We start from the raw sequence: 116,381 nt of genomic DNA on the forward strand, positions 1-116,381 counted from the left end.
AGTCCGGCAGTTATAGAGGCAGTAACCCCTGTCCAGTGTGGGCCTGAGATGAGGCCTCTGTGGCCAGGGCTGACAGAGAGGTGTATGCACCGAGTTCTAGACCCCACACTGACCTGCTCATTGTCCCCTAAAGAGCCTTCACTTTGTAATGGGTCCTCCTGGAGAGTAGTAGCTTCCAGAGTGAGGCTGGGGCCCGGGCCTCCCTGCTGTGCTTTATGCTGCACCAAGCAGACACAAACAGAGTAAACCCTCCCTTCTTCTGGGCACTAGACCTTTAGGGATGCCACCCACAATCCCCTTAGCCTTGTTGGGCCACATTTCCCTGGTTTCTGGTTCTAAACAACAGAAATCAGCTCCGACTAATTTAAACAGAAAGAGTGTGTCACTGATTTTCTGGGATGGCCACAGAACCAGGCCCAAAGGCCACACCCAGCCAGAAGCAATGCCCCAAATCACATGCCAGGGAGCCTCCCTGGCATGCAGACACCTCCCTGTCAGCCCCTGACAGACCCCTCATCTCATGCCCACACTGGACACCGGTTGCTGCCTCTATAACTGCCGGACTACTGCCTCCCCCCTCATTCCCATGAGGCTGGGAAAACCAGTGACAGGATTGTCAGCACCTGTGTGGGAGGGGCCTACCTCAGAAGAGGGGTTGGGGGGAGGGAGGAGGGCCCTGGGCAGAGGAAAGGGGTTCAGGTGCGGGCATTCTAGAGTGACAGGATTCACTGCAGGGTCTTGAGTTTCTCCATGTTGCACCCCAGATGACATCTAATGCTCCTGGACTTCAGGCACCCATGTAGTTTCCTTATTTGGTTCTCATGACAACTTGTAAGGCAGGTACTGTCACCCCTATTTCCCTGAGATTCCCGTGATGTGCCCAGCATTCTGAAGCACACTCCACTTCAGAAGGAAGGAGGAGGCTCCCTGGGGGCTACCAGTGGGTCTCAGATCAGACGGCTGTTCCCCACTGCATCCCCGCTGACACACGAGGCCCCTCCCTCGGCACAGCCCATTCATGGCCGTGTGCCTGGGAGCACAGCCTTTGAGCACCGGGACTCCTGGGGCAGAACATGGTCAACACAGAGGATTCAGCCAGGGAGGCGAGCCAAGCTTCCAGCACATTCCCAGAAACCAGCCTCTGGGGAGGGGGTGAGTCAGAGGGCAGAGCTAGGAGGCGAGCTCAGCCCCGGCTCCACCACTGGCCCAGACCCTCCATTTATTGGGGGGTCTACAGAGGGGATCCCTTTGCTAAGCAGGCTCCTGGCTTCATTTCCTATCTTCTCGTTCATTCGTTCACTCAGGCATCTGCTTATGTATTCCACATTCGTTGAGTACCTGCTGTGCATCAGGCCCTGTGCTGGCACTGGGGATCCAGAGAAAACCCCGCTATGGTCTCTGCCTTCAAGGGGTTCACAGTTGAAGGGAAGATGTGGAGGTAGCAGGAAGAGTAAGTGCTGGAGCAGAGAAATGAATGAGGACTATCAAGGAAGGAGGGAGGGGTTTTCAAAGTGGAAGGGACATTGGAGCTGGATCTGGAAGGATGCACAGATATGTATGATGTGGTCAAAGCAGGAGCAGCCTGGTCAAAGGTGTGCAGGTGTGATGAAGACTGGGTGTTCTGGAAACATCCAAGAGGGAGCTGTTGAAAGCTTACAGTACATGAGACCAGAAAAGCAGATAGGAACCAGCCAATGAAGGACCTTGACTGGGGGGACAGAGCTTGGACCTTTTCCTGCACAAGGTTTGAGCAGAGGAGTGACAGTGGGGCACTTGAGTGCTGGAAATGCAGGGGGTTGACATTTTGAAGTGTTAGCATATGGATCTCCTTGCCACCCTGAACTTAATGTGCCCCTCACCCGCGTGGCCAGTTGAATAGCATATCCCTGCCCATACAATATTTTTAGGGACCCACAAAAATGTTATTTCTTTTAGAATCAGAAGAAGTAATGAATATAGTAGTAATGAATATGTAACAATGAATTCACCCTGGATTGTATTCATCTTTATATCAAAGTAGTCATAAAAGGGGTGGCCGGTTAGCTCAGTTGGTTAGAGAAACAGTGCTCTAATAACAAGGTTGCCGGTTCGATCCCCACATGGGCCACTGTGAGCTGCGCCCTCCACAGCTAAGATTGAAAGGACAACAACTTGACTTGGAAAAAGTCCTGGAAGTACCCATTGTTCCCCAATAAAGTCCTGTACCCCTTCCCCAAATTAAAAAAAAAAAAAAGAAATCAGAGCACGTCACACTCTTAAAATAAAAAAACTAATACAATTTATATGTCAGTTATATCTCAATAAAACTGGAAATAAATAAATAAAAATACAGCCATATCTTGTTCCTCAAAAAATAAAAACAGAATTATCAATCCCACTTCTGAGTATATGTCCAAAAGAATTGAAAACAGGGTTTTAAAGAGATATTTTCACACTCATGTTCATTGTGGCATTTTTCACAGTAGCCAAGAGGTAGAATGGGTAAAGAAATTGTAACACACACACACACACACACACACACACACACACACACACGAATGCTACTTAGCCTTAATAAAGAAGGAAATACTGTGATACGCTATAACATGAAATAACCTTAAGGACATTATGCTATGTGAAATAAGCCAGTCACAAAAAGACAAATGTTGCCTGATTCCACTTATAGGAGACATCTAGAGTGGTCAAACTCTTAAAAATAGAAAGTAGAATGGTGGTTGCCAGGGTTCTAGCCTGAGGGAGGGAGAATGGAGAGTTGTTATTTAATGGGTATAGGCTTTCAGGTTTGCAAGATGAAAAAGCTCTGGAGCTCGGTTGTGCAACAATAGATGACACTGCCGAAGTCTACACTTAAAAATGGTTAAGATGGTAAATTTTATATTATGTTTTTTATCACAATAAAAAAATGCAAATATATCTCAACTTTATATGTATTTTTTGGCTGTTAAAAAAGTATTTCAAAAGAATTTTATAACTTAGCTTTTGAAGCTGGTTGGATACAAGTAACTGATTTGATTTGCTGCTGGCCTTGATTTCTCTACAAACACCATGCATTCTTGGAAGGTTGCGGATTCTTCCAAAGTAAGAAAACGTGACCTACAAATTGTGACACACACTGACACGCTTTAAAACACTAAATTTAAAGATGGATGAAGCTGAAGTGGATGTCACCATTTCTAAAAGTGTTACATTTAGAAGATACTTAAGATATTAAGTAAACATTTACTATTTTTAAACACTTTGTGGTTTTAATATTTTGGAGCCAATGCCTTCCCGCCCGCCCCCACCTCAAGGATTTTAATGAGCTGGAGGCCCCACACCCACTGGGCCCCCACGGGAAAAGTGCCCAGAGGAAAGGTTTTCTCATGCCATCCTTTCATCCACGCCCCATCAGACAGTGGCTGCCGGTGCCTATCCTGTCAGAGGCTCAAGAGAGGACTTCTGGGAGGAGACAGGACAGAGGAGAATGGGGCCACGAAAGCACTACTGTGAGTAGGAGGGAAAGCTTGAGAATGTGGATCAGAAGGAACAGGAAATAGGGAGCTGGGGGGCCGTGCTGCGGTGGCTAGGGCAGCCCTCACATGAAGGTCAGAGGCCCAGCTATGGACCTGCAAATGTTGGGAGTCTGAACTAAACCCAAGGCCACAGGAAGTCCTGGCCAGCAGGCTGAGTGACAGCAGTGTGCCAACAAATCTGAACTCGCCTATTGTCGGGAGCCTGGAAGGGGCAGGCCGAGAGGCATTCACAGGCCAGGCTGGGTTCTGTCCCCAGCTTCCCCGTGCTCCACCAATCCTGAAACCCCCATCCATTCCACTTAGGCAAATAGCATTAAATACAATTTAAAAACCGAGGCCCACAGCGGAGAGGCCCTGGAACCAGAATGTTGAGGTCACATGCTGACTCCACTCCTATAGTGACAGCACATGCCGAGTGACTGGGGGCCTTCTGGGCCTCCTTTGCCTAATCTGCAAAGTGGGGCAATGGTGGCTGCACCCCACAGCGTAGCTGTGAATAGAGCGTGCTGATGTCACCAGACCCCAGGAGGCACCATCACGTATTAAGCACTTTGGGGACATCGGCTCAGTCCTTGCAGGAGCCTGGGGCTGTTTTTATCCTTCCCTTTGTGGGTGGGGAAACCACTGAGCCAGCTGCTGCCACTCCTGGGCCAAGCCTCATGGCCGTGGATGTCACCACAACTCTGGACTAAATGCTGGTGTCGTGTCTGCTTTATAGGAAAGGAGCTGCATAGTCACTTTGACAAAGTAGTTCACTCCTAGCACAGCCCCTAACCTCCCTGGGAGGACAGACAGACAGACCCTGCTCAGAGAGAAAGACAGAGAAACTGATGGAGATAGTCAGAAGGAGAGAGAGAGAACAGAGACGGAGGGGACTGCTCCGAGACCCTGGACCGAGGTGGGGACAGAGGGAAGGGGAATTTTGCTCCCCAATTCTCCCCAGGGACCCCTTATAGGTGGATGGAATGGAAACAGGTCTCAGGTCCTTCTGCATCCTCAAGGTGGCTGACAGTGGTCTTGGAAGAAGACAAGGCTGGCAGAGGTGGGCACAGGGCTGGTGACAGGTTCCCTATGGGCACGGGGGTCCCCACAGTGCAGGCCATGACTGCCAGGAGGGAGCTTAGTGGTGCCTTTCTCTGGGGCCTTCCCAGAGCTTCAGTCACTTAACTCCTTCAGTCCCAGCCTCTATGGGTGAAAACTGACCCTTCCCAAAGTGGGAAACTGAGGCATGGTAAGGTCAATGAAAAACCGGAAGTCCTGAGTGTCATCTGCATGCTGAAGGCTGGGTCCAGGTCTCTGCCAGGGACTTCAGGCACAACCAAGTACACACCCTTCCCAGGGAGAGGGCTTCCTGGAAGAGGTGGCACCAGGCTGGCCTTGACGGAGTAGGACTGGGGCTGGGAAGTAGGGGAAAAGGGACACAGCTCTCAGGGCAGCCCCTGAGCAGAGATGGTCCAAGGCTGGGGGAAGCAGCATGATTCCAAGAAGACCTTGGCCTCCAGGGCCTGGCCAGGCCTCTCCTGGCTCCAACGATAGAAGGATGTAGTATGTGTGCCAGACCTGGGACTTGGTGTGGGGCCAGTGCAGCTGCAGCCGCAACATAAACCTGTCATGGCTTCTGGCGCCACAGCCTCCCTGCTCCAGCTCAGGACAGGACCCTGGCTAGGCTGACACGAACCAGGAGCCTTAGGGTGAAGGATGGAACCGTCAGGATGGATGGGTGGGGTAGGAGGCAGAGGCACTCCTGGTGCTCAGCCTGCTGCAGCTCAGAGAGCTTTTGCACACCCTTCAGCCCCTCTGGGCAAGCACTCCCCTCCGCTGGCACCCTGTCCTCTGCTTTCTCAGATCCTGGTGCACTGTGGGTGCTTGGGCACCCAGCCTCTGCGTGCAGCCTAGCCCTCAGATCACTGGGGCCCCCTGCCCTAGCCACCCACCCCTCCTAGCATTTCTGCTTCTGCTCTGCCTGAGAGCTTCTGTGCGACTGGACCCCACACTGTTGCCTTACAGCTGCCAAACCGTCTGTTCCCCGCGATCTTCCAAGAATTTCACAAGGGAGTGCCTCAGCAAACTGAGGCCCGATGGAGAGATATAGGAAAAGCTCCTTTGAGGGGAAGTCTCAGCAAACTGAGACCCGATGGAATTATTTCAGTCCCTCCCCTTCAATGGATTCCTTGGAGATGTGCGTGTGTGAAGGCAAAGTCCAGGCTAGAACACAATGGGAACTTTTGGAAAGACAGCCAGCAGGCTACGGAACACACAGATTTTGAGATAAACAATCATTACTTCTTTAGAAGTTTACCTATAAAAACTACATGTTGGCCCTATTTGGGGTTCAGTCCCTGAGACTGTCCCCCCCGCCGCTTGCATTCTATTTGTGGCTACTGTCTTTTCTTAACCCTGCGCCACCCTTCTCCGTCCCCCCAACCCTCGTCATGCTGGATGCGACACCACACAGTTTCTTTCTCACCCGTGTCTCTCTGGCCAGTGCCTGAGTGAGGGGCAGCCATGTTGACAGCGTGGGCAGTGCAGGGGGACCAGGCCGACGGCTCCCCACATTCTCAGCTGTGGCTGCAGTGGCATACAGCAGGTGCTCCGCAGATACTTGCTGAATAAACATGGACTTCTTTACTTCCACTAAAACTGGAATCTTAAATGAACAGCTTGTTGAATTTTTACACATGCATACACCTGGGTAGCCATCACCCAAATCAAAGTATAGAATGTTCCCAGCCCCCAGCAGCCTCCCTCGTGCCCCAGGCCAGTCACTGCCACCCCCAGGGATACACTGTCTCCTGTCTTGATCACCACCGGTTAGTCTGGCCTGCTTTTGCTCTCTAGATGGATGGAATCATACCGCATACAGGCATACCTCAGAGAGATTGTAGGGTCAGTTCCAGGAGACCGAAATAAAGCGAGTATCACTATAAAGCAAGTCACATGAATTCTTTGTCTCCTAGTGCAGATGAAAGTTATGTTTACACTATATTGTAGTCTATCAAGTATGCAATAGCACTGTCTTAAAAATGCACATACCTTAATTAAAAAATACTTTACTGCTAAAGAATGCTAATCATGATCTGAGCATATTGGAAAAATGCTGCCGATAGGCTTGCTTGATGCAGAGTTGTCACAAACCTTCAATTTGCAAAAAAAAACCCCACAATATCTGTGAAGCACAAAAAAGTGAGGTATGCCCATGTCGTCCTCTGTGCCACGCTTCTCCTCGGCGTAGTACTGGCCGGGACCCCCCACGTTGCTGCGTGTGTCATCAGCCCATTCTTCTTTGTTGCTGAATGTATTCTACAGTGTGGAGGCAGTTCCCTCCGCGGTTTGCTGATCCCTTCATTCCTGGGTGGGCACCTGCACTGCGTCCGGAATAAGACATGTGTTCTTGCATATGTCTTCTGGTGAACACGTGCACTCACTTCTCTGGGGGAAATACTCATGAGCAGAACTTGGGTGGACATAAGAACCCTGAGTCCTAAGCAGGTCAATTCTTATCGTCCTCCCTGAACCTTTCACACCTGTCCCCTCCATCTCCCCAGTGGGCCCACCAGGTCTCTCCTCCACCTCCCTCCAGCGGCCCAGGAGTGGAAATTCCAGATTCCTCAGCCTTGTTTGGCAGGGCAGCCATCCTGACCTCACTCCTGCCACCCCTGCGTGCCCAGGGCCCCCTCTCACAGCTGAAGGGCCCACTGGGCTGGTCAGCAAGGGGAGAGGGCTCTGTTCCCTAAGGGGACACAGAACTTTCTTCCTGCAGGCTGAGAGATCTGTCTACTTGGCGTCTGTCCTTCTGTCCTAGCCACCCTCTCCCCATAGGACAGGCAGTGTGGCCAAGCTTCTCCTGCCACCAGTGCCTACATGGCAGCCCGGGGGCGGATAACAGGCAGCCGGGGACTCCCAGAAAGGTGGGGAGGGAGAGAACAGCCCAGAGACACATGTCCCCACTCCGGGGCCTGAGCCTGGAGATGCAGGCCCAGTCTCTTCTCTGCTTGAGCATAGGGGCAGCTTTATAACTCTTGGGGGCCTTAGCACGGCCCCAGTATCCCTCCAGCGTCCAGGAGGGATTCAGGACGTGTTCTTCCCTCCATCCTGGCCAATTGAGTCTTAGAGGCAGGTCAGGCCAGTTAGAGACAACCAAAGCCATGGTGGCCACACCCTCCCCAAACTGCCCAGGCTGGAGCAGGCCCACGGTGTGAAGGAAGGGGTCCCCTGCCCTGTCAAGGCACAGAGGGCTTCCATCCAATGTCGCTGACATTCTCAGAGACTTCTCTGGGGCCGGTGGCTGGTCAGAGAGGTCAAGTCCAGCAGGCAGGCAGGCTCCGTGACCAGAGGTGCTGTCGCCCACCCCACCCTTGGCCCTCAGCCCAGACCCAGGTTCCTCGCTTCCCAGAAGTTCATCCCCCTGAATGGTGTTACGTGCTTTGCCCTCATTAACCTTTTGAACCGTCCAGAAATGAGTAGAAACGCCCTGCCTCATCCTCCTGCTGAGGAAGCTGGGGGCGGGAGTGGGGGGGGTGAGAGGACCCCCGGGGCTGCTGCCCAGATCGGGGGCAGGGGTGTGAGAACTGGGCATCCCTGTCTTCCTACCGAGGGCCCTGCAGCCCCCTACCCTCCAGTCAAGCTCGGAGACCCTTCCCTGACCCCCTTCCCCAGTTGGGTTCTGGTCCCCTGTGTTTCCTACCCTGGGGGCACTTACCAGGCTTCGTGAGGCTAATGACGGGCTTGCCCGAGGATTTCAGTATTCACGAGTGAATTGTTCAGGCCAGTGCCTGCGCCCAGTAAGTGCTGTGCAGGGCTCAGCCCTGCTGAATCGCCATGTCTTCTGTGAGTGGCTTTCCTTGGGTTGGGTTGGAGTAACCAGAAGTGGCTGAGTCCCCATTTCTGTTTCTGCTGCTCCCCATCTGTCTCTCTCAGTCCCTTCACCCCCTTAGGAATGGATGGAGAGCCAGATTTGTGGGCATCTGGGAGATATTCTTGGAGTCCTTGAGATTTGTCCTTGGGGACAAATAACTCGCAGTGGGAGGAGTCACAGGTGACCACAAGGAGAAAATGACATTTGAGCTGAGTGTGAAGGACCAGGAGGATGTAGGCTCTAGGTGAAGGGGACAGGAGGCGGGGACAGCAGCAGGAGAGCAAAAGGAACAGCATGTGTGAGCCCTCAAATCATCATCCCCGACCCAGGAACCTGGAGCCCAAGTCTCGAGTCTCGGCAGCTCAAACCTCCCTGCAAGCAGGAATTCCAGCCCCTGTCCCCAGGGGGACCCCAGGAATAGCCTGCATTTGGCGTGGACTGTCCTCTCAGGAAGGGGCCTCCCAACAGAATGGCTCTCTCAGGTCACATGACTGGCATTTTTATGCCCTAAGTGGAATTTCCCCCGGGGAGCTTAGGCTGATGGGGTCAGATCCAGAAGTCGCCAGTCGCACAGACTCCAGAACCAGCTGATTGCTTCCTCTCAAGGGGCCTCATAGACCCCCCTGCCTGGCTGGCTTCTGGCACCACTGGACCCTTCAGACTCTTGTCTGTGAGCCCTTGTTCCCAGGAGAGCCCCAAGTCCCATGCCTAAGAGCAGGTGCAAATACACACTTGTAGGGACGGGAGAGGAGCTGCCCGATTTTCTACAACAGTCCACTCGGCCACCTGGGCTCTTGCTGCAGGGGACAATTGGATGTCTGGAGAGGGGGCCAGGGCTTGGAGACAGCACAGCACTACTGGAGGCTGCAAAGGGCGTTGGGGGCAGTGTCAGTGAGGGAGGGGGCCTGGGGTGACCCCCTCTGTACTTGCCAGTTTGCAGTGATGAGCTTTGAATGGTCCCCCATCCTGTCCCTGATGCACATTCTCTTTCTCCCTTTTCCTTCTGCTTCATTTTTGCCCCGTTATCCTACTGGACCCAAACCTGGAACCAGCTTTCTGATTTTATCTTTTGTTTATTGGGAAAAGGCTGTGCCCATCTCTGGGCCAGCTCAGACGGCTTCCCCTTAGGAAGTGAGATGAGTTCCCACGGCATGTCGGAGTTAAAAATAGAGACAAGAACCAGAGCAAGAAAGAGGCAAAGAAATGTAAGAGAGAGAGAGAGAGAGAGACAGAGACAGAGGCAGACAGAGAGGAAGACAGATTGGGGGGCAGAAAGAGGCAGCAGGAGATGCAGCAGGTCCCCTCCTCCCATCCATTTGTCCATTTATCCAGCTGATATCAGGTCACGTGCAGCCCACTGGATGTCACTTCATGGTTCAAGACCATTGTCCTGAGTGTTTTCCCCAGGTTTGTGCCCCTGAGCACTGGAGTGCTGAGTGGGGTGGTGAGGCCACACCCGAGGTCTGTGTTCCCCCACCAGGCTCCCAGGAGAACCCAGAGAAGCAAACCCCGGCTTGGCTGAGGTCCCGATGGGAATTCAGGTGGGGAGAATCCCACCCAAACCACGCTGGCTGTCCCATAGCCCGAGGTTGGGCTCTGCGCTCAGCACAGGCAGGTCCCAAGAAGGTGGCTTAAGTCTTTGTGGTCAGGCTGTGTCTATCCAATGTCCCCAGTGTGTATGATGGGGTCTTCTCTAGTATTTGCCTTGGGGCCGGGAGGACCACAACACCAGGAGGAGGTACGAGGCTGGAGGCAGCTCGAGGTTTGGCTGTGGGGGTGGTGTGGTTGCCTGAGGGGCCTCTGGGATATCCAGTCAGAGGCAGCCAGGGATCCAACACTCAGGGATCAGTCCTGCAGAGTCCCCTCTGCACACGCCCACCTTGAGCTCAGGCAGCCCTGTGTCTGGGACAGGACTCCATGGTTATCTGCCAGCCTTTCTCTCCAGGCTGGAGACTACGATGGTGAGGAAGGGTCTGCTTCCACAGGATCTCATGGAGGGGCCCTATGCCCCTCTGTGATATTGTGATACAAGAAGAAATACAGTAGTGTCCCCTTATTCGCGTTTTGATTCCCATGGTTTTAGTCACCCACAGTCAACTGCGGTCCAAAAGTATTAAATGGAAAATTCCAGAAATAAATGTTAAGACAGGGGATTGTATGGTGTCACTAAATCTTCTATTTTTGATATTTGGACCTCTGGTGTAATTCAAATTAATAAGTGCAATTTAGCGTGGGACATTTTGAGAGCTTTCTTTTCTTTGCCTTTTAATGATTCTGGTTCCTATATGTTTACTATGCTTCTATTTTCTATTTAGTTTCAATGTCTCTATTTACTTAGGCCCAGTGCTAGCTCTGTGACTTGGGAGAGGTTTTGCATCTGTATGGGATCCACTCTCCTGGCTCCAACTTAAATCTACATAACCTTCACAAAGTCTGCGAAACCCAGCTTTACCTCACCATCCCCCTCCCCCAACTACAGGAAAACATAAAACTTGAGACCAAACAAAGACTCAACACAGTAGTTTGCAGTAGTTTCCAGCAGACTCTGCCCAGCCCACCCTCCTCTTACCTTAATAAATCTTTTATATTTCGATCTGACTCGTGAATTCTTTCACGGCCAGCGAGCGAGCAGACACAACAATAAACAATTCATAAATTGTGTCATTCTTTTTAAATTTTTTTATTGGGGAACAGTGTGCTTCTTCAGGACCCATCAGCCCCAAGTCATTGTCCTTCAATCTAGCTGTGGAGGGTGCAGCTCACTGGCCCATGTGGGAATCGAACTGGCAACCCTGTTGTTGAGAGCTCGCACTCTAACCAACTGAGCCATCTGGCCGCCCCCTAAACTGTGTGTCATTCTGAGTAGTATTATGAAGTCCCACTCTGTCCCACCCGGGATATGAATCATCTCTTTGTTCAGTGTATACATTATATCCCCCAACACCCCCCATTAGTTACATAGTAGTCCTGTCAGTTATCAGATCGATTGTTCTATTTTATTATTAGTTATTGTTGTTAATCTCTTATTATGTCTAATTTATAAATTAAACTTTATCATAGGTATGTCTGTATGGGAAAGAACACAGTATATCAAGGGATCCCTGGTTTCAGGTATCCAGTGGGAGTCTTGGAACGTATCCCGTGTGGATAAGGGGGGATGACTGTATATAGTTGATCTTTGTCCCTGGTTCTCGGCACAGAACTCCTAAAATCCTTGGAATTTTGAGTAGTAAGAGAGTAGCATCTTTTGTTATTCATGTTGAGCCTTTTTCAACCTACCTGAGTTTATGCTACTGAGGCAAGCCCCTGGATAGCTTCTGGATGCAGGCTAGTCTCCAGAGGAACCAACCACGGGTTTGGAGGGTTGGAACTTTCAGCCCCAACCCCCACCCCCATGATCTCCTGGGAAGGGAGAGGGACTGGAAATTGAGTTCAATCACCAATGGTCAATAATTTAATCAACCTCGCCTGCATAATGGACCCTTCATAAAGAACCTAGAGGGTGGGGTTTGGAGAGCTTCCAGGTGGGTAAACACACTGAGGTGCTGGGAGAGCAGTGCGCTGAGCGGGCATGGAAGCTCTGTGCACCCCATCCCCATCCCCTGCCCTATACATCGCTTCTGTTTTGCTGTTCCTGAGTCGAATCCTTTATCATAAATACTTAATGCTCAGTAAACTGAGTTCTGTGAGCCGTTCTAGCAAATTATTGAAACTGAGGAGGCAGTTATGGGAATCCCTGATTTATCACGAAGTCAGACGGAAGTGTGGGCACCCTCTACTTATAACTAGCGTCTGAAGTGGGGGCAGTCTTGTGGGACTGAGCCCTTTCGCTGTGGGGTCTGCGAAACTCCAGGTAGTTCGTGTCAGAACTGAATTCAACTGTAGGACTCCCCCGGTGGTGTCCGGAGGGTTGGAGAACTGATTGGTGTGAGAAAACCCACAGATTTGGTGTCAGAAGTGTTGTGAGTAAAAAACAGATCATAGTACCCTCTAAGTTCATTCTTGGCCCTTCTCTATCCCGCTCCAGGTCCAGGAGGCTGGGACGTGGACCACACCATCCAGACCCCTCTGCCCTACTGCTTCTGGCCTGGTGTGGTCAGTGGAGGAACCATTGCGCGATGATTAGATGACAGGAGAGAGGCTGGAGTATTTACTCACTAGCTCCCTCTACTGGCTGCGTCCGTCTACCTACAGCCCCTGCTTTTGCCAGGCAGACCCTCGCCCATGGCTCCTGTTCACTGACTCTGAAACACCACTTCCTCCCTTCAGCCCTTGTGGCCCCATCAGTGCACTGGGTCACCCTCTCCTGTTGGTTCCCCTCCCACACCTTTGTAAACTCCCTCAATTGCCCTGCTAGATGGTATGCCATCTGTTTCCTGCCAGGGCCTGACCCACACAGGGAGTCGGTTTGTGGAATGCAAAGCCTTAGAATCACCCAGTTCAACCTTCGCTTTTTACATAAGGGGATACTGAGGCTCAGAGAAGGTGAATGGTCTGCCCAGTCACACAGCCCCAGGTGCAGGGCTTGTGGCTGGCCTGAAAAGGCTGTGGAAAGACCAAGGCAAAAGCTGGAAGTCTGTTGGCCCTCCTCTCCCAAGGTCATGTAAGCATTTCCTCCGCTGCAGGAGCAGGATGTGTCTGCACCCGGCTAATAAACCAATTAGGGCCATGTGCACCACCCAGAGACAGGCTCCTGGAAAGCCAGCCGGCGCCCCCCTTCCGTGACCCGTGTCCCAGCGGGGGAGGCCCTCCCCCTGGCACAGGGCGCCTTCTGGCCTGGCCATTATACCCCAATTGCTCCTGGGCCTTTGCACAAGCTATTGCTCCTGCCTGGGCACCCTTCCAGTGTCCACTTGGCACAGTGCTGCCCCTTCTCCAAGGCCACACCTGCCCAGGAAGCCTCCCCCGGGCCTCATCTGGTTCTCAGATGCCTGCATTCCCTCCACTCTTGTGTGTAGTGTTAACCCTCTCCTCCCCGACAGTGATGGGCAACTTGAGGGCAGAACCTTGAGTCACCTCATGCTGTGAGGGCTGGTGGAGTGGAGCTGATGATGAAAATGCTGGGTGTCTGGTAGGTTTGGTGCTGTGTCTGCTCTGGGCTGAGCCCAGGTTTCTCTAGGAGCTGAGTTTCAAACGCACTTCCTGCTCCCTAGGCCCCTGTGAGCACAGGGGTGGGTGTAGCTTAGAAACTGCACCTCTTGTACAGGAATCGGAGGAAGGGGAGGAAGACTGCTCTAAGTCCTCCAGCCAGGAGGCGAGGCCAGCTAGCGAGAGGGGCCACAAGTCCACTGCTGGGGATGAGGAGGCAGCAAGTGTCAGACATGCAGGGCAGGGTGAGCCTGTCCACCTCCATGCTTTGGCCTCACCAGTGGGCAGTGCCATCATCCTCATTTTGCAGATAGGGGCACTGAGGCCCTAAGAGAGGCTTGCCCTGCCCTAGATGGCTCAGCTGGCCTAGGACCCGGGGCCTCAGCCCTGAGAACCACCCTCTATCCCCACTCAGAGGATCTGGGGACCAGGATGGGGAGACTGTCCAGGTGTACAATGACACAGACATATAAGGGGGTGTTGGGAACATTTATTTCTGAGCTCTGGAAGCGTCAGGACAGGCCCCCAGCCCAGGCTCTGCAGCCTGGACCAGGGAGGAGGTCGAAGGGCAGATGGGAGCCCCCTGGAGCCCCTCAGGAGCCCCTCACAGCTGGAGGGCTAAACATGTGGTGGGGGTTATATCTTCTCATGAACACTGACTCCCCTGGTCCCGAAATGGGGGTGCTCCCACAGGTGTCATAGCTTGGGTGGGGGACAGAGAGGAGAGAGGGAGAGAGAATGATGAACGTAGGGCCTGATCAAAGCCCCCCGGCCCAGGGCTTGGAGCTCTAGGCAGCACTGGAGAAACTGAGGCTGCACTGGCCTGGCTGGGTTAACCAAAGGAGACTTGGCTATTCTTCTAAACCTCACAAAACCAGGTCCCCTCACCCAACCCTTTGTCATCACCCAGCTTCCATGCTCCCCTCTTCCACTCACCACACCCCAGGATGCCTCTAAAACATCATCTGCCTGTCTCCCCTAATCAAAACCCACTGCTGGCTCCCTCTGGCCTTCAGGATTCAGCCACTTCCTCAGCTGGGAAACAAGGCCCCTGTCTTGCCCTGCTGTCCAAAACCCTCCTGCCCCAGCACCTCTTCCTCTCCCTTCTCACCACATCCTACCCAGGGACCAGGTTCCCCTTTGCTCTAGGTGGCCTTGTGGCCACCCCGTCTCCACCAGGCCCCGGTATTTGACCTCTGAAGGCAAGTTAAGGCAAAGCTCAGTGCTTGGCCTACAAGCAATTCACCTCCACATGGATGAGTGGGCGTCCCGCCCCCACTCACAATTCCAGCTGTTGCCACCAGGGGGCGGTGGTGCCCGCTCAGAAATTGTGGGCCTAGTGGGCAGGTGGCAGGCAGAGAGACAAGGGAGGGAGAGGCTAAGAGGTTCTGGAACCTTGGGAATCCCTTGATCAATCATTGTTACCCCTGCCTGGCCTCCAGGGAAACCCACTCCTCATGGCTAGCAAGGGGGAGCTGGGCTGGGGTCCTGGGCGGAGGGCTGCTGTGGAAGTGAGGGAGGGAGAAGGGGCTACCGGTGGCCCAGGTCAGGTACCCCACCTCTCCCAGGGGCCCGGGCGGTCTAAGCCCTGTCCACATACCAGGTGTAGATGAGCAGGGCGAGGAGGGCGGTAAGGATGACAGCCAGCAGGACCGACAGGACGGCAATGATGACCAGCGCACCTGCACTCCGTGGCCCGGGGGTAGCCTGCAGTGCCTCCGCTGCGGGGGAGGGGAGAGGGGCCCACAAGTGGGGGGGGTGCAGAGAGGGAAGAGATCCGATCTGACCTGAGAAGGGGGACCTGGAACCAGAAGGGGGCCTCCAGACCCCACCCCATCCCCACCCCTTCAGGGGAGGGGCACCTACAGACCCCAGGATGGTAATGATGACTGTGAGTGACGGGGGTGGCCCACCCCCAGTCCTCAGGAGCCCTCCATACCCCCAGCCCTCATGTGTGGCCTGCTCGTCTGGCCCCATACCTTGCTGCAGACGGGTCTCACTGGACCACTCTGTCTCAGCCAAGGGTCCTCTGTCATTCATTACCAGGAACTTCACTCTGAACAGGAGACCCAGCGTTGGGTGTGGGGGTCCCCGGGTCCTGAACGCTTGGGCCCTGGTGCCTGTCGGGCTGTCCCCTTGATTCCCAGGGCCTGACAGGTGGGGGAGCTTAAAGCATGGCCTTGGAGCCCGCCCACAGGGCCTCCAATCCCAGCTGTGACATTTCCCAGCTGTATGACCTTGGGTGCACCCCTAACCCCCTCTGGGTCTCAGTGTCTCCACTTGGGAAATGTGTGTGGAGTGGACTAGATGCCCCAGCACGGAACATCAGTGAATCAAGCTCTGAGTGAGGGGAGATGGGTCAGGGAGCCAGTCCCTCCCTGTGGCATGCCCCACCTGGATGGGGAGACACCACCTGTGGCATCCAAATGGCCCTTGGGGGCAGGGGCTCGAGTCAGGAGCTATCTGCTCAAGAAAGGCAGGAGAATTCACCCTGGCCTCCTCCCATGGCATAACTAGAGCGGGGAACCCAGGCATCCAACTGGGAGCTGCCCTGGGCTCAGGTTTGGGCACAGGCCACAGCAGGGTCTGGCAGAGCTGCTCACCGGTAGGGGCCTGGGCCCGGCAGGGGGTGGTTGCATCCCCTTGTCTTTGGGGAGCATCTGGTGTCATTGCCAACGCGGAGGACCCGGAGCTGGTTGCCAGGCTGGCCACCTGGATAGAGCGCCCGGTTGGCCATCAGCGTGAGGTAGTAACCCCTCTGGGGGAGGTCGGCAGGGACCGGAGAGTCCTCCACCCTCTGTGGGGCAGTGATGTTCTGGGCAGCTGAGGGTGGCATATGGGTCAGACAGCAGGGGCCACATGGGCAGGGTCCGGCCTGTCCCGCCAGGCCAGACCCCTCCTCCACACCCACCACATTCCTGGCAGCACCTCCTCTCGCACACCCCCTGCCCATTTCACAGAGGGAAAACCAAGGCCGGCCCCTGTGGCACCCACCGTTGCTGCGGGCCACCACCAGCCAGATGGGGTCAAAGTCGGAGATGTTGAGGTGATTGAACTGGCCCTGCGGCTGCTCCAAAGTGAAGGTGGTCTGGGTGAGTTTCGCCGCCAGGGTGGCACTTGAGAGCTGGGGCACGTAGCTGATGTGCTCTGGGCCGGTGGGCAGCAGAGAGAAGAGGCTCAGCAGGACAACCAAGCCTCCACACCCCAGACTGCAGCGGGAGGGCACAGCCCTGCCCTGCGAGCCCAGTCTGAGAGAGGAGTTAGGGCTTTTCCTGGGATCTCCAATCAGGCATTAGTCAGGAGGGCTCCCTGGCAACTCCATGCCCATGGGGAATAGGTGGGTGGCCTGAGTCCAGCCCTGCCCCTGCCTTGGGAGCCTACTAGGGGTGGGCACGGTGGGAGGTCAAGGGGAGGCCCATCCGGCCTTGCCCTAACTGAGCACTGGGCTTTCCGTGTGATGGGCAGGGCCCAGGGAAGAGCGTTAGAGGCACAGAAGGCCCCTCCCCCCAGCTGCAGGCACAGTTGTTCTGGGGAAGGGGTCTCAGGTCTTTTGGGGTAACAGTCAGATTTGGAGGAGCCTGAATCCTACTGATACCCAGGGACCTTGAGCTCTGACTCCCTGGGCCTCAGTTTACCTACTTCTCAAGTCCCTCCAGCTCCACCCACAGGGTCCAGATTGATTTGCTTGATGAGAGGAATGAATGACTTGGGAGGAGCGGGGAGGTGACACAGGAAGGTCCGCACCAAGACCCCAGGCCCGGATGTGGGCCACCAGGAGGGGGGTGGTATCCTGGCTCAGAGCCTACACCTTCCCCTCCCCACCCAGTGCTCTGCCACCTTCCAACCCCCCCTAAGGCACCTTCCCCTTCTGGAACTTGTCCCCTTCTCAGCCCCTCACAACCTCATCTGGGAAAGGTCAGGGACAGCTGGGGAGGACAAGAAGCCCGGGTCCCCCTGGGCGCGTGCAGCCTTGCTGTGGGGGAGCTCAGAGCCCCCACCCCTCGCTGGGTCCCTTGAGAGCAGTGCTCCTCTCTTCAGCTCCAGACACCAGAGAGCCCGAGAAAAATGAGGTGAGCTTTTATGCACGTCTCCACAACCCTCGCTTGCCTTCCGTTCAGTTCAGTTCAATTCAATTCATTTCCTTTTAATTCTGCTTTAACTCCCAAGGCTCCGAGCTGGGACCCTCCCTTCTCTGAGCTCCCAGGTCTGTCGCTGAGGCCCAGTGCACACTGCACACAGCAGGTACTTACTGTTTATTTAATGAGGGAAGAGGAGTCGAGCCGCAGAGATGGGGGACTGTATCTCTAAGCCCCTCTAATTTAAGAGCCAATGGTGAACTATGTCTGCAGCCCCCTCAGAGATCTTCCATTTGGAGTTGTTCTTGGAGACTTGTTTTAACCTCTCCTCAGGGCCAGGAAGGGATGAGTCGCTTGGTGAGAATTGGGTGGGGGCTCAGAGTGCATGGGGATGAGAACCCCAAAGAAGGAAGTATTACTTGCTCCCCTGACTTGGGGTGTCTGTCTTGTGACCTCTCTGGTGGGCTGTCTCTCCAGCCACACCCAGGACCCAGTCTCCACATTTGGGGCTTGGGAGGCAGCTGGGGAAGGTGGGGTCTGTCCTCCTGAAGCCCCTGCCACTCCCCTTCACTCACCCAGGCCCATCCCCAGCTGGAGGCAGGTCAGCAGCAACAATGGTGGCATCAGCAGCCCAGACTGTCCCCTACTGAACCCCATGGCCAGTCCAAGTGTCCAAGCGTCTGTCTGTCTGAGAGTCTGTCTGCAGCATCCAGAGTCCTGGAGCTCTGCCCTGAGTGTTGGTTGGGGGAGGCTGCTTCTGGCACCTCCTGCTGTCCCTCCCAGGTGCCCCCTCCTCTCAAACAACTGGTTGGACAGGTTTGGGGGCAGAATCTGCTGGCCCCAAGGATTTGGCATTGCCAGGGAGGGGTCTGAAGAGAACAATTAATTGCTGCCTCCAAGACAAGTTCAGACACCCCTTCCCCCACTCCAGGAAGACCTGTCCAGGGTGGGGCTCAGAGAGAGAGGCAGCTCTGGGGCCAGGGTGATGACAGTGCTGCCAGGCCTTGTGGTAGCTCCAGGTCCAAATAATCCCCAACCAGGCAACTTGGCACTCTCTATAGCCCCGCTGTGTGGGAGGGAGTTTTCTAGAAGTAGCATAGAGAAAAGGAAGGGGGCTTGTCCAAGATCACCCAGCCAGCCAGGGCAGAGCCCGAATTATAGGGTCATGCCCAAAGGCAAGTTTGGGGACACTACCTGCTGTCCCCCTGCAGCCTGGCCCCTGGAGGGGGCTCTCCGACATCACCCGACCTCCTGTCATCGTCCAGGTGACCTGCCCTCTCTCTGTGGCCACTGCAAGGGGAGGGCAATCCCTCTTCAACATAGAAGATTCCCGGATGGGACCCTGGGCAGGTAGACAGAGCATGAACTCACCCTGTCTCACCTGGATTGGGGCAGCAGCCCTTCACAGGCTCCCTGCCCCAAGCACCAGCCCCCCTCAGCCCAGTGTCTTCACCTTCCCCAAACTGAATCTCCTAATTATTATAATGCATTTATGCTTTCTTTGATTGCCAGCCCACATACACTATTTTTCTTTCCAAAAATACTTAAACCGTGCCAATTATTACAGTGAATTTAAAAAAAAACAACGAAAAAAAAACACGTAAGTATTCCAAAACAACATAATTAACCAGTATGTTTTTTGTGACCAATTCTTTACTCAGACATGTTAGCAGATGGTGTCAGACTTTTCAAGATTTAAAATTCCTGTATATCTTCAGTGATTGGCTCAGCCCTAAGAGAACTGGGGGACCAAAACCAGAGCAAAGGCTCAGGGAAGGCAGATGACGTGTGGGTTGTCTTGAGTGTGCCTGAGGTAAGCCGCAGCCCCCTCTCACAGTGCTCCTGGGGGCTCACACCTCTGCCCCTTTGTTCAGGCCGGTCTCTTCCAGAAGGCCTCACTACCTGGCAATACCCAGGGAACTTTTGTCCTTCTGTCCTACCTACCCCAGGGGTTGGCGCTATTAGAAATGAGCCCTGGCTGGCCGTGGGGCCTCCCCTAAGTACTCCCCCTGCGTCTGGCGAGCACCTCCTCACTGTGCATTGTTATATCAGGTGCACCGCTCTGCACAGTGTGCCTTCCTTCCTCCTGCTGAAAGTTCCTAACTCACAGAGGGGGAGGGGCATGGGTTCTCAGCCTCTCACACAGGCCCTCCACAAAACAGCCATTTGGGCACGATGGAGTGACGCTGCTGCACTTCAGATACAGGTAGGTCACCCTGCAATCAGCATTCAGCCATAGGATGCAGAGGTGGGACAGGCAGAATTTTAAGCAAATATGTGGGCCTTGGAGAGAGGGCATGACCAGGGCTGCTCGGCACAGGCGAATAAGAGAGGGGGGCATGAGTGGGTCCGACTTGGCCCCAGCTGGCGAGTTTCGGTCAGACCCAGCCATGGAGAGGCTCTCTTCCTCTCCCCAGCTTTTTACCATAGAAACGGCCACACCTTTAGAAAAGTTGAAAGTATATAGTACCATGAAAGCCCATACATGAGCCTCCACCCAGATCCAACAGTTGTTTACATTTTGCTTTATTAGCTCTGCATTCCCTCCCTTTATCTATATAGATTTACTAGATGTATATACTGTTACTCTTTGTATATCTATATATACTTATATGTATATATTATATATGCTTCTAATACATATGTGTTTATATCACATATACATATACCATAGATTCTTATATATATTTATATATAATACATATTAATAAATATGTATATATCTACATTTCTCTCCTTTTTGAAAGGTGGTTGAAAGCAGACATCATAACATGGGAAGGGCTTGCTTCATCCTTTTGAAAACACGTTCATCGTGTCCCCATGTCCTCAGAGGTAGGCAGGGCAGGCATTCTTATTAATCTCATTATACAGATGAGAAAATCCGGCCCGAGAGAGAGGAACTTCCTGCAGCCCTGTGGTGGCAGCGGCAGAGCTGGAATCAGCTGCATCTTCCAACACCCAGGCAGGACGCTCTCTCTTTTCCCTTTTTTATCTGTGTTTACTTTGGGGCCTCAGGAGCTAGCAATTCAGCTTCCTTCTTAGATCTTGGCAGCGTCATTACTACTCTGTACGGCCTGCTTTTATTTTGTTACTTTTTCCCTTCGCGCCCATCTCTCACCCAATCCTGTGCCTCCTTCCGTTCAGAGTGTGGCAGCTGTGATATATATTATGGTCTTTGTCTGTGGTGCCTGGCACAGAGCCCCTAAAGGGGCATCTTTTATTCCCTGAAATAGCTCTAGAGGAACAAAGGTGAAATGGCTGTGTTTTGTTTCCAAAACCAGCCGTTTCAACCACACCCGAGTTTATGTTAGTGAGATGATCTTTGGAAGGACCCTAGAGAACCCAAGGATGGGGACTGGTTGCCAAGGGAACCAGTGATAAGAGGGTTGGAACTTTCAGCCCCATCAGCGAGAGGGGCTAGAGGTTGAATTAATCACCCCATGGCCAATGGTTTAATGAAATCTCCATAAAAACCCCAAATACTAAAAAAACCCTAAAATACTGAAAAATCATACCAATTTCAAATGATATGATTTGAAATACCATTTTTATCATACACCACAGGTGTGGGCAGTCTTTGAAGTCTCCTCTCAGCTTGATTCTGGACAAGCTCCTATATGTATCGGTGTCCACAGTACTGCCTGTTCCAGGCACCTGCTGGCTCAGTTTATCTCCCAGGTAGTGGTGTGAGGGCTTCTTCCCAGACTCACAGGTCCCCAGGAGTCCCTCCTGGTCCTGCATTCCTCCTGGGGCTGCTGCAGGTGACAGCAGTGGAGCCAGGCAGGAGACAAGCAAACACTTGGCCAGGCTGGGGGGGCGCTCCTTCCCACAGCACTGGAAGGGGCCTGCTACCTGGGGATAAATGGACATCACCAGAGTAAGCCACTCCCAGGAGTGCCACTATATGGCAGAAATGACAACAGCAACAAGGGGCACCAGGGCAGACCCAAGGCCGGAGACCCCACCCCCACCCACCACCACTTTCCTAGCCAGGGTCAGCGCTGGGGTTTTGGCACAAGCTCAGGAGGGGAGATAAGTTACCGTTACTGGACCTACAGCTTGAGGGCGTGGACACTAGAAACCAGCGCTGTGATGACTTAGAAAACAAACTCAAGGCTCATTTTGGTCACAAACTTTTCACTATGTTCACTTTACCACAGGATAAATGATTCCTCATAATCATGAGTCACCAGTTGGCTGTGTCATTGTTTGGTGAATGTCTCTTTTCTCCATTAAGCTGTATGCAACTCCCTGAGGTTAGGGATTGCATCTATTTAGTTACCCACGGAATCCCTAGTGCTGAGCCCAGGGTCTGGCACGGCACTTGTGCTCAGTAGTCATTTTGCCTGTTAATATGAACCCCTTCTTGCTGTATGGATCTGGCCAGGTGGCCTGTGGGTATCATCTGTAGTGTCAGGCTGATGCCCAGAATGTCTTCGCTTCTGGGCAGAGACCAGCTTCCCTGCTGTGTCCCCTCTTCTTCCTTGTCCAGCCATCCCCAGCCCCAGTGAGTCCTAGTGTGGAGGGAATGGCCCAGAATGCCCAGAGGGGCCGGGATGGTGGGGGAGGAGGGGTGCCAAGCCCTGGGGAATTGTCTATTCCCAAGGACCAATTTCTGTGTGCCTTTGGGGTGACTCATGGGAAGGGGTGGGGCTCCCACCTACCTCCTCCTGTGGGGCAGCCAGATAAAGGCTCCCAAAGGCCCACCCAACCTCTGTCACCAAACAAGGCCCACGTTCCTTTGGCAACCATCACACCCTGTCCTGCGGAGGGGCGCAGCAAGGCTCTTCCCCACCCTCGCCCAGCAGACAGAGGCCCTAAATCTGTGGCCTGGGAATTTGTCTGAGCAGGGAGGAGAAGTGCCGGTGACCTGGTCCCTTCCCCTCCCCCAGCTTGGCCTCAGGGCCACTCACCAGACCCCAACAGAGACCTGTCTGTGCTAATATCTAGGGGGAAAGACCTCACAGTTCATCAACCCCGCCTTGGGCCTGAATCTTTCTACTACGTGGTGGTGTGGCCCCTTCCTGGTCTGCTTGTACACAGCTCGCAACAGGAGCTCACCACCTCCGCAGTCTAGTTAAAGTATCACACATGTGGAATTATAAACCAGGAACCCTTTCAGTAGGTGAATGCCTCCTTTTAGTGAAATCTCACAATTTCGAGGCCAAGAGGCGGGGTGCCTGGCTCGTCCCTGATCCACTGAGCCTGGAGCTGGGGCCTTCCTGCTCTGGCCCTGCATCTCCCCACACTGGGGAGCTGGAGCTCAAAACACTGAGGCCTTCTTAGTTGTTACATTCAGTGCAACTGACACACTGTTTAATGAGGGTCAGCTATGTGCCAGGACCACTGGGTACGAGGTGCTGCAGGCAGAAGCTCTAAAGGAGAAGTGGGATTGGGAAAAGGACAGGCATTTTATCTATTCATTCCTTCAGCAGGTCATCGTAGAGCCCCTGCTCTGTGCCAGGCTCTGGGGTACCGCAGGGAATAAAAACCAAGTCTGACACTGTTTGGGAGAGACAAACAATAAATAAACAAATGCAGGTATAATGGAATGTCTGGTGGTGACACAGGCTTTACAGAAACAAAACTAGGAGGTTAGAGTTATGGAAGAGGGGAGCTATTTTAGGTAGGGAGGCCATGGAACCCTGACAAGGTGACATAAAGAGAACCTGAATGAACCAGGGAGGAGAACCATGGGATCTCCTGAGAGAGTGCTCTCCTGGGCAGAGGGACCAGTGGGTGCAAAGGTCCTGGGGTCAGTTGTCTATTGCTATGTAACAAATGCCCCCAAAGCTCTGGGGATTAAAACAACAGCTATTTTATCATCTCTAACAACTCTGTAGGGGGCTGGGCTCAGCTGGGTGGTTCTGTTCTGTATGGGCATCAGCTGGAGTCACTCACGTGGCTACATCCAGTTGGGAGTTCAGCTTCGTTCACAGGTCTTATGGGGACTGGAACAGCTGAAAGCTGGCTGGACCTCTCCCCTCTCCTGTCTCTTCCCTCTTCACCACCTCTCTCTCCTTCTCCTCTCCAAAAGGTTGTTCATCATTTGTTCAGTAGTCCAGCTTAAGCTTCTTTACAAGGCAGCAAGAAACCCAAGAAGGCAAAACTAAGCCTCTCAAAGGCTAAGCCTGAAAGTCATACAGCACCACTGCAGCCCCATTCTATGGCCAGAGCAAGCCAGAGGCCAGCCCAGGTTCAATGGGGGGGGGGGGGGGACGCCACTTGGTGGGAAGTGTTGTAACCACACAGGGATGGGGAAACACCAGCACGGTCCTCGGGACAATCCACCATGGCCTCGCGGGAGCAGCAGCTCAGTGGTGGTGGGTTTTCTGGTGTCAATGTGGCTGGGGGATTAGGGAGCAAGAAAAGGGGTAGGAGATATGATCAGCGAGGTCAAGGGGCAGCGCTGTGGGGTCATTCCAATCACCGTCAGGACTTTGGCTTTGACCCTGAAAGAGAGAAGAGCCATTGTGGGGTTAGAGTGAGGAAAGATGTGGCCAGGATCCCTCAGCTGCTGTGGGGAGAATAGATTGGGGCTTGAGGGTATCTTAGTTCCTGGAGCTGTCGTAACAAATGACACAGAGCGACTCAGAGCAACAGACATTTATTCTCTCATGATTCTGGAGATGACACTGTGACATCAAAGTGTCCCAGGGCCGCTCCCCTCTGAAGGCTCGGGGGACGAAGCCTGCCTTTCCTCTTCTCATTTCTGGTGGTTGCAGCCATCCGTGGGGCTCCTTGGCATTGCCCCAATCTCTGCCTCTGTCTTCACATGCCATTCTCCCTTCTGTGTGTCTCTGTGGCCAAATTCCCTCTTCTTATAAGGACATCAGCCTCATTAGGATTTAGGGCTCACCCTGATCCAGTATGATTTCATCTTAACTGCAAAGACCCTATTTCCAAATAAGGTCACATTCACAGGTTCTAGATAGACATGAATTTGAGGGAGACCCTATTCAACCCAACACGGGGCAAGGATTTAGGGTGCCCAGTGAGGAGGCTACTACAGTCATCCGGGGGCGAGACAAGCTTGGTGGCAGCAAGGATCCTCTCTACATTCATTTTCCACCCCGAGCTGTGCAGGGGCCGCCCTAAGGGCTCCATGCCTCAGTTTTTCTGGAGCTCAGAAGCCCGCTACACTGGAGCCCAGGTGGCTGGGGCCAGCCAGTGCTGGATGCTGCCTGCAGTGGTCCTGTTCGGGGACAGAGGGTGGAATTCAATCCTATCAGGCATCCCAGCACCCCCATGCTCACCCTGGGAACAGCTGGGGGGTGTTTGTAGGAGACACTGTCCCCCAAGACCCTGCTCAGGCCACTCTCTGCTTTGCCCCCGGGTTCACCTCTCTCTGCTGCTCACTGCACCCGAGTCACCGAAGGAAGGCCTTCGTAAAACTCAGTCTGCCCTACCTCAGTGGGCTGCCTCCTGAAATGCTCAGCTACCTCAGATGGTATTCAGGGACTTCCACGCCTTACCCCAGGCCATGTCTCCCCTCTCTTGACCCCAGCTCCACCCCCACCCCCCCACATCTCAGCCTGCTGAGGCCCTCAGTAAACCCAGTGCTCAGACACCACCTCCTTCAGGAAGTTCCCTTTGTGCTCCCCCCACCCCCACTTCCACCCCCCCAAGCTGGGCTAGATGCCTCCCCTGGGCTCCACTGCTGCCTTGTTGCCCCTTCACATGTTCCCTCCCCTGCACTGTACTTTCTCTGCCGGGTTTTGTCTGCACCCCTAGTTCCACTCAGTAGAGGACCCCATATACAGAAGAGGTACCCACAGGTGTCTGATGACCTGAGTCCGCTCTCAGCCCCCCATGCCCCGACATCCAGCCCCCAGCCCTATCCCACCTGCCCTGGGAACTCGCCCACTGCCCTGGTCCCTGAGCCAGAGCTCCGACAAGGGCAGAGCCAGGTACCAGGACTGAGGAAGAAAAGCGGAGCCCGAGTTTTCATGAAATACTCCTAGGGGCTTTGGGCCCCCACCCCCCACTGGGAAGCAGAGGGAGGGCTCTGGAGACTGGAGGGAGAGGCCAGGATGACTAATGGGACTTGCCTTTCTGTCCCTCAGGGGGAGAAGTCAATGAGAAGAATGGTTGTCAAGGCGATGCATTCTTTCCTGTGGATAACTCTAGCCTGTGTCACTCACAGGGAGTGGGGTTTCGGGGAGCTGGGACTGGAGTTTCTGAGCCAGAGGAGACTTGAGATTGTCCCTCGTTTTACAGAAGGGAAATGGTGTCCAGGGAGGTGGGCAGGGCAGCCTGGCAGAGCTCACAGCAAATGAGACATAAAGGGGGAAATCGGGGCTCCTGGGCCCCTGCCCCCAGGAGTCAGGGACATGCAGGCTGAGACCAGTGTGGGGACCAGACGGGGTGAGCCAACACGTGCCTGCAGTGGCTACTGGCTCCTCTAGCTACAGGGGAGAGAGAAGGCAGCCCCCAAAACTGGGTCAAGGGGCCAGCATGAGCAGAGCGAGAGCCAGGGCCAGAGAACAAGCAGGCTCCAGATTGTACTGGTCCCAGTTCATGCTGAAGGCCCCAGCCTGCTCAGCTGTCACCCCAGGCCCTTTCTTACCCCCAAGCCTCTACACATGCTGTCCCTGCTGCCTGCAAATCCCTGCTCTCTGCTTGCTTGTCAACTCTCAGTTGAATGTTGTCTCATCACTGACCCTCTGCCCTGCACACTCCACCCGTTAACATTCATGCTCATGATGTAGTCACACAACAGCCTAGCCGACTGTTTTCTTGAGGAAACAAAGAGCCGTGTCTTTTCTTGAGGAAAAAAAAGTCTGTGAGACTGTGCCTTTTTAGGACTTTGCTTATTTCTATGTTTTACACCTTACGTCTCTCTGTCTGGTCCCCTAAAGATGGTTTGCAGCCAATGACGAGTAAGATTCCCCACGGGGGGAACAACTCAAGCCAGGCAGAACCGAGTGGGGACCCCCAATGAGCTGCCTTAGAAGATCCAAAAGGGAGCCTTGCCTCCCCTTCCCCATGCCTGGGAAAAGCTGTTGCTGTCTCTTGCTTTTCCCTGGCACCTGTTTGTGAGAGAAGTCATGAGGGCAACAAAGATCAGTTCTCTCACTTATCCCAATGGAGCTGTTACAATATGAGAGACTTGACCCTGAGAAGGTACATACCTTAGGTAAGACTTCATGGGACCTTGTGCTTCGGCTGTGGACAGACAAAGGGTGATTGGAATAAGCATTTTTCTGCTATAATGTATGAGTCTCACAGACCGTGTAAGAAACAATGTTACTTTCTTGTATTTGTATACTTATCAATAAAAACCTCCAGTCAGCTTTATTCTTTCAGGGCTCCAGTCTTTGAGAACTGTGAGACCGCTGGCCTTCTGAGATTTAACTGCATTAAGTCTCTGTATGTTTCTTTCTTAAAAACTTAACCCAAAGCCACCCCTTCTCGCACCCTCACTGCCCGTGTTGTGCTGGACGCGACATCGGGCACCCAACGTGGCGCTCAAGAAAGGAAGGACGACTAAGAGTCGTAAGGTTCTGCAGATACGGCTGAAGGGCTCCAAGCATCCTCCGCGGCAACTACCTGGGGGAAGGAGGTAGTCTTTGGACTTGGAGAATTTAACCAGGGTAACGGAGGAATTTAAAAGAAACCACTAACACTTTCGTGTGAAAGAGTGTGAGTGTGTGAGTGAATGCTTATGACTTCACAGTCTTTCAGACTACAGAGTTTGATTGGGCTCGACACTGGGTTCCATAACCACGTCTTATGGCATACTGGTGATTTGGCATCTCGCCAACCAGGATCGGGGCTTGTATGACCACGCCTCTAGCCACGACATGTTCTAAGGTCCCAAGAGGGGCACTGCCAGACGAACATCAGAGTGGAATTGGAGTGAAAGTCCTTCTCTTTCCTTTCCTGCTTAATTACTAACATGGGTAATGCAGAAAGTAAGTACGGACCTGATATCTGCCTGCTTCAGCAGCTCCTTAAGAAGGGAAAGCACAAAACCTCAGAAAAAAGATTAGAGGAACTCCTTAAAGTAATTGAGACTCATTGCCCCTGGTTTCCAGATCTCGGAACACTTGATATAGATAAGTGGGAAGAGGTAGGACAAAGCCTCCGTGAATTACATTCCAATGGAGAGTCTTTCCCCAGTTCAATCTGGGAAACATCCCAGCTAATCCGCTCAGTTTTGGAACCGCTCCAAACAGACTCAGAGGAGGAGAGAGAATAAGATGACAAACATCAGTTTAAAAAGACAAAAGAGGGTCGGGAGGATGACGAGGGGTCCGAGACGGCGTCCACTGTCATTCCTAAAAATCTGTATCCAGATCTGGAAGAATGTTTTAAGGACAATTGTCCCCTCCTCCGTCTCATTGGCCGCCTCTGCCACCTTCCTGTTTAAAACAAACGCGGAGGCTTTCCAAACCTGTGAGGCAAAACAATAATCCCTTTCTCAGTAAAAGTATCCCTCAGACAACTAAGAAGGGTCCGCGCTCTTCATTGTCAGCTATAGAGCGTGACATACATCAAGCTAAACTCGAGGGACACATAGATGCCCTCAATTTTCCAGTTACCTTTAGACAGGCTGAAGCCCCTAATGCAGACCATCCTGAAGGGGTCCATGAGGCGGTTTATGAGCCTTTCCCTTTTAAATTGCTAAAAGAATTAAAACAAGCAGTTTTACAGTTTGGGACCACTTCTCCATACACTGTCGGCTTCCTTAAAGGTATTGCCGATGGCAATCGGATGATTCCCGCAGATTGGAATGCTTTGGCAAAACTTGTCTAATTCCTTCTCAACTTAAAACTTGGTGGATTGATGGTGCAGAAACACAGGAGAGACAAAATCAGGCTCGTAATGTAGATATTTCTGCTGACCAGCTGTTAGGGAAGAGACTTTGGTCTGAAACACGTGATCAGCTAGATATGGAAGAATTGGTTGTCGGACAATTAAAACAAATTTGCCTAGCAGCCTGGAAAAAGATTGAAATAGAGGGCAAAACTCCCTCCTTTTTTCAGAAGATCTTACAAGGTCCACAGGAACCTTATTCAGATTTCCTTGCCCGTTTGCAAGAAGCAATTAATAAACAAATCACTAATCCTGCTGCCGCTGACATCATTTTACAAATTATGGCTTTTGAGAATGCAAACAAAGATTGTAAATGTGCCATTGGCACACAAAAAGGAAAAGCTGATGCTATGGGATATCTTAGGCTGTGTCAAGAGTTGGGGACGGAAGACCATAAAACTGCTATGTTAGCTAATGCCATTACAGGGGCAATTCAGGGAAAAGACAAGTTTTCTGGTACTTGCTATAATTGTGGCAAGCCAGGACATACTAAAAAGAATTGCAGTTAAGAAAAAAAGCGGCTCCAGGCTACAAAGTCCTTCTCCTCCCCAGGGTCCTAAACAACCCAGGGTGTGTCCTAGGTGTAAAAAAGGAAATCATTGGGCATCAGAATGTAGATCTAAATATCACATAGATGGGACCGTGCTTTAGGGAAACAAGAAGCGGGGGCCAGCCCCAGGCCCAGACAATAACCGGGGCGTTTGTGAGTCAGGCAGCACCTCAAAATTACTAGACGGTGCCTCCTCCTCAAAACTATCTATTCAACAATTAACCCCTGCCACTGAGGGAAGTGCTGCAGTTGATGTTTAGACAGCTCAAGATATTCTGCTGCTTCCAGGGGAAGCCCCCCTTCGCGTGTCCACAGGAATAGTTGGACCAATCCCTCAAAATACAGTCGGACTTCTCCTTGGTCGCTCAAGCTTAACATCAAAAGGAGTTATAGTCCACACTGGAATAATAGATCCAGATTTCAAGGGAGAAATTCAGATTGTTATGTCCTCCTCAGTCCCTTGGTCTGCTAAAAAGGGAGAGCGAGTGGCAGAGCTCCTTTTAATCCCTTATATACCCCCCAAAAAGAGGGGAACCCAAAAAAGAACTGGAGGATTTGGAAGTACAGGATCAACAGGTACTTTTCTAATAGAAAAGATTTCTAACATCCGTCCAATTTGCCAAGTTAAAATTCAAAAGAAAAAATTCTTAGGACTTATGGACACTGGTGCTGACATCTCTATAATATGTTCTCGAGATTGGCCGGCTAATTGGCAAGTACAACCATCTAACACTAATGTTGTGGAGATAGGCGAGGCTGCAGGACTGCTTCAGAGCACCTGCATTCATCCTTGCCTCCAGCCAAAAGGACAGAGAGGATTTTTACAGCCTTACATCGCTGATATTCCAATCAGTTTGTGGGGTCGAGATCTGCTTTCTCAATGGGGAACAGAAATCTGGATACCCCCAGGACGATATAGCTCTCAGAGCCAAAAAATGAATTAGATGGGTTTCCAACCAGGACAAGGTTTAGGAAAGTTTAATCAGGGAATTACTCAGCCTATTCAGCCTGTGTCTCAGACTGGACGCGAAGGATTGGGATTTAATTCACAAAATTAAATCCACTGTCGCGGAGCTGAAAACTCCCTTGGCTCTTAAGTGCAATAGTGATAAGTCTCATTAGATTGAACAGGGGCCCCTTTCAAAAGAAAAACCAGAGGCTTTCACAGAATTAGTCCAAATTCAGTTAGAACAAGATCATATAGAACCTTCAACCAGTCCTTGGAATTCGCCTGTCTTTGTAACAAAAAAGAGGTCAGAAAAATGGGAAATGCTCACTGATTTGCGAACAATTAATACTTTAATTGAGCCTATGGGTCCTTTACAGCCTGGACTCCCACAACCATCTATGATTCCTGAAAATTGGCCTTTAGTAGTAATAGATTTACAAGATTGTTTTTATACTATTCCTTTACATCCTCAAGATTGCCCTAGATTTGCATTCTCAGTGCCCTCTCTAAATAATAGAGAGCCTAGTAAAAGATATGAATGGAAAATGCTTCCTCAGGGTATGCTTAGTAGTCCCACAATTTGTCAGTTTTTTGTAGCCAGAGCGGTTTCACCAGTCAGAGAAAAATTTCCAGATTGTTATATCATTCATTATATGGATGATATTCTCTGTGCTGCACCAACTACAAAAATTTTAGCCAATTGTTTTAAGTTGCTTCAAGACCAACTCGAGTTAGCAGGTCTTTGTATTATACCTGATAAGATTCAAACGACAACTCCTATTAAATATCTTGGAGCCATTGTGGATAGACAGACAATTAGGCCTCAAAAAATACAAATTAGAAGAGATCAAATCTCTACATTAAATGATTTACAAAAATTGTTAGGAGACATTAATTGGCTACGTCCCACTCTGGGAATCCCCACTTATGCGCTTAGTAATTTGTTTGGTCGTTTGCGGGGTCCTTCTCAATTAGACAATCCCCATACTCTGACTCCTCAAGCTAACAAAGAGTTAAAATTAGTTGAAGAAAAATTTCAAGAGACACAAATTCAGTGCCTAGATCCATCTCAGACTTTACAAATTTTAATTTTCCGCACTCCCCATTCACCTACAGCGGTGATAATGCAACAAAATGACTTGGTAGAGCAGCTGTTTCTACCTAATAATTTTGTCAAATCATTCCCCACCTATTTAGAGTTAATTTCAGAGCTTGTTTCACGAGCTCGCAGTAGAGTTCTTTATTTAAACGGAATTGAAGCTAATAAGATAGTAGTTCCATTTTAAAAAACAACAAATTACACATTTAAATACCCATTCTAAAATCTGGCAAGTTACTATTTGTGGATATTTTGAAATCATTGATAATCATTATCCAAAAAATAAATTGTTTCAATTCCTTCTAAAAACCAGTTGGATTCTCCCTAACAGGTTAAATCCAGCTCCAATTTCAGAGAGAGTAACAGTTTTTACTGATAAATCTAGTAATGACAGAGCTGCAATAGTAAATAAAACAAATCAACAAGTTATTCAAACTAATTGTACCTCTGCAGAGAGCAGAGTTAGTTGCTGTTTTAACTGCCTTACAAGATTATACTGAACCTTTAAACATTGTCTCTGAGTCGGCTTATGTTGTGCATACAGTACAAAATATTGAGACGGCATTACTGTCTAATAACTCAAACCCATCTCTCCAGTTTCTTTTTAATCAACTCCAACAAGTTGTCAGAAACCGACAACATCCATTTTTCATTGCTCATATACGCGCCCACACCTCCCTACTGGGACCACTAATTCGTGGCAATGCTCTTGCTGATTCATTAGTTGCTAATACCCTTGTTACTGAGGCAACCCAATTTCATTCTTTAACCCATATAAATGCTGCTGGCCTTCGGGCTCGTTTTCCTATTACTTATAAACAGGCCAGACATATAGTTCAAACTTGCCCAACTTGCCAAATTCTTAATGCTTCTCAAAAATGCCCTGAAGGGGCTAATCCCCGAGGACTGGTTCCTAATGCTATCTATCAAATGGATGTAACTCATGTCCCTTCATTTGGACGTTTATCTTTGGTTCATGTCACTGTCGATACCTCCTCTGGTTTCATCTCGGCCACCGCTCAAAGCGGTGAAACTGCTGGCCACTCTTACAGACATTTGCTTATCTGCTTCTCCATTATGGGCCTCCCTCAAGCCATTAAAACAGACAATGGCCCAGCTTACACTAGTAACAAGTTCACAGAATTTTGTGAACAGTGGAAAATTAATCATACCCAGGGATTCCTTATAATCCCCAAGGACAAGGTATTGTAGAACGTGCTAATTGTACCCTTAAAAAACAACTTCAAAAACAGAAGGGGGGAGACAATAAGGATCCTCCATAAGTAGAACTGGCCAAAGCCATGTTTACTTTAAATTTTTTGAATTCTTCTGGCTCTAGCAGTGATACAGAGCCACACCTTGGGCGCACAGATGCAGAAAGACATTTGAATAATCTCCATAGTCCTAAGGCTTTGGAGAATGTGCCCATTTGGTGAAAAAACATTCAGACTAATCGATGGCATCTAGGAACTTTATTAACATGGGGAAGAGGCTTTGCTTGTATTTCTCCAAGTCCTGAAGAAAAACCTTTGTGGATTCCTGGTCGGTGTCAAACCACACCATGAGCGACAGGCCACAGAAGAGAAGACATCTATAAATACCCATCCACGCCCCTAGGGTGTGGAAAAGCTCTCCTCACACTTTCTGCAGCTGCAGAAGGACTTTCCACTTTAAACCCTGTTAAATGGATAAAGACTTTGGGTGGAGGGTTTGCTGGGGATATTGCTATTCTGTTTATTGTTCTGTTTATTTTGCATAGTCCTCAGATGTGGACAAATAGCCCTCCGACGGGTTGTAAATGAAGAAACTACACGGTCTGTGTTTCTCATGCTTCAAAAACAAAAAAGGGGGAGATGTCACACAGCAGCCTAGCCGACTGTCCCCCCGTGTCTTTTCTTGAGGAAAGAAAAGTCTGTGAGACTGTGCCTTTTTAGGACTTTGCTTATCTCTATGTTTTACACCTTATGTCTCTCTGTCTGGTCCCCTAAAGATTGTTTGCAGCCAATGACGAGTAAGATTCCCCACGGGGGGAACAACACAAGCCAGGCGGAACCGAGTGGGGACCCCCAATGAACTGCCTTAGAAGATCCAAAAAGGAGCCTTTCCTCCCCTTCCCCCTGCCTGGGAAAAGCCATTGCTGTCTCTGGCTTTCCTCTCTCACCTGATTGTGAGAGAAGTCATGAGGGCAATGAAGATCAGTTCTCTCCACTTATCTCGACAGAACTGTTACAATATGAGAGACTTGACCCTGAGAAGGTACATACCTTAGGTAAGACTTCATGGGACCTTGTGCTTCGGCTGTGGACAGACAAAGGGTGATTGGAATAAGCATTTTTCTGCTATGATGTGTGAGTCTCACAGACCGTGTAAGAAACAATGTTACTTTCTTGTATTTGTATATCTATCAATAAAAACCTCCAGTCGGCCTTATTCTGGGCTCCAGTCTTTGAGACTGAGAGACCCCTGGCCTTCAGAGAGATTTAACTGCATTAAGTCTCTGTTTGTTTCTTTCTAAAAAACTTAACCCAAAGCCGCCCCTTCTCCTCACTGCCCGTGTTGCGCTGGATGCAACACATGATACTGTCACTGGTCCCATTAGGCTGCCATAGCAAAATGCCACAGACCGGGCGACTTAAACAACAGAAATTTATTTTTCACAGTTCTGGAGGCTGGAAGTCCAAGATCAAGGTATCAGGAGGGTTGGTTTCTCCTGAGGCTTTTGTGTTTGGCCACCCTCTTGCTACCTCCTCGCATGGCCCTTCCTCTGTGCATGCACTTCTGCTGTCTCTATGTCCTAATCTCCTTTTTTCTTAATTTTTTTATTGGGGAATATTGGGGAACAGTGCGCTTCTCCAGGGCCCATCAGCTCCAAGTTGTTGTCCTTCAATCTAGTTGTGGAGGGCGCAGCTCAGCTCCAAGTCGAGTCGCCGTTTTCAATCTTTAGTTGCAGGGGGCGCAGCCCACCATCCCATGTGGGAATCGAACCGGCAACCTTGTTGTTGAGAGCTGGCCCTCTATCCAATTGAGCCATCTGGCCAACCCCTGTCCTAATCTCTTTTTATAAGAGATCAGGTCATTGGATCAGGGCCCACCCTAAAGGTCTACATTTACTTAACTACCTCTGTAAAGGCCCTATCTCCAAATAGTCACATTCTGAGGCACTGGGGGTTAAGGCTTCAACATATGAACTTTGAGGAACACAATTAGATGTATAACAGTGGGTATGCCTCCCTGGTGAGTGACAGGGACTGGAACGGAGCCTCTGCATGGCCTGTGGGGTCTCTGGGCTTGGTCTGTAGGCCTTTCCTGCCCTGTAGTGGGTGCCCGCAACTCCCCCTCCCCCACACTCCACTCCTCTCTCCCCCACCTCTGGGAAGGGGGTTGGGGTGGGTGGGCTGCAGAGTGGGCAGTGATATATGTCTGCCCCTCTACTCCTGTTTCATGCTGGCCCCTCCGGAGAAGGTGGAGCCAGCCCCACCCTCCACCACAGGCTTGGCAGGGACAGGAGGGGCCCCAGGAGCCCGAAGAGGCAGTGGGTCGGGCTGTCAGGGGCCCGCTGCCCAGCCGCAGCTGCATGGCCAAGTGGGATACACTCTCTCCATGACCCAGCTTTTTCCTATGGATAGTGGTGAGGGGAGCCGAGCTCTGCAGGGGGTCCTTGTGTCCCCATCGTGGGGAGGGGGTGTGGGGCTCTGAAGTGGCAGCAACAAATGGTCAAAGTGACAGCTTTGTTTTCCTCTGAAATAACAACAAATATCTCCAAGGAAAACATAAAAACTCATTCGTTGAACATCTACGTGTCAGACCCTCTAATCCCCTCCTCCCATGGTCACTCACTGTAGCCTTGGGCGCCGACGATTACTGCACCCACTGTGCAGACACGAGCAGAGGCTCACAGGTGGGGCGTGACCTGCCCAAGAGCTGATCCCTAGAGAAGCCCTCCATCTTCCCCGCACGCTGGCCCTGGTGCCCTCTTAGAAGGCAGACAGTCACAAACCCCAGAAGGCTCTGAAGAACTCCCAACATTTAATGGAATTCTTTCATTATCGTGCAATTTGCCCACGTGAGCATAAAACCAGCAGAAGCCATGCTCCTCGGGGAGGGAGACGGCGGCCATTCTTTCTGAGTGTCTAGCTCCTGCCACTCCCTCCTTATGTCTGGGACATTGCCTTCTGTCGCACGTACCCCCAGAGCCTGCACTAGCCATATGATATCTTTGTGAGAATCACAAAAACGTGTCTCTTCTCCAGGCAGACTCAGCCCCTCACCCATACCCAGCACCCTAGTGCGTGGCCCACCTCCCAATGCAGCAGCCAAATGGGTAAGTTTCCAGCCTCCTGTGTGGCCAGGGTGCCCACTAGGCATGCACCCACACCAGACAGGGAAGTGGGTGCTATGGCCAGTCCATTCTCAGCTGTCATGCCCAGCTTCCTGAGATGACCGGGCCAGAAGCTCCCATGGTGGGACCAGGGAGTGAAGCTTTGTTCTGTGCTGGGATTCCTGGTGTGGTCCCCATGTGCATCCCGACCTCCTCCAGAACATTCCCTTCCCACCTAACTCTCCAAGGTTGGTTCTTGCTGTTTGTGGCTGAGAACACATGGAGGGGTGCATTCTGGGCCCCTGAGAAGACCGAGCCTCTCTGATGGTTGTCCTGTGCGTCCTGAGGGAAAGACCCCAATTTTCCCAGAGACTGAACACTAGACTGCAGTCCTACCCAGTTAGAAAGGATAAAGAAATGATTCAGCCAAGCGAGAGGAGCCATGAATGACAGCTCACAACCGGTAATGCCAGCACTCCTGTTTCCTTTTCCCCCCAAACTGTGCGCAGTGTAACAAGCCACTGGACCACATATGCATATTGTATGATTCCATTTCTAGGAAATGTCCAGAGTAGGTGAGGGGTTACCAGGGACTAAGGAGGGGTGGAGAAGAATGGGGAGTGATTGCTTAATGGGCACAGGGTTTCTTTTGGAATGACTAAAAAGTTCTAAAGTTCATAATGGTACAAGTCTGCAAATACCAAAAACCATTAAATAGGTATATTGTATGGTATTTGAATTATAACTCCACGAAGCTGATATTTTTTAAAATGTGAAGATGTATTTGCCTTTACTAAAGCATTCAGTCAGCAACTATTTATTAAGCACCTACTGGGAGCCGGGCACTGTGCTTGCTCTGGGAATACCCTGCTGAGCAGACCAGGTATGGTCTGTGCTCTCCTGGAGTTCACAGTGTGGGTGGGGGATGCAAAAGCTCACCATTTTAAATGTCTAATTACAAAGCGGAAAATGTGCTGAGAAGGAGAAGAACACGGTTCTAGGAGAGCTGAAGGGTCTGGAAGGGCTCTCATGAAGAAGCAACCTTGTTGCTGAGGGATGATCTAGAAGAAGGGGAGTGAAGTGGAGGGGTGTCCTACCTCGAGGGAACAAGTACAAAGCCTTGTGGCCTGTGTGGCTGGAATAGAGGGGCTGAGCAATGGATCGTGGGGCCTCACGGCTGAAATGAGGAATCCAGATTCTGTTCTTGCGGCAGGAAGTCTTTGAGAGTTGTGCCCACTGGTGTGACACCATCAGGTTTATAACCCGGTCCCTCTGGGTGCTGGGAGGAGGTTGGGGGCAGGGAGCAGGAAGGCTGGCGTGGGAAGACCAGCAAGGGGGCAGCTGCTGACCTCCCCAGAAGAGACCAGGGCGGCTGGCCTGGGTTTTGCAGAGATGATGGAGAGAAACGGATGGTTTGGAGATCCAGAGGAATAAAATGAACCCAGAAGATGAGAAAGAGGAGGGGTGGGGCCCTGCTGCCTGATTTCCACCTGCTGTCATTCTGATTCCTTTGATTTCAGGTCTGATGAGTCATCTCTGAGTCATCACCCCCACAATCATGGCTATTTTTTCCCTTTTAACAATGAACTTGTTTTTAACCACTGAGCCATTATGTTACAGCCAATGAATTTGGAGGCATTTCCCAAAATACAGTCCTGGGGAAATTTTTAAATGCCATTTAATAAAAGCTTCTCCACAACATGGCTGTCACTATGCAGTCTGCTCAGGCCTGTCACGAGCAGGGCTGGGGCCCGTCGACGGCCTTGTCAAGCGTGACGGTGGGGCAGAATGCCCTGGCACAGCCGCCCGGGGCTCAGCGCGGCAGTACCTGTGCTGGGTGGTCACTGGTCCCACCCTCCCACTCCCTGTGGATTCTTGCCAGGACAGCCCCGAGGCAGAACACCCACCTTCGTTTGGGCTCACAGGGTGGCCTCTTGTTGACCATCTTTGTAAAATATTAACAATTTGTTGATGTTCTTGTGAACTCACCCAGCTGCTAAGATGACGTCCCCAGCGCCCCATTTTCTGGGGATCTGCTCTGAAGCAAGTTGGGGTGATATAACCCCTCTCAGAACATAAAGAGCCTCCATTTTTGCATTCACGCCCATCCCCATGTCAGAAACCCAGGCATCTTCTGCCTCATCTCCCACATCTAAGAAGTCCCCAGTTCTTGCAGCTCCTGAGTGTTTCTGGAATCCACCTCTTCCTCTCCAAACCCTTGGGTGCCCTGGTTCAGGGCTCATTGCATCTGCCTGGAAGATCAGGCCAGCCTCCCTTTCACTGGCCTCCCAGCCTCGAATGCCTGCTGCCACCACCTGGGCACCATCCATGCTACTGCAGGTCAAGATGGTCTCCAGGAGTCTCGCACTCGTTTCCTCCTTCCTTTCCCCTCTACTTGACGAACTTCCATTTGCCTCTCAAGACTCAGCTTGGAAATCAGCCCTAGGAAGCCCCCTTGACCCTCAGAGGGGTCCGTTGCCTCCCCTGGGTTCTCTAGCCCCTTCACAGACTTCACCCACTGTGTTGCAATGTCTGTTTAGAGTCTGTCTCCATGGTCAAGCTCCAGGCAGGTGGCCAGATGAGATGAAAACAGCTCCTCAGAGGGCAGGTGGGGGAAGCTATTAAAAAACGAGGGGCAGCCCCGGGCATGCACAACACGTCACTGGGGCTATGCCTGGATCAGCACAGATTTGGGCTCGGAGAACAAGCCACAAAAGGGCACTGGGATATGCAACAGCCTAGAGTAATTCCTGGCTAAACCTCCTGCCCTGGGAGGTTTTGGTCATGTTTTCACTCAGCAAAAGCCAGTGGACCCCTCTTCATTCCCGCCATCCCCTCCTGGGCAAGCCCAAAGCTGGGCCTCCTGGACCTGGAAGGTCTCTCTGCCTGGTGTTGGAGCCAGGCCTGAAGAGGGCAGTGTCAAAAGGGCACTGCTGGAGATAGCCAGTGAGGGTGAGGTGGGGGGAGCTTTTAACCCTCCTCCAATTCCAAGAGGCCAAGAGGGACCTGGGATCCAGAGTAGCAGAATTTCAAAGGTGGCTGCCCAAGGGGCTGGCTCCCAGGGCCAGATGTCACCCAGGACCCCAGGGCCTGAGCTCTGCTTCTGTCTGCACCTGGAGGGGGTCTTGTGGCTGGTGGGGGTGCAGGGCAGGCAGGATGTGGGAAACACCACTAGGAACCAGGGGTGCATGGGTTTTGAAAGCAAAGACTCCTCTGAAGTGTTTGCCTGGGAGGAAGCATTAAATCCACATAAGCTGCATTAGTAGCGGGCTTCCTGGCCTTGCAACATATGGGTTTCCCTGGGGCCGGTCAGGAGATGGGGGCACCCTCAAAGTACAATTAGGGCTAGCAATCAAGGCTCAGGGCAGCTCTGGGGCTGGTGCTGGACAGAGCAAGGCCAGGCTGGGTCCCACGTGTAAATGCTCCTCTTTTAAAACCAGCACCATCACCACTCAGATGGAAAAGCCAGGCCGCATTTATTCACCTCAAAAGAGGGGGCACCTCCCTCCCTCTTTTGGGGAGGTGCCCTCCACGGGCTGGGGATGGAGGACGCTGCGTGCTGGGAGCTGCTGTCAGGCTAGTGGCAGGTAAGAGTGGGGGGTCAGCAGTGGACAGAGCACAGAGGGCAAGTCAATGAGCCTGTTGCTCCATCTAGAAAACGGTGTCTGCTGTACGGATTGGAAGGCACGCAGTAGGCCCTCAAGTGGGAGCGTGATTGGCCATCCCTCTGGCTTGGCTGAGGTGGGGTATGGAGCCCTGACCTCCAGAGACCCCGTTGAATGGTGGCTGCTCTTTACAATAGGTCACGAGGCCGGAACCCGCCGACCAACAGCGCCCGGCTGGTCTGTGAGTAGGAGTGCGCATGCGCGGGGCCGTGAGGCTACAGCGGCGGTGCACTGGCGCCCTCTTGTGACTGCAATGGGTACTACCGCCCTTGTGGGCAGATGGACACTGGCGGAATGAAGCCTATACTCCCCCGCCCCCGGTGCTGGGTCGTCGTGGACCCCAGTGAACCCATTGGGGTGGTTGTCTGAGGGAGTGTGAGCCTGAGGGTAGGTGACAATCTGAGGATGTGACAGCCTCCCAACAGTAACAGGTCACATCTGAACAAGTGATCATCTGATATCGAGAGCAGTTAGTGAGCTCCCCACGATCTGCCTGAGACCCCACGTCTAACAGTGTGCGTGGCAGCCGATGCTCAACGAATGTTTGTGGAGTGCGATGAGGGGATAAGTGTGTGAGCCATCTGTGTGTGCAAGGGGGTGGAAGTGGTGGCTGAATCAGTGGCCGGAGGGTCCTAATGTTTCTTCACTCTGTCTGACCCTCCAGCCACCCTCAGGAGAGGCCAGTGCCTCTGAAGGCTTCCCTGCAGCCCCAGCCACTGGCAAGTGGGACAGAGGGACAGAGGGAGGCTCAGGCCTCATACATCGCATGATGGGCCCATCTCAGCTCCCTTCACCGTGCAGAGCAAGGCCCCCTGCAGGCCTCTTCCTGGGGCTTGGAAGCTTTGGTCAGGGTGGTCTCTTCACCCATTACCTCCAGCCTCACTCGCAAGAGGGCAGATGGAAGAGAGGTAGGGATGGAGGTGGGACTGGATGCCCAGCCTGACCACGGTTCTCCCCCAAACTCCCTTGCAGGCAACTGCAGTTGCCTGGAGAGAGCAGGGAATGGGAAAGCCAGTCAGGGCTGCTCGTGGTGGGATTTCAGGCAGAGGGGAGTGTGATGGGGGCGGGGCTAGGAAGGAGCACTCTGCCCTCAACGCTCCCAACTCCCGGAGCACTTCCCTAGCCCCAGCCACATGGGCCAGGCTAGGGGCTGAAGCTGGGGAGGGGGTCCAGGCCAGGCTCACAGCCCACAGGCAGGGTGGCGGCCTCACTGGGCGGGATGTGGTGAGTCATGTAACGCTTGCCCATGAAGGAGCCAATCCGCAGCTGCTCTGGGACCTCCTCAGGCCACCACAGGCTGGAGCTAGACAAGAAGAGCAGGCTTTATCAGGGCTCCGCCCCACTCCCAGGTCCCTCCTCCTGCAGCCTCTGATGGCCCTTTCCTCCCCTCTAGAACCAGCTGGAGACCTGCCTCCTCCAGGTGGCCATCCTGACTACCGGGTGTCAGTTCACTGAGATGACAGAGCTCACTGGAGAGAAAACAAGGCCCAGGAGGACAAGGGCCCAGGCAAAGGACACACTGAGGGACAGGCAGAGCGAGGTGGCTCTATGAACCTGTGGTCAGAGGAGCTGCTGGACCACCTCCCCGACCTCCCAGGGGAGAGACACTCAGAGTGGAAATTCCCTGAACAGCCCTCCCAGGGACACCTCCCAGCTCAAAACCTCAGGGTCAGGGAGGCGGTGCAGGTGCTGGGCTCAGGGAGCGGGAAGGGGCTGCAGGTGGGGAAAGGGCTCTCGGGTGTCACCACTCACAAGCGCACAGTGGAGGCTGCCAGGAAGGCCAAGAGCAGGAGGCCAGCCAGAGAAGAGAGGATGGAGGTGATGACGATCATGTCACCACTTCGCCGCCCTGGCCACGTGTCGATGGAGCCTGGGGACTTCCCTGCACGCACAGCAGCTGCTCAGAGGCTGCTCCTGGACCCATGCTCAGACCCAAGACCTGGCTACCTCCTGTCCCCACGCAGCCTCCTGAGCCCAACCCACCGTCCATCTCAGACGGGCATCTGTGCCCTGCCAGGCTGGACACCCCATGGCTCCAGCCTCTGCTCTGTACTCACTGTGTTCTAGGTTGTTCCCACCAATGCGTCCACCCATAGCACGCAGATTGGTGGCTGACCACGTGGCTGCCCTGGTCCCTGACGCCTGGCATTCAAGGACTTTGGCCACTAAGCCCCTACCCCCACCCCTGGCTTCTGCAGCCCATCTCCCAGGCGTCCCCCACACCCCACACCGCACACTCTGGCCTTCACACATGCAATTTCCTCAGCCTGGTGAGTCATGCTGGCTTCTTGGGGCCCTGCTGAGGGAAGCCTCCCAGAACCTGTGGCCCTGACTGACCCTCCTTCTTGCCCTGGCCCTTCTCCACCCTGCAGTGCTGGGCCCAGGGCTGGCTCCCTGTAGGAGGGGAAGGCGGTTTCTGCCCAAGTCTGACTGGGCTGGGGCCTGGGCACCCAAGGGTGGGCAAACATGTGGGGATGGCCAGAGCCGGTGCCTGTAGGGGGTGAGCTGGACTTGAACCACTGCTACCAGGTCCCCAGTCCCATGACAGCAGGGGGAGGGGCCGGCTGAGCATGACCATTGGGCAGGAGGTGTCAAGCAGACTGGAGCCAGACCAACCCTACCCAGTGTTACCTTGGTGGAGTGTGATGGGATCAGACCACCTGGTCTGGGCCTGGGGTGAGCCCCTGGCATCCATCAGGAGGAACTTCACCCTGGGGAGCAGAGGAGGGGTGAGCCTCAGAGCCTCAACTGTCCTGGGCAGGCTGCCTACTGCAGCCAGACCCCAGACAGCTGGTCTGGGCCACGCTGCGGGCTTTTCCTGGGTATAGGGGAGGGTGGGGAGGGTGGGGCCCATCAGGACCAGCCATGGCCTGGCCCTCCTCTGAGAACCTGAGGCCTCTCTGGCCATGATGACCTCCACCAGCAGCCCCAATCCACCTGCACCATTACTCTCCAGGTACCCTATCAGGTTAGGGGCCCCAGTTACTAAATATAACACCCAGGTGCCTCAGGGTAGCTCAGCGGGGTGCATGAACTGGGGGCCAGGGGCGTCTCGCAGGAGAACTGCTGGCCCAGTGGAGTCTCTGAGGCCATGGGAGGCCCCTCATGAGGGGCGAGCACCCCGAGTGAAGGCCTAAGGAAGGTGGAGTGTGTTCAGGCTGCACGCAGAGCCCAGGTTCACAGGGAGGCGGCAGGCTGGCACCGAGGGCACCAAGGCCTGGTGGAGCAGCTCACTTGTGTTTTGGCAGGGGCTACAGAGCTCTGGAAATTTTCTGAGCACTGAGGGACCCAGACAGGCTGGCAGTGAGGGAAGCTGGCTCTGGTGGCTGCTAGGGGTGGAGCCAAGCTAGGGAATGGGCTGGGCGAGGGGGAAGGGGACCTGGCAGGGCTGGGTGAAAGGGCAGAGGGAGGCGGTGGCCATGCTGGTTCTCCCAGCTGGACTTAGTCTCCCTGAGGACAGCTGGCCTCATCCTGTGGCCCCAGAGCCCTGCTCTGGACACCTGCTTTCGCACCCGGTCTCCACCCTGCCCTCCACAAGCCACTTAGCACTCTATGCCTCAGTTCCTTCGCCTGTAAAAGTGGGCGGTCATCTTCTCTCCTACTTTCCCACCTCCTACCCACTGAATGGGTCTGCGCTCAGCCGTGGGCTTGGTTTCCCACTAGATCTATCCCTGGGAGGGAGAGTGGGCCCCTGACTACAGCCCTGCAGACCCATCCCACCCCCACCATCTCTGTGGTGTGACCTCTTCCTCCTGGGACCCCGGAAAGACAGCATTCTGCTTGACCCCAGATGTAATCAGTGCTGCTCCCCAACCCCAGAGGAAAAAACCAAGGCTTGCAAAGGGGAAGGGCCTGCTTCAGCCGACAGCCAGGATGGGGCGTGGGAAAGGCTAGGGCAGGCAACCCTGGTTCCTGAAACCCCTTCTCTCCTAGCACAGCCCCTGTCCCAGGCTCCAAGCGGGGTGACCCACCTGTAAGGTCCGGGGCCTGGGAGGGGGGCGTTGCAGTAGGATGGCTGGTGGAGGTCGGGCAGGCAGTGGGGGTCGTTGCCCACCCTCAGCACGTGGATGCCGCTGCCACCCACAAAGTCCTCACAGGGCAGCTGGTCCGGGGACAGGGGCAGTGCCATGTAGTGGCCATCGGTCAGCAGCCGTGGGGAGGCTGGGATCTCAGCCAGTGTCTGTGGGTTCTGGAAGTCCCCGGAGGCTGCAGGGGGGAGGGACAGACAGATGGGGCTGGCAGGCGGGTGAAGCCAGGCCTTCCTTGCCACAGTCCCTGGCTGCGCCCAAGGCCTCCAGCCCTGCTCGGTCCTCTATGCCTCAGTGGTCAGAGGGCCCCTACAGACACAAAGCAGGTTTTTTCACCCTGTCAAAGTACCTTCTCGCTAAAGCCCAACTGTCACTCCACAGCCAGTGTCGAAGGTCACAGGGAGGGTCTCCCAGACCCTGGAGCTCTCAGCCACACGGCTAACCCCCAGCCCACACCTGCACCGTGACACACCGTTGCTGAAGGCCACCACCAGCCAGAGGGTATCGGTAGCATTTGCACGCCCGTCCAGCACACAGCGAGGCTGCTCCAGGGAGAACGTGGTGGCCGTGACCTTCCCTTCCAGGTCCCCGGCTGTTATCTGCGGCGTGTAGGGGATCAGCTCTGTGGCCATGGAGATAGGCGTGAGGGTCCTGAGGCCCATTGCCCCCGGGTCACCTCTCCCAATGGGAGGGGTAGGGTCCAATCACTCCAGCCGGTGCCCCAGCCCCTTGGCTCTGGTCAGGTGCATCCAGGTGGACCCCTACTCACCCAAGTTCATGCAGGGCTGGGGCCAGACCAGCGTCACCACGAGGAGCAGCAGCCGCAGGCGAGGCTGCCTCTGGGGGAGCCCCATGTCCACTGCCTTCTGCAACATCCACAGCCTGAGGCTGGTCTGGCGGCCTTCTGCAGCACCCCTTCCCCCAACGCCTATGGCCTGGAGAGCTGGTTAGTCAGGCTGCCAGGCTGGCCCACGGCTGGAAAGACCTGAAAATGTGAATGCACCCCAACCCCTCCCCCCAGCCCAGCCCACCACAGGGAGGGGCGGGGCAGGGCTGAGGGAGAGGCCACTGGACACCTAGACTGCTGGCCAAGCCACTTCAGAGATCCATGTCTGAATTTAGGCCCCACCCAGCCTCCAAGCCCTGGGGAGGATGGCCAATCTGTAGAAACATGGGCTCACGGCCACATGCCTGAGATTCCTGCACCCCAGGCACCAGGAGACTCTCTCTGGTCTGCCGACCCCACCCAGGAGCAAGCCTGGGGCAGCTCCCACCTGCCTGGCTCCAGCCCCATCACCGCACCCCTGGCCCTGCCCAGTCCCCCGTCCTTCCTCAGTTCCCTATTCCAAAGGAAGAGCTTCAAGATCGTAGAGCCCTTGACAGATGACCAGCCCCTCACTTAATTACACCCTTGGGTTCTCACTATATGCATTTTTTACTGAGATATAATTCACATCTCATAAAATTCATCCTTTTAAAGTGTACAGTTCACTGGTTTTCAGTATATTCACAAGGTTGTGCAATCATCACAATTCCAGAAACTTTTCATCACCCCAAGAAGAAACACAGTACCCATGAAAACAGTCACTCCCCTCCCGCCTCCCCCTGGAACCACTCAGCTACTTTCTCTCTGTGTGGATTTGCCTGTTCTGGACACTTCACATAAATGGAAGCACACAGCATGTGGTCTTTCCTGTCTGGTTTCTCCCACTTGGCACGTTTTTCACGTTCATCCATGTTGTAGCGGGTATGGGTGCTTCCTTTTTAAGGCGGAATACAAGTCCATAGTATGTGTGTACCTTCTGTTTATCCATTCATCAGCTGATGGGTATTTGGGGTTTTCTACTTTTTGGCTTATAACTAATGTTGCTGTGACCATTCACGGACAAATTTTTGTGAGGACACGTTTTCAGTTCTTGGCTATGAAGCGGGGTGGAATTGCTTAGTCATGGGGTAGCTCCTTTTTGAGAACTGCCCAACCGTTCCCCAAAGCAGCTGCGTGCACATCCCCACCGGCAGATGCGGCTCCCATCTCTCCATATCCTCATTTGTTAGTTTCCTTTTTTTTTTTTAGTAATAACCATCCTAATGGGTCTGAAGTGGTATCACTTTGTGGTTTTGATCTGCGTTTCCCTGATGACAGTGAGCATTTTTCAAGTGCTTGTCAGCCATCTGTGTATCTTCTTCGGAGAAAAGGCCTTTGCTCTTTTAAAAAATAGGGTATTTGCCTTTGTATTGTGGAGTTCCTTATACAGTCTGGATGCTGGACCCTTATCGGGTAGACGAGTGGCCGACATCGTCTCCCATTCTGATTCTCACCGACTTTAATGGTGGGAGCCTAGACGGCAGCAGCACCAACTCCCAGCAGCGAGTCTCACCGTGGAACCAAACAGGTTGGGGGGTCTGGCCAGGCCCCCCACCCCCAGGACCAGCTCCTCTAGGAGGCTCAGAGGACACAGAGCCCAGGGCCCACAATACTTTTAGGGGTCCCAAAAACATCTTAAATTTCTTTTAAAACTAAAAGTGAAACAAATGAACTTCTAAATGGGAAAAAATGCTCTATTATATATTCATCTTTATACCAACACATCGTAAAACAGAATTTAATGTTTTTCTCATGGAGAAAGGGGTTTGCAAAGGTGAAAGTGCCCCGGGCCCACTCAAAACACGGTTCTGTGTCCCTGTGGCCCCAGGCCACGAGCACGGCCCCCAGGCAGACAGCAAGTGTGGGAGTATTTGATCCTCCTTCTAAGAAGGTCCAGAAGAATTAGAACTTTGAGTGTGGCGTCAGCCCAATTCTGGCCTGGATTCCAGCTCTGACTCTACCACTAGCCTGGGACCTTGGGCCAGTTACTATGCCCTTGAACCTGAGTTTCCTCCCAGGTAGAATGGAGACAGCAGCAGGTCCCCCCTCATGTGAGCAGTGCTCCCCAGAACCTGCGGAAGTAATGGGATGATGGGCTGAGTGGCTGGACTGCACACCGAAAGGAGGGCTGGTCTGGGGGACGGGGGAAGCGGCAAGGTCAGTGCCACGGGCTCTCTGGCCCTCACCATAGCCTGTTTCTTCATTTATGGAATGGGATTGAATGGGCAGCCTATGAGGTCCCTTCCCGTTTGGATACAGCAAGACGTGTGTGCTGGCGTGCACACACACACGCACGCACACACACACACACACACACACACACCCCACCCCAACCACCGCTGACAAACACAGCAGGGCATGCTGACTTTGGCTATCGGGCATTTATTGCAAACAGAACATCTGAGGTATGAGAAGCTGACCCAGACCCATGCCTGTCCCTGGCTGGCGGGGGGGGGGGGTTCTCTCCCCACCCCATGCTAGGCCCCCAGCACTGGAGGCCCAAGGCAGCCAGCCAAGGACAAAGGGCCCCCATGCAACTGAGGTAGCTGCATCTTAAGCCCCCACAGTGACAACTCCCCAGGCTTGCCCAATTCCCACGGAGACCCAGGCCTGGAGGGGAGGAGGAAGGGGGAAAGGCAGACAGGAGAAGCCCTAGCTTCCATGGAGCACCCCGTGCCCCCAACAAACATTCCAGCCTCTGAGGAGAGGCAGCTCCCTGACTGCACAGCCTAGGGGCAGCCCGCCAGCAGGGTGGGCGGCTGGCTGCCAGGCGGGCGGGTCACTGCGGCTGCAGGCAATCCTCAGTCACCCCCTGGGCGGCCAGCTCGGCCAGCACGTTCTGCAAGTAGTTGGGGTCCGGGTAGCCGTGGCCTGTCACGTTGCGGTCCATCTCTGTCTTGTGGTGGATCTCATTCCACACCACCGTGTCGGTCTCGCCCGTGGTGCTAGACGTCCCCACTGTGAAGATAAGTCGCCTCTTCCAGGCCACCTTCAGCAGCTCCAGGACCTACCCCAGGAGACAGAGGAGAGAGGGAGGGAAGGGGGTGACCAAGTGCTGGCTGTGCCTTCCGTTTCTCACCCTGGGGCAGGGGTGTCCAGGCGACTGGGTGGGGGCATCCTCTGCCCCACCCCCAGCCCTTGATTTGCCCCCGTGATGAGAACAAGGAGGGCAGCACCAACCACCCACCAGTGTCAGCTGGGGGCTGCGCAGTGCGTACGCTAGGCCCTTGGTCCATTCCCCAGGTCCCATTAACCACTGGCAGGGCCCCTGGGAGCTGGGACCTTCCCCTCGGCATTGCAATCTGCTGTCTCCTAAGTGATGTCATCCATAATCCCATGGCGTGAAGCCCCATCTGTGGGGTCCCTGGCGTCGAGCTCCAGCCCTGACCCCCCTGGAGCTCCCACTGCTGCTCTGCAGTCCAGCAGGCCCTCACAGTGCGCACCTCCAGACGCCAGTCTCGGTCCCACCCGTCGGCCGGCCCTCCCCTCAGTGCTGCCTTGTACTCAGTCCCAACTCGGACCTATCCTGATTTTTCCCGACTTCCAAGTCCACCTTGGCTAAGCTCCTTCTCTCCCTTCTCATCAAATCCAGGCGTCCCTGCTCTGTCCCACGGCTGCTGCTCTCCACGCCCGGCCACCTGGAGTCCGTCCTCTCACACCACCAGAGGAAGCTTCCTCAAACCTCGAGTCTGCAGCTTACTCCCCGCTGACACCCCTCACCTCACGGCTTAGAATAAAGCCCCGTTCCTGTGGCTGACCTGGAGGGCACCCCGACCCACCTCCACTGCCCCCCTGCCCTACCTGGCTCTCCCTCAGGCTCTTCACATTGTCCAAGCCTGTTCCCACCTCAAAGCTGTCACACTAGCTGCTGTCTGCCTGGAACTGTCTCCCACAAACAAGGAAAGTCCCCACTCGGGTCTCAGTGCAGAGGCACAACCTGGCTACCAGGCGCTAGGAGAGATGGCCTGTCCTCCCCCCGAGAGCCCTTGGGAAGTCCCGGTCCTCTCTCCCTGTACTCCTGGCACCTTGAGGATGCCCAAACCATAGCAAGGTCCCCTGGAAGGAGTGGCCCACATGTCAGCCAGCCTGGCTCAAGGTCCCCCCCCTCCTGTTGCAGTAAGGTGAGCAGAAGCAGAGGCGAGTGTGGACAGCAGGCCTCCCGCTGCCGGGCTGGGCCAGGCCCTCCCGACCCCACCCACCTTGCACTGGCAGGTGGGCACAGGCCTGGAAGCAGGAGGGCCCATCCCCAAGGGTGGTGGTGGGCCTTTACCTTGCGGCCCTGGGCATTGTCTGGAAGATAGCACTGGCGGGGAAATCCTCTGGCGGTGAATGGCTTCCCGGGGTTGGGGTGCTCAGGGCCCTGCAGGAGAAACACAGAGCAGGAGTGGGGTACTGAGAGGTGCACAGGACACCTCTCAGCCTTGCCCCTTCACCCTCCTGGCCAGTGCTATTCCTGCACTCAAGTGATCAAATAAATTGCTGACTCAAATCCTGCCCCTCAAAGACCCGACGTGAGCATGACCTCCCACCCACGACCACCTTCCCTGTACGCGTGCCATTCCGCCTGGCAGCAGACGCTCCTGCTGACTTTCTCTATTTCCCTGATGAGACTGAAACCCCTCAGAAGCGGGCACGGAGGTTCCTACTTCTTCAGCGGCCCTCCGGGCAACGGGCTCTCTGGACTGGATGGCAAGGGCTGCCAGCCTTCAGGATACCCTCAGTCCAGCACACAGGACCTTTTACTCCTCACTCTAAAGTGGCTGGAGCAGGGCTCAGAGACAATGGCAGCAGCCTGGGCAGGAAGGCAGGGGCTGCAATGGTGCAGAGCCCACACAGTGACATGCCATGTACAGCTCCAAGTTCCCCTCCCGCCCTTGGCTCCAACCCTCTCTGGAACATTGTTAAATTTCACTCTGAGCCAAGGAGAAAATAGTAGAGGGAAGAGCACGTGATTAAACAAAACTCATCTACAGTGGACGGGCTCCTAGTCCCCACTGCCCTGGGTTCTAAGACCAACCGTCACCCAAGGAAGGAGGCCTGAGGGGCCAGTGCTTCTGCTGGGGTCTCCCTGGGACCCCAGGACCTTGCGCTAGGGTTCCTGACATCCAGATCCGGCCCCTCCTAACCCAGGCCTGACGTGGCCACTGAGCCAGTCTCTCGTCTCACTGCTGGCACCTCCCCGCCCCATGCTCTGCCCCGGGAGGGTTCCTGCCTGTGGGCTCCCCAGAACACTCAGCACGAGGGTTCCTCCTACTTATACATTTGGTCTCCTGTCCCATACAAGTGCAGCTAAGATGTCTCCGCCTCCAGGAAGCCCTCCTTATCTCAGGAAAGGGCTGAGGGCCATCTCTTTGCTTCCACAGCCCTAAGAACTTGCTGCAAACCCCAGCGCTAGGACCTCCTGGTTCCTGGGACCCTGAACTCGGCAACCCAGGCATCCTCACAGTGACCAGGGGGCAGGCTGCTGGGAAAGGGACCGATTCCAGAAAGATCCGAGGAGGCCCCCTTACCTGGATGCCGTGAGGAATGTTGTAAACTATGAGTATCGTCCCACAGTCCTCGTGGCCGGGGAGGGCCACCTGGAACCGGAACACCTCCATCTTCCCCCGGGGCTGGGTCCCTGTTTTCTCTCCATAGATGGTTTTGCAGGAAGGACACTGCAAACTTCCGTCCTGAGTAAGGCAGAATGCCACACACTGAGCCGGCAGCCCTGACACAGCACCAAGGCACAGCCACCCGCTGTCTAGATGGAAGGAGGCCCGCAGGCGGATGGGGACAGGTCAGCTGCTGTCACACACGGGTTCTGGGCACATGGCCTGATTCCCAGGCAGCCTGGATTGCAACAGCTTCCTTGGAAATGTAAGTTTTGCACCAGAAACTCATTATACAATTTTCATTAAAGGGGTGAGTACCAGGAGACTGGCATCAGGTAGGAAAATTAGATTTATAAATAAAAGTCCCACAGTCGATACACATTTAAAATCAAGCAGGAAACCGTGTGACTGATCAACTGTTGGTGCTGGCACCCTGGCTGGCACAGGATGCACTGGGATACTGCAGAGAGGCCAGCCAAGCCTGAAGGTCTGCCACGTGACTCAGTTCTCTGTCCTCCCAATCTCTCTCCATTTTGGCCCAACTCTACTGAAGGAAGCGCAGCCAGGCACCACCTGCCACCCCCAGTCCCCAGCCGCTGACCCCATCCTGCTGCAGGACAGGGGCTGCCTCCAAGCACGCCCCGGCTCCTTTCAGGGCAGCTCCTGTCACTTGCTCAGATGCAGTGTGACCAGACGGGTCACCCCTGGCCCCACCCCGGGGCAGCATGTGGGCACCTTGTTCCCATTGCAGTACATGGCCAGCAGGCAGAGCAGGTGGAAGGAATGGCTGCACTTGGTGAGGCAGCCCACGGCCACCGGCCCAATGGTCTTGCTGTCGGTCACGTCACTGTACCCAGACACCATGGACAGTTTCTCCATACAGATGATGCAGTCCTGGGAGGGGAGCAAACACAGGGCACCGTCATCAAGACAGACACGCACCCAGAGAGCCTCATCTTGTAGAAAAGCTCTGCATCTGATGAAATACGGAATTACAGCCGAAATCAGTCCAATCGCCATTTGTTCCTGGGAGCAGATGAGTCCCCGGGGTCTGTGCCCTCAGGGGGCTCCCCACAGTAGGAGGGAAGGCAGACAGGGGCCAGTGCCATAACAGAAGCACAGGCCAAGACGGTAGTGGGACAGCCAGACAGAGAGGACAGAACACAACAGGCCCTCCAATCTGCGTTTCCAGGAGAGAAGGGAACTTGTCAGGTGGACAAGTGTGGCACGGGCGCTCCGGGTAGAGGCAAGAGAATGCTGTGAAGCATGAAGCAGCGCAGAGTCTGGGAGGCGCGGGGGCACCTGCAGGGGTACATGAGACAAGACAGACAGAGGAGTAGGTCTGGAAGCTTCTGATGGCCGTGCTCAGGAGCTGGGCTTTGCCTTACACATCGAGGCCCCACTGAGGGGTTTTAAGCACGGGTACTACAGCAGTGTGTCGGCCACGCAGATGGCAGCTTAGAATGGAGGAGAGTGGGAGCAAAGCAGCCCAATGGTGCCCAATGAACACAGGGCAAACCAAAGACTGACTGAGTGCTGCGAGTGGGCGCAGAGAGGGCTGGAGGGAGACACGAGGATGCCCTTCAGGTCTGTCTCAAGCTTTACCACCCAGATGTTTCTCACGTACCCGACTTGCGGGAGAAACAGGCCAGTGAAGAGTCCTCGGTCCTGAACTGGAACGACTGACATTTAACCCACCTCCTCCAGAGTCTCCAGGACTCTCCGTTCAAATAGGAGAAAAGTGACACTTGTAGTCCCCAAAATGTGGCCCAGCAGAGAGAGGTTCGGGTCCTACTAAAGCTGTCACGGGGGCTGGCAGGCCCTGTAAATGACGGGAACCCTCAGCTACTCTCCCAGCAGCCAGAGGGGCAGCACTGCTGCCTGGACCAGGCCACTTCCCTTCTACATAGGCGTCAGCCCTCGGGGGTGGGGCAGGCTCTCCCCTCCCTCATCTCCAGGACCTCTGGCCCCCAGGATGGCACAGGGCTACACCGAGGCCTGTGCAAGAGGAGCTTAGCTCAGGAGCACAATTGTGTGTGGCAAAGCTAAAATCAGAACCCAAGTCTCAGAAGCCACAGCCGCCTCACCTTGCAAAGGCCTGCCTCCTGCGGGAGGCCGGGACATTACACCCAAATGCCCAGAGCATGGCGCTGGCACCCAGAGCACCTGGGGAAGTGCCCTTCCAGCTGGGACAGGATGGCATCCTGGTCATCTGGGGCTGCCTCTTGTTCCTAAACAAAACTAGAAGCAGCACGGCTGTCATGACACCTACCTCATCTGGGGCCGTTTTCAGCTCTTCAGTGTAGTTTCTGATCACCTGCTCTGGCTCTGGCTTCGAAGTTCCTCCTAGAAGAGAGGAGAACATCAGCAGTGCTGCAAGGAGCATGAACTGAGGACGCTGAAACCGGAGCGGAAGGAGGACCAGGGAGAGGTCCAAGCTGCCAGGAGGGTGTTAGAGGGGCTGAGACGGGAATGTGAGCATGCGAGAGGGGAGAGAAGTGAAGCCAGGGGGCAGAACGCTCTGCTTGGCTCAGCCCTACACAGGCCCACCCACCGGAGGCCCTGGAGCCCCGGAGGGGTGTAAGTGGGGCAGAGGCAGCAGCTGGTCACAGCCCTCTCCGATCCTGTGCATATTCGGTCAGGAAACTGGACCCAGGCTTTTCGGAGGACAAGCGGAAGTCAAATGGCAGCTTCTAGAACAAACTACTCTGGAGCATGTGCTGGCAGGGTTGTTTCACTCCACTCTCATTATGCTGGTAAGAACGTCTTGGTAAGAGAAGTTTTATGAGTTGAGCGTGTAGAGGACGCCTACCCCATGTGAGCCTGTGTGCACGCTGACTGGAGATGATGGCCACACTGATGCTGTCACGACAAGCTGCAAAGTCTGTTCGAGCCTGTCCCTAGACTATAGGGGCTCAGTGACATACCTACTCGGTTACAAAGCCAAGTGACTCTGGGCAGCAGCCAAGATGCAGCAGGAAGCGAGTACCTGGCTGCCCAGCTCCTCTCAAAATCTCCCATTCGTCTGTGTACACGTGCACCAACCCTGTACCAACAGACCCCACCCAAGGCCAAGACACTCCCCCAGCTAGTGAGAGAGAACTGGCACGGCTGGGGATTTGTCCAGACAGAGGCAGCGGCAGAATCAGAGAGAATGGCAGCAAAGCCTGTGCAAGAGTGAAAAGGAGGGGCCAGGGAGAGCAGCGCAGCCTGGGAGTGACCCTGCACGGCTCCTCATCCCGCCTCAAGGTCATTGGGGAGCTCCTGATCCCAGCTGGTTTGAACCCAAGGGGCCCCGGTTTGAACGAAGCTCACGGCCCTGTGGCTGCAAAGACGTACAAGCCTGAGGGTTCAAAGCCTAGCTCCCTCTAGACCACAGAGAGCCGGGTGACAGTTATGAGGGGAGCAGAGAGGACAGACAGGCAACGTTAGGTGGATTCTGGCTCTTGTGCTGGGACCAAATCACGTCACCTCTGAGTCTCAGTTACCTCGTCTAAAAAGTGAAGACCCAATACTGACAAAGCTGTGATAGCTGTAAAGGCATGAGCTGCTACTACCTGAAAGGCAGCTACCGGCAAAGGAACACCCCCCACACACACACCCACAAACACCCCCTCACACACCCACACACACAGGCGCTAGGACCCTGGCTTTCGCCACTGTGGTGAGAAAGCCACAGCGACCGGCGGCACTGGGAAGCCGTCCTGGCAGTGGGGACTCACACGGAGGAAGGAGCCTCTCAGGAAAGCCTGGTGGCCACAGGCCCGGCTGCAGATGAACCCAGGATCCCACCCCTGGGACCAGCCTCTGGCTCACCTCTGGGGAGGCAGGCGTGGCATGCCACTCCCCCACCACCTGCCTTCACCCAAGCCGCCTTTCTGAACTGAGGGCAGCTTCCACATTTCTCCAAGAAGGGGCCAGCCAGGTGACCAGCAATCCCAGAGGGTCTGTGTTCTTTCCAGGCAAACCCAAGTGCCTCAGGAAGCTGCGGCCTGCCCCAGCCCACAGACCTGTCCCCACCTCCAAGGCAGAGTAAGAGCTGGAACAGGATCAGGAGCGCAGAGCCCGCCTCGGTTGCTGGGGTGGGGCTGGGGCAGGGACCGGGCAAGTAAAGCCCTGCCTGTCCGGGCCTTTCTCCTCCCCTGGGGGCTGGAAGGCAGTGGACAGGATCGGAGCAGCCACCCTTACTACGTGCCAGGTGCTCCACGTGTGGACTTTCTGTTCCTCACAAGAAACCTGCTAAGTAGGAGGCACCTGCTCAAGAACGGAGACACTCGCTCGCGTGATATCACAAAGCTAGTGAGCGCTGGAGCCATGCCCCCTGCTCACCACACTGTCCTAAAGGTCACTGGGCTTGCAACATCTGTGCTTCTCTGGCCCCATGATGGAGCCAGAGCCACAGCTGGCTTTAGAAAAAGTTTACAACTTACTACCTACAGGCCCCTGCACACAAGTCTTGTTAAAACTCACAGAACCTTCTAGAACCACTTCTTCCCCAGCCGGGTGACAGGCAGGGCAGTGGTCATCGGGGGACCCCTCTGAGGTAGATCAGACAGGGCTGCGGGCCTTTCCTGAGACACACACTGGCCCCAGTGGAAGGGACAGTCGTCCCTTACCCTGAGCCAGGCCTCACCCCACACATGTGTTTGCAAAGCCAGAATCCTCAAGTACAGGCCCATCCCACTCCAACTGTGCCAGGGAGACAGGACCTGCACCCGGGGCTGCAGGGGGCCACCTCTGCTCTCGGGGGCAGGGAGAAGGACCGTGAAGCCTGTGCCCCCGCAGGCGGGGTGAAGGAAGAGGAGAAGGGCTGTGGGAATCAGAGAAGAGCAATCAACGCGAGAGAGTCAGAGGCAGCAAGACTCGGAGGCGGCTGAGCAGAGGCCAGAGAGCATTCGTGAGCAGGAACTACCTTTCATGGACATTTTCCTCAATCTCTTAACTGAGCTGTGACTTTTAGAGGCCAGACAGGAGGCGGGAGGGCTGGCGGGCTGGGGTGCGCGGCTAAGACACACAGGGAGTCCGATGGCTGACATCAGAACACTCGTCATGCCTACACGGGGTGTGAGATCAGACATGCAGAGGGGAGAAACGTTAGGAGTCATTCGGCACGTGACGTCCACAAACCCCGGCTGAGCCCAGGTGGCACTGTGAATGGCCATCAGGACCCACCGATCTCCCCGGGGAATCCAGCGGCTACAGGCTGCCAGGGCCTCCCCAGGCTGGCATGGCTAAGCTCCAGGCCAGGAACAGTGAGAAGCCAGGCTCACTGGAGCCCTGGCCCCAGGTTCCACAGGTGTCTGTACAAGCAACCGATCAGCCTGTGCCCAGAGTATGCAGGGGGGGCAAAGCTGTTTGCATCAGGAGAGGGCAGGATGCCACCCCAGGAAGCCTCCTGAGCAGTTCCGGATGGCGTCTCCCCATGCCAGGCACAGGGAAAGAGAGACGGGCGACATGAAAGTGTGCAGCCAAGCTATGGAAACGTGGATGGTCTCCAGAGCCCACAGGCCTCCCCGTGATCCTCCTGCACATGTGCTTCCTTGACTCTGGGTCACCCTGCCTCCACTGGGGTGCTCTTTGCTTTCCATGCCCTATCTGGCCTGTCTAGGTGGCTTCAGTGCCATTGCCGGGGAGGGCGAGCAGGAACGCTCCCCAACTGAGGTGTCCCCACGGCCCACGTGACTGCTCTTCTAGTACAGCAAAGGAAGACCACAGCTTCCTTCCTTCTCTGGTGCCCTCGGCAGGGCTGAGGCTTAAACAGCCCCTCTGCCCTGGGTGGAGCACGGTGGGTAGGCCCACAGCGGGTGGGCAGGGCATCAGGCAGCCCTGCTGAGATGGACGGTCCGGATGCCGGTAGGAGGCAGCCTCATTGCTCAGCCTGGCACTCCACACGAGCTGGCCCTCCTCGCACACTGCACTCTGCACTCCCCGCGGACCCAACACTTCCTGAACACAGCATGTCCTCCTGTTGGGGTCCCTATTCCTGTCACACTCTCAGCCTACCATGCTGCCCAAAGCACCACCTCCCCAGCCGCCCGTCCTCAGTCTGGCTCAAAAGCACCCCCTCCCCAGGGAAGGGAGCTCTGGGCTCCTCCTCGGGCACCTCCCTAAGGATGGCTTTCCAGGTGCTCAGAATCTGGCTCTGGGGCAGGGCACCGTGGGCGGCTTGGGGTGGGCAGTGGAGCTCCTGGCCCTGCTGGGCTCCACTCCCCACCCAGGCCAGGCAGAGCGCACTGCCCACTACAGACACCATTCAGAGGGGTAAGAGGGCACCTGGCCTCGGGACCCACCAGACCAGCTGCAGTGGCCTCCACCGGAAGAACAAGGGCTCTCGACGTGGCCAACGTGCCCAGTCAGGGGCAGAAGCAGGGGCCAGTAGCAGCCTGGGCAGCGCAGCCCAGTCAGGTGGGGTGTATTGTGGTAGCCGCTAGAAGTGCCATCAGAAGACCAAGGCTGGACCCTGGGTGCCTGCTCGTCAGGTAATGCAAAGCCACCAGGGTCCCAAGGTTTGCTCCTGGGCTTAAATGTGGCGTCCCTTAGGAACTAAACATCGGGCAGACTGAATGACAAGCAGACACAGGGGGCAGAAAGATGGGAAGAACCATGGACCTCTGTACTGCCCACAGCCTCTTGCTCCAACATCAATTAGCTCCCTCCCTTCAACTAGTCCTCTCCTCAAGCTCGTCTCAGCAGGCAGCCCCTCCCTGAGCACCCCATCTAAGAGGGCACGTTCCCCTCCAGCTCGGTCTCCTTTATTCTGCTCAGTGTTCTTACCACCTGAGGACTCGCTCGTCTGTTTCTGTGACTGTCTCCCCCACAGTGAGCACCGAGGGCAGGGCCAGGTCACAGAAGTGCTGGGGAACAGTCACCCCGGGACCACCACCACCAGCCTCCCAGAGGCATAAACAATGCTCCTGCCCTTTCCGATGCAGGACCCATTCCCCTGAATTCAAGTCTCAGACACAGGTCTCCAGCTAGAAGCCTACAGAGGGCCAGCCTACCTTCTTATGACACAGCGGGAAAATCTCCCCCAAAAACAGTGTCCAGTGGACAGGATGGTGGGAGGACACCAAGAGTGGACCATCACATCTTCCGCAACAGCTCAGGACAGCCCCCCAAACTCCTAACGTCCCCAAATAACGAACAGCTCAAACAGCCACAGCTTTTCCTCCACTCCTGAGAGGACTCCCACCTGCTGTCAGAGCCCCTGAAGGTTGCAGTGCTCATACACAGCAGATGTGCAAACACCCTCCTCTGACACCAAGGGTCAGCCTTGCATCCAGTGACCAGGGCTCAGGTTCGAGCTCCTCCTCCTCCGGCTCGGACCTTGCCAAGCAGGTTCAAGGCCAGCACCATGCCTCCTGGGCGCTCCGATCTCAGGCAGGTTGCAGCGGCACAAGATGCACATTCCTCCTCCCTCACAGGGTGGCAACCTGGCCCCAGCATCAGGGTCCCATTCCACCCCAACCCCCAAAAGAAGGCCAAGCCATGCAGCAGCCAGTGAAGCTGTCACCTGAGGCACTCCTGTCCTGACCTGGAGGTGGCTCCTCTGTGGCCCAGCACAGAGGGGGCCACAGTCCACCCAACAGCACGACCACTTGTTTATAAACTACCTGCAAAACCCTGTGCCCAAATCCCCACCTCACTGCAGCCGTGCCCGAACCCATATTCCCAAATCCATAAACAGCCCAGGCTGAGAGAACATTCTCCAGAACCTGCTTCTCAGGGGCCAGCACAGGAGCTCTTGTTCCCTGGAGCCCTAGACAATGGCCTCACCAGCAGGTACAAGCCAGAGCCTTGCATCCAGGGGAGGCGGCACCTGGTCACGGGCTCCCAGGGGGACCAAGTTCTTGAAACTTGGCAGTCTATTTCCCCAATGAGTAAAATGGAGGTTAAAATACCCACTTACCTCCAGGATTGCTCTGAGAGCCAAGGTGTTGGGGGATAGTGAGGACAGTTCTAGGTACTCTCACCGTAGCAGCTCTGCTGCAAGCATTTTTGCCACAAACACTTCACTGCATAACTATAATAATTGGCCATAAGGCAATTTTGCCACAAAAAAGACAAAATCATGACAAACAAAAGAGGGACATTAAAAATGAAAACAAGGGCCAGCCCGGTGGCTCAGGTGGTTAGAGCTCCATGCTCCTAACTCCGAAGGCTGCTGGTTCGATTCCCACATGGGCCAGTGGGCTCTCAACCACAAGGCTGCCAGTTTAATTCCTCGAGTCCCCCAAGGGATGCAACTAGCAACGGCAACTGCCCCCTGCAACTAGCAACAGCAACTGGACCTGGAGCTGAGCTGCACCCTCCACAACTAAGACGGAAAGGACAACAACTTGAAGCTGAACAGCACCCTCCACAACTAAGATTGAAAGGACAACAATTTGACTTGGAAAAAAGGCCTGGAAGTACACACTGTTCCCCAATAAAGTCCTGTTCCCTTCCCCAATAAAATCTTTAAAAAAAAAAAAAAAAAAGAAAGAAAACAAAATTAAAAAGACTTTATTGTGAAACATAAAAATTTGAATACCTTCATGGCAATACTGCGCAAATACCTGATTTTATTTTGTGGACTGTACTTAAGCACATGTCTTCGTTCTATGGGAAATGGGGGTCAACATTTTTCTTTCCTCCCAATGTGGTGTGTTTCAAAATAACCAGCTAACTCGTGGGGCAAAGCATCATCATCTGGAAGAAATGCTATTTTAACCACCACTATTATTTAACTATTTTCTCCACTACTTCGTTAATGGAGAAATGAAACCAAACAGACCAAAAAATAAACAAACAAAAAAAACCCCCTGTTAATCGGTTATTTTATTCTTTTTATGGCAAAACTACCTTATGGCCAATTAGTTATGCGGCATAAATGTCTGCAGCAAAGATGCTACGGCGAAAATACTGGACACAATTGAGGACAATCTGGGACGCAGCCTGGAGAGGGTCCTTGGCCTCAAGAGGAGAAGAGAGGGAGCGAGGGCTCCTCAATACCCAGACCACTTCGAGAAGTTATTATAACATACATGTTAGAGCCTTAGCGACTACAGAACGGAATGGAGCTGGGCCATGTGCAGGCCGGGCCTGTTCACCTACAACCTTTCTGCAAGACTACTACCGTATTTCCCCGAAAATAAGACTGGGTGTTATATGAATCTTTGCTCCAAAAGACGCATTAGGGCTTCTTTTCAGGGGATGTCTTATTTTTTCACGTACAACAATCTACATTTATTCATGTACAACAATCTACATTTATTCAAATACAGTCATGTCATTTTCCTCTGGAACATCGTCATAACTCTCCAAACCCCGAATTCCGGCTTAAATTTCTCACGATTCCATTTCCTATAGAACCATTGGCCCCAATCTCTCATGCCCAGCAACAGAGCGCTCCTTAAATGAGCCCTTCTTGTCCATGTAGCCTGCTCGTAATGCACTGGCAACACAGCTGTCAGTGATTTTACCCCATGAAGTCTTCACCCAAGTCACGACCTCTTGCAGGCTAGGCTTCACAAAGTTTCCACACTGATTTCTCTCCATTCTATTTTCAATGCAGTCATTGATTTCCATGTGCAAATGGTCCTTGAATGGCTTGTTTATTGCAATATCAAGAGTCTGGAGATAGGCAGTCATTCCTGCGGGAATCATTATTTGATCTATTCTTCTCTCTGCAAGGAAGTTCTTCATGTCTTTAGCGCAGGTAGTGTTGGCTGAATCCCAGACTAGCAGACCTCTTTGGCCACCTTGCAAAACAAGTGGCAGCATTAAATAGACGCACTTCCTTATAACTGCTTGTGTGCACAGGCTTTTTTGGTTTCAAGAACATTAATGCCTGAAACACGTTCAACCTTATCTTTCTTGCCCTTAGTGATGATTAGAGGCGGGGTTTTCTTTCCACCCATAAGAATTGCCAAAATACAGGTACACATGCACTTTCGTAACCAGTGGAGGGAATGTAGATTGACGAGGCACCCCTCTGATCAACTGTCGTTGATGATCCTTGGGCCATAAACACTGCAGTTTCATCTATAGCAATCATGTTGGAGAGTTGGTATTGAGAAAAGTCGATGCCATCAACAAAGGACTTGAATGCAAGTGCACGTTTAATAACTTCAGTATCTTCCAGCTTTCACAGTGTTGTCGATCTTAGAGACAGTTCATATCGCTGAAGGAAGCCATCCAGCCAGTGTTGTGATGCTTTGAATTCTTCTGGGAATATTTCTAACTGTGGCATCATTGCAAGGGCAAATGCTTGAATATCAGCCCTGCGCACAACCAAAGCCTTTGCTCTCCTGTCAGCAATCCTTTCACAGATGATGTCTTCCAGCTCAGGAAATAATGGTTGCCCACCTGAGACACACTTGCGCTTCTTAGCATTTCCCTCATCCACCTGTTGACTGAGGTTACTACTATACTCTGCTTGCCATTTTCGGACCATTCGGAGAAAGCCGTAAGATTCTTTGCAGAAAGCTGTAAGATTCTTGCCCCGGGAGTCCTCCATGATTCTTTTCTTGTACTCAACGGAATAGCTCTTTCTTTTTGCACTCATCTTGCCTGGGGGTCAAAATATTATTCCCTTTAAATCTACCATTCAATCAAGTGTTAACTGAAGACTTACGAGATAGGAGTGGCAACAAAAATGATGACAGTTAAGAATGCTGGTCCACACAAAAATGACGAAAAATCACAGGCACCAAAATTCAGAAAACGTTTATTTCACACGATTGCATTAAGTATGTCCATTACAACACATGACGTATTGAATTATGAAGATTCATATTATCCACAACCACATCTGTTCATTATCAAGTGCATATGTTATTTGTGCGTTGTGTCTACTCCGATTGGTCATTCGGCAATAAGTCTCGAGTTCATCTGTTTATATAGGTGTTTACCTCTCATCCAAAGGCGCCCACTTGGGTATTTACAAATACTTAATTATAATTTATATTATCATTTAAGTATTAATATCAATAATATTAATCATATTTAATTTATACCAATATTTTATAATTCAATACGTCCGTGTGTGTTGCAACAGACGTACTAAATGTGTCCATCTGGCTGACGATCTTAATTGGGACTTATTTTTGGGGTAGGGCTTATATTATGAGCATCCTGAAAAATCATGCTAGGGCTTATTTTCTGGTTAGGGCTTATTTTCTGGTTAGGTCTTATTTTCAGGGAAATACGGTAACACACACACACACACACACACACACACACACACACACACACACAATCTGACTTACCTATGGCCTCTGATGCCACAAGAAGACCTAAACTGGGCAGGAACTCTCTAGTTACCACATCTTTGTTCACTGTTTTCTCTGCCCTAGCAGAGGGTTGATGGCTGAGCAGCTGAAGCAGATGCCAGAGGGCCTGCAGGGCAGGGTCTCCCCTCTGGGGCTTTCCCGACCCCCCTCTCCCATCTTCAATCACCTCTCTGACTGGTCTTCCCACTTCCTCTAGGGCCCTTCTTCCCGCGATCTCTGTAAGCTTACACACTCCCACAGGGGGTGAAAGGGTGGGCAGAGGTCACCCCATTGCACCGAGACTGTTCACCTGAGCTGTCCGTCCACACTCCCCCTGCCCCAGGCCAGCTCTGCCAGTCTATACACAGCCATCAACCCCTCATCCCTCCCACCTGTCCCATCAGACCCAGGAGCAGCACAGCGGTAACAACTAAGAGGCCAGATGCTGAGGACAGAGCGCTTGGGGCTGCACCCCAGCTCTCCAAGGCGGGCCAGCTTACCTGAGGCGTGAAGTCAGGCTCCACGGAGTCTCCCTGCCTCTAGGACCGTCCCCTCCAATCCCCTCTGTGTTATCACAGTGGCTCACCTAACACACACCGGTGCTCCGCTTATTTCCATTTTGACCTTTCAATGATGGTTCACTACCCTCAGTCTACCTTTCTGTAACACTTTACATTTCTCATAAGTTAAAAAATAACTTCTAGTGTCTCCCTAACATCTGTAAAAAGAATTTAATAACAGTTCCACGATGCATGGTTAACAAAAGATCTAGCTGGGCACAAACGCCACTTATTCAGCATGTCACTCCAGCTTAGATAGTTCTGAAACTTCCCAGAGGGCTCATTCAGGGACATGCCTAATGCATTTCAGAACAGAGGAGTGACTCTTGAACCACAATTCAAGGTGATGTGAAAATGTAGAAGATGGGGAAAGGTCCACGGACCAGGGCATGCATGGTCATCAGGCATGACCCCGACTGAAAGACAAAAGAGGGGCACCCCAGGCTCAGTCACCAGAGGTACAAGAGGCACTGCCCCTTTGGATTTCCAAGAGAACACAGAGAGTGACCCCTCACCCCACAACCTCCCACACCCCCAAGTCCTGTCGGACCCCCGAGCCCAGGAGCAGTGTGCCTACCTGCGAGCGCTTGCTGGACCCTGCTGGGCTTCGGCATGTGCACGGCCACAGTGGTGGGGACGCTCCCAGGGCTGCTCATGGGACCGCTGGGGAGGGAGGCACTTGGAGAAAAGAGAGAACAAAGCTTAGTGTTTGGAGCTGACTTAGCAGAAACGGGAGCTGGAGAAACACCGGGTTAGGGATACACTGGTGTTGCTGAGACCCCTTCACGGTTTCACTTTCCACAGCTGCTTCTGTGGAGTGAGAGCTTCTGCTTTTTTCTTTCTTTTTTTAATTAAAGATCCTGATGAAGAGTATCTGGAAAGAGGAGCAAAGAAATCTGAATTTCACCACTCTCAGATCCAAACTAACCTACAGAATCTGAATACTTAAGATGTTAAGCTCAGAGCCCAGCCCACCATCACTTTCTCTGCCAAAATCAGGTGACGAGAGCCAGGCAGCGGACAGGAGGGACTGGCAGGCAGGGGCTGCTGGAGTACGGGGTCTCATCTTTTTACACGGTATTAAGAATGAAGCTTTAACTGTCAAAAAATGTTTTCCTGGGCAATCCAGAGACTCTGATGACAAAGTATTCTGAGCTCACCAGCTCCATCAAAATGAAAGCTTTATGGTGGCTGTAGAGGGGAACAGGGCAGAAACCACTGCAACAAGTGATTACATTGCCAGTAATATGACCAATCAGTATCAGAAGCCCTAAGAAATGACGCTCTGAGGATACATCCTTTTTGTGGTTCCTGCCAAGACTGCATAACCTCAGTCCAAATCATGAGAAAACATCTCACAAACCCAAATTAAGGGACATCTGACAAAGTAACTCACGAAAGTGTTAGGTTATGGCAGATGAAGAAAGACCCAGGAACTGTCACAGACAGGACGAGGAGAATTAACAACTGGATGCAAAGTGGGGTCCCAGAGGATCCTGGGACAGAATGAGAACAGTGATGGAAAATCTGGTGAAAACCAAAGCCTTTTAGTTTAGTTAATTGTACTGCACCAACGGTAATTCTCTGGTTCTGGAAACTGTACTATGGTTATGAAAGACACTAATATGAGAAGTACAGGAGATACGGAAACTCTCTGTACTATTTTTGTAACTTTTCTGTAAATCTAAAATTGTTCTAAATAAAGAAAAAAAAAATTTTTTTTTAAATGAAGGTCTCGCTTCTCACAGTGATTACGTTCAAATCACTCATTTGGCTTTAGGCCACATTTTTCAATAATAATAAACCCAAGTCATTATGGTTGGGGGGAGCCCTGAACTGGAGAACACAGGTGCAGACCGCCCGAGATGGCTGCCAGCTCGCTCCTCCCCTCCCGATTCCAGAGTCCTCCTGTGTTAAAGGTGATGACACACAGGAAGTTATAAAACCCTTCTGCGCAGTCCCTGCACTGAAGCTCCCCAAGGACAGGGCCTGGGCACATCCATCTCTGTTCTGCTGGGCCCAGCCAGGAGCCAGGAACTGGGAAGGTGCTCACAAATTGATGGACGGCTCCAGTCTACTGTGCTACCCGCACAGCTGCCAGCACTTCCAGAAGCCAATGCTTCCAGAAGCTGCCCCAGATCCTTCCTCACCACCAGCCATGGGTCACAGATCCTGCTGGTGGCAACTACAGGGAGCTAGCTGGTCCTGCTCCAAACCAGAAAACCTCACACTCAGCTGGTGCTGAAAGCCATTGGGGTCTCACACAGGGTCTGGCGCACAGCAGGTGCTCCGGGATTTGTCTGAGAGAAGAAAGGGGTTGTTTTCGTTTCTGGATTGTTTTCCCCAAACAGAACAGCCTATGCGGCCATGCTACTCAATTAGCAGCTTCTGGCCCTCATCCACTCTCAACCCTAAGGAAACGATGGAACTGAGTCTAGAGTGCGCTGATTCTGCAATGTTAGAAGGGCTGGGCTAAGGTGTTGGCCCACTAAACTCTGTTTAATTTGGAACAAGCTCCAACCCTACCCCACTTTCTGAGCCTCTTCCTCCATTTTTTTTTTTTTTTTTTTACAGGAAAGTAGATAGTCTCTGATGGTCTTTGCAATTCTCAGGTTTTATAAGTAAAGGAATTTGAGAAGATACAGCTCTTCCAGGCATCTTTCATCTCCCAAGCCAACTTTCCAGGGAACACTGAGCTTGAGCCCTTAGCTAGGAAGCCGGAAGGCAGAAGCTTGGCTCTACAATAGCTCAGAAGTAGTGGGCTTCTCAGTGGGCTCAGCACCACTGGCCCAGACGGGCTCCAGAAGTGGGGTCTTCCTTCACCAGGAGAGGCACCTATCTGAGGGAGAAGGCCTAGTTTCACGTCTCACCCCCAAGAATTAGAGCAAAAAAGACATGCAGTGAGGCTTCCAGTGGGCAGCTTCCAGGAACCAGGAACCAGGAACCAGGAACCGTGACTGGTTCTATTTGCATAGGGAACTCCTGGTATGACCACTTCCCCTACGACACATCCCAGCTCCTACCCACGTTTCCCTGCAGTGATCAGAGGGAATGAAGCAGAAAAAGGTGCATCCCAAGATGTGTGCCCAAGATGGGGCTTCTCAGAGGCGGACAGAACCCTGGAGATCACAGGTCCCCTCCACCCTCCTCAGAGCTCAGACGAGCAGAATGTTCCCGATGTGACAGGGCACCATTTGCTCTGTGAAGTGCCCTTCTGAGAATTTCCTCAGTCACTGCCTCAGGCCTCCCTCCCTAACTCCTCGGTTCCTGGGTCTACCTACTAGGCCCTACCTGGCCTTCCTTCTAGGACCATCTCCAGGAGCTTCCGGATGGAGCTGATAACATGAGACATAAGGACTTCTAGTCTTCTACACAGACAGGATTTGACAGACTCAGGCAAGAGGCAGAGCTAGGAGGCTGCAGACTAAGGAACTGCAAGCTCCCTACAGGCCAGCAAGCCAGTGCCAACTGGGGGGCCTCCGACAACTTGGTCAGTACAAGGAGCATCAGATGTGGAGTCTGGGCACCCCACTTCCAGTGCCTGCTCCAGCTTAAAGTTGCGTGCCCTCGGGCCTGTCGAGTCCCCTGACAGCCTCAATTTCTCTATCTGTAAGATGAGAGTAATCCCAAAAGGCCCCAGGGCCATTGTGAGGCTACCATTATTCGCAGAAATGTCCATTGTTCCCCAGGCCTCAAAGGAACAAAGGGGATACAGGAAAGCTGAAGGGCCGCCAGGCAACTTCCTTAAGGGCCACACAAAACCCTGAAACCCACAGTAGTATCAGAGCAAAAGCAAACTTCAGAAACTGGCCAGCCCAACTCCAGAGCTGGAAAGGGAACAGCGCTGACCCAGAGGCCTGCAGTGCGTTAGGTGGAAGGCCAAGTGGGACCCAGGACTCCAAGTCAAGCAAGCCTCAAGAGCCTCGCTGACAGCAGGAGGGAGTGGGGTGCCTTTAGAGGGAGAACAGCAGTGAGAACAGAGCAAATGAAAGCGAACCAGAGAGCCATTCTCTAGGGCCACTGAGTGCAGGGACAAAGCACGATGCGGCTGAGCCGCAGCAGAGCTGCAACAGACAGACTGCTGGTCATAATCACCGTCGCAAGTCATTAAAATGCTCGACAAGCCGGCACACCCTCTATTAAAGAAGACAAGTGTGCGTGACACATTTTGGAAAGTTTTCCACCCAACATCATTAAAACACAAGTTTTTGTGCTTAAAGGGATAAACTTCAGCTACCAGGAAATTTACTTAAATCCAGCAGCTCAGTGACAAAGGATGCACCTTCTCCATGTATTACTGCCTGCTCAAAAAGCCTCCCGGGGCACAAGGAAGTCAGCCAGCCAAGGTTTCACCTGCATTAAGCAAGAAGTGATTTGAAACCACATGGCTTCCACAAATTTTGATTTTACTCTCCCATGTGTTCTACACGTGCCGGCTCTCAGGCTTCCCCAGCCCTTGGCGGTGCCCGCCGTGCGGCCTTCTCTCCTCCACACACGGTAACTTGCACCTGACGCTGCTGGCATCGTCTAGCCTCGGAACCACACCACAGCCCCTAGGGGAGACCAAGCTGCCAAGTGTTTTTAATCTTCCCAGCCCCGCTGGGTTTAAAAGGGCAGCCATTTACTCAGCCCCCCTCTGGCTCTACAACACCCATTAGAGAAGGGTTAACTGAAGAGGCCCCGCGACAATTTACATACAGGAAAACCTTGTTTTTCAAAGCTGGGATAGGCTCATGCAAGTGAAGTGCACCCTGCCCAGCTCCCCAAGAGCTGCAGGAGATGAAGATGAACATCCACTTTAGGAGGCAAGTCCCTTTGAGGCTGTTTCAACTCACAGAGCCGGCTGGCCTGGTTCCCTCCTGGCTTACAACGCAGGGCACGCAGCAGTATGTGTGGCCCAGCAGCAAAGGTAAGCCCGTCTGGCCCAGCTGCTTTCCTTCAGTAACTTGCCTGGCCTGTACCAGTAGGGCCCAGAACAAGTCTCGGCCCTCAGGCTGGGGAGGGGACACCAACGGGAGCCCCACACTGGGAGAAAGCAACCAAGCCTATTAAGTCACGTGGCTTAATCCCAGAACCCCAGCTCTAGAACCATCTAGAAATTTGCCTCAAAATAATTTTAAGAACTTAAGAACCCCAGAAGGCTGGGCAATGCCGACCTAGTAGCTCTGGCCCTGCTGATAATCGTTCTGGGCTGGCAGACCCAGCACGCTTTTCTCTAAGTCTGCCCCCACCAGGCACTGGGCAGGACTGGGCGAGCACACAGTCCGGCTTGCTTATTTCTATGTCAAGGGCCACAGAGAAGGCGCCCATTCCCAGAAGGCTCTCAGATCCACACGCCCCAACTCCAGGGAGGTGCCCCGAGCCACCGGGACCCATCTCTCCTCTGCCAGTCCCTCCGCTCTTCCCTCGGGATGCCGTCTGCCTTCCTCTCCCTCCACCTTTTTGAGAGCTTTGAGAACTCCATGTGTCCCACACGGCCGCTCTGGGGCCTGGGTTTAATCCCAGCTCTGCACTTGGCGGCTGTGCTGCCAATCTCATCAGCCAGCCTCAGTGTGTTTACCCGTAAGCTCCTCAGCTTACCTGTAACTACCTCACCCGTAAGCACCACACCCCATATGGCCGTTACGAGGAGTAATGCAATCACTCACATAGCCTGCTCAACGGGGCGGCTAGAACGTGTGCTCAGCGAATGGCATTTGTCACTGTGTCTTATCAAAGCTGGCAGGGTCCTCTGAAACCTAGCTTGGAAAAATGCGAGAGGCCCAAGAAGCTGCTGAGGTCTCGGCCACACTAGGACATCAGCCCTCATCGTGGTCAAGGCCGGGCTGGGTGAGCAAGGCAGCACAGAGATGCTGACTGGCTGAGTCAGTGCCAGTCAGCAAGATGCTGACCCCTGGGAGGCAGGGCAGCCATGGGCCCGCACCTCCAGTCACCACCTGCCCAGGTCACCCTCTTTCAGAAATCAGCCCCCGTCCCACTACCACTCTGAATTCTCAAAATGGTCTCCAAACCCAATACTGAGTAATGATCAACGACGAGGCCCTCACCAGCGACAGGTCTCCGAGCACCCCGGGAACACCCCCACAGGGCCACTCAAGGCCTTGGCTCACTCTGAAGTGCCACCTGGTCTGAACAGGGCCCCTCTCCTCACCTTTCTCCAGGTGCAGAGAGCTCTGTTGGACGCCGGACTGCATCAGCATCGGAGCCGTCCTGTCACCTGTTGCTCCCACCCCCACACTCAACACTTTGCTCTCCCCTCAACCAGCGTTTAAGCATCAAAACTGAGCTCGCAGCCTTCCTTGGACAAGACTGTGGGCTTAGGGAGGGGACTGAACCTTCCCTGTCTGTGTCCTCCGTGCCTGGCACACAGGAGTCAGTGAAATGTCTCAGGCACATGGCACCAGCTACGTGGCACACAGGCACAGCCGGAAGGTGGTTCACTGCTCTACACAGAGGGCCCGATTCTCCCGTGTGAACAGCGACAACTGGTTTTAACCCACGTGGCAACTAGCAGCACTCACGTCCCAGAGGGCAGGTGGGCTCTGCGGGAGGCAAGGCTGTGGGCGGCTGTGGCACCACATGGGACACGCAAAGGAGACAATGACATAGCAGGGACAACCAAGGAAGCAGGTGCCAGGTTTACAGGCATTGGGGTGAGTCTCCCCAACTAAGTAAAAGCAAAACCCAAGCCTGCTGACAAGGCCCCCAGAGGGACACAGCGACCCCCAGTAACACAAGATACCTGGCTCCACTGGCAGTGGATGGTCCTGGGGGCTGGTGCTGTGGTCCCAGGTGGGGGAGGCTGAAGCAGTAAAGGGGCTGGCTCCCCAGGGAGGGCGGCGCCCCACCCCAGGGGTTGGTGGTGTTCAGCCTGGGCGCAGACCTAGCCCCAGAGAGTGAGGGCTTGTTGTATGGGGCAAAGGCCTGGTGTGCCCCAAAGACAATGGCGGTCCTGTTGGGGGGCTGGGGGACAGGGTATGCAGGGAGGCTGGTCATGGAGTGGCGGTAGCGGCCTGACACGGGGCCAGTTCCGCCGCCGCTGAGGCACTGATGGCAAGAGCAGGCGACTCCCGTGTGGCCCGGCGGAGCAATGACGGTGGTCACCGGGTAAGGGGGTCCTGCTTGGCGCCGCACGCTACGGCAGAAAAGCGAAGTCTTGTTGGTCTGCACGTGGGTGGCATAGTTGACGGTGTAGTTGTAGCCCAGGGGTGCCAAGTCCACGAGCTGGTTGCCCCTGGCCACCTGCTGCTCCAGATGGTCACAGACGCTGGCTTCGTAGGCTGTCCAGGAGCCATCGTCACTCAGCCACTCCCACACGATGCCCTGGCCGGGGGCTGAATGCTGGGGGAACAGGTGTCTCCGCACGGCCCGCATGGTGCCTGTTTCATAAGGAGCGTCACACAGTATTGGTTAGCCTGCTGACACCCCCGAAACAAAGGGATTTGAAACATTATTTTTTCTACAACCAAAATAAACTGGTATGATCTCAGTGTATTTACAGGGTCATGGTGCCATCTGCCCTAAAGGATGGCATTGGTTATTCTTGCCAAATCAGGGGTAAAAGATAGAGCGCTCTCTTTAGGGAAAGGAACTGTGGCCCAAAGGGACCAAGTGGCAGCGGGGCATCTGTGATCTTGGGCTGGGAAGTGATGGCAGCTTAGGTCAAAGGACAGCTGTGGCTCAGACTCAATGAGGCTTTTAAAGATAACATTTCTAACGATGAAACCTATATAGCCTCACTTGAAAAACTGCAAACAAAAAAGTATCAAGAAAATTAAATCATCCATAATCCAACCACCAAGAGAAAAAGCACACAATTCATATTACATTGCATTTCTTCCCATCTAGTCTTCTAGGCTCGTACATTCAGGGAACTGACAATCATACTGAAAATTTTTCCTGCTATTTTCATGTATTAAGCCATAAGTATTTCTTATGTCTCTAAAACTTTGTAAAACTCATTACTAATTGTTACATAATTCTCTTACATGGATGTACCACTCACTCCCTTTGACTTCTCAAGTAGCAACTATTGGGTAACACCCTGTGGTTAGCTTATATTCTTAATAAAATCAAAGCTGAAGATTAAGTAGAAAAAAAATCAGTTTGGGCGGTGATTCCAATCGCACTTGCCAGAAGATGATCACTGCAGTTACCTTCCACCCGGTCTCCACAACAGCCACAGGGAAACACTTAACCCCAGATCAGATTATGTCACTTCTGGGCCCCAATCAGTCCACAGCTCCCTCTTTCAGAATAAAAGCAGTGGCTTTACGGGACTGCAAAGCTCTGCACACTCCGCCCCCTCCCTCCTACCCCCCCTTCAGGCCTGTCTCATCCCTTGCCAGTGCCACCTAAGCTCGAACTTCCAATCAACTTCTCCCAACACTTGACATTTCCACCCCCTGGTTAACACTTCCTGCTGTCTAACACAATAACAATTTACACACTATTTATCTTGTTTGCTGCCTTTCTCAGTTGCTTGCAAACGTCATGAAGGCAGGGACTTTTATCTGTATCCAACTGATTGGAAGCCTTACTCCTTACTCACTGCTACAGGGATCAAAACATGGCTTCTCAGGCTAGGCACAAGTGACATTCTGAGCCCAAGATTCTTTGTCACGGGGCTGGTCCTGCGCGTTATAGGACGCTTAGCAGCATCCCTGGCTTCCACCCACCAGATGCCAGTAGCACCCTGCCCCACAGTCGTGACAATCAAAAACGTCACCAGACACGGTCCAATGTCCTAGAGGACAAAACCCCGTGCATTAGAGGTTCAGGGCACAGCTCTGGGAGGAAGTTAGTGGCCCCATTCTCAGTAGTACTGGTCAAAACATACAGAAACACGAAACGTGAGTGCACAGGGAGTGAGGCAACCTCCCCAGGTCCCACAGCTATGGCACGCTGGAGCCAGAACGCATGTCTGGGCCCCGTTAACGAGCGTGGCACACCGCCTCCGTGCCAGCTGCCTGCCAGCGCGAGCCTCACACCTCTGCAGGTGAGGGCAGGCATTCCTGGTGTGGGAGCCGGGGGTTGGGGGTGGGGCGGCAGCGCTAGGAGGGCCCCTGCACTGTGCTCCCACGGCCCCTCTAGATGACCAGCAGGTCCTCCAGTAACGAATAACATCGTTTCATTCAAATATTGATGAAATGCCGGAGGAACTGAACTCTTGTTTCTATCTATGAACCTGTGGTAAAATGGGTTTCATTATATGTCATTTCACTTCAAGTCACAGAACCTATGGACGACGTTACATGAGGACTTTCTGTACATCTCACATTTGTGGTACCTGCTATCACGCAGCACCAGCCCTCCCAACCACGTGCATTTCAGGGGCACGCCTGAGCTCTGAGCGTCAGTTTTATAACCCCAACACCTAGCAGGGTGCCCAGCCCTCAGCAGGCGCTCAGACTGGTACCAGAGGCAGAATGTGTCTTACCAGTGTCCTGGCGGAACTGAGTCCAGCTGGGGAGGTCAATGATGTACGGGGCCAGCGAGGGGTCGGCCTGGCCCAAGGGGATGCTGTGCGCCAGGCTCCCGAGCCCGAAGCGCTGGCCCTTCTGCTGCACAAACTGCTGCTCAATGTAGCTACAGACAGCGGCGCTGTAGGGATGCCAGATGCCCAGCCCGTCCTGCCATTCCCACACGGCCACGGCCACGGCCACAGGGCTGGTGTACGCCTGAGCCAGGGAAGGGCTTGGGGCCATGGCCATCTTCCCCAGGACTCCCTCTGCTTTCCCAAATGGCTTCAGACCCCTCTGGGCTGCAGTCTCCGGTTCATTGCCCAGTGCTTCCAGCAGCTCTGTGAACAGGACAAACGAGCAGTTATCGATGTACAAAGTGGCCCTGCCAGAGTCAGCCTCAGTGCAAGGAAAAGAATTCTCCCTTTCCACAGTCACTTTTCCCCCCTAATACCTTAAGGGCAGCGTGAATCAAATACCTGATCCCGTCTCTTTGCTCAGACGGCCAGGAAGAGTCAATCAAGCAGTCTACCTACCGCTGCAAATGTTCAGCAAGACACAGTGGAGTGAGTTCTGGGTGCTCAGCATTGGCCCAGCTTCGGCCCTTTCCCCAGTAATCTCCCTCTGGCCCACTACTAAATGTATCCTTTTCTACTGGATGTATTTTTGTTTGTTTGTTTGTTTCTAATTAAAGTTTATCAGGGTGACAATGGTTAGTCAAATTACACAGGGTTCAGGTACAATTCTGTAATACATCATCATCTATATCTCACACTGTGTGTTCACCACCCGGAGTCAGGTTTTGTCCTCTAGGACCATGTATGTGACACACTGTATCAAGTTTATGAGTCACTCCAAATCTCTTGTAGACACCATGACCTCTTACATTTGCGTGACAAGTCTGTCGTTTCCAAAGCCAGTTTGTGAGACCCAAACAAACTACCTGTTACAGATGGGAGAAAACTATCTCAGAAAGGAGCAGGGCTCAAAGGTCCCCAGAGGCTCCATGGCAGAGCAGAGCTGGGCCTCGCAGCACGGGTCCCACTCCACCTGGGTCTCCAGACGCAGTCCCCAGAAGGCACCATGAACCTAGCAGGACGTCTCCAATAAAGATTAAAATCTCCTGACTGCTGATACTGGCCTCCCTGCACCCCACTCCCTCCCGGTGCCTGCGCCTCTGCCCAGCGGTCAGGTCCGCAGAGCTGCCACCCATCACTCAAGACACTCTCCTTCCAGTCGCTCTGACCCGTCCTCTTCCCTCCACACTCTCCTCATCCCTCAGGCCCGGCCTGGCATTCAGGGAGGCTTCCCTGGCCCCCAGCACACGAGCTTCTCCTGTGCAGCACCACCCAGAGCTCTACGCACACACACATACGGGTGCGAGGACGTCTGTGCCTTTCTGCCCCCACTCCCACCCTAGTGAGCAACCCAGGGAGTCTGCCCCGGCCACAGCCGTGTCGCCAGCCTAGGCCTGGTCACGTGGTCTTAAACACGTCAGTACAAAACACGGCTGAGTGGATGCAGACACTGATTCTATGCACCTGCAGCTGTGCGCAGGAACAAGGAAGTCTGTGAATGCACCGTATCCTGGCGGTCCCCAGGGCGCCAGCTCCTAGAGTGCAACAGGTACAGGACCAACATTTAATGACAAACACCAAATGGGCTTGTTTCACTGAAGCCTAATGGACTGACATGATAGTACTTCTCCCACCTTATGGACAAGAAACCAAAGCTCGAAGCGGTCAAGGTCTTATTGAAGGTCACACTCACACTGCTAAGTGGCAGCACAGAGAGCAAACGCAGATAGATCGGCTTTGACACCCCAGCCTGAACTCTACACCTTGGGCTCCACTCACAAGCCCCGCTTAGAAAGGGCGAAGGAAGAGAGAGGAACCCACATCTCAAGCCCTCTTACCGCACGCTCATGCAGGCTGGTGCCAACAGGGTTCCCAGTCATACCATCTGCTCTGATTCCCACACAACCCACTGAAGTACAGACATCAAAGTTTATCCCCATTTTGCAGATGAGAAAACTGAGGCCCAGGTGGCAGCAGTGACTAATTTGCTTACGCGGCTAGTCATAAGGCCGGGAGTCTGGGCTTTCACTGCTATCCCTAACATTGCACTATACCATCAAGATCTCAATAAAAAGGCCCAGACCACCACCCTCCAAGGAAGGCAGAGCTGGAGCATGACATGAAAAGGAACAGTCGTGGGCTCTGCCGTCAACTCTATTCACTGTGTCATCCTGATGAAGGTTCCTAAGCTCTCCAAGTTCACTTTCTTCCATTGGAAGTGGAGATGCCAACATCTATTCTAAGTGCTTTCCATGGGGATCAAAGCATAGACGTGTACAGAGCACCCAGCAAAGCACCAGGCACACAGCTGCTATCAGCAGATCTTGGCCTCCCTCCTTTCCCTGGGCCTCTCAACCCCAGTACCTCCCCACCCTGCAAGTGGGGGTGAGGAGTGGCAGCCTAGGGCAGCACTGAGACGCACAGCATGAAAATGCAGGCGATGAGTCAATCCTGAAATAACTGAGCACACCTGTGGGTGCCAGGGCTGCCACCGAGCTGCCAACTGCTCCAATAAAAGTGTATCCCACTCTGGAGGACTAGACCTGGGATGCCCTCGGGCTGCCTGGCTGGTTTATTAGCTCAGGGCCTGTAATTAGGAGTCTCTGGAACCACATCCTGGTACAAATCACAGGCCTGGGTTCAGAGCCAATTACTCCTGAGTCTGGACTTTCCTCCTGGCACCGCCTGGCAGGAATCACTCATCTCTCAGGCGACAGAAGCCTCCCATGTATCACCACACCTAGTATGTTCCAGCATGTCCACACATCCCCTGATGAACCAACTCGCAGAACTCTGCCAAACATCCTGAGAAATACAGTTGAGAACTTGAGCTAAAGCTTTTCATGAACGTGTTCAGCCTCCACAGACCGAGGCCCACCATGGTTCCGGCCGTGTCTGCGTACTGGAGACCCAGAGAGGAAGCAGTCATGGTACAGCCCCTCCAGGCCGGCCGCTGTCCCCACTCAGACCAAGGGCTCCAGCTTATGTCCAGCCACGTCAAATTCTACCAAGTGCCAGACATTCAGAGCCATTTCCCACCTCCCAGCCACGGATCCTGTGGTGCATGTGTCTAGACTCCCCTCTTCTCTCCACCTACGCCCCCCACAGAGCATGTCCATCTTTCCAGACTTGGCCACAGCAGCCCGCTCCTGAGCCCTCCTACCCACACCCTCACCAGACAGTGCGGACTCCACCCTCCTGAGCCACTTATCTTTGGTTTCAGCGTCTACCCCCCACTGGAACAGGAACTCCCTGAGGACAGAGCTACAGCTGACCCAAAGCTGGGGCTGCAGCTCTTCAGGGCCCAACAGCCAAAAGGGTGTGAAACACCAGAGGATGAGAGAGGAGAACGTTCTACTCCAGGGGCAGGGTGTCTGAGGCACTGCCCAGAAATGCCCACTGCCATTCCAGGGGGACACAGCAAGTATGCGCAGACAGCAGCTATTAACGCACCTCTTCCCTACAATGACCTATGCCATCCGGAAACTGCAGCTCAAAAACCTAATTTGTGTCAGCTCCTCATGACAAGAGCTACTTAGTATTTTTAATTATGAAAATTATTATTATTATAATTGGCCATGGAAACAAGCCTCAATCTGGAAGCAACCTAAACACCTTACAATAATGGAATTCTTAAATCCATTTATGGTACATCCTAATGATGGAACTATGAGTCCTGAAAAGGATATACAAAAGGCCTACAGACAGACCTAAGGCTCACGACTGATCAAAAATAAAGGATATATAACTGCACACACTATGCTCTCAGGCAGGTATGCCATTTACTGAGCACCTACTTACTGTCAATGAGGGAACTGAAGCCAAAAGAAATTAAGAACTTACCCAAGTCAGGTGGCCAGTCTGTGATACTATAAAACCTATGTTCTTTCAATCTTATATAAAATAATTTTTAAAAGGCCAGAAGGAAACACTCTGAAATGTTAATAGGGGTGATGTAATTATAGGGTGGTTGTTGTTTTTTACCTCTTTCTGCACTTGCGAATGTCCTACGATGGTCATATTACCTTTTACGATCAACGTTATTTATTTCTCCCTTTCTTCCGCCTCCCCCCGCCCCACTCCGCTCTCACCGGCGGTTCACGCTGGCCACGGGCTGCTTGTGGCAGCTCATGGCAGCCCACGGCAGCCCAGCTCCAGGGAGAACCATTGTTCACAATCTTAGCTGTAGAGGGCGCAGCTCACTGGCCCATGTGGGAATCAAACCAGCGACCTCCGCGTTAGGAGCACAGCGCTCCAACCACCTGAGCCACTGGGCCAGCCCATAATTTTTTTTTTTAAATATCAACAACTTTGACCACAAAGAACCCATCCTGCTTTCATTTGCATTCTCTTGTCAGACTGAACTGCAAAGCCCTGTCTACAGCACTGTGGCTTGGAGGCACAGAGGAACCTGCCATTCTACCAGAAAGGCGTGTTCATACAAAAGAAACAGGTACCGTGTCTAAGAGGTTTTCTATTCCCAGAGGATTTAGAAAAGCTTTAGAACAAGACCTGAGGTGGCACAAGAATTTGAGTGAAAATTATCCTGCCTGATCGTGTGCCTTCCGGTGGGAGAACCATACAAACAGATCCCACCACAGTGGGAAGAAGGCCCCAGGTGTGGTTTTTAAACTGGTGTTCAGACTGAGTGACTGTCAACTTGCCAACACGTGAGGGAGGACCCCATTTCATCCCTTCAAAGCCCACCAAAACACATGACAGCTTGGCCCGCCCCTGAGCCTGGCAGTTCAGCCTTCAGTCCACGCCACTGGCAGCATCTGGCCCGCCCCTGCTGTCCTGAGTGGACATGAAGACAACCTCTCAGACCCCTCTTCTTGGCTCACACTCTGCTCCATTCAGTCTCCCATTCGCTCAGTCACCGTGCGACAGTCACCTCCCCTTCTCTAGGCTCTCCTACTCAGGTGGTTGGACGGCTTTTCCAGCCTTTTATAGGCAGCAGAACCCTTTTCCAAACGTGACCATACGCCACCTGTCAATATGTAAAACACAGAAATGTGAAGTGCTCTGTTTGACACAGAAGTAGCCTCCATTCCTATTTCCCAGAGGCCCAGGAAGCTCTTTTGCAGAACAGAAGAGTTCTGAGGAGCACAGACTGCAAACCAGTGAGACCAGGTGACTTAAGTCTTATTTCCTAAGCTGCCTCACTTTGGGGCCCTTTCCAAGAAGCATGGCCTGAAACTCCACACCCCACCAGCTGACAGTGAGCATGACCTGTTAAGTAGAGCATGACCTTCAAAGACTTCTTATAATACAGCTTGCCACCGGGCACTGTGAGGGAGCCTTCCCACAGACCCGGAAGGTCACGTCCTGCACACAAATGCATCAAAGAAATGTTCTACTTCACTAGAAATGTTGCTTTTAATACACATTTAAAACAGTGGAATATTACCTTATGCCTATCAAAGTAGTAAAAATAACTTAATTTCAGTACTCAGTGCTGGCAATAATACACTGAGACCTCACACAGCTGGGAAGGATAAAACTTTTCCAACATGCAGTGGGTCATATGCGTCAGGAGGTTTAAAATGTTCACTTGTTTTGATCCAATAATTAAGAATCTAACTAAGGAGATTATAGAAAAACTTCAATGTAAAGATATTCACCACCGCACCATTTTAAGTAGGTAAAAGAGAAGCATAAAGAAAACTCAATAGAAATGGACCAAAGTGTTAACAATGGCTGCCTTTGAATAGAGAAACTATAGGAGACCTTTTGTTCAACTGACTTACATATCTGAACTTTTCACATTTTCTAAAGTGAGAAAGTATAACTTCTGTTATCAGAAACAAATCTCTTTAAGATGCCCAATACTTCTAAGAGATCATACACATAAACCAAACCACCACTACCGTTACTTACCATCATTACTTTAAATGGCTGCTACTATCCCAGTGGGGTTTCACTAATAACAGGCCTTGTCAAAGAACCATGGCACCTCCTGGTTATCAAAAGACATCCCCGTATCCCTGAGTTCCAAAAAAATGCATAAAGCAGATCATCCGGGTACCTAACTGTTCTAATAGGTGTACAATGCAAGATGGGACTTCTGTCTTGAAAAGAGACAGCTCCGGCCAGTGCCTCCGAGAACTTACGAGGTTTCTGACAGACACAAGGAAACTAACACAGGACTTGTTCCTTGCACACTGGGCCGCTGAGAAGGGAAGTGACAGCTCCTGTTCTGGCTGGTGTCGGCCTTGAGCCTTCCAGGGAAAGGCTGGAGCAGAACCTTCCAAAAAGGGCTCAGAAAGCCCGGGGTGGCCAGGGGCAGGCCCCAGCAACCTACAATTCCCTTCGGGGCGAGCTCCTCCACCAGCACCTAGAAACTGCTGCTCCTTCTCTGTCCGGAGCAACCTGACCACCTGCAGTAATAACAGCAATGACTGCCAACCAAGAGCTTACTACACACCAGGCCCTGTGCTAACTACCTTCTAAGTGTCATTTAAGCCTCACAATCCTGGGGGCAAGTACATATTATATCTATTTCATACACAAGAAAAGTGAGGCAAAAGAAGATACGCAACCTGCCCAAGAATACGCAGGAATAAGTAAAACCAAATCTGTTTCCAGAGTCCATCAAGACAGGAGAGATAAACTGACGCTGGACAAATAGGCCTGCCAGATGTGTTTTCCTTGGCCTACAGTTTTCCATGCTTTTTGTTTTTTAATTGAGCTGATGTTTAAAAATTGGAATATTCACCATTTTTTTAAAAATCCCTATTTCCAGCTTCTTGAAAACCAGCTAAATTGGCAACATTTGCAGGCCTGGCCTAGATCCATTATTCCAGAAACAACTAGCTGATACACACTCTCCAGGTGACCAGTTACCACGACTCCCCAAGGCAGGATTCAGCAAACTTTCCCTATAAAGGGCCAGAAACTACTTATTTTAGGCTTTGCAGAACTTAGGGTGTCTTACAACTATACAACTCGGAGACTGTAATGCGAACACAGCTATAGACGATCTGTAAACTAACTGGAGTGGTTGTGTTCCAATAAAACTTTATTAACAGAGACAGACAGTAAGCCATGGGTTTGGTCAACCCCTGCCCTACTTCCTCGCCAACGTCTATCACTGTGTTCCCACTGTCCTAGAGTTGAGAAACACTTGTCTGAACCCATTTCTCTATCAAAAAGTACAAGAGTGCCTATGTCTCTGGCTAGCCTCACCAACGACAGGCTCTGCTCTCTGCAGACACGTCAGTCTTTGCCCAACACCTGCCGATGAAATACATCACCCAATAGCACAGCAGGCAGCATGTTGTCAGGGCTGCCCCTAGGAACCCTCACTGCTTCTCAGAGCCACACCAGGCGTCAACAGCTTTCCCTGCGTCAGGAAATCAGGCCCTGGTCTCCCCTTTCTACACATTCCCGATATCCTCTTATCAGTTCCCATGGCCTCAATAATCCCATGTGTGCAGATCACCCAAATCATTCCTCAGTGCTCTGCCTAAGCCGCGCAAGCCCTCTGCGCCAGCCATCAGGAACTCAGGGAGGACCCAGAATAGACCAGGCTGTTTCATGCCCCTCATAGCCCCACAGAGTGTCCACCCCGCCTGTCCACGTACTCCTCTCTTAACTCCCAGCTTGTGACTCTCTACACTGTGAAATCATTCCTACAACCACTCCTGCCCTGCAGGGAGAAGAGGCCACTTCTCACAATCAAAGTCATTGCAACATCTGAGTGCAATCATCTACTTGCCTCCTCCACGATGGCACAGGCTCCCTCTAGGCAAGGATATGGTCAGGCAAAGATTTTTTAAACAAGACAAGCAGAACACTGACTATAAATGAAAAAATACATTTCACTATGTTAAAATTAAGAATAGCTGTTCAACAAAAGTGCCTTAGAGACAGCAGAAAGATAAGTTACAAGCTGGAAGAAAATTTTTGCAATATGCATGAAGGATTAAAATCAATGTATATAAAGAACTCCTACAAATCAATAATAATAAAACACCAAAAACCCTACAGAAAAATTGGCAAAAGACATGAACAAATATTTCACAGGAAACACACATGCCAATAAACTTATGAAGAGATGTTCAATGTCAGCGCTCAGGGATATAGAAATCAAGACCCCCAAGATCCCATTTTATACCCATTCAATGGGCAAAAATAAAAGTCTGCCTATATCAAGTGTTGGCAAGAATAGGGAGCAACTGGAAGTCCCATACACTGCTGCTGGCAGAGAGTAAATTGGTACAACCACCTCAGAAAACAATCTGGCAGTATCTATAAAAGTTGAACATGTATTTAACGGATGACCCAGCAAAATATTACCCTTAAGTTCATATCCAAGAAAGCCTCTTGCACACATACAATATGAGATGTATGTGGAAATGTTCAGAGCAGCACGCTTGCAACAGCTAAAAACATGGAAACTGGAAGTACCCATCACTGGAAGATGAGATGCATACACTATGCTGTGTTCACACCATGGAACAGCAGTAGTCAAAACACATCAACCAGATGACATGCAATAATATGGATAAATCTTAGCAAAATAATATTTTGTTTACTTTCCTTAGGAATACATAGATACAATAGAACTACATGAAAATGAAAGGGAGGGGATAATAGTTATCTCAGGATGGAAATGGGAAGAAAGATCGCATGATTAGATGTATATTTTTGTTTCAAGCCCCAAACTTTTGGGTGATTGGAATACAGAAGCTTACTACATTCATTAAAAATAACAGAACATACACCATGATCAAGTGGGATTTATTCCTGGGATGTGAGGTTGGTTCACAAATCAATTAATGTGACACACCACATAAACGAAATGAAGGATGAAAATCTTATTGTACCAAGAGATGCAGAAAAAGCACTGGACAAAATCCAGCATCCATTTATGATAAAAAGTAACCTAGCAAATAAATACAAGCAAGCCATGCATGAACAGTGATGAGTGTGTATTAATCTAGTTCTCTGCTTACCTGAGCTAAAACTTAAAACAAACACACAAAAGAGACCATTTAATTCATCTTTGTACACCAAGTACAAAGCACAAGCCCGTGCACACGATTTCTGTAGACGTGTGGAATGAGTGAGGGACTTTCCTCCCGAGCCCACGGTCTCCTCGCTGGCACCTTAGGTACCTTCAACATGTCTGAAGTCAAACTCACCTTCCTTCCTAACTCTCCTTTGCCTCCTGGATTCCCTGGCTTCACTCTGTCCCAGGCAGTTAGGAGAAAAACCTGCCTCAACCTTCTCCCCCACTGCCCCGCAGCTGCCATGGCTTGCTCTCTCCTCCCTCCTCAGCCCCCACTGCCAGCATCCAATTGGGACCTTTACGCTTCTCACCCTGATAAATATTCTCTCCCAACTGGCTTCCCCAACTCTTGCCTATCCTTCTAGTCCACCTCAGAGACAGGTGCAAGACTGGGCTTCCTGAAGTATGGCTCTGATTCTGTCTCGTCCACACCTCCCCTGGATTTCTGGAATAAAGTTCAAGTTCTTTGGGTTGACACTGAAAGGCCATCGCATGGTGGGCTGTGCCCCCTGCAACTAGCAATGGCGACTGGACCTGGAGCTGAGCTGTGCCCTCCACAACTAAGACTGAAGGAACAACAACTTGAAGCTGAACAGCACCCTCCGCGACTGAGATTGAGGGGACAATGACTTGACTTGGAGGGGAGGCCTGGAAGGAGTCCTGTTCCCCTTCCCCAATAAAATCTTTGAAAAACAAACAAACAAACAAATTCTGCCTTGCAGACCACAACCACATGTAAAAGGATGGACCAATTAAAAAAAAAAAAGAAAGGCCATCGCAATCTGGTCCTTCCCCATCAACAGCATTTGCCAGTGCACTTCCCTTCAATACCCTCTTTCATCTACACCTCCCTCTCCCAAAGAGTTTAAGTGATGAGATGCTATCCCCATATACATCCCGTTTCCCCACCTCCATACCTCAGCTCTATGCAGAATCCTATTCACTTGACCACCCACCCTCACCTGACCCAACTTTCAAGGCCCCATTTAAACATCACCTCCATGATGCCTTGATATGCCCAACTGAAAGAAAACACCTGTTTATCAGCATTCTGTCCGTTACAGTTTTTTATGTCCATCAATGAGACTATGAGCAAGCTGAGGGCAAAATCGCATGTCTACATCCCCCTACCAGAAGCTGGCATGGTGTAAGGAAACAGTCATAACGAGAATAATCCAATTTAACCCATTCCACACTTTCCAGCCAGTGCACTCATTGAAAACGCTCCTCATGGAATTCTCCTTCTACAATCTTTCTGCTCCCCAGAGCCTTGGTATGGCCCACGAAACCCTCCACACTCAGCCCTCTATCCACCTTCCCAGCAGCCTCTACTCCACACCCATCCCGTTGCTCCAGCCACACTAAGCTACTCCCTGTGGCCCAGACATGCCAGGTAGCTTCACAACTTGTATATGCCGACTCCTCTGCCAGACTACTGCCCCTACTTTCTAAGTCCTACTCCGTCTTCACAACTCACCTTGGATTATCATCTTCCGGAAGCCTTCCTCACCTTCCCACCTTCCCTTTTACCCCTTCCTGGATGAGTGGCAGCTCTTCCCTGGGAGTGCCCCCTCACCATGTATCACTGACACCTTGCCACTGTCTATGGTGTCTTGTCCACCAAACCACAAAGTCCCAGAGGACAGAACTCTTGTTGCTCCTCACTGTACCCCCAGCACTGAGCTGGTATGACACCAGTAAAGATTCATGCAAAAAAAGAAATAAAAATTTCCAATTCAAATGCAGAAATCATGACTTTCGTCCTTCACCCCATAAAGCATGTCTTGAAGTGCAAACCAGGTGGAAAGCACCCTCTAAGACTGGTTAAACAGGAGAAGCCGTTGGCCAGAAGCCACTTAAATTTATTTGAGAGAGTTGGCAATCAACAATCTACTCCCAGGGCTCACTTTCATCCTGGAGACCTCAAATTCTACCCTGCCCAGTCCCCACCTTCTTTACTGAAAACCAGATTGAGAAGACAGCAATGTAAAGTCCCCATGGCTCTCACCTCCTCTCTCTGGAGAGCTGGCACAAACTGTCCTTTCTTGATGGAGACACCAGATCCTTAGGAGGAATGACTTGTTCGAGTTCCCATCTTGATATAAAATGCAAACAACAAAAACCAGGCAAATCTGAAAGGCTTGCTGACTAAGCGACACAAATTCCAAGGCACCTTTGCCAACAAGGAAGAAGATGATCAGGTTTTAAATTGAGAAACAGCAGTTAGTGAAAACGAATGCACAGATGTTGGGTCCATGTGCTGTGGCTGGGGACTGGAAACCACCAGATTTATTTTCCAACAGCCTGGGCAGAGCAGAAGGTACAGTAGTCTTCTTCTGCCTACTCAATAATCAAGGGGATGGTTTAAACACACACACACACACACACACACACACACACACACATACACACACACCAAGCCCTTTCATACTGAAGCCCAATAGGACTTTATAAGCCAGCCTGTAGTGTAGGCATCCAGAAAATCAATACACCAGAGAGGGTAAAATTCTGGCCAAAGTCACACAGCAATGAACAAGAGACTTAGTTTTAGTTACTCTGATGGTTTAACTAAAGCCTCATTTAGGCTCTTAGAAAGTCCACCTTCTAGAACTCGAGAAGAGCTGGCATGGCATGCGAAAATATTTTTAGTTTCTTAAGGGTTCAAGCATCTGTGCATACACTACTTTCACTGCTACTGGCACTTAGGAAAGTGGAACCAGTGTGAAGAATAGCTGGCTGACAAAGTCGGGATGAAAGGGTAGTTACAGAAAAAGTCTCCTAAATCCTCTTCATTATACATTATGCGCCCCACAAAAGTAACCCAGGGTCTCTGGAAACCGGAGCTTCCCGGAAGGCAGACACCACTTGGGTCCGGGAAGCAGAGTCAGGTGCTTCCCGGACCCCAGTGGTCCGGGAAGTACAGCCCCCGCTCCAGTGAGTCATTAACCTGGAGGCAGACCCCAACAGAACCCTCACCCTAACAAGGCAGCCCGGTGGTAGTATCGCCACCGCCTCCTGCGGGTCCTGTGAGAAGGGGTCCACTCCTCCCGACCGACCTAAACTTCCAGGGTCTGCGCCCCTCCCACTGCTGGCCCTTCGGCTTCCACCCTAGCGTTCACCCTCCCACCCAGCGCCGAGTCCTGTACTAAGCTCCCAGCGCCTCCTAATTCCCCAACTCTCACCTCCGGGATCTTCAGTGAGGAGACCAATCCTCCCAACCCTCCCCGGACGTCACCCCGGGACTACAGTCCGGCCGGGCCCAGCCCTCCCACACTCCCACGCCCGCCCCCTTCCGGTCCCAACTCAGTTTGGTCTCCCCCGCGCCCTCCCGACCCCATCTCTGGAGACCGGCAGATGGCCTGTCCGCCCGCTCTCACCGAGGCTGAGGAGGGCGAGGGGGCAGGCTGAGGGCACTGCCGCGCTGAGGCGGCAGCTCCGGCTCGGCCTGGGCACAACTCCGGCTGTAGCTCCGACTCTGAGGAGGAGACAGCCAGAGTGAAACTCCGCGTCGCAGCTTCCTTGCGCTCCGGTGCGCATGCCCAGGACGCGGGGCCTTCTGGGAAATGTAGTTCGGGCGGGGGCGGAGCCCGGGGCGGGGGTGGGGCCGAACCCGACGCGCACCTGTTCAGGTGTAGTTATTGTTCGTTCTTAGCCTGTTGGCTTATCGACTTATTCCTTCATTACTTTACTGATTCGTTTCACATAGTTTTTACCCGTACATACATGGTTCCAGACCCTGTGCTGGGTACTGGGGATTAACAGGTCAATCGGAACTCGGTTTCTCTCCTGGAAGAACTTCGTATCTAGTTGAGGATAAGACACAATTACAATATAGTGAGATAAATGTTGTCATAAAGGGGTGGGAGCAGAGAAGGGTGTACTTAATTTAGGGGGTTGGTCAGGAAGACATCACAGAAGGGTAATACCTGAGTTGTATCTTTCAAGCCCACATAGGGGTTTGCCAGATGGAATACAGGGAAGCCCATGCAAAGAAAGAGAGATGTGAAAGTGCCTGACACATTCAGGAAGCAGCGAAATGTTCCTTGTGGCCAGAACAGAGTGTACATGGAGGGGGTGAGGACAGAGAAAATGAATTAGGGTGTGGCAGGATATGAATATGGGGAGAAGGCTGGGTAAAGTCTGATAGACTTCAAATGCCATGCAAGGAATTTAAGCAACTGGAGACAGCGTTGCCAGAGTCAGTGTTGAACTTTTAGAAGGATACCCTGTGTGGTGGGTGGAGGATAGACTGAAGGGAAAGAGAAAGGTGTAGGGAGACCTGTTTGGAGGCTGTTGCTGTAGTTCAGGTCAAGGATGATGAGGCCTAAACCAGGCTGGTGATGAATCTGGAATCACAGACTTCCTTTACAAAGCTAAAGAAAGTTATTCCCAGAAAAAAATGCTCAAATATCAGTGTTCACACGTGTACACACATATTACACACATTTTGCGTCCGGTTTCTAGGGTACAGAGTCCTCTGAATCTCAGACTCTAAGTATTTTTACATAATCTTATGTCACTCATACTTGATCAGGGATTTCGAGGAAGATTCAGACTGCTGGGGATGGAGGAAGACACCTTCCCCCTCATTTGGTTCCAAAGCTTCATTTTATAGAAGAGGAAGCTGAGGCCTAGGATGGGGGAGTGACCCACCAGAAGTTCGTGAAGAAGGAGCACCTGTTGTACGCCAAGTCTCTGGTACCCTAAGCCAGGACTCCACCACCTGGGAGCTGGCTTAGAGGACACGTGCCTTGAGTCTAGGGAGGCACCAAAGTCAAGTTCTCCCACTTACTCCCAGAGCCAGACCTCCATCAAGAAATGAAGGATAGGGTCCAGCCCGGTGGCTCCGGCGGTTAGAGCTCTGTGCTCCTAACTCCAAAGGCTGCCGGTTCGATTCCCACATGGGCCTTAACCTCCATGTTGCTGATGGGTCAACTGTAGTTAAAAACACAATAGAGGGCCAGCCTGGTGGCTCAGGCGGTTAGAGCTCCATGATCCTAACTCCGAAGGCTGCCGGTTCGATTCCCACATGGGCCAGTGGGCTCTCAACCACAAGGTTGCCAGTTCGATTCCTCGAGTCCCGCAAGGGATGGTGGACAGCGCCCCCTGCAACTAAGATTGAACGCAGCACCTTGAGCTGAGCTGCCACAGAGCTCCCAGACGGCTCAGTTGGTTGGAGCGTGTCCTCTCAACCACAAGGTTCTCAGTTCGACTCCTGCGAGGGATGGTGGGCTGCACCCCCTGCAACTAGAAACGGCAACTGGACCTGGAGCGGAGCTGCACCCTCCACAACTAAGACAGAAAGGACAACAACTTGAAGCTGAACGACACCCTCAATGACTAAGATTGAAAGGACAACAACTTGACTTGGAAGAAATAAAAAAGTGCTGGAAGTACACACTGTTCTCCAATAAACTCCTGTTCCCCTTCCCCAATTAAAAAAAAAGAAAAGAAAAGAAATGAAGGATAGCATTTTACTTGTGATTTATACTAGGTGACTGCAGTGGCTACAACTCAGGATGGGAACACATCCCTTCCCCTCTCAGTCTCAGTCTTCTCAGCCATGACCATCTACAACATTTTTAAAGCACCTAGTGTGTGCCAAGTACTTGACATGCATCATGCCACTGAATTCTTTCAATGGGGTCGGTGTCATCGTTATCCCCAGTTTAAAGATGAGGACATTTGGGGCGGCCAGGTGGCTCAGTTGGTTAGAGTGCGAGCTCTGAACAGCAGGGTTGCCTGTTTGATTCCCACATGGGCCAGTGAGCTGCGCCCTCCACAACTAAAGTGAAGACAACGAGCTGCCACCGAGCTGCCGGTGAGGCTGCGAGATGGCTCAGTTGGTTACAGCATGTGCTCTTAATAACAAGGTTGCCGGTTCAATTCCCACAAGGGATGGTGGGCTGCACCCCCTGCAACTAAGATTGAAAATGGCGACTAGATTTGGAGCTGAGCTGCACCCTCCACAGCTAGATTGAAGGACAGCGACTTGACTTGGAGCTGATGGGCGCTGGAAAAACACACTGTTCCCCAATTTCCACAATTTTAAAAAAAAAGGACATTTGAGGCACATTGAGGCACAGAGCTTAAGCAATGTGTCTAAGGTGACAGACACAGTTGGCAAATGGCAGAGTGGCAGAGCTTGTCTTTACATTCAGGTAGTATCCAATTGCAGATATGAGCACGCCCCCATGACTGGCCTCATTGGGGTGGGAGTGCAGATGACATGATCTGAAGCATTAGAAAAGTTATTCAACATTCAAAAGAGATATATATATATATATATATATATATATATATATATATATATATATATGTTTTTTAAAGATTTTTATTGGGGAAGGGGAACAGGACTTTATTGGGGAACAGTGTGTATTTCTAGGCCATGATTGGGGAACAGTGTGTTTTTCCCAGGACCCATCAGCTCCAAGTCAAGTTGTTGTCCTTTCAGCCTTAGTTGTGGAGGGTGCAGCTCAGCTCCAAGTCCAGTGAATCTTAGTTGCAGAGGGCACAGCCCACCATCCCTTGTGGGAGTCGAACCGGCAACCTTGCAGTTGAGAGCATGCTCTCTAACCAACTGAGCCATCCGGCTGCCTGGGAGCTCAGCAGGAACACAGTGGCAGCTCAGCTGCAGCTCATTGTCTTCATTCTAGTTGCAGAGGGCGGAGCTCCCTAGCCCATGTGGGAAGCTAAGCGGCAGCCCTGTTGCCCAGAGCTCATGCTCTACCCAACTGAGCCACCCATCTGCCCCAAAGTATTTTCTTAAGAGCTTCCTTTTTCCCCAGTAAAACGCTGGAATGATAGTTATTGTCCAAAAACCCCACTGCACACACACCTAGAGACACCAACAAAATAATGGTGGGAGAGTGGGTTTGAAAGCTTCTGGAATCTAGGCTCCGGAGAGGGGAGGATCTCTAAACCCAGAGAGCGGGAGGAGCTGGAGCTCTGGGGGAGACTTGCCAGGCCTGCCAAGGTTGAGGACTAATGGGGGATCCAGGAGGAAAGCTGGGGTAGAGAAACTCAACGGAAGCAGGAAGGACACTCACTGTCTGGAAGCCTGGGTGCATGGGAGTATACTCACATGGAGCGGAGAACACTAGAAAAGGGGGGTAGTCAACAAGTTGAGTGTGAGTAGGGGAGAGGGAAGAACAGCCAGGTGTGAGGCTCTGGAGAGATCTGGGCTAGAGACAGGGATTTTGGAGTCACTGACAATGACATCAAGGTCATCTGGAAAGACCACAGAAGATGACAAAAGGTGAGTCCAGGGCTAAGAAACACTGGCCTTTGAAGAATAGGTGAGAGGTAGGAGTGTCTGGGGAAGGGGCTGGCTTGGGTGAGCATGACAGAGAACCAAAGGGAGTGTCCCATGAAAGTGGTGCTCTGTGGTGATAGACACTCCTGAGAGGCCCAACAGGATGGTCCCCTGGGAGGGCAGCCTGTCCCAAAACCCAGGGCTCCTGCCTCCCAGGTCTGGGCTCTCTCATCTTTTAATCTGCCAGCTGACTTCAAGAAAGGTCCCAAATTTCTGACTTTGCTACAGGGAAGCCATTGGTGACCAGAGTGGTTTCCATGGAGAGCTAGAAGCTGGAGCAAATATGTCTGTGGTCATGAAGGTCAGGGATGCAGTATAGAAGTGGAGATAGCTCTTCCAAGGACAATCTTTGTGTTTCGCACATTGGGGGACAGGGGTGGAGGGGATGGCAGAGGATAAACCCCCTCGTGTGGAATGATGCCACTTACATAAGCTTCCTCATGGCTGTGTGTGCTTGGAAGGACACTAGCAACACAGCAACATCCGAGGGGCGGGATACCAGGTGATTTTCATTTTCTTTGTATGTTTCCTCTATCGTTTGAGTGTGTCCCAATGAATAGTTTCCATTTTTATAACCTGAAAAGAAAGACTATTTATATTTGGGAAAAATAAAGAGTTCTGGTCATGAAAAGAAGTAAAATAGGGCAGCAACAAGAGGGAAAACAGGGGAAATGGAGTTTTAATTTTTAGGCAGAAGAGAGTGAGTGCGCTGTGTCCTGATGTTGCAGCAGGATGTCTCTGGAAAGAGGGAAACAGGATTGACCACCTGCAAACTAAACTTTAAACCAATATACATAGCAAAGGATCAGAAACAACTGCCCAGAAGAAGAGGGCTGGTTAAATAACCCCAGAATGCTAGGTAGAAAGACAGAGGTGGGGGTGGGGGGAAGACTCACAGATCTATTGTAAGTAAAAGGTAAAAAAGGAACTTTCAAAGTACAGGGTAGAGTAGAAAGTGCACCTATGTGTGTGTGGGGGTGGGGGATTATTATTTAGTTAGTTAGTTAGTTAGCTAGTTAGTTTTTAAGGCACACACAGGCTTGTAGGCATGGGAAGTTTCTGAGAGGAAACTTAAGATGCTTTGAGAAGGTAGGGGATGAGCTGAGAATTTTTATTTACTATGTACTCATGCTTTTTTCTATTAGAAAAAAGTAATGGGATTTATAGATGATGTAATACAGAATTGTACACCTGAAATCTATGTAATTTTACTAACAATTGTCACCCCAATAAATTTAATAAAATAAAAAAAAAGTGAGAATGCATGTGTGCCCGCGCACATGCAGGCACACACTCACATAGTAGGTGGGTTAGATTTGCCCAAAGGCAAGAAGCCTGGGGGTAATTGGGAGCTGAATCCTTCTTAGTGGGGGCTTTGTACTGACTCTTTCCAGAAGGTCTGTCTTTCTTTTTTTAACGTCTCAAAGGCTGGCGCTTGTGCTGCCCTCGGGCCTTCTCAAACAAGTGAAAATGAATGACATGGCCCAATAAGGAATGTGGCTGTTGGCCACGGAATGGGGAGTGGTGGTGCCCAGAGAAACTTAGATTAAAAAAGAAAAGTTCTTAAACTTCACTCCAGGTGTCAGGGTTTACTGCTCACTCAGAAGCAAGAACAGATCAACGTAAACCTGGGAAAACAGTGGGACCAAGCACCGCAGCTAAGGCGCCCAAACACGTTCTGATGTTTTGCTTAGAAAGGCAGAATTTTGTTGCTTGGTGCCTCAGCTAATTGGCCTCCATCTGACACTCTGGAGGGATTGTCTGATTAGAAGCCACCTCTGCTTTGCTCATTATTTCTACTTAATAGCACCTGGAATCTCTGGGTGATGGTGCCCACTCAGGACCCAGGTGGGACCTACACAGCCAACAAAAGCTCAGTGGCTTCGTAGCCCCGAGGAGTTCAGCAGCGAGCATCATCTCATTTAAGTCCTGGCCCCATGGAACACCTTTTGAGCTGGCTAGTCCTTGCTAGTTCCCTTGCTGCAAATCTGAAATAACTGACGTATGCTCAGTGAATTCATCTGAGAAGTTTAACACTAAACAATTACACTTGACGTGTACCCCCCACCCCCAGATATTGTTCTAGTTGTAAATTGAGACTCTGGCACCCTGGTTTGGGATGTAGAGTTGCTCAAGAGAAGGGATCGATTATAGTGTGTGGACAAGCCAGGCTTCTTAGGTTAAAGGCTGAGGGCAAGAGGCCCCTCAGGAGGCAGTGGTATCTTTCTGATGGTATACAACTTTCCCTTGAAAACTTCCATTAGTCCTTAGGAGCTGCTTAGAATCCACTGCTAAAAGTAGTGATAAATCTAACACCTGTCAGGAAAAATTGTGAAAGCCTTTGAAATGGGCAAAAAGATGATCTGATTCCATGAGTCTGTGCTTTTCCTAGTCTTCGACAGTATTTTACAATTCTGTAAATTACAGAAAACTGATAGTAATGCAAACAGTTGCAAATGATCTTGTCCTTAGAGATGCAATGAATTTCTGCCCCGTGGAAGAAGTCATTTTTGCATCTAGCATCAAATTCATCTCTGCATTCCTGGTTACCTTCATATAATTCTGTTCTTCGCGTTATCCTTTGAACCAGTTTAGGTTTTAGGTTCCCTCAATGAATGTTAAAAAAGATGTTTGACACATTTTCATTTTGTATTTGTGTGATCATTTTACTTTTTTTCCCATTGTCTTTAACATACCTCATCTCTGATTACGAGGAAGCACAAAGGCAAAAAGTTTTAAACCCACACACAAAGTGTTGCTTCACTGAGAGTTTCACAGGCTGTAACAAGCAGCAGCCCCAAACAATGACAGCCTAAGCAACGGAAATCAAGACAACTTTCAACCCTCTGCCACCTTCCTTTCCCACTCAAGCTCCGCCTTGAGGCTGGAAGTCAGCGCCCTCTGACATTGCTCCCGGAGGCTGCGCTTGGGCTGTCCCCTGGGGGCCAGCTTCACTCTGAGCTGAGGCCCATCTGGAACTGCCTGGGCTGATTTTCAGGGTCACTTCCTAGTCACACTTCCTTCCCACACCAGACACAGCCACTTCCTCTTTCTGCTGAGGACAGAAGTTGAAAGAAGAGATGAGTTCCCAGAGTGTTGCAACATCAGGGAGCATGAGGGCAATAAAGGATGGCTGTTCAGGCAGGGACGGTCCCCCAGGGTATCCTGGGAGTAGCCTTTGCTTGTAGAACAGCTCGGACTGAACACATGCTGGACACCAAGTATCACATTAATCCTCGAGCTAATCCTGAAGTTGAGAACTTCATCTGAAACAGGACGCCGCTAAGCAAGAGGAAACAGACTCAGGGGTAGATTTGGGTGGTTGGGAGACCGGCCATCAGTCCCGAAAATCCTGCTATGTGACTCAGGAACCCACCACTTGTTCTACTTGCCCAACTCCAGCCATTCCTGTTATTCCCATCCTGTAGATGAAGTGACCTGCCGAGCCGGCAGTGGCAGGGAGCCAAGCTGGCTTTCTCAGTCTCTAGGCCACTCTGCTGCCCCAGTTGGTCTTCCTGACAGGGACATCCACCCATGGAACTCAGAGCCCTTTAGTGGCTCCTTTCCAACTTTTCATCAGCCCTCCAAAGCTTCCCTCTCCACTCCCTCATCCTTACTGGACTGCTAGGCCCTCCATCCCTCCAGGGCACGGGTTCTCCCTGGTCTTTCCTCCCTGCTCTCTCACCTTCCCCATTTTGCCCAGCTAGGGTCTGCTGGTTCTGAGGATTTGCTCCAGGGCCACTGATTCCAGGAAGCCCACACCGCCTGCCCCTGGTCTTTTACTCCCTTCAGCAGCATACCTTAACCTGCCTCGGGGGGAGCATGATGCAAACATTTTTATTTTATTTTATTGGGTAACAGTGTTTTTTTCCAGGACCCATCAGCTCCAAGTCAATCGCTGTCCTTCAATCTAGTTGTGGAGGGTGCAGCTCACTGGCCCATGTGGGAATCGAACTGGCAACCTTGTTAAAAGTACCGCCAACTGAGCTAACCAGTCGCCTACAAATACCTTGTTTTAACTCATTTCTTGATGAAAATCCCCTGACCCAGTGCACTTCAAAACACATCTGCGTCACCTGCGGATTTGGTTAAGATGCAGATTCTTACATCTAGGAGTGGGCCTAAAGCTCTGCCCTTCCCACCCATCTCCCGGTGATGCCAAGGGTGTTGACAGGCCCCTCCAAGTGTGGGGCAATGACTTAAGTCAGGGGCCTTCCTGTACTACTTAGACCCAGAATCACAAAACACTACCCTGAATGTACCTTAGACATCTGCCGCTATACCCATGCCAACATATTTGAGCCCCCGACCTCAGCCAGACACAAGGCTAGAGACAGAGCCAAAAGATGCGGCATTTAAGTGCCTGTTGGGTCCATTCAGTTTATGCCTAACCACCCAGCCCAGCAGCTACCAGCCTGTTTTGCCATAGAAGATCCAAGGACTCACAGCAGGTAACAAACAAAGCTGAGATCCTGCAGTGAAGGCGACCTTTACCCAGTGAGGAACAGTCAGGTCTGGGGTAAGGTCAGAGCCAGCTCAGGGCCAGCCTCTCTGAGGAGCTTTGCAAGTCAGCAGAGGAAGTATGACCGCCTCCCCTGGAGAGGGGGCCACAAGCTCCCTGGACACCATTCCCTTGCAGGGCACTCCCAGGGGCTGTGGCCAGGACATAGGGGAGGAAGACAACTATGCGGGAAGAATGACGTGAAGGTATGAGAGGCACAGAAACAGCTCCCCTCAGCAACAGGAAGCTCCAAGCAGGTCCCAGCCCTCCTGAGGTACCCGCCTTGGAGCCAGTGACTTGGCTACCCTGTCATGCACAGCCTCAGATATGCTCCTGTACAGCAGCTTCAGGCTAAGGTGACGACTGTCTAGACCACTGCCCTAGATGGTCACCTCTGGCCTTCAAGGTCTCTGGCATATGGACATGTGGCTTTATGCCTCTGCCCTTGGGGGAGGAGGCTAGAAGTCCTTCAGTCTTTTCCTTCCCACCCCACCTCCAAATCAGATGCATGGGGCCCAGACACACACAAGACACTTGGCTAGCCTAGAAGTCGAGCAAGCAAGGCCCACTCCACTTTTGCCCCCAACAGCCTTCATTGTGACCTCCTGAAGACGTGACATTATAGTCCCCAGGAAGGACATGCTGCTGAAAGCCAGGAAAATGCAGGTTTGCCTTCACAAACCAGTCTGGCCTCTCCTCTGTATAGACAGGCAGACTCACACTGGAGGCACGACAGTACATACTGGGATTGTGCTGTTCGAACCCCCAGCGCTGTTTTACCGTCTGCCCCCCCGCCCCCCGCGCAACCACTCGCCGCTCACCCACACCAGTAGTCACTGTGCTTCACCCCAAGGGTTACTTTCTTCTTTTATTGGGAAGCATACACAGGGCACATCACAGGGTGGGAAGCAACCTGACGCCTCCTGGCAACACCCAGGACAACGGCAGCCAGAGTCAGGGTTACCACCATTGCCAGGCCTAACCCCAGCATCACAGAGGTGAAAGAAGACGTCGACCCCTCCACACCGTGGTCACTAGCCTTTCCCAGGAAGATCAGTGGCCCCACTGTGACATCTGCTGCTTCTGTCACTGAAAGACAAGACATCCCAGGGTCACCTTAGTCCCTCTCCAGGAATCACGTTAGGGGCTTTGTTCTGCCTCAGTAGGCTGAACTAGCAGGTTTTATTTTAAGTAAGAAAACCCAAAACTGCATCCCCCAGGGGTAAACAGCTTTAAATGGGGGATAAGGAAGAAGAATGTCTCAAGTGACAGCAGGGAGGGCAACAGCCCTGTGGCGACCCAGGACCTACCATGCCTGCGACTGCGGGAAGCAGATTGATGCCACTGTTCCACTCGCCTTCTGGAACGACCTGGGATGCCACAGCTGCCCTTGTTACAGCATTGACAGATATCAGCAGTGCCTTCTACTGGGGACCAGCTGAGAGGGAAAGACAAGAGGATTAGACGACGCTGCCTGCAGGAAGCAGTTTGCTGACAATGTTCGTCTTGGGGGAACAGACACAAGGATGACCCATCAGGTTTTCTACCCCAGCCATGTCCCATCTGGTCTCCTCACCTATTGGAGGACTTGCTGAAGGAACAGGCTTTGTTTAGTTGGTCTGGGACTTGGTCAGCCGGAGTGACCTTCAGATGGCAGGTGATATATATCTGGAAGTAAAAGCAGCTATTACTAGGTGGACTTCTAGGCTGTCAGTGACTTTAATAAGTCAGTTCTTATACAAACCTTAACCCTTGGGGGGAGGCGGGGGAAGAGCCCCAATTCAGAGATGGGACAACCGAGGTTCAGAGGTTAATGTGTCTAAAATTTCAGGGCAAACAGCAAATTGGATTCTACGTTGTAATCCATCATCTTTATTGCCCCCATCTTTCCCAAATGTTTTCCAATCACTGAGCATGCCCAACCTTGGCCTATTAAGTTGGAACCTCAGGGACAGGGCCTGAAAGGCCCAATATGCCCCCAACTACCTGGGATAGCGGGAACTTTGACAAGCCAGGGCTCAGGTCAGCCCTGGTCCTCTTGACGAGGACATCCCCAGCCAAAGGTTCCACTTCATACTCTAGATGGTAGGTACAACAGTTCCCCCTGCCAGCCCTTTAAGGGCATGGAAATTCCACCACCTTCTCTCCGAAGCCTTCTGTAGAGCCACAAACCTTGGCCACCACCTAGTGGCCAAGTACACAGACAGGGAAACCATTTCATAAACTTGAACAAGCCAAGATGCACTTCTGGCCAACTGCCTGCTGTCTGTCCCACCAGAGAATGTTTCCGGGGCCTTTGGGCCTATTCCAGAAAAGGAACTGCTTTTATCCTCAGCTTTTTCCCAGTACATTTTTCTGATGCTAACTAGGGCCTAAGATCCTAGGGTGGTTCCCCATTAGCTCCTGAATAAGGTGTTCCTTCTGCCTTGTGCCATGGCCAGTCAGCCAGGCCCTTCTGCCCACCTTTGATGGAGAGCCCTCCCAGAGCTCAGCATCATCCTCTGATCTCTGAGCTACCTTCCAATCCGTGGGGATGCCAATACCAGCTCAGGTTCCATCCACACTGATGGCCACCACCTGTATGACACCTGATCGCCATCCTCCCCACTGGACCACCTCTGAAGTCAACATCCACTCCCTACCCCTAACAGGGAGGTCCATAGGTGTTTGCTATAAAATTCCTTCAGTTTGGTGTTTGAAGATTTTCATAAGATGGAGAAAGGTAGTGCCAGGCCTCACCCTCATTAAGTGAAAATATATGGGATTATATGCAAGTAGCAGTATGTTTGACCTTTCCAGGTGATCAGTATAGAGCCGGGGTTGAAACCCTGGTTTTAATCACTTCTCCCTCCTGAGCAGCTATTCCAAACTTTACACTCTGCCCCCACTCCTACCTCAGGACACTTGTTTGAAGTCTGCTTATTTTTATTTGTAAAATTCTGCCAGCACTCCCTGGCGAGAGGCCAGTCCTTCTACCTGGGCTTCCTGCCCCACCTGTCCACACCTCAGGCATCAGGAGTGGTCCACCTCTTAGCGCCCACCACCTCCCTCCCCTTAGTTTCCCGTGGGCTTTTGAGTTTAGTGGTCCTCAAGGGGTGGCCCCCAAATCAGCAGCAGCAGCTGGAGACTTGTTAGGAATGCAGATTCTATGTTCCACTTGAGACCTACTGAACCAAACCCTGGGGGGGGGGGGTGCCCAGTAATCTAGTTCCACAAGCCCTCCAGGTGAAGCTGATGCATTTGGGTTTCAAAAAAGTCACTGTTCTAATCTGATTAAGTTCAAGAGGCTACCGTGTATGAAAAGTTCAGGCAACGTGGATCGACCTAGAGGGCATTATGCTGAGTGAAATAAGTCAGACTGAGAAAGACAAACACCGTATGGTCTCACTTATATGCAGAACCTAAAGAACAAAATAAACAGCAACAGACAGATATAGAGACTAAACTGACGGTTACAAGAAGGGAGGGGGTTGAGAGGCTGGGTGAGAAAAGTGAGCAAGGAGAAGGGATTAAGAAGTACAAATTGGTAGTTACAAAATAGTCATGGGGATGTAAAGTACAGTATGGGGAATATATCATCAATAATATTGTAAAAACTATGTAGACCTATGGGGGATCACTTCATAAATTATATAAATGTCTAACCACCATGCTGCACACCAGAAACTAACATAAAATACTGAATGCCAACTATAATTGAAAATAGTCACAAGGATGTAAAGTACAACATAAGGAATATAGTCATTATTGTAATAACTATGTATGGTGTCAAATGGGTAATAGACTTATTGGGGTTATCCCCTTGTGAGGCATATAAATGTTTAATCACTTTGTTTTGTACACCTGAAACTAATATCGTATGTCAACGGTAACGGAAAACTGAATTTGAGAAATAGCTCATACCCACTTTCCTTGACCTTCTGGAAAGCCTCCAGGGAGGCTGACACCTGCCTTTTTCGACTCCTTTACTCAACCCACCATCATCTGGGCTCTGGCCCTGCTCACCTTGGCAAGGACAAGATCAGTCACCAAATGCCATGGTCGTTGGTGCTCATCTTATCTGAGCTGTCAGCCAAGTCTCCTGAGGTCCTGTTCTAGTTTGCTCTATCTCTAGGACTCCTGATTCCCTCCACCCTTCATTGGTTTTCTACCTATCTAAGGGTGTCACCCAGGCCTTCCCCTTGAAGATCGCACTAGAACCCAGGCTTTACTTACTTGGTAAGTTTATGGAGTTACTAGGATGGGGCAGAGCTATCAAGTCATTGCTCAAGGGGACAAATAGTGAGCTAAAACAGCAGCCAGTAAGCCTGATCAGCCTGACCCCTAAACTTCAGTCTTATTCAAGGGTATTAAAAAAAGCAATTACCGTGTTTCTGGAGTCATTAGCAAAATGGAACACATCTACTGTGAACTGGAGGGTCTCTGGCCCGGGTCTGGGTGCTTTGAATGCAGATGAGGCATCGGAAAGCCCATCCACGAGACAACTTTGAAGAGAACGAGTGAAGAATGGAGTTAAGGCCAAGGAAGGTAGCAAGGGTCACCTTATGAGGGTTCCCCAGAAAGGCAGCCCAGCCCTCACCCATTGAAATCCACGATGGTGTGATAAGGGGAGGCATTCCGGTCTGGCGTCGGTGTGGCCACACAGTGGTCCACGAACAGTCGCAGTGGCACGTGGCTGCCAGTATGGACTTCGGCCTGGAGGTGAGCTATGTCTCCCAGCTGGAAGGTGGGGAACCTCTTCTTAGCACTCCAGTTCTCTGAAGGGTACAGCCAGGGGTGAGAAACTGCCAGAGCTCTCCCTGCCATCTCCCCCTGCCAGCCCTCCTTGCTTACCCTCCATCAGGTACAGGGAGAAAACCAGCTTCTCTTCTGAGTACACCGTGGTTTTGAAGGGCACCCAAGTGGGCAGGATGGCCTGGCTGCTCACGTTGCCCTGCCTGGGAAGAGAACAGCAGCTGCCCACACCTGGTCTGGGGCTCACATCATCTGGCCCCACATTGGTGGGGGGTTTCATTTTTACCTCATTGCAGAGTCCTCAGCTGTGTGCCAGCCAGACAGCCGGTTAAGGAAGTCTGAGCCTGTCCTTTCACCTCCCAAACTCAATACCTCTGCGTGGGCCCACCCCTCCCAGCTGTGAGGACATCTGGGCTACAGCACAGAGACAGAAGTCTCAAGTTGCTTTGGTTTCTAGACCCACATCTGCTCCTCATTAAGGTTCACCCTTGAGGTTCAAGTTCGCGGTCTGAGGCAGCAGTCTCTCCCTGCACCACTCAGGATTCTTGAGGCCAATCCTGGCAATGGCAGCCCTTCAGAGATAAACGCAGTTAGGCCTCTGGTTCTTGAGAAGCCAGTGAGATACTCTGAGGCTGTACTGGGACAGGAAGTACCCCGGAAGCAGTCAGATGTCTCCAGACATCTGCCCTGCTGACCCCATGGGCTCTCGCGAAGAGGCTACTTCAAGGGCTGCATCTGAGAACCAGACCTCAGGTAGTGGGAGCTACTAGCTTCAAATTTCCCAGCCTGTAGCAGACCACCCTGCACTGTTGTTAGCCATCAGGCCAGGTGAGCCAACATTCTTGGGTCAATCCCAGCCAGAGCAATTCTAAAGTGAGAGATGGCTGTGGTCCCAGGAGGGCTTCAGCCTCTCTGGCCAATGGGAGGGCAGGCTGGAGTCCTGTCCGTGGCTCCTCTGTGTCCCATACCCCACAGGGTCAGGCACCCAGCTCCTCCAGCTCTTGTCAGCTTCCTCAAGTCAGCCCCCTACACTCCTGCTGCCACAGTTGAGGTCTTCTCATCCTAGTCTCCCAGCTGGTCTCCCCAACTCCCATCTGTCTCCTGTACCAGCTACCAGAGAAACTTGTGGGTTGAGAAGTGGACCATTTGGCGTAGTGCTCAGGGAGGGGTGGCTGCTGAAGTGTGAGCCTGAATACCTTCAGTGCATCTACTGGCCTTTAGAACTCATCTGTCCCCCTTCTTGATGAGGCCCTTGGCTCCAGGCATTGGGCTGCAAGCTTACTAGTGACACACTGCCCTCCCCTGGGGTGTGTGGGGCTCTGCCCAGAAGGTCTCAGCCCCACCTGTCTCAAGGTTCCATCCTAGGATCTTGTTCTTGGAACCCCTCCCTGAACCCCTCCCCAGGGACATGGCTCATCCATTGTGCCCTCGGGGTATCAGCACCACACCCACCTACCTCCTCGCCAGGAGAGGACAGGGATTAAGGCTCTACACACTGAATTCAGCCTAGCACAGGACTTAGCACTGTTAGAAGCCAGTCACCCTTTCCCCACACCTCAGTGCCCAAGCTCACGGGCACTGCTTAGTGCCCGGGTCTTGAGGGGCTTCCCCCACCCACACTCATGTACTGGGGAAACCACAGGAAAAGAGCAGGCTGTGGTGGTCAGAGCCTGGAACCTTTCCTTACACTATTGGAAAAGTTTTAAACACCGAGGAGTCCTGGGCTGGGTAGCTCTGCGGCTTCCATCAAGAGGCAGCTGTGACCCAGATGCATTTCAGAGGCTCAGAGGAGACGCAGCAGGCCCCCCACCCCAACCAGGGCAGTGACCACAGCCCAAACACTTCCACCTTCTCGCAGCTATGTGGCCGGAAGCTGCCAAGAGGCTGATGAGTGTGCCGAGGGGCCTTTGTGTCACAGGTAGCGCTAGGCCTGTCCTCTACTGACCTGGGGAAATGGCACTCAATGGGCACCTCTGCGGAGTTAGTCCTCACGATGGACAGGTTTCCCACAGGGCGAGGTTTGTGGAGCAGGAAGGTGCTGTACACCAGGGCATCCTTGGTCACCTGAAGGAAAGGGACGGGGTCAACCCCACCAGCTTCTCCTGCCCCACCAGCTTCCCCTGCCCCAACCCATGCAAGGACAAAGGGAGAGCAGCCCCCAACCGGCAGAGAGAACACAGCTCTTGGATTTAAATCTTGCTCTGCTGCTGACCCCCTGGACAGGTACCACCCTCACACCTGTTTTTTTCACCCCTGAAGTGTTGACAGCACCGCAGGGGTCTGGCTCAGCTCCATGTCAGCCACCAAGTAGGTACCAGAGGCGTTGGGCACATGCTCCCTCCTGGGGCTGCCACCCCCACCCCAATCCAGTTTCCTTTGTCAGGGGAGGCCTGGGGCCAAGAAAGCCCCAAGGATGAAGTCAGAAAGTTCCAGGAGCTTTAACTCGTTGTCACAGCAGTTAACACTTACCTTGCCCTCCCTCTTCTGACTTACTCTCAAACCCATTCACAGAAAGCCAATTCTGTTTAGTGGTTGCCTGAGGCAGGAAGAGCACAGGCAGGTGCTCCTGGGGCAATTTGCACCTTCCAATGCCTGGCCCACCCTAACGCCTCAATCTTCAGGGAGGAGTCCTAGCTTTCTGTTAACGAGTGCCCCAGATGGACCAGCTGCATAATTTGTGGGGTCCAGTGCAAAATGAAGGTGTTCAAAAGTTAAGAATCTCAGGACAGGGCAGCTGATTAGCCCAGTAGGTTAGAGCGTGATGCTTGTTAACACCAGGGTTGCCCGATCGATCCCGCATGGGCCACTGTGAGCTGCACCCTCCACAACTAGATTGAAACAACTACTTGACTTGGAGCTGATGGGTCCTGGAAAAACACACTTAAAATAAAAGTTAAAGAAAAAAATCCATTAAGGAATCTCAGCACAACAGGGCATTAAACCAACCAAGCATGGGCCTATGGGACTGCACAGGTGTCATTCCCAGGCAGCCAGCCCTGGTCCCCAGGTGATCCCTGTCAGGCAAGATTGGGAGGCCTATCATGGGAAACACTGCACAGGAAAAGGAGTTGCCAGGCTAGTTGGAGTCACCTGGGATCTTAAAGATACTGATATCTGGCTCCCACTTATGTTCTGATTTAGTATAGGACAGGGGAATGATTTTTTAAAGCCCCAGCTGAGTCTAATGCACAAGGTTTGGGAATTACTAAGCTAGAATAATTCCCTAACTCCTGCACCTCTATGGCCTCCTTCCCCCCTCCTCAGCGATACAAGGGGAAATCCTGGGAACCACACCGAAGACCAGAACTCTGGTGGAGGGCTCCAGGAGCTGGGCTTGTCCTGCTCCAGGCAAGTTACTGAGACTGGAGTCAAGGAGGGGCCATGATGGAGGGGAGGACAGGTTCTCCATTGGGCAGCAGAAGTCAGTCCAGGGGATTGTGGACCAGCTAGGATCTGTGCCCCGGCCAGCCCTACCCTGCTGAAAGGCCCCTCCTTATAGTCTGAGTACAGCAATTTCATTATAATTTTGATGAGATGCCCTAGAAACTTAACTCCTGTATATATATCAATTAGCCTATAGTAAAATCGGTTTTGTTATACATTGTTTTGCTTAAAGTCACAGAACCTATTGAGGACATTAAGTGAGGACTTACTGTATCTGCCTCCCCCCACTCTGGCCGCCCCAACTTGATGGGGAGGCGGTCTGGCCTGGACAACTCAGCTGTCCTCCTGCATGTACCTCCCACATTAAGCCCCGCCCCCATGCATACACACACACACACACACACACACACACACACACACACTTGGGGTGCCCCCAGGGGCCCAGTTTGTCTTTAGAGTCTTCAGCACAGATGCGGTCCTGATGTCCCTTGACGCCCCCCCCCCCCACCACTTTTAGTTTAGTTCAAGGCTTCAAGCCATTAAACATAAGTGAGACAAGCCAAAATTCTGGTTTTCCCCTGTGATAACTTCCGGGTTTTGAGGCGTCAAGGTTGACGTCTTCCACACAAGTTTCTAAAGCCCCCAGCTAGTGCTGGGCCACCCACAGCATTATCCTATCACACACCCCACCCCACATGGGCTACATCTCTTCTAGATGCCCTCCAGGGGTTCATAAATCCTCAGGAATCATAGTGGGGGTATCCAGTCTGGCCCAAAGCACACTGCCCTGTGGACGCCACCCCACCTGCCTAATTTTAGTAACTAGAGACCAGAGCTTCCTCCCCAGCCCACCCTCATTTCACCAGTGCCCAGCTTCAGGCCTTAGCTTCTCCACCACCCTACCCTACAAGTGAAGGGGAGCTGCCCCAGCCCCACCTCGAACTGGCTCTGCCTCCATACTCCCCATCACCAGCCGTCTCCCATGTCCTCCCACTGAAGCCAGGGCCCAGGCCTCACCTGCACGCTGTTGCCACACTCGTGTAGCCCGACCTCAAATCTGACCGTATCATCCATGTCTGTAGAGACCAGGGGCTTACAGGCCTCAGGGCCCAGGGTGAGGTCTGCAGGCCTGATGAGCTTCCCAGTGCCAAAAAGGTCTTTGCTGACAGTGACCACAAGCTGAGCCTCCAGACACTCCACCACTAGGGGTGGCTTAGATCGCACGGGGCGGCGGGCCCCACCCTGCCAGAGGGGCTGGGGGTAGCACAGCTCCGTGCTCCCCCAGAGCAGAAGGCAGATGAAGAGGCCGTAGCTCAGTGCCATGACGCCTGCCCACACTCCCACGAGTAACTGCGTACCTACCACCCACTGTCTTATACCCTAGATGATGGCCACTTACACCTGGGCCCCCACCTGCCTTCCTTCCCCAGCCAATCCAGTCAGCTAGGCCCTTGATGCTCAAACACCGCCCCCCATGTGGTGGCAGGAGCATCACCTGGGGCTTGTTAGAAACGCAGGCTCTCAAACCCACCCCAGACCACCGAGTCAGAAGCTGGGTTTTGGCTCTCTCCCCGTCATTTGTATTCACGTTAAAGTTTGAGAAGTGTGGGCTGACAGCCTGCTTAGTGGTAATTTCTCACCCCTTTCTACTCCCACCCCATGTGTCTACCCTTTGCTAGCCCTGCCCTCGTAGCCCAGCAAGGGGCATAAGGGCGGTCCCAGGTTGATGCCGGCAAGAAGAATGGTCTTGATTGAAGGGTGGGAAGAATTCGATCAGAGACAGCAGGGAGCTCATTTCAGGTGAGAACGGGAGGAGGTATCTTAGGAGCTTGGGAATTTGATGGGCTGTTGCCCAATATTATGGGATGTAGGAGGGGAGGTCAGTTTAGGCAAGGGAGTTATGTGTGCAGAGGTGTGGAAAGGGCACTGCGTGGGCTGAGGGGAAAAACCCAGGAGCTTAGAGTGGCTGGAACCTGGGTGGGGTGGGGTGCGGGGTGGGGAGTGAAAGTTTAGGGGTCTGATGGGTGAGGAAGGCCACAGAACGGTGCAAAAGCAGGTGAGTAATCTGGCTGGCTCTGGCTGGGAAGGCCTGACTTCCCAGGGTCAGGAGGCTACTGCAGCTGTGCTGCTGGGAGAGCAGGCGAGGATGGAGAGGGACTGACACGGTCCACATTTACTGATGGCAGACTCTGCCGGGTCTGGGGAGACTCCTTCAGGAGGGGGGAGAAGTACAAAAAGTGAGGGCACTTAATTCCTAGGGGCAGAAGTGTGTGTTCACTTGCAAACACTTGATTCTAAAGTAATTGAACCATAAATTTAAGTCACTAAAATACTTCCACGGTGTGTTTTATTTTGGTTGTGTGCTCATTTTTTTTAATACTGTAGTTTACGTGTGGGAAAATAGATAAACAGAGGGAAGAGATTACCCCCACAACTTCCTTTGACTCATTAACATAAGTGGGGGCAGCAGAGAGAAGCAGGTGTAAGCTCAGAACTCAGGCTCCACCTCACCTGGGTGGCTTACCACTCCTCCCCCGCCCCCCCCACCCACCCCCACCCGTGTTTCCTGCCTACTAAGCCCAGAGGGAGGGAACCAGCTGTGGCCTGAGACCCCTGAGGGACAGCTAGCTGGAGACACTGTATGCTAGTAGTGGGGGCTGCTGCGGAAGGGGACTTTCCATGCTTGTTTCGCACAGCTGTGTTTGCGGATTTGCTGGTTGTTGAGTGGGGTGGGCTGAGGATGAAAGATCAGGGTCTCCCTGAAGCCTCATCCCCTCTCCCTCTCTGCCTCAGAGCTAACCCCCTTTAGAAGACTTCAGAAAACAAGATATGAAAAAATTGGTGAGGGTGGGGATGAAACCAGAGGGCAACTGAGTCTGGGACTCATGCTGTCTTTGCTGCTCAGCCAATAGACCAGGGGTGTCCAAACTGCGGCCCGCGCTCCATTGTTAATTGGCCCGCAGCAAATTCCAAAACTATATTTAGTTTACTTAAATAAACCAGGTGAGGCAATACGTACTTCACCTTGAGTGAGTGGCCCGGCTGTTTGTGTGTTTTACCGCATATGGCCCTTGGTGAAAAACGTTGAAAAAAGTTTGGACACCCCTGGAATAGACCGACACAGGAGTTGGGCAACAGAATATGCGTTTATTGTCAGAGCACCGAGGATCTGAGAAGGCAGAGGGTTAACACCTTCAAAACGGCCTTACCATTCTCAGACCAGCTTAGGGTATTTAAGGGAAAATCTGGGCGTTCCTCCAGAGGTTATGTGACAGTTCTGGGGGTCTGTTCCCCTTCATGGTGCCTCCCTCTGTTATCGTAACTCTGATAGCGTCAGCGATCAGGGAGCGGTGATGGGAGCAGCCTGAGAGGCGCTGAGCAATAGAGTTGTGAGCAGCAAGCTCACGGGCATTAGTCATGAGCCACAGGGCAATCTTCTAAAGCAAGGAACCTGGACGGGCAGGGCATTCAGGAGGCACTGAGCGCCAGCCGCAGGGGGAGACTTCATTGTTTATGGACTACCGGAAGGTGAGGCCGGGGACACAGTGAGGCTCCTATCACAGGGGTCCCAACCAGGCCCATGCTTCAATTCCCCACTGTCAAAAGGCAGAGTCCATATTCATGAGACTAGTTTGAAGTGAAATTGTCCGCTGTGGTGTTGAAGGAAGGCTTGAGCTTCCAGTGTCAGCCGGGCCTTCGGCAGCCAGCTGGCAGCGGACCTACAAGCAGGGGCACATTGATTGCAGCAGCAAGACATAAGCCCTATTACTATACACAAAAGGAAAAGAACTGCTGCTCTAAGACTGGCAAGGCTGGAGAGCCAAGAAGCGAGTCGGGATAGATCAAAGCCAAAGAACCCTTCTCTCCGCTCCACGCTAGATACAATTTTATGGATTTGTTTGACCTTCCCTTCAATTAGCTGGGAATGATCTGTAAGGTTAAAGCAACAAAGTCCTTTAAATTCTTCTCATCCCTGGTTGTGTCTTTAGTAACAAATAATCTATAGCAGCTCTGTTTTCAAGCGCCGCCTCTCTGACTGGTCCTAGTGTTTCCCTGATAGCATGGATGGCCTGAGAGGTGATATTTAGGGATTTGACCACAGAGCACGCCCTTCTGTTACATTCAGGGCCTAGAGCAGTTTCTCTGTGCTGTCTGGGTGGGATCTCTGTGGCATAAAAACGGTTAACTTTCCGAGGGAGCAAGACCCTCCTGTACTAGGGGTTGGCACATAAGAATAAACAGTTTTTCCACATATGGGGAACTCCAGCAGGTAACAACATGTTCATTGGCATAACTCATGGAGGTGGTGGAACCACAGTTTAGGTCCTTATCGGCTATAACGACAAAACAAGAGTTAGTAAAACCTGTAATTGTTACACATTCCTCTGCTGTGGTTACCGCAGAGACCTTGAGGGGAAACATGGTTCTGTCCTTCTCAGTGACAATAGGACCCCAGTTATAAATGTCAGAGAGTATGACATAGGCTTGTTAATAAATTGGAACAGGGTGTGATTTCTAATAGTCTTTAGTGGAGTACACACTCCTATTAAAACACATTATTTGTGGGAAACGAGTAAACTCGTCATATCGCCTCTAGTTGGAACCGGCAAAAAGTTTGCAAAGTAAATAAATAGAGACCTCTTTTTAAACTAAAACACTGAAAGTTTCATAGAAAAATATCAAATAGATCGAAAGATATGAATATTTTACGGAAAGTCTAATTTTGGCGAGAAAAGGTCAAAAAAGCCCCGCGTTACGACGCGATTTGGCGGGAAAATGCCCGCTTACAAATTAAGCAGGAGGTGAAAGCCTGTTCTACATATGTCCCTCCTGAAAGGCAAAAGTCAGAAACATTAAGTACATGTTTGGCTAAATAAACCCAAACATTTTAATTCCTTTCCAATGGTATTGGTCCCTCTGAGGAGCATCCTAGGAGTACAACCGCGAGAACCAGTGTTTGAGGTCCCCTAGTGGCGTGAATTTCCATGTTGCAGTGTTTTCTTTTCTATCTTCTAGCTCTGTCTTCTTCATCCTGCTGTGGTGGATCCAGGGCCGGACTCCCTCAAGTTTTGCGGCCGAGTCCGTACTTAGGAGCATGGCCCACAGTCTGGTCCACTGTTCGTTTCGCTGGCGACAGGTCCTTGGTGTTTCCAAGTTTTGAGTAATAGTTTGTCCCTGGTCTTGAAGGGATGGTATGGTCCCTCTAATGGAACTGACTCCTTGTTGTAGGCAAATTTATGTATGGTCTCTATTACCTGAGTAAGTTCCCTAAGATAATTCCTAACATGTAAATCATGGTTAAGCTTAGATGGAGCTATGTCCCTCAGGGCCTATGCAAAAGGTCTACCATAGGGAATGGTCTCCCATAAACAATTTAAAAAAATTTTAAACGGGTTTAATTTAAGCCTGCTTTGGGGAGCCAACTGGACTCTCAGCCGAGCAAGTGGCAGTGCTTGAGTCCATGGTAGCTGAATTTCCCTATGGCCTTTTGTTTTTTGGTTTTTTAAAGATTTTATTGGGGAAGGGTAATGGGATTTCATTGGGGAACAGTATGTACTTCCAGGACTTTTCCAAGTCAAGTTGTTGTCCTTTCAATCTTAGTTGTGGAGGGCGCAGCTCAGCTCTAGGTCCAGTTGCCGTTGCTAGTTGCAGGGGGCACAGCCCACCATCCCTTGTGGGAGTCAAACCAGCAACCTTGTGGTTGAGAGGACGTGCTCCAACCAACTGAGCCATCTGGGCACCCGGGAGCTGAGCAGCAGCTCATTGACTTCATTCTAGTTGCGGAGGGTGCAGCTCGCTGGCCCATGTGGGAATCGAACTGGCAGCCCCATTGCCCAGAGCTCCCGCTCTAACCAACTGAGCCACCCGTCCGTCTGCTGTGGTCTTTTTAAGGGTATGATTCATCTTTTCTATTTTGCCTGAGGACTGGAGCCTATGTGTGTAGCCTCCAAGTAATATTAAAATGTTCACTCACTCTCTGAGTGATGGCTGAGATAAACGAAGGCCCACTGTTGCTTTGCAAACTTAGGGGGAGTCCATACCTGGGGATGATTTCTCAGACTAGTGCCTTGACTACTTCAGCTGACTTTTCTGTTCGAGTGGAAAATATTTCTATGCACCCTGAGAAAGTATCTATGCATGTGAGCAGGTACTGGTAATTTCCCTATGCCCAGGGCATTTGAGTGAAGTCAATTTGCCAGCCATTAGAGGAAGTTGGCCTCTGTATTAACAACCTTGGCCTCTAGAGTCTGGATGCATCTTTGGATTATTTTTCTGGCAAATTGAGCATTTTTTAAAATTTCTTTTTTAGAGGAGCAAAGATTTTTTAATTTTAAAAAAAAAATTTTGGGAAATATTGGGGAACAGAGTGTTTCTCCAGGGCCTATCAGCTCCAAGTCATTGTCCTTCAATCTAGTTGTGAAGGGCACAGCTCAGCTCCAAGTCCAGTTGCTGTTTTCAATCTTTAGTTGCAGAGGGCGCAGCCCACCATCCTATGCGGGAATTGAACCGGCAACCTTGTTGTTGAGAGCTCATGCGCTAATCAACTGAGCCATCTGGCCACCCCAGCAAAGATTTTTGTTAAAGTGTAAGTACAGCTCTCTTATGAGAGGGGGTACCCGAAACTGGGATGCCCCAAGCATTTTTTAATAATGTCCTGTGCTGTTCGTGTTAAGTGAATTCCAGTGATCCCAGGGGGCTATATAATGAAGTAAAGCACCTTGCCCAAAATGCGTGGCCTATTGTATTTCTTGGAGAATAGATGGCAGGAGCAGGAAGGATGACGATGTTCCCTTCAGAGTTAACTGTCCATTTTCCCACCAGACCATTTGGTGTGTGGTCCCTCTTGGATGCTTCTTGTAGGTCTATCTCTGAATAAACAGGCTGATGACTCTGGAGATCTCTGGCCCTGGGAACCAGGGCCATAACTGCATCCACGTGGGCTGCCTCCTTGGCTGCAAAGTCAGCCCATCTGTCTGTTTCCTGTTGCCAATTGATCTCTGCCTTTTTCATGCCCTGGGCAATGCATTAGGGCTACCTGGGCAGGTTCTTGGACAGACTCAAGTAGTTGTAAAATTTCTGAGGCATGTTTTATTTCTCTCTTCCCTGCTGTAAGGAGACCACGTTTTTTCCACATAGTCCCATGTGCATGGGAAGGTGTACTTAGAGTCAGTGTAAATGTTGATTCGTTTTCCCTTGGATAGTTTAAGTGCATGAGTTAGTGTGACACATTTGGCCTTCTGGGCCGACATACCTGCAAAGAAAAGTCGGGCCTCTATTGTCCGGTCCAAAGTAACTACCACATACCCGTTGTCGACGAAGCTACTTCCATCCGGGAAGAGTCCAGTCTGGGTCCTGGATGGGCTGGTCCTGTAGGTCTGGCTGACTGGAATAGACTAATTCCACAGTTCCTATACAATCATATATTAACCGTTTGTGGGGGAGAGGTACCATGTTTCCCCGAAAATAAGACCTAGCCAGACCATCAGCTCTAATGTGTCTTTTGGAGCAAAAATTAATATAAGACCCGGTCTTATTTTGCTATAAGACTGGGTCTTATATAATATAATTTAATTTAATATAATACCAGGTCTTATATTAATTTTTGCTCCAAAAGACACATTAGAGCTGATGTCCAGCTAGATCTTATTTTCAGGGAAACATGGTAGCAGTGTTGCTGGATTTAGGACAGAGACGGTCTAGAGTTGGAGGTTTGGATTATCTAGCAGAATGGCTTGATATTATATTTACCCATCCGTCCGGCTGTCAACTATAACCTGCCCATTTGTTTTTTGTTGTTTTTTGGGGGGAGGGAAGGGGAACAGGACTTTTTTTTATTGGGGAACAGTATGTGTACTTCCAGGACTTTTCCAAGTCAAGTTGTTACCCTTTAAATCTTAGTTGTGGAGGGTGCAACTCAGCTCCAGGTCCAGTTGCCGTTGTTAGTTGCAGGGGGCACAGCCCACCATCCCTTGTGGGAGTCGAACCGGCAACCTTGTGGTTGAGAGCCGGTGCTCCAACCAACTGAGACATCTGAGCACCTGGGAGCTGAGCAGCAGCTCATTGACTTCATTCTAGTTGTGGAGGGCGCAGCTCGCTGGCCCATGTGGGAATCCAACTGGCAGCCCCGTTTCCCAGAGCTGACTCTCTAACCAACTGAGCCACCCGTCCGCCCCCTGCCCTTTTGTTCTAGTAACGGTAACACCTGATGTGGCACTTGTACAGTTATGTGTTGCCCAAGAGAGATCTTTTTCACCTCTTGGACTAATTCACAGGTGGGCCACCCGGAGGCAGCTGGGCCATCCCTGCATGGTGCTATTCACGCTCTCAGAAAGGTTCAGCTCCTGGCTGCTGAGCAGTCCCAATCATCTGGGTTAGCATCCCCAGAGCAAAACCTTGTTTCTCATGGACGTATAAGTGGAATGGCTTAGACCTATTAGGTAGCCCAAGGGCAGGGGCAGAGCTTAAGAGCTCCTTTATTTTTTGGAAAGTGATTTGACATTCAGGAGTACGATCAAGGGGTAATTTTCCCTCCCCTTTTAGGGCCTCATATAGAGATTTGGCAATGAGGCGAAAATTAGGAATCCAAATCCTGTAAAATCCAGCCATTCCCCAAAATCCTCGTAACTGCCTCCTAGTTGTAGGAGTTCCCAGACCAGTTATAAAATCCCTCCGGTCTTTGAGAAGGCTTCTCTTTCCAGGCTCGAGAAGGAACCCTAGAAAGGTCACCTGGTTTTTACAGATCTGGGCTTTTTCTTGGGAAAACTTGTACCCACATTCTGCCAGGTGGTTTATAGTCTCTATGGTATTATTTAGGCCGTCTTGTTCAGAGTCACTGGTCATTAACAGATCACCCACATACTGCAGAAGCACTCCTTTTTCTAATTCCAAGGTCTCTAAGTCGTGGGCCACGTCTTATCCGAAGAGGGTAGGGGAGTACTTAAAACCTATGGCAACACAGTCCAGCAATATCGCATCCTCACTAGTGAGTCGGGTCTTGCCATTCAAAGGCAAACAGCTCTTGTGACTGTGGGTCTAAAGGCATATAGAAAAAGACATCTTTCAAATCCAGCACATTATATAGTACTGGGAAGTCCCGGGAATGCCAATCAGCAAGGTGTACGGATTAGGTACAGTCAGGTGAATATCCTCCATTGTTTCATTACTTGCTCGCAGAGCCTGGGCAGACCAGTATTCCTGAGGTTTAGGTTTCTGAACCGACAGAATAGCGGTGTTACATGGTGACCAGCGGGGCTGAAGAAGGCCTAAATCCTTGAATTTCTGAATTAAAGTTTGGATGCCTTTCAAGTCTTCCTTTTTGAGGGGGTACTGTCTTTTTCAGGGAGTCGATGCCTCCTCTTTCAGTCTTATTTTTATTGGTTCACTGTTCTTGGCCCTGCCAGGATTCCCATCTACCCAAAACGGAGGGACTGATGCATAATAAGAGAGTATTAATAGAATCTTCTAACCGGTTTTCCGGCTTTGCAGTTAGGTCCTCTCCTTCCAGGAGCATCTGGAGCCGATACACGTTTTCTTCGAGATTTTTTTTTTAATTGGGGGAAGGGGAACAGGACTTAATTGGGGAGCAGTTGTGTTTTTCCGAGGACCCATCAGCTCCAAGTCAAGTTGTTGTCCTTTCAATCTTAGTTGTGGAGGGTGCAGCTCAGCTCCAATTCCAGTTGCCATTGCAGCTGCCTCTCGGCAGCTCAGCAGCAGCTCAGCTCAAGGTGCCGTGTTCAATCTTAGTTGCAGGGGGCGCAGCCCACCATCCCTAGCGGGAGTCGAACCGGCAACCTTGTGGTTGAGAGCACATGTTCCAACCCATTGAGCCATCCGGCCACCCAGGAGCTCAGTGGCAGCTCATTTTCTTCATTCTAGTTGCAGAGGGCGCGGCTCGCTGGCCCATGTGGGAACCAAACCCACAACCCTGTTGCCCAGAGCTCACCAACTGAGCCACCCATCTGCCCCACCAATACATGTTTTCAATTGGTACCTGTAGGTGGAGCTGGTTTGCTTCAGGAGAAAAAGTTATTTGAGCATATAATTTTGAGAGTAAATCCCGGCCCAGCAGAGATCTTGGACAATCAGGTATATGGCTGCAAATGTGTGTCTTCTACTACACATTGTAGAGGTTGCAGAAAATCCTGATATTCTAGTTTGCTGGTCATCCTAGTGACCTGGACAGATTGCCGTGAAAGGCCAGTAATTTTCTCATTCAGAACAAAATACATAGCACCAGTATTTTCCCACTGTCAGTTGTACCCAGGGATCTTTAGGGGTGATTGCTAAGGCCTTTGGGAGGAACAGAGGAGACCTCAGTCCCCATCATTCTTCCTCAAAGCCAGCCATTCTATCAGCCATTAGGACTGCTGATGGCTTTCCACCCTTTGACCTGCCTCTGTTAGGGCATTCTCTTTTCCAATGTCCTTTTTCCATCCAATAGGTGCATCGATCTTGCCCCAGTGAGGGAGCCACTAGCTGCCTATTTTTGTTTTGTGATTCACAGCCCTTTGCTTGATTCAGAAAAATTGCCGGTTCGATCCCCACATGGGCCAGCGTGAGCTGCACCCTCCACAACTAGATTGAAACAACTACTTGCTTGGAACTGATGGGTCCTGGAAAAACACACTTAAAAAAAATTTTTTTTTAAAGTGACATTAAAAAACAAACAAACAGTGGCAGCTTTAGCCTTCTGGTGCTCACGACTTTTAAATACCTTGTAGGTGATGTCTACAAGCTGAGCTGAGCGTGTGACCTGGTCACAACTCCACCCAACTTTGGAAGTTTATTCCGGATGTCCAGATGCCTGGGAGACAAAGCTCATACTAATCGTATATGACTTTTCAGCTGCTTGAGGATCAATATCCATATATTGTCTATGGGCTTTGCAGAGTCTCTAACAATTCTGAGGGATCTTCATTGGGTTTTGTTGTACTGCCAGCACCGTGTTTTGGCTCTTTTGTTTTGGCCCCCCTTTACACAGCCCCTCTAGGAGACATCACCAGGAATGTTCTCATCTGTACTGATCATTAGGGTCCCAGTCTGGCTCAACGAGAGGGATCGCCCATCTGGTGCTGGGGTCTCATGAGGGTCCTCCTGACGCAGCCTCTCAGCTTCTTCCCTGGCCTTGCCTATCACCAGCCTTCACTCATCTGCAGTCAGCAGCATGTGGAGCAGGGCTTGTACATCGGCCCATGTGGGCCGGTAGGTGGCAAACACCGAGGAGATCAGATCAGTCATCTTTTGGGGGTTATCTCCATAAGAAGGGTTAAGGTTCTTCCAATTCATTAAATACAAGGTGGAAAAAGGAGTATGTGCCCAATAATATCCGTCAGGCTGTCCTCTGGGGCCAACTCGGACAGCCGGACACCTCAGAGTGTATTGCCCTGCTGTGGCTCCTTGGCTCCCTAGCCCTTCTCCGAATTGGGTGCCTTGTCTGGTATGAGAGGAGGAGACCATTCCATCAGCCCTGTCTATATTAGGCACTCCCAGTAGTGGGGATCGGTTGGGGTTCTGGGTATTGATTTCCAGCAGCCAGGACACTGAATTCCTCCTCGTCCTTTAATTCCCCTGATCTAGAGTCGCGGGTAGGGATAGCTGCTGGTTCCAGCACCAGTCTGCTTGTTTCCCTCTTTCCTAGCTTCCGAATTATGCAAACTCATGAACATCTGTACATAAGGTATTTCATCCCATTTCCCAGACCTCTGACAGTTGTAAAATAGTGTAATAATTCAACAAACCATTGAGCTGCCAGCACTCCCCAGAATCTAATATGTGCATTGGCAGCGGTATTGCAATAGAATACTAATTTCATTTGGTCAACAGCTCATGGCCGTTATCTTGCCCATGTGGTTCTGGGCTGGGATTGAAACCTTAGATCACATTATTGAGCTGGAACAAAGGCAGTCACACTTAATACGAACTTGAACACACAGACAACTCAAGAATTCCCTGGGTTGGACAGACAAAAACCAGACAAACACCAGAAAAACCAGATTCGGATCCGAACACCAGATACAGAAACCAGACCTAGCTAGGTGCCAGATTTGGATGCAATATCATCTTATTCCATATATGTGGTCCATCAACCATCAGGCAGGCAGTCAGTGGGTTTAAGACCGCCAAAGGCCGAGAGCAGGTACGGTGGCTTTTACAGTACGGCAGATGGGCCCCACCTCCTGGGGAACAATGTTGCCAACCACTACCTATGCTTCTAGAAGCAGAGCAAGCTTGCAACCAGCGCCCCTTACTGGTGGGAGTATTATGCCTTGTCAGATATTGCAGTCTCACAAATTGGTGCCAATGTGTCAGTACAACCCCCAGATGGCCCCCAAAGAGGGGCCCCAGGTGGTGAGTGCAAAATCCTCTGACTGTGAATGCCGGGGCCAAGTCACTCTCCAAACCAGTAATGAGAGGCAAGAAAACAGAACAAATGCTTCTTCTATCCCAACTGAGCAGAAAGGCGTCTGTGACCAGTGGGCCCTGGCACAAGCCCCACCTCTGTGAGCAAAATCGCTTGGCAGCTGCTTCCAGAGGTCAGTCTTGCACCAAGGAATCTGCCCAGTCCCAGGCAGCCCCGGAGACCCTCCACAAGCCGAAAGACTTAACGGAGGAACCCCAAGGCCATCCAGTGGCAGAGTTGCCAGAAACTGAAACTGGAGGGCAACCGAGTCTGAGGCTCATTCTGCCTGCTGCTCAGCCAATAGACCGACACAGGAGTTGGGCAACAGAATAAGTGTTGATTGTCAGAGCACCTGTGATCTGAGATGGTAGCAGGTTAACGCCTTCAAAAACTGCCTCAACATTCTCAGACCAGCTTAGGGTATTTAAGGGAAAATCAGGGCGTTCCTCCAGAGACTGCATGATGGTCTAGGAGGTCTGTTCCGCTTCATGGAGCATCCCTGTGTCATCGTAACTCTTTGGTGGTGTCAGCAATCCGGGAGCAGTGATGGGAGCAGCCTGGGAAGAGCGCTGAGCAATAGAGTTTGTGAGCAACAAGCGCACGGGCATTAGTCATGAGCTACAGGGTAATCTTCTAAAGCAAGGAACCTGGACGGGGCAGGGCATTCAGGAGGCACTGAGCTCCAGCCACAGGGGGAGATTTATTGTTTAACTATAGATTAAGGAAAGGTGAGGTCAGGGACACAGCGAGGTCCCTATTATAGGTTCCTATTATAGGGGTCCCAACTGGCCCCTGCTTCAAGGTGGGGCATGTACATACTGGTGGGGTGAGTCTGGGTGAGGATGGGGGAGTCTGGGTGCAGATGGGGTGCTGGTAAGCATGTGTGTGTGTGTGGGGGGGGGGGGGGGGGGCTTGTGTTTCCTGTTTTAGAAAGAGTACTAGAGACTTCTCCATCAGGAAGTGTGACCAGCCCAGCCCAACCCAGATCCTAGGTCTTCTGCATTTTTCTGAGAAGTGCTTCCCTCTGGTGGCCAGAATGCACCAAAGGTGTGGCCACCAGTCCAGAGCATTTTCCTTAAAATTCTTTAGAGCCCAGATATTGGTTTCTAAATACTACTCCTCTCTAAAAGCAGGACCCAGAGCTCCTTGGAGAATTGGCTGAGTCCAGGCTAGGTCCGGGAAAATACGAGGAGACTCTGGAGCATCTTGTTATGCCAAAAAATGCTCACAAAATGATGAGGAGGTGTCAAAAGAACACAGGACCAGAAATGAATGGTGGTAAGTCCCACTGGCTAAATTGGTGACAATTGTGTATCAAAAGTAGGACAGTAAGGACTACACATTGACTAAAATGAGAATCCATGAGCATCCATGCTTATGACAAATACATACAAGAATACATAAATGGGAAAGCTTTTTCCATAAAGGGAAACCTCCTTACAGTAGAATACCAACTGTTAACCATGTGCAGTCATCATAGTAGTAATAGGTTCAGGCAAGAATTATCAGTGCGTGTTAAAAATTAGTTGGTGGCATGATGGAGATATTAGTGAACTATGATGATGATCATTTTGCAACATACAAAAGTGTCAAATCAGGGCTGGCCCGGTGGCTCAGGCGGTTAGAGCTCCAGTTCCTTTTCCTTTGTCCCGACACCGTACCCTCTCTCTGACATTGTACAGCAGAGTTAATAACACCCAATGTGTGTGTGAGGCAGGGAGATATACCCAGATACATAACTCTAATACAAACAAGTGTTAGGGTGCATAGTATACTTAGCTCCCCAGCTAGCTCATGTTAGATATTCAGTAGATGATTGAAAAATAGGAATTTCCTTTCTGCCTGTCCTCCTGGGAAGACAAAATAGTTGGCATGTGATAAAGAATAATAGCCACAAACTGTGGGGCAGCTGAAATTTGCCAGACACGCATATGCACACGCCACTGATCTTAGGCCATTTTATGAATTCTGTAGCCAGACTTTAGCTGGGGGGGCTCCGATGGGCTACACTTAGCACATTTTTGTGCAGTGGGTGAGGTGAAAAGAAATGTAGGGGTATAAAAGGAAAGGGGCTCTGGAGTATGTGGGAAACTTTTCACTATTTCATTATATGTCAAATGGTATATAAAATTTACAGCCCACTTGACCAAGTATGTGACCTTGGTTACAGCTAAGGAAAATGGATATTTTGTATAATCGTTTTGCTTTTTATTATAAAGTGTTACAAATGACCTTAAAATAAAGAAGTGTCTAAAGTAAAAATGAAATCCATTCCCAACCATTGTTAACAATTTATGGTAAATCCTCCTAGACGTTTTCTTCTATGTATATATAATCATTTCAAATACACTTAGTAAATGCAGCATGGTATCCTGGATTGGATCCTGGAACAGAAAAATAAAAAAGACATCAGTGGGAAAACTGGGAGTGTCCAAATAAAGTCTGGAGTTTGGTTAGTATTAATACACCAATGCCAATGTATCAGTTTTGGTGGTGTTTTTTTAATAATTTTTTTATTTAATTTATTGGGGTGACAATTGTTAGTAAAATTACATAGATTTCTGGTGTACAATTCTGTATTACATCATCTATAAATCCCATTGTGTGTTCATTACCCAGAGTCAGTTCTCCTTCCATCACCATATATTCGATCCCCCTTACCCTCATCTCCTACCCCCCGCCCCCTTGGCACTCTGGTAACCACTATACTATTGTCTGTGTCTATGAGTTTTTGTTTCTCATTTTTTTGTCTTGTTCTTTTGTTCTTTTGGGTTTATATACCACATATCAGTGAAATCATATGGTTCTCTGCTCTTTCTGTCTGACTTATTTCGCTTAGCATTATAATCTCAAGATCCATCCATGTTGTCACAAATGTTCCTATATCATCTTTTCTTACCGCCGAATAGTATTCCATTGTGTATATATACTACAACTTCTTTATCCATTCATCTATCGAAGGACATTTTGGTTGTTTCCATGTCTTGGCCACCGTAAACAAAGCTGCAATGAACATTGGAGCACACGTGTCTTTATGGATAAATGTTTTCAGATTTTTGGGGGTAGATACCCAGGAGAGGGATTGCTGGGTCATATGGTAATTCTATTTGTAATTTTTGAGGAACCTCCACACTGCCTTCCATAACGGCTGCACCAGTCTGCATTCCCACCAACAGTGTATGAGGGTTCCTTTTTCTCCACAGCCTCTCCAACACTTGTTACTATTTGTCTTGTTGATGATAGCCATTCTGACTGGGGTGAGGTGATATCTCATTGTGGTTTTGATTTGCATTTCTCTGATGATTAGTGATGTTGAGCATTTTTTCATATGTCTATTTGCCATTTGTATGTCCTCTTTGGAGAAATGTCTCTCCAGGTCCTCTGCCCATTTTTCAATTGGGTTGTTTGTTTTGTTGTTGAGTTGCATGAGTTCCTTGTATATTTTGGATATTAGCCCCTTATCGGAGGCACTGTTTGCAAAAATCTTCTTCCATTCAGTTGGTTGCCTCTTTATTTTGTCGATGGTTTCTTTTGCTGTGCAGAAGCTTTTAAGTTTCATATAGTCCCATTCATTTATTTTAGCTTTTACTTCCATTGCCTTTGGAGTCAAATTCATAAAATGCTCTTTGAGCCCAAGGTCCATAAATTTAGTACCTATGTTTTCTTCTATGCAGTTTATTGTGTCAGGTCTTATGCTTAACTCTTTGATCCATTTTGAATTAATTCTGGTACATGGTGACAGATAGCAGTCCAGTTTCATTCTTTTGCACGTGGCTATCCAATTCTCCCAGCACCATTTATTGAAGAGGCTGTCTTTCCTCCATTGTATGTTTCTAGCTTCTTTGTCAAAAATTATCTGTCCATATTTATGTGGTTTTATTTCTGGGTTCTCAATTCTATTCCATTGGTCTATGTGTCTGTTTTTCTGCCAACACCATGTTGTTTTGATTATTGTAGCCCTGTAGTACAAGCTAAAGTCAGCGAGTGTGATACCTCCAGTATTGTTCTTTTTTCTTAAGATTGCTTTGGCTATTCGGGGTCTTTTGTGGTTCCAAACAAATCTGATGATTTTTTGTTCTATTTCTTTAAAAAATGCCATTGGGATTTTGACGGGGATTGCATTAAATCTGTATATTGCTTTGGGTAATATGGCCATTTTAACTATGTTGATTCTTCCAATCTATGCGCACGGAATGTCTTTCCATTTCTTTGTGTCTTCTTCAATTTGTTTCAAAAATGTCTTATAGTTTTCAGCATA

The 116,381-nt window shown here is 51.5% G+C and overlaps 4 protein-coding genes and 1 long non-coding RNA gene across 13 annotated transcripts; all 5 read right to left on the bottom strand.

The window, feature by feature from the left end:
- Positions 1-2,255: 2,255 nt before the first annotated feature.
- Positions 2,256-8,726, bottom strand: LOC141570650 (uncharacterized). Its single transcript, XR_012494909.2, has 2 exons — positions 8,212-8,726; positions 2,256-6,877 (listed from the first exon to the last, which is right to left on the bottom strand). It is a non-coding gene; the product is annotated as an uncharacterized LOC141570650 (long non-coding RNA).
- A 3,840-nt stretch (positions 8,727-12,566) lies between these two features.
- LOC109458772 (uroplakin-3b-like protein 1) lies at positions 12,567-18,287 on the bottom strand. Of its 3 annotated transcripts, none has more exons than XM_088796775.1 (6): positions 18,107-18,285; positions 16,450-16,602; positions 16,059-16,167; positions 15,435-15,511; positions 15,056-15,176; positions 12,569-14,157 (listed from the first exon to the last, which is right to left on the bottom strand). In XM_088796775.1, the coding sequence occupies exons 1-6, from the start codon at positions 18,186-18,188 to the stop codon at positions 14,049-14,051; spliced, it is 651 nt and encodes a 216-aa protein (XP_088652901.1). In that variant the 5' UTR covers positions 18,189-18,285; the 3' UTR covers positions 12,569-14,048. The 3 variants fall into 3 exon arrangements, with proteins under 3 accessions (XP_088652902.1, XP_088652901.1, XP_019608247.3); XM_019752688.3 differs by having other exon boundaries at positions 12,572-14,157; positions 16,059-16,278; positions 18,107-18,281; XM_088796776.1 differs by lacking the exon at positions 16,059-16,167 and having other exon boundaries at positions 12,567-14,157; positions 15,435-15,605; positions 18,107-18,287.
- Positions 18,288-38,720: 20,433 nt separating this feature from the next.
- Positions 38,721-44,078, bottom strand: UPK3B (uroplakin 3B). Of its 2 annotated transcripts, XM_019752678.3 has the most exons (6): positions 43,731-44,076; positions 43,434-43,583; positions 42,905-43,139; positions 41,565-41,644; positions 40,686-40,815; positions 38,721-40,236 (listed from the first exon to the last, which is right to left on the bottom strand). In XM_019752678.3, the coding sequence occupies exons 1-6, from the start codon at positions 43,834-43,836 to the stop codon at positions 40,077-40,079; spliced, it is 861 nt and encodes a 286-aa protein (XP_019608237.1). In that variant the 5' UTR covers positions 43,837-44,076; the 3' UTR covers positions 38,721-40,076. The 2 variants fall into 2 exon arrangements, with proteins under 2 accessions (XP_019608237.1, XP_074184507.1); XM_074328406.2 differs by lacking the exon at positions 43,434-43,583 and having other exon boundaries at positions 43,731-44,078.
- Positions 44,079-46,188: 2,110 nt separating this feature from the next.
- On the bottom strand, positions 46,189-83,326 carry DTX2 (deltex E3 ubiquitin ligase 2). 6 transcript variants are annotated; one of them, XM_019752764.3, is made up of 11 exons: positions 83,167-83,326; positions 81,798-81,962; positions 70,675-71,037; positions 67,978-68,614; positions 61,813-61,913; positions 54,333-54,473; positions 51,693-51,766; positions 50,156-50,314; positions 49,337-49,498; positions 48,097-48,186; positions 46,189-46,833 (listed from the first exon to the last, which is right to left on the bottom strand). In XM_019752764.3, exons 1-11 carry the CDS (start codon positions 83,324-83,326, stop codon positions 46,606-46,608), a joined length of 2,280 nt encoding a protein of 759 aa, XP_019608323.3. In that variant the 3' UTR covers positions 46,189-46,605. The 6 variants fall into 6 exon arrangements, with proteins under 6 accessions (XP_019608323.3, XP_019608326.2, XP_074184504.1 ...); XM_019752767.3 differs by having other exon boundaries at positions 81,798-81,884; positions 83,167-83,318; XM_074328403.2 differs by lacking the exon at positions 83,167-83,326 and adding an exon at positions 82,972-83,030 and having other exon boundaries at positions 81,798-81,884.
- A 9,147-nt stretch (positions 83,327-92,473) lies between these two features.
- Positions 92,474-101,046, bottom strand: ZP3 (zona pellucida glycoprotein 3). Its single transcript, XM_019752707.3, has 8 exons — positions 100,741-101,046; positions 98,285-98,403; positions 96,439-96,542; positions 96,185-96,362; positions 95,972-96,089; positions 93,182-93,273; positions 92,916-93,043; positions 92,474-92,694 (listed from the first exon to the last, which is right to left on the bottom strand). The coding sequence occupies exons 1-8, from the start codon at positions 101,044-101,046 to the stop codon at positions 92,474-92,476; spliced, it is 1,266 nt and encodes a 421-aa protein (XP_019608266.3).
- Between the last annotated feature and the right edge of the window lie 15,335 nt (positions 101,047-116,381).

Source organism: Rhinolophus sinicus, chromosome 3, assembly GCF_057876585.1.
Source record: "Rhinolophus sinicus isolate RSI-liver-muscle chromosome 3, RSI-T2T, whole genome shotgun sequence".
In the NCBI taxonomy this organism is placed as follows: domain Eukaryota; kingdom Metazoa; phylum Chordata; class Mammalia; order Chiroptera; family Rhinolophidae; genus Rhinolophus; species Rhinolophus sinicus.

What these genes read in the sequence shown, in the direction of transcription:
- DTX2 (XM_019752764.3), bottom strand. Translation starts at nt 83,326, where the DNA reads ATGCGCACCGGAGCGCAAGGAAGCTGCGACGCGGAGTTTCACTCTGGC. An exon ending in TGAAAACGGCCCCAGATGAG is followed by an intron (nt 50,315 to 51,692) that starts GTAGGTGTCATG and finishes CTCCCCTCCCAG; the next exon opens with GACTGCATCATCTGTATGGA. An exon ending in ACAATGCCCAGGGCCGCAAG is followed by an intron (nt 46,834 to 48,096) that starts GTAAAGGCCCAC and finishes CTCCTGGGGTAG; the next exon opens with GTCCTGGAGCTGCTGAAGGT.
- UPK3B (XM_019752678.3), bottom strand. Translation starts at nt 43,836, where the DNA reads ATGTTGCAGAAGGCAGTGGACATGGGGCTCCCCCAGAGGCAGCCTCGC. An exon ending in CCAGCCCTGCATGAACTTGG is followed by an intron (nt 43,584 to 43,730) that starts GTGAGTAGGGGT and finishes CCATGGCCACAG; the next exon opens with AGCTGATCCCCTACACGCCG. An exon ending in GCAGCCTCCACTGTGCGCTT is followed by an intron (nt 40,237 to 40,685) that starts GTGAGTGGTGAC and finishes CTTCTTGTCTAG; the next exon opens with CTCCAGCCTGTGGTGGCCTG.
- ZP3 (XM_019752707.3), bottom strand. Translation starts at nt 101,046, where the DNA reads ATGGCACTGAGCTACGGCCTCTTCATCTGCCTTCTGCTCTGGGGGAGC. An exon ending in AGTGTGGCAACAGCGTGCAG is followed by an intron (nt 98,404 to 100,740) that starts GTGAGGCCTGGG and finishes CCTTTCCTTCAG; the next exon opens with GTGACCAAGGATGCCCTGGT. An exon ending in CTAATGACTCCAGAAACACG is followed by an intron (nt 93,274 to 95,971) that starts GTAATTGCTTTT and finishes TTTTACTTCCAG; the next exon opens with ATATATATCACCTGCCATCT.
- LOC109458772 (XM_019752688.3), bottom strand. Translation starts at nt 18,188, where the DNA reads ATGGGGTTCAGTAGGGGACAGTCTGGGCTGCTGATGCCACCATTGTTG. An exon ending in CCGGGCCCAGGCCCCTACCG is followed by an intron (nt 15,512 to 16,058) that starts GTGAGCAGCTCT and finishes TCTCCTGTTCAG; the next exon opens with AGTGAAGTTCCTGGTAATGA. An exon ending in TGAGACCCGTCTGCAGCAAG is followed by an intron (nt 15,177 to 15,434) that starts GTATGGGGCCAG and finishes CCTCCCCCGCAG; the next exon opens with CGGAGGCACTGCAGGCTACC.